We start from the raw sequence: 144,179 nt of genomic DNA, 5'->3' as shown, positions 1-144,179 counted from the left end.
CCAAGATTTATTGTTGTTGAATATATTTTGGAAGTTTGTATCAAATCAAACCATAAATGAAGTCTATATGGCTGCAGAAGCCAAAATAGCAAATTTTGGACCTTTAAGGGGCCATAACTCTACAACCCATGATAGAATCTGGCCAGTTTAAGAAAGGAACCAAGATCTTGTGGTGATACAAGTTGTGTGCAAGTTTGGTTAAAATCAAATCATAAATGAAGCTGCTATTGCGCAGACAATGTAAAAATAGATAATTTTGGCCCTTTCAGGGGCCATAACTCTGGAACCCATTATGGGATCTGGCCGGTTCTAGAAAGGAATCAAGATCTTATGGTGACACAAGTTTTGTGTAAGTTTAATTAAATTCAAATCATAAATGAAGCTGCTATTGTGCAGACAAGGTCAAATTAGCTAATTCTGGCCCTATCAGGGGCCATAACTCTGGAACCCATAATGAAATCTGGCCAGTTCAAGAAAGGAACCAAGATCTTGTGGTGATACAAGTTGTGTGCAAGTTTGGTTAAAATAAAATCATAAATGAAGCTGCTATTGTGCAGACAAGGTCAAAATAGCTAATTTTGGCCCTTTAGTTTATACATAATTTATTTTAGGTCGATTGTGAAGGAAGTTCTACAACTTATATTAATCACTCTCGACACCTCATTCCTGATGAAATCCATCGCCACGAGGGTATGAGAGAAGAGGCCAGTTTCTGCCCTTTAAATGCTGAGCGTCAAGCAAGGGAGCCACTGGTACCATTTTTTACGTCTTTGGTATGACGCGGCCGGGGATCGAACCCACGACCTCCCGCACTCGAAGCGGACGCTCTACCACTAGGCTACCGATGCGGTTCAGGGGCCATAACTCTGGAACCCATTATGGGATCTGGTCGGTTCAAGAAAGGAACCGAGATCTTATGGTGACACAAGTTTTGTGCAAGTTTGATTAAATTCAAATCATAAATGAAGCTGCTATTGTGCAGACAAGGTTAAAATAGCTAATTCTGGCCCTTTCAGAGGCCATAACTCTGGAACCCATAATGGAATCTGGCCAGTTCAAGAAAGGAACCGAGATCTTATGGTGATACAAGTTGTGTGCAAGTTTGGTTAAAATAAAATCATAAATGAAACCACTATCGTGCAGACAAGAAATTGTTGACGCACGCACGCACTGACGACGGACGAAGGGTGATCACAAAAGCTCACCTTGTCACTATGTGACAGGTGAGCTAAAAACGCACGACAAAATAAATTTCGTGCTTTCATCAGCTTTAGCGTGACACTGTATATTTCTTACAATATATCTATAATTGAAAAAGTATATTGAAAAGAAAAAAGACAAAGCTATAAAATTTGATTTCATATGCAGTTTCATGTATAAAATACAGAATTACTTGTGTTAGATTTATTCCTCATAAGGCTAGATCTAATACTCGTACAAAGTCCATAATAAAAACAAACACTTAGGGCCTATACAGTAATGCATTTATCGTATCAGCACCTTATCCATATTCACTCGTCTTTTCTCACTTTCAGTAAATAAAACTTTTGAGTTCGTTTTTCCTTGGATGAAGGCTGGCAAATCCGATCAATCTAAATATATTATGGTTGTAATAACAGTCCTCTGTATTGATAGATACATCAAGCCTTCTTTAAAATCGCCAGATTCAATATTGAAACGTTAGGTAAAATCTGTAAAAAGCTGCCGGGGCTCAATCAATTGATCTTTTCAGAAATAGACGGTCATCAACAGACTTTATACAAAGGTTACAGCGTTAGTTATATTAAATACATGTATATGCAAGTTGGCGAGCGTAGCGAGCCAAAAATCAAAGAAAGGACATTCAAGAGTATTCTGATGCAATGAAAAATGCAAGCTTTGCCGAAAAAGGGATGGTGCGATCGCACCCGTCGCTCACCCACCACCCCCCCGTCGGTTACGCCCTTGACCTGGGTCTACCTGGTTTCACCATCTGAAACTTTAGCGTGAATTTAGTCTACATCTCTACACATAAAATATGTATGTTGGAAGGTAGAAACTGATAATTGTCATGTAACATTGTTGAAAATATGACTTAGAAGTATACAGTAGGTGTCAACATAATTATGAACACAATTTCATGCAAGAGAAACTTTGAAAAAGGGGAGTTTTGATATGATATCTAAATGGACATTATTTAAAAACGTATATGGTCGGCTGGTATATGGACACATTTTCTGACTGAAGGACCTTAAATGTATTTTTTTTGTTATACCGATAGCAAAAATATTCATGCTTTTTTCCACTTCATGAAAAAAAGAGTATTTTACCAGTATATATTATTTGCTTTTATCTACTGTGTTGTGTCGCAAACAATGCAGAATGATTGGGGAAAAAATGTGATTGTATAAGAATATAAAGCTGAGAAAATAACAAATATTGCGTATATGCAAATTTGTTTTGTATCAAACATGCTTAATTTTGAAAAAAAAAGAGTTTATTACAGATGTCCTTCGGTTAAACTTCAGAAATTTCGACGGTGTCGTTCCAAACCCTAAAACTGAAAAATGGCAACTTTTTACGCGACATTCCGAAATTGTCGGGACTTTCTTGGAGTAACTGTCCTTTTTTATTTGAAATATTGTCACAAGGTTTTCTGTGACAATATTTCTCTCAAAAGTTAAACACAGGAATTATTACTTGATTTTTGATTTTCCCAAAATTATCTTATTAGAATATGTATTTTCAGAAAAATCCAATTTTGTTACAATTTATTATTATCCTCTTAGAAGATTTCTAACTAATTTACAGACATGTTTTAACCTGGACCTAATATGTTTTAGTTTTTATTGTATAATTTTATTGTGTTAAAAACATTGCTATTATGCTCATTACAATGTTGATTGGTATAATGATTATGTATGATTAACTGTGATACAAATTGAAATTTATCTTGACTAATTCTCACTGTAAGAGTCTTTACTTGTTAAATACTTGTTTAGAAATGTTTTTGGCATATGTTTCCTTGCCAACATAATATGCTATATAAAGCATGGTTTTGAATGAAAAAAAAAGAAGAGAAAATATTAGGACTCGAAAGTAAGAACTAAGACAATCTCTGTAGAGTTAGAATTTATGTCAGGAATACCTGTAGTTGTGTAAAAAGTAAACTTTTATATGGAAAACCGTTTGGACATTAATTTTGAAGTCAAGATTTAATTGTTGAAGGAACTCGTTATTTATTTGTTATTTATATTTGTGTTGATTTCAATACAAGACATTTAAAACAGAGTTGGAGTTATTCATCAATTTTGCTGATTCCCCATCAGCGCATCAACAACAGTCGCTGAGCATTTAGCTCTATCACAATATTACAACAACATCAGAACATAGTGTACACAACTTTTCCCACTATTTCCATCAAACTAAAATGAAACTACACATAAGTCAATCAAGCAGACACTTGCATTTGGTATGGATTCTAGTGTCAGACTTATCACTTGCCACAGTTATGAACCAGTTTTGGATTTTATTATTTTGTCAAGCATTTTCGGGGACACTTGTCATACAATGATGACATCATTCTTATTTTTTCATTCTGTAAAAGGTCTTGTCTATGTATTAAGATTTTCTCCCAAGCCCGACTTGTGGCCTAAAGAATGTCATAGATAATTAAGGACGTCGGTGGATGCATAGATTTTACCCCGATGGTGTTTCGTCAAGCGATCACATGCATATAGCTGTTTAGTTGGAAATTATTTGATATGTATATCTCTTCTTGGTGGTACATATTTCTGAAAAGTTTAATATACGTGACATTCTTAGCTATTCCCCAGTTGTCTAATAAGGGGTTGATTCTGACAATCTGACATAAAGTTAAATTGTCTGACGAGCGGGTTTACTCCGACAGTTTGACCTATTGCTAAATTGTCTAACGAGCAGGTTGAATCTGACATTTTTTACCTATTGCCTATATTGTCTAATGAGGGGGATGAATCTGATATTTTAACCTATTGCCCAAATTTGTCTACCGAGTGGGTTGCCTCCGACAGTTTGGCCTATTGTTAAATTGTCTAACTGACTGTTTGACCTATTGCCTATATTGTCTAACGAGCGGGTTGAATTTGACATTATGACCTATTGCCAAAATTGTCTGATGAGCGGGTTGGATATAACAATCTGACCTATTGCCCAATTTGTCTTATGAACGGGTTGAATCTGACAATCTGATCTACTGCCCAAAAGCCTCATGAACGAGCGGGTTGTGTCTAGCCTATTGCCCAATTGTCGAACGGACCGTCTGCTTGATTCATCGAATAAATTGATAAATTATTTTCTCACTGACTTGTTTAAAAATGGGAATGGAATCATTCTCATGTACTGATAGATGGCTGGTTCATATCATTTTTTCCACAATGTAGAATATGATTGAACCAGATATTTCAATATCTCACAATACGCTTTGGCAAACAATAAAGAAATGATCGCTATGAGAAAATCACAATTTTGGTAACATTTTCGCGAACATATTTTTTTTTCTACAATGTAAACCATTTGAACAATACTGAAAGAAGATTATGCAAGGATGGAACAAATCAAGTAAAGTGAGAACTTCAGTTACTAAGGGGAAACCATTTTCAGGCTTACGGTCACTGCGGCCTTGACCATAGACCTTCGGATAGGCTCAACTTCTTATTAAAAAGAAACCGTTATCAGTCTAGAAGTCATTCTAACTTTGATCCTTGACAAGCTGACACCCAAAATGATAGATTCATCAACATACCATATTAGGCAATCATCCTACGAGTTTGATAACTGTAGGTCAAAGCTTTATTTACCTATTAAGCGGAAACCATTTTAAGTTTCGAGGTTACTTTAAACGTGACCTTTGATCTACTGACCTTAAAACAATAGGAGCCATTCACTTGCTGTAGACAATCATCATATGAATTTTGACAAAGCATGCTCTAGTAAATGACCGAAAACCAGTTGGTTTACCGGCTGACGGACAGACAGACCGACCAAGAGCGAAAGAATATTAACCCTCTTTTTGATAATTAGCTAGGTGCCAATATGAACATAAATTTTAACTGGTTTGACAACAGGCACATACATGTCAAATAACAAAAATCGTTTAAGCTCTATAGAGTAAGAATGTCTTCGATTAAATAAAGCTATTTGCAAATAGGTTCTCGCAAGTCAATATTAAATGAAATTCTAAATCAATGTTGAGATCAGTATATACAAAATACCAGCATTGTGACGAACGTAAATGTTCGTAATAAACAGCAGTCAGATTTGGAAGAGGTTCAAACATTTTCCCTAATTTGAATCATGATATTTAAATGTCAAACTCAAAAATGTAAAAGATATATCGAACAATCTCACTTTAAGTAGAAAATATACGATGAATGGAGCATATCTGTCAAAGTGTACAAAATGCATTAAGGCTTGCTGAACAGTCAAATTTAAGAATGAAGTAAATAAAATCTGTTAAAAATCTCTTAGAAGCAAAGAATGCAACCAAAAATTATAATAGTAGACTCGGTTTGATTGAGAGGTAATACAGTATGCAACACCTCTAACGCCCCACTAGCACCGGCTTAAGCGGAACTCTATTACACCTCTATTGAATGGACTCCATGTTACAAAAGGACCAGAAAATATAACATCACTGAATCCAAGAAGGGGAGACTTTTTTACTGCAGCCACACGGCACTTAAAGATTGTTGTTGTTATATTTAATGAAATCTGTAAAAAGATGTAAATCTTTTTGTAAATATCTAGGAGACAAAAACCTCTGAGAGACATAAACAAGACGCAATGAATCTGACTAGCAAATACAATATAAATACACTGATTAAGAAAATTGATACAACACTTTAACTAGTATCAAAATATATATTTATTAAAAGACATAAATACCGTTTCTACCTATTCTTAATGGTACTTTAGCTAGTACCAAATGCTAATGTGTCTAAACACATGAATTAATTATATTTATCGTTTCGATAAAATGTTTGATTCTGAACACAAATTCTTGATACAAATGTATGCATCATTTCTTTTTCATCTCCCTCTTTGTTGCATACTGCATATTGCTGAACAATTTTATTCTGTCAGACAGCAATCTGAAAGAGATGAACGCTCAAAATAACTATCAACTGCATAATACATTATTTAGATAAATACATAGACGGCGAATCAGTTAATTCGATATCTGACGGTAGGCACAAATGTTTCATTACGAAAAATTTAGGAGCATAACTTGGTTCAATTTGATGTGTTGCCACACACATCTCAAGCGGTACTGCAGCATACTCCCCAGAAAATATTCTGGTATATTTCATTTAACATCAAGCCATACTTTTGCATTTTTGTTTTGTTATATCTCATCGGTTTGAGCCAAAAGTGTCTATAGGGAGCGATGGCAATTAAATTGTGAAACTTATTTGCTCTTATATTCCGATGCTTGACCAAATATCTCACATTGCCAAACAAATTTAAACCATATTCAGTCATATATTATATGCTCTATTTGCAAACAGCTGATCAGGCAGTTTTCAGTCTTTGGGTCAATTCATGTGCACCCCTTGTGTCATGAATATTGTTTGTGTTTGCTGTGTGACACACAACTGGGAGATATATCGATAAATTCCGTGGCAGGAATACCGGAGCAGGCTGAGTTTAAAGGTGATGGATTTTATTTGCGGTTGTCACCTAAAAGGAAGAGCAACGTTATGGGCACAGATTCCTTTATGAATCAAGTATTCCATAAACACTTTACCACATGTGTCGAAACAAGGAGTGTATATTTTGCAATGTATTTGGGAAAATAGTGTCCATATTATTGATGATAGTAGTACATGTATTATTAACTGTAGATATTACTTACTTTGCTTGGTATTCTGGTTTAGGCAATCTAAAAATCTCGCCATCAATGTTCATGATGTGTTCAAGTTCCCAATTTTCTGTTTCCGGCTGACTTGGGTCTTCTAACTTTAACGTCCATTGTTTACCAGGCAGAATAGCTATATCATCTCTTCTATCAATCTGTATGTAACGAACATCTGGATATATTTGTCAATGTTTTGACAAAACCTGAAATGTGTTTCTCACTTGACGCATCTCAAAATAAAGAAGATATTTATTATAGTATAGGTTTGCACAACCGAAACTTTTGTCTTCCTTTATAACACCAAGAAAATTGTATCTGTGTTCTTCATAAGCTTCAAACATCCACTTTTACCAGAAATCTGGCCAACATCTTTGGATTTGAGCTTGAATTTCATTTAATTACTTTGACTTATCCGTCAAGTTTATTATTAGAACTAAAAAGATCGTGGTCACGTGATTTCAGTACACATCAATTTGTTCAAATATTCCAATATTTCTTTGCTCTATATCAGAGTTGGCCCCATGTAGTTCTGGGACGATCTGTGTATGAAAAGAATTGGAACCACTGCCTTACCCTTGCATGATCGTACGAGGCGACTAATAGTCCGATTAATTCGTAACAGAAAATGCCAAAATACTTCAGAAAATGGGAAAAGCACCAAAATTGGCACAGCTTTTTATTAAAGCATAAAAAACATTTTTTTCATGGGACCCATTTGATATCTGTCAAGATGGCCGATACGGCGGCCATTTTCCAAAATGGCCGCCAAAACTCAATATTTACCTTACAAGATTCTAATGAAAAGTCATTTTATTTACATTCATCCCCAAAATGCACCAAATATAAATGTATATGATAAAATAAATCCTTAATTTGCATCAAATGCAAAAATAAATGTTCAAATGATGTTTATTTCTGTCTGTTTCCATGGTAACGGCTAAAATCTAGCCTTTAAAACTCGGTTTAATATTATCATTGTGTTTTTTTCATATTCTAAAGAATGTTTTGTTTTACTATATGTAATTTATATTATTTTACTTGCATTCCCTCTAAAGCAGCATATTGAAACATCGTTGTTATTCCCCACCCCCTCCCCCAGTGTTTAGCCAGAGGGGGCTTATGGGTTGCCCCCATATGCATGTCAATACGTCAGCCATGTAATGTTGGATACTGCAATAACTATTAAACTACGGCAGATTTTTTCATGAGACGTGGTACATGGATAGATGGCAATGTGGAGAATGCCAGTGTCATTTAAATTTGTTCCTATGGCAACAAATATTGTTGCTATGGTAACAAATAGTGTACGAATATGACAAACTAAGAGAGATTGTTTCTTGAGAAATTGTACATAGATCGGAGGAAAAATTGAAAACATGCTTGTTACCTTATTTTTTCCTTTTGTACATCATTTTGATCGTCTGTATGTCTGTCCATCATTCGCAAATGGCGGATTCTTCAATAACTTCAAATGTGCAAATTCTAAAGACTTCTTTATGAAACCTTATTTATAGATGGTAGGTTATACGGAGAATGTGAAGTTCAATTAACTTAGTTTCTATATAAAATTGTAGTTCCTTTGACACCAAGTACGACAACTACCCCTTTTGATTTGGGACTTCGAAATGCAAGAATAGATTATAGCGACAGGCTAGTAGGATCAAATGAAACAATGTTCCTTATTATGCACCCGCAGTCATAGTATCCGCATAATAAATTGATCACATAATGATTGATTTTGTAATGCTAACTGTGTAACAAAGAAGAGTAAGGCTGAAAATATTAAAGTTACTTTCATGGACAACACTTAGTAACTATTCTGTGAAAAATATTACTCAGCACAGTGAGCTGAAATTTGAAATAAGGTACATGTCAGATACTCGTATCAGTACACACAAGCACAAGATTGTCGACAACTTTAGTTAACTTGCATAAGGCAGTGTAGAACATTTCAGCACTTTCAACAAACTACATCTTCTTCTACAGCCTTTATCTAGGTTGCAAATGCACTTGAGGAGCTATTAGTATGAGACTCAGGTACTTGAGACAAAAACTACTAGAAAGGTTCCAATTTATCAAAGATATCTCTATTCAGCCTTATTTATCTTGACTTGGAATTTTAGGAAAGTGATAGAACACCTGCCCCTGTAATGGGCAACCTTTTTAGTATGTTCAAGAGGTGTCACAGACCATGCAGGAATTCACACTATATCCCTAATCTTTGTGTGAACAGATGGTTGATCAGCTACTTGACATGTTATGTTGTAAAGAAGAGTATCGAAAGCCTCCATCTATAACACAGAAATATTATGAACAGTTTGTTTGTATGAAGGTGTAGAAATGCATTGACAAGACAGTGTTATTCTCACATTGGACTGCTTAACTGGTAGTGGCATAGCCTTACAAATGGTAAATAGTCTATAGATAATATTTTTTGTCTTAAAACTAGTAAATTGGTATTAAAATTGTGTGTCGAATACATCGTTACCTCAGTGCAAAAAGTGGATAACTCCATTGAGTGAAAGAAGGACTTATTCACTTTTTGCGCTAAGACTACGACATGTGCTCATTAGATAAATCCTCAAGTACTCACATTTAATATGTCCTTATCTAATATATTTTAATTTTAAAAATGTCCAGAAATAGATATTAGAGCACATTTTTTTGTAGAAATGATAGATTCTGCTCCTAATTTATACCCCCGTCACACTCAGCCACTTTCCCACTACGTCCAAAGAACTGGCAGGACGCAGTAAGAACTTGTACAATGTAGAAGGAATACAGTAGACACCGATTAGAACTTGATAATTATGGTCTCCATGAGTGTGGAGGACGCGGTCGAACTTTGGACATGTTCAAAACAAAAGTAGTGAGAACGTGTTTGAATCAGAAAGCAGGTAGAACTTAATAAGGACGTAGTTATGATGTAACTAAAATCTAGTAGGACATAGTACAAGCGTGGTGCGGAAGGGAAAGATTGTATGGCGTGCTCATTGCATTGTCACTGGGTTATCATTACGTTTTTGCTACGTCAATGGAGTTCTCACTAAGACTTATCTACGCTTGTGTGCTATGACCATGCTACACCAATGCCACGTTGTAGAATACCGCAATAGGTTATCAATACGTTCTTTCGGTGCTTAACATGTCTATGTCACGTTTGCAGCAGGTTCTCACCGTATCTGTTTCAGATTCTGAGAATTAAGTAAGAATACTGGATCTAATTCCCCATCACTTCATTTTCAACCAGTAATGGGTATGGTTGCACATAATCAGGAATTACCACATAATCACAGCCTAAGCAGTATTGGCAGCTTGTAGTGGACTTCTGGATCTTCATATACCCTTCACCCTGCCTTTGCTTTTTCCACCACGGCCTCTCTATAAGACTGCTCACCTTGTCGTATATTGTATTTCATTGTTGTTGAGTGTAGATGCGGACACAATATAACTTGCAGAAGGAATGAAAAGGAGGCACGTGGCGTAGTATTTATAAGTAGCCCACGAACGCAGTGAGAAGGTGATAAGCGCATAGTTAAAGCATGGTAAGCGAGACTGACTGGTCGAACTAAGAATGTAGTAAGAACACATTGGACATGAAGATGCGCGTGGTAAGAAAGTTAGTGTGAACGTGTTAGACGCCGTGAGAACATATCAAGGATGTTGTAAGGGCAAAGTATAAACTTTAGAACTGCACATTTTTCGAGTTTGACCTCCGTCCCCACCGCGTCAAAATTCCCAGGAAGCAGTGTGATCTTCATTGTCTTCGTCTGAGAGTGACCAGGGCATTAGTGACTGTACATTATATGCTTGTGACGTTTAACTATAAAACTATTGTTATGGCACAATGTGCTACAATTTGACAAAAACAGAACATTACAGGAACAAGCAAATGTAAATTTGATTACGCTGATCAACCGGCAATGACTTTTTCCCAAAGAAATCATGATGGTCTGACAGGCCAGGGATGTTCCCATTGTCTATCGCACTAACATAGTTAATAAATTATATAGTTTTACTTAGTGTCATTAGTTATCTTAGTGTAAATAAATTGAAATAAATACAGCAACACTAACAAATTCTGAGTCGCGAAAACTAATGAAAAAGTGAAACACATGTCATTTATTCACTAATACACACTACAAGCAAACTTCGTTCGCTCAAACTCTGATAATTCGAACACCATCCCTCACTTGAACCTATCGTCATGTCCCAACCAAATTCCTTTATAATATATTCTTCGATCACTCAAACTACCGATAACTCGAATACATTTTGTCGGTCCTGACGGGTTCCAGTTAACAAAGTTCGAATGTATTTATAATAATTTACAACTGTTGTAAAGTTCTGCACAGGACTGTGGCCATTTTAAACATTCTTGATATTCCAGTTACCATTATATACTTAATTTTGACTCACATAAATGCATTCTGACTTTTCTTCTGCTTAATAGAAAATTTTATCCAAGGGAGACAACTTTTTAATTTTTGTTGGAAGAGCGGTATTTTTGTTAATATAATATGTTTGAATTTATTCGAACGAGTGATTTTAGCTAATTATACTGATGACTGTATGTGTCTATAGAAGTTTTATAGATAATATTAGGTATTTCTGAAAATATATACATGCATGGCGGCCATCTTGGATTTTTCGGCCATATTGGATTTTTTGGAGTGGGTCTCATGCTCATTTTTAGTGTTTTGCCCTAAAGTAGTTATACACCAAGTTTTGTGCTTTTCCCATTTTCTGAAGTATTTTTACACCATTTTACTGGACTATAATAGGGTCTTAACACTTGGTTTTGCTGTAACTCTGTGATTCCAGCAGGTATACAAATTTTGATTCCATACCTCATGTATTTATTTCGATGTAAATGAGATGCGAAAACAAAGTATGTAGTCCTGTTTGGCGCCATATAACCTATACTGTGTTGGTGCGCCGTAAAACCCAAATAAATAAATAACATCAGAGTTGACTAATTCATATAATATTTATGTTAAGCTGTTACTGATATAGATATGTTGGTACTTACGGCATTGAAGTTAAGTGTAATCAGCTGAAACAGGAAGCTGATGTATTTCATGCGTCGAGATGACTTGTTCAAATACATCGCCGACTGTGACAAATCCGGCTCCTCAGTGGAAGCAAATGCTTCCGAAAGTGTCAGATTAAATATTATTGCCCCAATCACACTCTCTTTTATTGTTGCTGAATGAAGACTGAAAATAAAGAATACATTATATTGCAATTGACCAGACAAAACTGTTAAAAACGGTATTAAGCCTTCTTAATTTAGTTTAATCATATTTTATTGTATATATATACATATTTAATACACACACATACAACAAGCATACATAAATACATCAATGTAAATATACAAAAGGGTTGGGCCAGAAGATATAACAACATTATCGGCCCGCCCCCCCCCCCCCACCCCACCCCCGGATAACGTTAATGTGTTTTAGTTGCAAAATAGGTTCCTGTATGTACAATACAATTTTAATATAAAAAATCATTTGAAAAAATGAAATATTCAGTAACTGCAGTTAATCAGGACATGCAGGAAACTTACCTTTGATTACTTGTAGCGTCAGGTTGTGTCGTGCTATCTGGAGTTTCTTTCATATTAGCAGCAATACCTGTGTTGTCCATTTCGTCTTTTGTTTGTTTGTCAACTTCCGTATTATTTTGTTTTATTGGAATATCTTTGCTGCTAGAATCTATTGTCAAACTTACACTGCGAAAGGCTTTTATCAGCATGTGTTCGATCATTGCAACTAAAACACATTAACGTTATTATACTATAATTAATCAATTAACTGTTATCATAGTAAGAAAACTTTAAATCGATTGCACACTATCACCCAATTTTCAGTGCACAGAAATGTATCTCATGAGACACACGGTTTGCAAGTTGAAAAGAACGACTAAGAAATTTGCGACAAGTTAGATTTGACAAACGTTATCTCAATTTTTCAACATGTCAATGAACTGTAGCTAGTATGATACAAAGATAAGATAGAATTGCCTGTATATTTTCCGCGTGCCATTCATCCATCAACCCACCTATCCACCTATCAATCCGTCAGATTTCATGAATAAATCTCTTTAACTTGTAAAGTTGTTGCATGATCCAGTGGACGGACAGACAGATGCATGAACGTACGTTCATAGAAAATAAAATGACAAATATAGTCTTGAAACAAAGGTGCCATAGTCACAAGAAACGCCTGTCGAGAGCTTGTTAGAAGAAATGTTTTTGTTACAGAACTGCACATATTCAAATATCATGACAGTAGCTTCAAAAATACGAAAAAGAGCTATCCTTAAAAACGAGTGATGCTGCACGAATTGCATATTTGTCAGTGGATATATAGCTAAGAATCTTAGTCTTAGTAGGTCTCTAGTCCAGTCCCACACAACAATTCTTCAGATCGTAGGTCAAAGCATAGGCGAGTTTTTAGGAAATGTTAATCTTTTTTTATCCCTCCATGCATGAAGAAGAAATGCTCCGGACAATGCTGTCATTCTTATATCTGACATTTTACCTCATAGTGTGACCTTGACATTAGACCTAGGGACCTGGTTCTTGCGCACGACACTCCGTCTCATAGAGGTGAACATTTGTGACAAGATACATCAAAATCCCTTCATGCAAGAAGAAGAAATGTTCCGGACTAAGTCATTCTTATATCTGACAGTGTGACCTTGACCTTAGACCTAGGGACCTGGTTCTTGCGCATGACACTCCGTCTCATAGTGGTGAACATTTGTGCAAAATAACATCAAAATCCCTCCATGCATGAAGAAGAAATGCTCAGGTCAATGTTGTCAGTTGTCATTCTTGTATCAGACCTTTGATCTCTGAGTGTGACCTTGACCTTAGACCTAGGGACCTGGTTCTTGCACATGACACTCCGTCTCATGATGGTGAACAATAGTGCCAATTAACATCAAAATCCCTCCATGCATGAAAAAGAAATGCTCTGGACAAAGTCATTCTTGAATTTGACCTTTGACCTCTAAGTCTGACCTTGACCTTAGACCTAGGGACCTGGTTCTTGCGCACAAGTTACATTAAAATCCCTCCATGCATGAAAAATAAATGCTCTGGACAAAGTTTGTGGACGCTGCCAACACAACAAAGGGGGTTCCCATAATACGTCCCGTCTTTTAGACGGGCGTAAAAAAAATCTACCGTTCTATTAAAATTTAAGATAGGACTGGTGGCCTGCTGAACGTTCGGACAAACACACACAATAAAACAAAACATTAATTTACATAGATTTACATTAACCTAATGCAAAATCATTCCAGGATATCTCAATACTCCTTGACTTCTTCTAGATTCTGCTGCATAAATCAAGTCACCCCATGTTCCATAACCAGCCAACAAGGTACTGTAAGCAATCAGCTTGTTGCCACTGTGAACACTCATCATGTTCGCCGGATACTGATAGCCTGTAATGTACGGAATTAACACTGCAACTTCAAGAGATTAAACGAGACATGTCAGTAAACTGTTGCATTCTCTCCAAAAATATCCTAAGCACAAGAAGTGTGTCAATTTTGAAATGTATGACATGAGAGAATTAAAGAAATAAGTGGGATACGATGGCACTAAGAAGTTCATCTGACCATATTTGAACATATTTCCTGACATATAGTTTTGACCATTTTTGAACATATTTCATGACCTGCAGGTTTTAACCATATTTTTTAGATATTTCATGACATACAGTTTTGATAATATGTGAACATATTTCATGATATACAGTTTTTACCATATGTGTATATTTCATGACATGCAGTTCTAAACATATTTTTAGATATTTCATGACATACAGTTTTGATCATATCTGACCATTTTTGTCCATATTTTTAGATATTTCAAAGCATACATTTTTAATAACATTTGAACATACGTATTTCATTACATGCAGTTTTGACCATATTTTTAGATATTTCATGGCACAGTTTTGTCCATATTTGAACATATTTCATGACATGAAGTTTTACCATTTTTTAACACATTTATGACATGCAGTTTTAACCATATTTTTAGATACAGTTTTGTCAATATTTGAACATATTTCATGGCATATAGCTTTGATCACATTTGACCATACGTATTTCATGACTTGCAGTTTTGACCATATTTTTAAATACATGTATTTCATAGCACAGTTTTGACCATTTTTGAACATATTTCATAACATAAAGATTTGACCATATTAGAATATATTTGAACATATTTCATGGCATCCTACAAGGGACAAAGGGAAACCATTGGAATAAAATTAAGAAGGGCCATACAATGATGCAACAGACCACGTTTGGTCAACAACCATTTAGTGGTTCATAAGTAGTTGTTTTGTACTCTGACGGCCAATAAAATGGGTCAAGCATAACCATTTGGATAAAACTAAGGGATCATACAAAGCTGATACAGACCAAGTTTGGTGAAGATCCATCAAGTACAAATTATCTATAGGTTTCTTATTTGTAGCTATAGTGCTCCACTACAAGGAGCCAAGCGGAACCATAAGTTCAAATAAGATCTACTATTTTTAGCTTTCACGTTTGAGTAAATTTTGGCTTTACTGGCCAAGTTTTGTGTAATTATAACCACATTTTTAGAGAAAAGATAGTTAAGTAAATATGTTGATGCACGACAACGGACGATATGTAGCGGATCATCAACCTTCACTAACAAACTCATCACGAGCAAAGTTCTGGTGAGCTAAAAATGGTATAATGTGTACAGGCAAAATAAAAGCCAGTAAAACGAAAATTCTTAAAATCTGCGTAATAATTAAACTAACGCACTTCATATTAACATGTGTAATAATAATAACACATAAACATAAGTTTCACAGAGAGCCGATGACTGGGATTTCCTACATATAACAGTGGTCTTTAGTCCTGGCTACTTTTCTTGTATCAAATGGGAGGACCAAGATAACTCTTATTTCACCTTTTGTAACTTCCACCTTCTACTTCAATAATTAATGAACAATGAAGTCCCTGCATGAAATTATAATCATTAACACAATAAAGACTCTAACTACATTACCTATTGTGATTGACAATGCTGCTGTAGTAACATCTTTATTACCATAACATCCATGTGCTATCCCATTTCCAGTACCTTCAACAGAAATTACTTAATTTAGTCATAATTAAATAAATACATTCAAAACTGTTTAAAATAATAAAACTACGAAATTCTTAAATGCAATAACGGATTAGAAAATATGACTTCTGTTGGTTGCATTACAAAATGTTTAACTCGGGTAAAAAACGTTTAATGATGCAGTCACTGTTGAACAAAAACGCGTATCTCAAGCTTGAAATTATTCGTTGTTCAATATAGCTGGGTTTTGCTGGCACGGGTAAAATCATCGGAAACACCTTTCTGGTATGCAAGAAACGTTTATCGGTCAATGGCATTTGTCGTTTAACACGGAGACTGGAATCAATTTTGCTACATCAAGCAGTACGGATCATATTGTATCATTACGAAAATATATTGGACGGTCATGCGAGGTACAATCTGATTTAAATTTTTGTCTTATTTTCCCAGAAAACATGTGTTGAATATAGCCCGGTCACAAAGTATGGACCTGGACTGCTTAGTAAAGAGTAAGGTAAGGTAATGTAATAAAAGCAGATGTAAACTGACCACATGGAATCAATCCCATAGGAAGGTCAATACTTGGTAACGTTTCATCAGGATCATCCACATTAAGACCTTGTTCAGATGCCAGTTTTCTCATTAACCCATTCACCGCCTCGTGGTACAATCCGTCCCCACCAACCAAAACCAACTTGGAGGAGCAATAAATTAATTTCATTACTGACTATCACTCTATAAACTTGAACCTCAAATATCAGGGAGCACTTTTAAAACAGCATAAACCACCAAAATATTTACATTTTTTCTCACAGTTACACATGGTCTTGTCTGAAATCTTTCGACTTAGGCAGTTTCACTAATATAAAAGAACTTTGTGTTTCGCTAAAGATTTTAAAGGTATTTTATGAAATGGTATTATGCCCCACGACCTTTTATAGCCCAGTATATAACAAAGATTCGAAAATAGAACAAACTAGAAATGTGTCCATGGGACACAGATGCCCCCACTACATGACATTAAAATGACATAACTCCTACAATACTGAATGAATCCGGACGCAAAACCCCAGGTGCACAAGTGCACATGGTGACCAACATTCCTGTAAACTTTGGTGACTCTAGGTCAAATACTTTTGGAGCTACGTGCAACACAACATTTAAATGACCAATTTTTAACTAAGTCAGGGGCCATAACTCCTACATGATTCAATGAATCCGGAAGTGAAACCCCAGGTGCACAACTGCACATGGTGACCAACATCCCTGTAACCTTTGGTGACTCTAGGTCAAATACTTTTGGAGCTACGCACGACACAACATTAAAATGACCAATGTTTTACTAAGTCAGGGGCCATAACTCTTCATCATTGGATGAATCCGGACGCGAAACCCCAGGTGCACAACTGCACATGCTGACCACAATTCCTGTAAAGTTTTGTGACTCTACATCAAATACTTTTGGAGCTAGGCGTGACACAACACTAAAATGACCAATTTTTACAAAGTCAGGTGCCATAACTCCTACATGACTAAATGAATCCGGAAGCGAAATCCCAGGTGCACAACTACACATGCTGACCAACATTCCTGTAAAGTTTTGTGACACTACATCAAATACTTTTGGAGCTAGGCGCGACACAACACTAAAATGACCAGTTTTACAAAGTCAGGGGCCATAACTCCTACATGACTGAATGAATCCGGAAGCGAAACCCCAGGTGCACAAATACACATGCTGACCAACATTCCTGTAAAGTTTTGTGACTCTACGTTAAATACTTTTATACTTTTGGAGCTAGGCGCGACACAACATTCTCGGAAGGACGGGCGGACGGACGGACGGACAAGGGCAAATCTATATGCTCACCCCCCCCTCCAAAGTGGGGGCATAAAAAGAAGTATCTTCAAACAAATCTGAACCCTTTTTCTACGCAATCTCCTGGTATTTATTGCGGTATGTATGTTAGCAATATCTCATCTCTGAAATTTGCACTCACCCATTTATTGACTTTATATCATATGTTGACAATATTTCCTCACAGTGATGCGCTTTTTCAGTGACTAAAAAGAAATAAACTAAATAAAAAATATATATGGCAAGGCACAAATGTACAATTTATTTCATTAATTCCATGAAGCTACTTCTTTTCAACTGAGAAAAGTATAAATCTTGTTTGATGTTCATGTAATTGATAATTCTATAAATTATTTAATAAAATTAGTAAAATTATTAGAGCGTGCCTTTATATATCGCCTCTTTAATTAAAAATTAAATGCTTTTATGGTTATTTAGACGCATGAGACGGGCACAAACCACATTGGGACCTCTCGCAAATCCATGAGTCGAGACACCGTTTCTTGGATGAATTGTAAAAAGTCCCAATGTGGTTTAAACCCGTATAAACGCACAAAAACAGCATTCACTCCTTATATTTACATTTTAAAGTAACTTGTTACAAACATTTGTGGTTTGCTTTCAAGGATTATCAGGAAATCGAAAAAAATGCCAGGATATCGGCATTCAAACAGAATAGCCCAAAAAGATGATGTCATTTAACAAAACATTTATTGAACTGCCGGCCTAAAGTCAAAACTGCTGACTCGGCGTCCGAAGACCTTGGGAGATGTATTGACCACTAACCAGCAAACCATTTAGTAAGTGTACAATAATACCAATGACATCCGTGTCTATCCCAGCATCCCGGAAGATGGGTGCCACCTTTTGTTCATAGTCAGGTCTACCCTTGCTTCTACCACTCACTGGATTGATCAGCACCAACAACCTCTTTGGTTTCTGTCCAACTGAAAACATTTAGAAATACCATGGCATGCACTGCAAAACTAAAATATCACGAATTTGTGGTGTGTAAATTTGAAATCTAATTCCGGATTAGATATTCTGCTATAAAACTTCTCATTCTGCTAGTTTGATGTGAAGACTTTTGAAGTAACAATCTAGAAGTCTGGAGGTCAAACTATCTGGTACGCACTTTACAAAAACGCAGTTTGTTACAAGTCTTTATCTAAAGGATCTTCTTATAGATCTAATCAACTATCACAAAAACAGTATACGAGTAGCGTGTGGCGGCTGTAAAAAATTTCCCCGTACCTGATGTATATTTTCTAGTCATTTACGATTATGGAGTCTATTAAAACCTTCATGTAAATCAGATGTCCGCTTCAGTTGGCGCTACGGACGTGAGGAGTGTTGCTAACTTCATTACCTTTCAATAACAGGGACTGCTGTTACTATGCCTGGTTGCGTTCTGTGCTTCCAAAGGATCTTCTTATAGTTAAAACTCAATATCTCGAATTCAATGGGATCAAACGTTCTACTCAGGGATAACCCAAATTCGACTTAAAACGAAACTTGACAATGTGTTCGAGACAGCCGGAATTTTGAGATAAGTAAGATTGAGATATCACGTCTCAACTGTAATTCATTACATATAGTATCTATAAAATCGTTAAAATGATACGAGAGTCAGGGGAAAATTAATAAAATCAGTGAGCAAATTAACTTTTTATCATTAACTCCATGCTGATACCTAACCCCGTATGCTGAGTTTAAGCAAACTTAAATACACTTACAATTTTTTACCACATCGGTGATTTGCTGATAAAGGTTACTGATTAACTGTAAATCACCAGCTATGAACACAACAGAACATGATTTCAATATGTACTTTTTCTCTTGTCTAACATAGGAGACACACACACTGTCATTGTTACTGTCCTGTTTTCTTGAGCTCTGTAGAGACAAAGAAAGTATGTCCACTGTTCTGACAGTCTGTATTCCTGAAAATATATATTTGAAAATATATAGCTTTTTAAAAGCATTCCAAAGCACACATTTGTAACATTTCTTTTACATTTTGATGTTTTAATCATATCTTCTATCAACTGTAGGTAAATGTATGTGCGGCCCTCACCGTTTCGGGTGTAGAATTCTTTCATGTTAGAAAGCCATCCAGCTGGCTTACGGATGGTCGAAAGTTCTACTAAAGTCCTGATGCCTGAAATAATGCACGGAGGGGCACATGAGGTCTTCCTCCACTACCAAATTCTGGAAAGTCGCCATATGACCTACAACTGTGTCAGTTAATTCTGTATGTTTTTGTATAACAGAATTTCAAAGGCTGGGAGAATTTTATAGACATAGAGCAGACTCGATTGTGATGAACAAAAGGAATTCAAAATATCTGAAATTCTAATGAATGCACCTTAGATGAAGGATGCTGTACTGGATAGTTATTTCCAGTGTGGAGTTCGAAAAAACAGTTTTGAAAACAAAACAGCTATTTCTGCCATTACAAGTGAACGCAAAGTCTTTCTCGATATGATAAAACTCGTGTAATATAACACATGCACATAATTTAACTGATTGAAAAAGTATATGTATGCATCCAATATTCACCTTTCTGTTGTGTGTTGCCTGCAATGTGCCATGTTAGTTCGGTGTTTGTCAGGCTGACAGAATAATCCTTATTCTTAATCTTACATGTACAATGTATTATAATATCTTTGCCGCCTTCTAGAACCTGCGAAACTTGTTCCGCCATCTTCCTGAAATAGAAGTGTTTCTCTTCTTACACCACATGTACATCCAGCACTACTTAAAAGTAATCAGTCTAGAGGTATATGCTTCATAACCAAACAAATAATTACAATATGCTTTAAAGCTATGACTACATTGTATTATACATTTATTGAATGTCTGGCCGGATTGTAACAGAGGTAGTTTTCACTTTTACCAAGCCACATTGTAAGAACGCTGCCTCGTCCCACTAATAAAATGTATATGTAAGCGATTCAACATTTACAAATGATCAAAACTGACAGTGTTTCATGTTCTACAATGGACCAGTTTCGGAACTATCAAAAAGACTGGAACAATAGGCAAATGTCTTCAAGGACATTCAAGACCAGCCAATGCATTAAGAAATGAATAGTAAGGGTGAAAACTGAAAGTTTACTTAATATTTTTAAAACAGAGACACACCTCTTTGAAAAGCGGATGATCAGCTACCTAAACTGAAGACCTCTCGTCACAAATTGCCCGTCGATACAACCCTAGAAAGAAAATAATTAAACACAAGATAAAACAAAATCCAACTACCGTAAAAATTCGGGTGAAAATCGTAAAATTCAAAGTTTTCCACTTTTGCTGGTGCAAACAAAAATACCCACCATTCAAAGTTTATTTCCTGATGTCTCGTAAAAACGTTGTATTGTTCCGGCAAACAATGATAACCGTCTAATTATAAAGACGATATAAGAATTCGGTCTCCATGGTAACACAGAATTATAGAATATATTACTTCCTTGCTTAAATTTTGCCAGTAAATAAAATTTAAGAAGCTGGATATTAGGTCAGATTGATCCGAGCGGACAGTCAAGTGAACATAATTAAATACGTTTTGATATTACGATATTGGTTGATAATGTTTGTTAGCCTTTCTAAATACATCTTAGTTCCAGATAAAAGAAAGAAAACATTATTTTTGCATAAAAACTACTTTTTTCACTGGATCCGCCCATGTATTAACGGGAGAAAAATCGTGTGCAAACAAGGCAATTCACGTGCTGTTAATACCCGATTTTTATTTTTGAAATGCTTTGCCAGGGATATATGTATGTATTTTTACGCACTCTGATATTTGGCATCTGCGTCTTGTTTCTTCCTTAACAACCTCATCTTGTAGCATTATAAATACAATGTAATCCATAGTATGTTTAGCTGTATCTGTTTCCAACCCCAAACGTACTACCCCCATCAATGTACGCCCTAGCTTCTCTTAGAGTTCACTCCCTTTACAAAGCGTCTGTTCAGTTATTGTAAATAACTGTGAATAAATAAGTATCGCGTGTAACTTGTGCTATTGTTCGTTTTTAGATATTATATTTATGATTTTGGTAAGTATCAGTCGGTATGTTTTTATCTAATTTCTTGAAGAATTTATATAAACAGCTTGGAAACTTGACACTACGTTCGTACTTATCCATACTCCAACTGCGTGTCCGTACTCAATATAACTCGAATGCAAAGTTATTATTCTTGAAATTGTGATCGAGTCCGCCAAATTGTGAAATGATATGAACAATTATTGGTAATTTTATGTTTGTAATAATGAGAGATAAAAAATCGCTTAAAAACCTTCAGGAGGTGCTTTTGATAGCATTGTTTATTTCCGGGCCCTGGATACGTATATTTAAAACATGTTTACCGTTTCCAAGAACAACTGGAATGGTAAATAAAAAATGTACCGGAATCGTCAAGTCATCACGTATGAAAACAATACATAAATCGTCGTGAAATATATTTTTATGCAAGAATAGCGACAATACACGTTTGTTTTGTGTATTAACATCTGCAGAAGCCCTTGGGATATGTTTGTGACCTCGACCTTCGGTCTCGGTCACAAACAATCCCGCGGGCTTCTGCAGACGTTAATACACAAAAAAACGTGTATTATCCCTACAAAAAAGTTTCAAAAAATGTATAGTGACCGGTTATCTTCGTATTGATGAAAGATACACCTTAGACAGCAAATAAAAACTAGTTCTACTTTAAATTAATATAGTAGTGATGTTAAGGATGTGCAATAGTTGACAAAAGAAGATACAAGAAAAAGTATATTCCCTAATAAAACATGAAAAGAGTGCGCCAATCAGTAGTCCAAATAATAGGACGTTTCGAGACAGCGTGATAACGTTTGACTGTCGCTGTCTAACAACTATAAAATATCAGATCATAAAAAAAGTCATCCCGATAAGCCAAATGAGTAAGGCTAGCCTAAAAGATACATGTAAGTTAGATTTTGAAGATAAGCAAAGCATGACAAATTTTCCAACGAAGATTTTTTTTTTTTAAAACTGGGTCGCGTATGCACGTCAACGATTTAATACACAGAAATTGTATACAAAGTAAGCAAAGCGTGACCAACGAACATTGATACACTATCTGGGACACGTATGCGAGTCAGCCTGTTTATGAACGAATTAAGAACACATTTACACTATTAACACATTTTTATAATCGATTCATTAAGAAATTAATTAGAATTTACCTTAGTTTTTCTTGACTATATATTTTATGTGTCAGAATCTCGACTGCGTATTGATTTTCGCATCCATTCCAAATACATGCTCAATACTAAACGTGTACCAGTCCAAGGTAAAAATGTATTACAAACACTGTGTATGATATTTACGTCTATAAATAGACTAGCTATAGCTATTACCTGTTTACATCCATCATGATCATAAAGTAAATGTGCAACCACTGTTACTGGGATGTAACATAGTGGGACAAAATATCATGTATACTAATCGAAAAATATTGAATATCTATGTAACTGCATTTTCTTGAATTCTTAATTCGTATGTGATGTTTCAGTCTTTTTTATCATGGCCCCTGGATACTTTAGTATGAAGTCAGGTTACATCTTATTTGAAAATGTTATGTAAAATTGTTAAAAAATGGTAAAAAATCGAAGAATCAAGTTCGCAAAATGGGTACTCATTTTTATCAAGGAGAAACTTTGAAAAAAAAAGAGTTTTGATATGATATCTAGTTGTGTATGGTGGCCTGTTAAGAGACACATTTTCCGACTGCAGGACTTTAGGCATTTATTTTATAATACTGACAGCCAAAAATAATTATGTATACATTACATTTATTTGCTTTATCTACTATATTGTACCACAAACAATGCAGAATGAATGGGAAAATGTTATAGGCCTAGTATCAGCATATAAAATTAAGAAAATATCAAATATCAAGTATATATTAATCTTTTGATTCAAACATGCGTAGTTTAGATATAAAAAGTTTACAAATGTTCATAGTAAAACTTTAGAAACACATTCGTATATTGTCAGGACTTTCTTGTGTGTTAATTGTCTCTGGAGTAACTGCCCTTTTTTGCTTTGAAATATAACAATTACATTTTGTACAAACTTTCTCCCATAATTTTCATCCAACTGAAGTAAAACTAGGTACGCACCATTCTTATCAAGTAGACATTTGCATTTTGTCTAAATTCTGGTGTCCAACTTTTGTTTACTTATGGACCGGTCTTGGACTTTATTATTCAGTCCAGCATTTTCGGGTCGGGGGAAAGTGGGTATGGGGGAGGCGAGGAACATGTGCCATACATTGTTCACATCATTTTTTGTTTTAACCTGTGCTTTTTATTTTGATATGCTATAAATCACAGAAATATAAAGACGTCGGTGGAACCTATGGCTGTTACCTTGATGGTGCTTTGTCAGTGATCATTTTCAGAAATTCAAAGGCAAGACAATGCATATGCTCTGTCAGGAAGTCATTCAGTTACGGATTCTTAGTCAAAATCTATGCAACGTTTTTGCTTGTTATGTTACATGGTTATCCATAATACTGAATATTGACGTTTGGAAGCATATACATTTTCATGCGTCCGCTGGGGCGAACAGAACGTGTTAAGAGAATCTTGGACATTCTGAACTAATTTAAAACATTTATCATAAATATGTATAACAGAGCCACTTACACATATACTTTTCATAACTCGGACCGTGCGGCCTACAACAGTGGCACTTACACATGTTATTTTCATAATTTGGACCGTGTAGCCGACAACAGTGACACTTACACACGTACATTTCATAACTAGGGCAGTTTGGCCGACAACAGTGGCATTTACAAAATGTATTTTTCCTAACCCGGACAGTGTGGCCGGTAACAGTGTTACTCACACAAGTACTTTTCATCACTAGGACCGTTTGGCCGGCAACAGTGTCACTTTCACATGCATTTTTCTTAACCCGGACAGTGCCACAAGTACAAGTACAAGCACATTCATGGACGGCGGACGATGAACGATGAACGATGAACGGTGGACGACGCACCAACCACCTATACTAATAGCTCATCCTGAACACTAATAGCTCACCCTGATCTGGTAAACTAAAAAGGGAATTAAATCATTCTCATGTACTGATAGATGACTGGATAGATGAATAGATGGAGCACTGTGTGAGCAGAACAAACAAACAAAGCAACTTGCATTATGGGTTAACGATTACATATATTAAATAACTGGAAGCTCACTTAGAATATCGACATTCTTCCAAAAGATCCTTCACACTCAGCAAGAGCACTTCGTACTCATGCAAGCTAAATGTGGTTTTCATGTTACTATGTATCACCACGAGATTTGCTACAATATATTCAGTACAAATGACAATATATTCAGTACAAATGCGGGATTGACTCAAAATCTAGAATATTAGCTCATTCAAGTGATAACGTATAGTTACCTCAGGACCTTTTTATACATTCAAGTATAATATATAATAACATAATAATTAGAAATATTCTTTATTTATAAAAATAATTAGGGAATATATCCATATAAATGAAAGAAATGACGATTCCGATACGTCACAAGAGAAAATTTAGAACTGTAGAAAATAAACTAGCTGCCTGCAACTAGCAACTAGTGGACCATGATTGCCCTAAGCCGTTCATCTAGCCTTGACTTTACATGGAATTACATGCTAGTGTATTATTGAATGTTCCGTGTGCACCGCCGTATGAACATATCTGCCGATGTCTCTAAATTGTTTTTGGTACTTGTAACATGTGTAAATGTTGGGTATGCTCAGCCCTGGGCTAGAGAGGGTGGAAGGTACCATGCCTTTCCTCTACCGTCCATGAACAGGCTCTGTCAAACCGAGCCTGGAACATTTTCATTTTTGTCGTGTTGAGCGATCTGTGAGGTTTCCACTTTTTCTATTTGAATACATGTCATGACCATGACATGGTAACCAGTTGTACAAGCTGTGTGCCATTGATCTTGAAGATATGACTTTAAGGTAGTTCTACAGGTTCTGATCAAACTTTTTCTGCAAAACAGAATATGATGAAACTCGATTTCTTAAGATCGTGCGTTTTATTTTTTTCTAGACTTTTGCATTCGACACAAGTTTTTGAAATAGAAGACTATGGGGAAATTACAATTTTGGCAACATTTTCACGAACAGAAATGTTTCTGCACTGTAGACTTTAGTGAAATTTCTCACAGTCGTGAATAAACTTATTATATGGTCTATAATTATATAGGCCCCTGTGCTTGTTTTTGAGATATCTTCCCATGATTAAAGAGTTCCGCACATTTCAATGGATATTTATAGTAAGGCATCACAGCAAAGTTGAGAATAATGCCCTGAATATTTTTTTCATTTACAGACCGTATCTCCTTAAGGACACGTCATGGCTGAGATAGTTTAGCATTATTACAATACACAGTCGGTATTCAAATTGTGTTTCCAATACATGTGCTCATTAGCATTTCAATCGATATTTATAGCAAGGCATCACAGCAAAGTTGAGAATAATGCCCTGCATATTTTTTTCATTTACAGACGTATCTAAAAGATGGAATGTAATAAAATAATCCCCAGAAAATAAACTTTTACAGTTAAGCAATGCTAATTATAATGCACATGTATATATGAAAATACCAATGTAATGATCTTTTACTCTGTGCAAACTTCCGGTCAATTCCATAAATATGAAATCTATATTAAACGTTACAGATTGAATATGTTTATTATCTTTAATGCTTAACATCGGAATATGTAAAAGGAAGAAGACAACATCTGAAGTTCTTTCTTCTTCATTATTTTTGCGGCCAATAAAGGAATTCAAGCTGAACAGGTTGAACCTTTTGAACAAACATGGAAAAAATTGCCAGGATGAAGGAAATTAAGAAGCGACCATCCGATGCTACAAACTTAATTTTATAATGATCCGTAATTTCGTAAGAAGAAACTGTAAAAAAAGATATATATTTTCTCGCTGACGTCCCCAAAATGCGGTCAAAACGGAACATTTGAACAAACTTAAGAAGCGTCACCCCAGACCAAGCTAAGTTTATATCCATCTAGCAGTTGTTTAAATGCGTTTTTTTTTTAATCTTCAGCTCCGGTTGCCCCTTAATCCAGTTAGGCGAAACCGTTTAATAATCGACAGAGGCCAGGTGTCTGCATACCATGTTTGTTGTACTTCAGAGAATGTTAATATATTTTTCGCTCTGGTGGCGCATAAATAGTCAGGTGGGAACTATTTGAACTTAGTTGACAAAGACCTGTCAAAGGACGATTCAGTCACAGTTTGATGAAAGTCCATCAAGCGGGTCATGTAGAGAAAGTATTTAAGTTTGTTTTTAGCTCCAGCAGCTCGTAAATTCAGTCAAAAGGAATCATTTTAAGTAAACTTGAAGAAAGCCGATGCAAGGATATTAAAGTCAAAGTTTGGTGCAGGGTTGGCAAAAGCTATCGAAGGAAATGATCTTTAAGGAAAAGACGAAGAGCAATTGGCGACAGATGCTAAACCACCCGCATTTACATGTAACTCAGCCTAAAGTTCTAGTTCAGATGGCCTTAAATAACAGGGATGATATAATGCGTTCAAATACTACCAGTTATTACGCATAGAACATTAATACTGTCTATAAAGCTCTATAAATGGTATATTACGGCTGATATTACAACCGTTAACTTCCCATGTATAAGATTATTAGCTTGACAATTTGAAGAATAAGGAGGACAACTGTATTCGCACCGAGTGTCTGCGTTGCATTCATGTGAGACCTTTATTTCGCACCATTCTCAGTTTCTCTTTATCCTCCTAACTAATACCTCTATTATCATTAATAAAAGTATAAAAAGATCCTTTGGAACGATGGAATGCAACAGTGGCTATTCAGACGCAGCTAACATACGAACAAAGATCCAGCTAGTAGAAACAGCCATGTTTCAAGAACAGAAACCATACAACAGTACATGTACCATTTTCAGGCTTACGGTCACTGTGGCCTTGACCCGAGACCTACGGAAAGGATTATCCTCTTATTGAAAAGAAACCGTTATCAGTCTAGAAGTCATTGTAATTTTGATCCTTGAAATACTGACACTCACAATGACAGAGTCATCAACATACCATAGGCAATCATCCTACGAGTGACCTACTGACCTTAAAACAATAGGAGCCATTCACTTGTTGTAGGCAATCATCATGTGAATTTTGACAAAGCATTCTCTAGTAAATGACCGAAAACCAGTTGGTTTACCGACTGACGGACAGACAGACTGACCATGAGCGAAAGAATATTAACCCTCTTTTTGATAATTAGCTAGGTGACAATATGAATATAAATCTTAACTGGTTTGACAACAAGCAAATACATGTCAAATGACAAAATTGTTTAAGTTCTTTAGAGTAAAACTGTCTTCGATTAAATAAAGCTATTTGCAAATAGGTTCTCGCAAGTCAATATCCAATGAAGTTCTAAATCAATGTTGAGATCAGTATATACAAAATACCAGCATTGTGACGAACATAAATGTTCGTAATAAACAGAAGTCAGATTTTGGAAGAGGTTCAAAGCTTTTCCCTGATTTGAATCATGATTTTTAAATGTCAAACTCACAAATATAAAAGATATATCAAACAATCTCACTTTAAGAAGAAAATATACGATGAATGGAGCATATCTCAGTCAAAATGTACAAAATGCATTAAGGCTTGCTGAACAGTCAAATTTAAGAATGAAGTAAATAAAATTGTAAAAAGATCAATGCAACCAAGAAAGAATAATAGCAGACTCGGTTTGATTGAGTATGTTCATGAGAGGTAATAAAATGTGCAACACCTCTCACGCCCCCCCCAGCACCGACTTAAGCGGAACTCTATTACACCTCTATTGAAAGGACTCCATGATCCCAAAGGACCAGAAAATATAACAACACTGAATCCAAGAACGGGGAGAGACTTTTTACAGCCGCCACACGGCACTTTAAGATTGTTGTTGTGATAGTTAATCTGTAAAAAGATGTAAATCTTTTTCTAAATATCTAGGAGACAAAAACCTCTGACAGACATAAACAAGACGCTACGAACCAGACTAGGAAATACAATATAAATACACTGATTAAGAAAATTGATACAACACTTTAACTAGTATCAAAATATGATATATCTATTAAAAGACATAAAAACCGTTTCTATCTATTCTTAATGATACTTTAGCTAGTACCCAGTTCTAATGTGTCTAAACACATAAATTAATTATATTTATCCTTTCGATAAAATGTTTGATTCTGAACACAAATTCTTGATACAAATGTATGCATCATTTCTTTTTCATCTCCCTTTTTGTTGCATACTGCATATTGCTGAACAATTTTATTCTGTCAGACAGCAATCTGAAAGAGATGAACGCTCAAAATAACTATCAACTGCATAATACATTACTTAGATAAATACATAGACAGCGAATCTGTTACTTCGATATCTGACGGTACGTTTGGCAGCCTTTGCTTTTAAATTTGCAAATCGCTGTAGATATGACAATACAGTCTATTGACAACACAAATGTTTCATTATTAAAAATTTAGGGTCATAACTTGGTTTAATTTGATGTGTTGCCACACACATCTCACGAGGTACTGCAGCATGCTCCCCAGAAAACATTCTGTTACATGTCGATTAACATCAAGCCATACATTTGCATTTTTCTTTTGTTATATCTCATCGGTTTGAGCCAAAAGTGTCTATAGAAAGCGCTGACAATTACATCGTGAAACTTATTTGCTATAATAATCCGACGCTTGAACAATTATCTCACATTGCCAAACAAATTTAAACCACATTCAGTCATATATTATATGCTCTATTTTCAAACAGATAAGGCAAAAGTTTTTAGTCTTTGGGTCAATTCATGTGCATCCCTTGTGTCATGAATATTGTTTGTGTTTGCTGTGTGACACACTACTGGGAGATATATCGATAAATACCGTGGCAGGAATACCGGAGCAGGCCGAGTTAAAAGGTGATGGATTTTATTTGCGGCTGTCACCTAAAAGGAAGAGCAACGTTATGGGCAAATATTCCTTTATGAATCAAGAATTCCAAAAAGACTTTACCACATGTGTTGAAACAAGGAGTGTTTGCATGAGGTGGTACAAAATAAATTGTTTGTTGTTCTCCAGGTGAATAATATTGATATTTATATTTTGCAATGTATTTGGGAAAATAGTGTCCATATTATTGATGATAGCAGTACATGTAGATATTACTTACTTTGCTTGGTATTCTGGTTTAGGCAATCTAAAAATCTCGCCATCAATATTCATGATGTGTTCAAGTTCCCAATTTTCTGTTTCCGGCTGACTTGGGTCTTCTAACTTTAACGTCCATTGTTTACCAGGCAGAATGGTTATATCATCTCTTCTTTCAATCTGTAAAACTTAATTGTAGTATCAAAGATCGTATGTATGTGACGAATATTTGGATATATATCTCAATGTTTTGACAACTCCTGAAATGTGTTGCTCACTTGACGCATCTCAAAATAAAGAAGATATTTATTATAGTATAGGTTTGCACAACCGAAACTTTTGTCTTGCTTTACAACACCAAGAAATTTTATCTGTGCTCTTCATAAGCTTCAAACATCCACTTTTACCAGAAATCTGGCCAACATCTTTAGATTTGAGCTTGTATTTCTATCCATTACTTTGACTTATCCGTCATGTTTATTGTCAGAACTGAAAAGATTGTAGCCATGTGATTTCAGTACACATCAATTGTTCAAATATTCCCATATTTCTTTGCTCTACATCAGAGCTGACTAATTTATATAATATTTAAATTAAGATGTTACTGATATAGATATGCTGGTACTTACGGCATTGAAGTTAAGTGTCATCAGCTGAAACAGGAAGCTGATGTATTTCATGCGTCGAGAGGACTTGTTCAAATACATTGCCGACTGTGACAAATCCGGCTCCTCAGTAGAAGCAAATGCTTCCGAAGGTGTCAGCATAAATATTATTGCCCCAATCACACTCTCTTTTATTGTTGCTGAATGAAGACTGAAAATAAAGAATACATTATATTGCAATAGACCAGACAAAACTGTTTAATACGGTATTAAGCCTTCTAAAAGCATACAAGGGGTCTAAATGTGTTCCTGTATGTACAATACAATTTTAACATAAAAATTTCATTTGAAAAAATGAAAAATTCAGTAAATACAGTTTATCAGACTATGCAGGAAACTTACCTTTGATTACTTGGAGCGTCAGGTTGTGCCGTGCTATCTGGAGTTTCTTTCATATTAGCAGCAATATCTGTGTTGTCCATTTCGTCTTTTGCTTGTATGCCAACTTCCGTATTATTTTGTTTTACAGGGATTTCTTTGTTTGTATACCCTATTGTCAAACTAAATCTGCGAATGGCTTTTATCAGCATTTGCTCGATCATTGCAACTAAAACACATTAACTAATTATTAACACATTAATTAATTAATACCATAGTAAGAAAACTGAAACAATAACTTTAAATCCATTGCACACTATCACCCAATTTTCAGTGCACAGAAATGTATCTCACGAGACACACGGTTTGCCAGTTGAAAAGAACGACTAAGAAATTTGCGACAAGTTAGATTTGACAAAAACGTTATCTCAATTTTTCAACATGTCAATGAACTGTAGCTGTATGATACAAAGAAAAAATAGAATTGCCTGTAAATTTTCCACGTGTCATCCATCCATCAACACACTAATCCACCTATCAATCCATCGATTTCATGAATAAATCTCTTTAACTTGTAAAGTTGTTGCATGATCCATTTTTCGCAAGGGACGGACGGGCAGACAGACACATGAGTATACTTTCATACAAAATAAAATGACAAATATAGTCTTGAAACAAGTGTCATAGTCACAAAAACGCCCGTCGAGAGCTTGCTAGTTACAGAACTGCACATCTGATTCAAATATCATGACAGTAGCTATCGATAAAAATGATGGATGCTGCCCGAATTGCATATTTGTCAGTGGATGTATAGCTAAAAATTTTAGTCTTAGTAGGTGTGTAGTCCAGGTACCCACACAACAACTCCTGAGATCGTAGGTCGAAGTATAGGCGATTTTTTAGGAAAAGTTGAATTATTTTATCCCACCATGCATGAAGAATAAATGCTCCGGACAAAGAAGTCATTCCTGTTTCTGACCTTTGACCTCTCAATATGACCTTGACCTTAGACATAGGGACCTGGTTCTTGCGCATGACACTCCGTCTCATGATGGTGAACAATTACGCCAAGTTACATCAAGATCCCTCCGTGCATGAAGAAAAAATGCTCCGGACAAAGTCATTCTTGAATCTGGCATTTGACCTCAAAGTGTGACCTTGACGTTAGACCTAGGGACCTGGTTCTTGCGCATAATAATCCGTCTCATGGTGGTGAACATTTATGCCAAGTTACATCAAAATCCCTCCATGTATGAAGAAGAAATGCTCCGGACAATGTTGTCAGTTGTCATTCTTGTATCAGACCTTTGACCTCTAAGTGTGACCTTGACCTTAGACCTAGGGTACCTGGTTCTTGCGCATGACAATCCGTCTCATGATGGTGAACAATTGTGCCAAGTTACATCAAAATCCCTCCATGCATGAAGAAGAAATGCTCCGGACAAAGTCATTATTGAATTTGACCTTTGACCTCAGACCTAGGAACCTGGTTCTTGCGTAAGACACTCCATCTCATGACGGAAGACATTTGTGCCAATTTACATCAAATTCCCTCTATGAATGAAGAAGAAATGCTCCGGACAAAGTCTGTGGACGCCGCCCACCCACACGCCCGCCAAGGGCGTTCCTATTATACGTCTTTCAGACGGGCGTATAAAAATCTACCATGCTATTAAAAGTAAGGGCAGGACTGGTGACCTGATGAACGTCCGGACGAACACATTAACTTCATATCAACTTAAGCAAAATCATACTAGGATATCTCAATACTCCTTGACTTCTTCTAGATTCTGCTGCATAAATCAAGTCACCCCATGTCCCATAACCTGCCAACAAGGTACTGTAAGCAATCAGCTTGTTGCCACTGTGAACACTCATCATGTTCGCCGGGTATTGATAGCCTGCAATGTATGAAATTAACACTGCAACATCAAGAGATTAAACAAGAGCTGTCAGTAAACTGTAGCATTCTCTCCAAATATATCCTAAGCACAAGAAGTGTGTCAATTTTGATATGTATGGCACTAGAGTATTAAAGAAACAAGTGGGCCACGATGGCACTAAGAAGCTCATCTGTCCATATTTCAACATATTTCCTGACATATAGTTTTGACCATTTTTGAACATATTTCATGACATGCAGTTTTGACCATATTTTTAGATATTTCGTGACATACAGTTTTGCGGTTTTGTCCATAGTTGAACATATTTCATGACATGCAGTTTTGACCATATTTTTAGATATTTCATGGCACAGCTTTGATCACACTTGAACATATTTCATAGCATACTGTTTTGTCCATATTTTTAGACATTTCATGGCATAGTTATGATCACATTTGAACGTAAGTATTTCGTTTAATGCAGTTTTACCATTTTTGACCATATTTTTAGAAATTTCACGGCATACAGTTTTGTCAATATTTTAACATATTTCATGGCACAGTTTTGTCCATATATGTACATATTTCATGACATACAGTTTGACCATATCTGAGTATATTTGAACAGATTTCATGGTATCCTACAAGATGCAAAGGGAAACCACTAGAATAAAATAACGAGAGGACCATACAATGATGCAACAGACCAAGTTTGGTCAACAACCATCTAGTGGTTCATAAGAAGTTGTTTTGTTACTCTGATGGCCAATAAAAGGGGTCAAGCATAAGCATTTGGATAAAACTAAGGGACCATACAAAGTTGGTACAGACCATGTTGAGATCCATCATTTACAAACTATTTATAGGTTTCCTATTTGTAGCTATAGTGCTCAACTACAAGGAACCAAACGGAACCATAAGTTCACATAAGATCTACTATTTTTAGCTCTAACTCTCCCTTGAAAGGACCAAGCTGAAACCATTTGAGTAAATTGCTTTTACTGGCTAGGTTTGGTGTAATTCTGACCATAAGTTAAGAGAAAAGATGTTGAAATAATGCGTTGATGCATGTCGACTGACGATAGATGGCGGATCGTCAACCATTACTAACAACTCACCACGAGCAAAGTTCAGGTGAGCTAAAATGGTATATGTGTACAGGCAAAATAAAAGCCAGTTATACGAAAATTCCTAAAACCTTAATAATATTTCAACCAAGACACTTCATCTTAACATGTGTAATAATGGTAACACATAAACAGAGGTTACATTAAGGGCCGGTGACTGGGATTTCCCACATGTTATAGTCTGAAGTCCCGGCTACTTTTCATATAGCAAATAAAGTTCTAAATGGGAGGACCCAGAGAACTCTTACTTCACCCAGCTTTAACTTCCACCTAAAACATCAATAATTAATAAACAATAAAGCCGTTGTACAAAACTAACATCAAATACAAATCAAAGATACTAACTGCATTACCTATTGCGATTGACAATGCTGCCGTAGTAACATCATAATTACCATAACAAGCATGTGCTATCCCATTTCCAGTACCTTCAACGGAAATTACTTGATTTAGTCATATTTTATTTTAGGTAATATACAAAACATTCAAAATAGTTAAAGTACGAAACTTTTAAATGCGAGAACGGTTAGAGAATATGATTTCTATTGTTTGCATTACAACATTTTTGATTCAGGAAGAAACATTAACTGTCACTGTCATTGCCGAACAAGAAATCGTACTTAAAGCTGTTCGACAAGTAAGGCGTTTTTAAAGCTTAAAATTATCAACGTTCAGGTAGTTAGGCGCACTTAAAGCTCAAAAGTATTCTTTGTTCAACAACTTAGTTACACACCTGAGCAAAAACATTGAACCGGTATTTCTTTCTTTCTTTTTTTTTGTTTAAAACATTGAGGAAAGTTTTAAAGTAACTGACAAATTTACAGAAAATGTTTTATCTATATAGAATAGACGCCAGCGTCCAAAAATATATAATGACATCTGATGAAATTTTGATAGCTGGAACTAAGCCAACAACACTTATCTGTAAATCATGAATCATATATTACTTCAATAAGTGAGGAAACAAAGAGCCAAAGTAAAACAAAAATCATTGTCGTATATGTACAATGTAGATGAGAAAAACCCGGTCATTAAGCTGATAAATGCTTATGCGGAGAGAACAACATTCTACTTGAGCCTATCCTATACGTAAGATACAAAATATATAACTGGGACATAATATACTCATTTTAAAAGTCTGCATAAATTAATTAATAATTTCCTTTACAAAGAGTTATAGCTTTTTGTCTTCAGGCATACCGAATTTTACAATATTCATTAAACTGTTAAATTTGTTGACATTTTGTCGTGTATAATATTCAGATTTAAGAAATCGTTCTTAACATACAATATTGGCATTGAAACAAATAATGAAACTCATCTCCAATACTGGTGTTACATAAATTGCATAATCTTGAATTATAATCGACTGCATTCCAGCTTTCAGTTTCAACTAGCAAATTTCTAGTTCTAAATTTTATCATAAACCTTATTAGTTTTGATGGTCGTTTTTAACTAATAGTCTTCGAATCTAAATTCAGTTTTAAATAATTTATTCAATTTTAGGAGTTGCTGACTGGAAGAAAAACAAGAGGGCCATGATGGCCCAATATCGCTCACCAGAGTTGATCTGGCCTACAGACCTAGTTTTTGACCTCACATGACCCAGTTTCAAAACTGACATAGAGATCATCAAGACGAACATTCTGACCAAGTTTTATAAAGATTGGGTCACAACTGTGGCCTCTAGATTGTTAACACGTTTTCCTTTGATTTGATCGGGTGACCTAGTATCTGAACCCACATGACCCAGATTCGAACCTGATTTAGTGGTCATCAAAACAAACATGCTGACCAATTCTCATGAGTTTCAAACTTAAACTGTTGACTCTTGAGTGTTAACAAGGTTTTCCTTTGATCTGGCCTACTGACTTAGTTTTTTTACCCCACACGACCTTGTTTCAAACTTGACCTAGAGATCATCTATACAAACTTTCTGACTAAGTTTCATAAAGATTGGGTTACAACTGTGACCTCTAGAGTGTTAAGTTTTTCCTTTGATTTGACCAGGTGACCTAGTTTTTGACCCACATGACCTAGATTCAAACTTGACCTAGAGGTCACCATGACAAACATTCTGTCCAATTGTTATGAGTTTCAAACTTAAACTGTGGACTCTAGAGTGTTAACAAGATTTTCCCTTGATCTAGCCTACTGACATAGTTTTTGAACCCACATGACCCAGTTTCAAACTTGATCTAGAGATCATCAAGACAAACATTCTGACTAAGTTTCATAAAGATTGGGTTACAACTGTGGTCTCTAGAGTGTTAACAAATTTTGATCTGATCGGGTGACCTAGTTTTTGACCCCACATGACCCAGATTCCAATTTGACCTAGAGGTCATCAAGACAAACACTCTGACCAATTCTCATGAGTTTCTAACTTAAACTGTGGACTCTAGAGTGTTAACAAGATTTTGATCTGGCCTACTGACCTAGCTTTTGACCCCACATGACCTAATTTCAAACTTGACCTAGAGATCATAAAGATAAACATTCTAACCAAGTTTCATAAAGACTGGGTCACAAATGTGGCTTCTAGACTGTTAACAAAGCAAATGTTGACGGACGACGCACTACGCACGACGGACGACGCACGTCGTACGACGGACGCCGGACAATAAGGAGTCACGTAATAATAAACACTTATTGAATGACTCGCCGCTGTTGCCCTTATTATTACATGACATCAGGAACTAACTTTCACAGTTTTATTTTCATTTTTTGTCTTATTTGCCCAGAAAACGTGTGTTGAATATAGCCCGGTAATATAAAACTAACTATGGATCTACGACTTATATTAGGAGAAGGAGCAATGTAATAAAAGCAGATGTTAACTGACCACATGGAATCAATCCCATAGGAAGATCAATACTGGGTAATGTTTCATCAGGATCATCCACATTAAGACCTTGTTCAGATGCCAGTTTTCTCATTAACCCATTCACTGCCTCGTGGTACAATCCGTCCCCACCAACCAAAACCAACCTAGAAAATCAAACTATTAATTTTTATTACTGACTATCATTCTCACACATTTGAATCTCAAATATAAGGGAGCACTTTGAAAATAGCATTAATCTCCCAAAATATTTACAAAAAAATACTTTTTTCTCATAATCTTTATATATTCTAGTAAATGCAAAAAAAATCGAAAAAAAATATCTTCAAACAAATCTCCAACCTTTTTATATGCAATCGCTCATTTATTGCGCTATGTATTTTGACAATATCTCATCTCTGCACTCACCCATTTATTGACTTGATATCATATGTTGATAATATTTCCTCCGTATGATGCGCTTTTTCTGTGACTAAAAAGAAATAAACTACATAAAATACTTTCTGATAATTTATATAGTGCACAGAACAAATGTATAATGTCTTGTTTGTCGGCTGATATTTTTTTTCAAATATTTAAAGTTTTGAGTGCACGTATTTGAATGTACCTTTACACATCATCTCTTTAATTAGAAATTTAATGCTGTTTTTAGTGATTAGAAAAAATATGAGACGGGTATAAACCACATTAGAACGTGTTTCAAATCCATGAATCGCACCACCGTTTCTTGGATGATTTGCATGAAGTCCCAATGTGGTTCATACCCGCATAAACGCACACAAATAGCTACGATCCTTATATGCATACTTTAAAGTAGCTTGATACTAACAGAAGTGGTTTGTTTACATTGTAGCTCGCCTTCCGTTAAAAATTCAGTCCTTGATTTTTTAAAAAATTATCTTTAAATCTTACAAAAAACATAATAGTGAAGACAAAAAAATGTATTCCTTTTTTTTCAGTACCCGCATTAGAAACAGCTTAGTAAATGCGAACCTGCAAACAAGTCTACAAAGGAAAAAGTAAAGCGCGTATTTATCATGATACCGTTCAGATTGTCTTTGTCTTTTTCTATATTTTCTCCACAATAATGCAGATTTACAACAGTTTTTACAACACTGAAAAGAAATGGTATATGAACTAGGTATTACATGGCACCATATATAAATAACCGGTCTAAATAGCTTGTGCTATTGACCCGTGTATAGTTCCACACTAAATGTTTAAGTTTATACTCATTCATTTTAGCTCGATTATTATAAGAGCTCGAAGCTTATTTAAATCACACATGAGTCCGCCCGCTTCCTGGAAACACCGTTACTGGCGTCAGATGAGAAGGCAGTGTCATGACCAAAGTGGGGCTCGAACAAAAGACCTCAAACTTGAGCGACCGACACCTTCAACAGTTTGCCACCGCTCCCCTGATAAATTTTTATTGGCTTAAATTAAAACGTGAAAAATATGAAAGTTCATTATGTGGTCATGTAATAAAACAGTTATTGAACGGACTGCCGACCAGTAGTCAAAACTGCTGGCCTAGCGTCCGAAGACTTTGGGCAATAGTATTGACCATTGTCCAGCAAACCATTCAATAATAGTATAATAATACCAATGACATCTGTGTCTATTCCAGCTTCCCGGAAGATAGGTGCCACCTTTTGTTCATAGACAGTTCTACCCTTGCTTCTACCACTCACTGGATTGATCAGCACCAACAACCTCTTTGGTTTCCGTCCAACTGAAAACATTACATGCTCTGCAAAACTAAAATATCACGAATTGGTAGCGCATAAATTTTGAGAAAAAAAAATCATTTTACGAAACTAGCTTAACTACGGATATGTTATCATCAAAATGGTGGCTATCTTGGTAACTATCTGTTAAAAATAAAACTTCTCATTCTGCTAGCTTGATGTGACTATTGGATTAACAATCTAGAAATCTTGAGGACAAACCATCTGGTAAGTTATTTACAAATAACAATAACAACGCAATTTGTTATAAGCCTTTTCCCAAAGGACCTTCGTATAAATTTAATTAAATATCAGAGCTGAGCAGTGCTTGTAAAAAGTCTCCCCGAACTTGAACTCGGTGTTGTTCCGGTCCAACACGATCATTGAGTCTATCAAAACCTTTATGTACAAACAGCGGTGCTTCGGACGCGAGTATTGTTGCAAACTTGTTTACCTCTCATAAACTGGAACTACTATTTATTATGCTTGGTTGCGATCTGTGCTTCCAAAGGATCTTCTTACAAACATTTGAAACTCTGTATCTCGGATTCCAAGGGATCCAGCGTTTTACTTCGAGATAACCGAAATTCGACTTTAAATGCTACATTCGGGACGGGACTTAAAAATGTCATCGAGACAGCCGGAATTTTGAGATAAGCGAGTCCGAGATATAGAGTTCCAACTGTATTTTGTTAGATATACCTTCTAAGAATTGCTAAAATAATACGAGAGCCAGGGAAATATTCATAAAATAAGTGAATAAGTGGATAAGTGGACAGATTAACCCCTTCTTTACATTAAGTCCTCGTTGATGCCTTACCCCGTATGCTGAGTTTATGCAAAATTAAATACACTTACCATTTCTGACCACATCGGTGATTTGCTGATGAAGGTTACCGATTAACTGTAAATCACCGGCTGTGAACACAACAGAACATGATTTTAATATGAAATTTTTCTCCTGTCTAACATAGGAGACACATACACTGTCACTGTTACTGTCCTGTTTTGTTGAGCTCCTTAGTGACACAGAAAGTATGTCCAATGTGCTGACGGTTTGTAGGCCTGAAAACATACATCAGAAAATAAGTATCTTTTAAAGTTATGTGTAAAATTCCTTCACATTTTGATGTTTTAATCGTATGTGCTATCAATTGTAGGTCCATGTAAATACACACGAAGAAAGATTCATCGTGACATCAAGTGTACATACAGATTCAGGACAAGCTACATAATCTTGTAATAGTATTTATTTTGTATCACTGAGAGTACTGCCGACTCGGTTTGATTAATAAACAGAACTTACGCTGTCTAAAATTTCGATGTTCTCAAAAGGCTTTCAATTTTAAGTTAAAAAGAGATAAAGCAGCTATCCATCTGGACGTTACACATGGTTGGAAATACTGCACATGATCTTTATAAGTTAGACATATTTTGTGACCATAACAAAAAGAAATAAGGCAGCCAGAACATAAACAAAGGCATTATGCGCCCCCAATGAAGGCACAATGTATGAAGGGTGCCATATAATAATTTCCAGTGTGGTGTTAGAAAAACTCCACTCAGGAAAGCCTGTTCAATAAAAACAGTTATTGCTGCCATTACAAAGTAAAGGCGAAGTCTTTCTAAATGTAAAAAAGTCGTGTAATATATCGCATGCTCCTAATTCAACTAAATAAAAAGTATCTGTATACTATATATATATATCAAATATTCACCTTTTTGTTGCGTGTTGCCTGCAATGTGCCATGTTAGTTCGCCGTTTGTCAGACTGACAGAATAATTCTTACTTTTAATCTTACATATACAACTGGTTATCACATCTTTCCCGCCATCTAATACCGGCGAAACTTGTACCGCCATCTTCCTGAAATAGAAGTATGTTTCTTTCTTTACGCCACGTACATTTTAGAGTCGGGCACACTTAAAAGTGAACACAGAATCAATCAGTCTAGAGGTATACGCATCATAATTATTAAACATTTACACCATGCTTTTAAAGCTATGACTATTTTACAGTCATTTTGAATAGTTTGACAGTCAGTAGTCAAAACTATTGCCCGAGATAACTTAGTTCAACTATATGCCGGTCAATAAACTACGGTTCGGCGATTTAGAAGGAGTCATAAAATGTAATAAAATATAATAACACGCAACAAACACTTGAAACAATTCTAAGTAAACTGGGATCATGTGCTTTTTATTCATTAACACAACATAATTCAGACTTGGGTTGTTAGAGGGGTCTAATTTTCATTACCCGATAAAAGCCGAGTCTGAACTATTATTTTTCTTGGTTGCCTATTACGTTTCGAAAGGATTTTTGAGATTTACGTACCTGCTAGCGGCATTAAAAGATCGCCAAAAGGTTGACATACCGTTGTTATTATAATGTCTGATCCTGTGAGATTATGTTCTTAGTCCAGTGGACTTTTATAAGTACCCTTAGGTCGGTGCTAGGGAAAGTAAGAGTCTTCGGAAGTGGCATTCATGACCTCTCATGAACGTCGACTTAATAAAATGGAGTAACATACTATCATGTTCGATTGCGTTGTATGCTTAAAACGATAGATTTAATGTTATGTTTTTTTTTATTTGTTGAATGATAAAGACGAACTTCTCGTGTGATAAATTATATAATGACCTAAAAAATTATAGCCAATACAAATGTACAAAACTGCTGATTCAGTTCAGTTTACATGATAAACTGAAATCAGCATGTTGGTAATTTAACCGATATGTCCGCACTAGTTTGAATGTATGAAAAACAAGAGCTGTCCGTAAGACAGCGCGCTCGACTTTTCTCAGTGCTCGACTCTGAATTAAAAATTCCAAGTTAAAAAGGGACATAACTCTGTCAAAAATCAGATCAGAGTTATGGGAAATGTCAAAAGGTTTAATATTAACAAGGATATTTGACTTTATCAAAAATTTTAACAAAACTTCTAAGTTAAAAAGGGGCATAATTCTGTCAAAATTCAAATCAGAGTTATGGGGACTGTTTCTCCTGGTGCAGACTTTGATAGTAAATAATTATTTTAAGTTTAAAGTCAATAGCTTTGATAGTAACAGAGATATATAACTTTATCAAAAACTTTAACCAACAGCGACGCCGACACCGGGGCGAGTGCAATAGCTCTACTTTTTCTTCGAAAAGTCGAGCTAAACAAGAAATATCTTTAAAAAAAGATGGTCGCCGAATTGTAATAAGGAAAGAAGTTTATGAAATTTTCATCTAACATTCATGTTTCATCTAACATTTTTCAAATTGCAAAACTAAACACCGCACTTTAACAACTTAAATGGTTCTCTTTAATTTTTTCACAAAGGTTTCGTAGGTTGCAATTTTGTTTCGTTTATCCTTAGACGAATAATTACAGCAGTAGTTTGATGAAGATTCATCAAGCGGTTCATGAGAAGAGGTCATTAAAAGTGTTTATATTTTTAGCTAAATTGGTCCCTATCCACATTTGTAACAAAATAGCAGAAGACCTTACGAAATTTTTACACCCCAAGTTTGGTAAAAATCCATTACATTTTAGTGGTTAATGCGAAGAAAGGCATATCTACTTTTAGCTATAGTGGTCCCTAATAGGGCCCAAGTTCCTATATAAATAAATCTGGAAGAGGACCTTATAATAATGCTCCAGACCAAGTATGACAAAGATCCATCAAGCTGTTCATGAGACGCTGTCTAAAGGCATTTCTAGTTTTAGCTCTAGCAGCCTCTAAATGGGGTCAAATGTCCCAACTGAACAAGTTGGCTGCGCGCCTAATAAAGATGCTACAAATCAAGTTTGATGAGAATACATGAGAAAAAATCAATTAAAGGATTTTTTATTTTTAGCTTTAGAATCTTTGGACAATGACGTCACACCTATAAAAAGTGAAGGTCAAGGGACACATACAACTGTAATTTTTTCTGTTTCATAAGCAAAGTTTGACCGACATAAACAAAGTCATATCACGTAGATAAACTGTATGCTGCGTACCTTCAATTCAATGTAATGAGATTCAGTCATTATATAGCATATACATAATAAAACAGATTTCAACTGAGTTCAATATTTACATACAATACTAAAGAAAAATATTCATATATAATAAATCAGTTAAATAATTTATAACAAATATATCAAAGCAAACAAGTACTCATTTTAATATGCAATCTGAATAAGTCACAAAGCAAGAAACCTTTTCATATACAGACGACAACTGTAACAAGGAAAATCTTTTAAAAAGCACTTCTCTACCTAGAAGACTCTTATCACACCCTTATTCATGTGATACGCAGACCGTATTCAGCTCTTTCTTTAATTTGATATATGTTGGTATTTGAACAGGATTTTTTATCATATTTATTAAACTTACTTATCATTTTGAGATATATCAATATTCTTGCTAAATATACTGAGCGAAATGTGAACTACGTCGTTTAGGATAAACGCTTTGTCTACATTTCACTCAGTGTAACACAATCAGCAGACTGAAACAAATTGACACTCTCGTCCAGTCAGGCTGAGTGTTGCATAAATCTTTCATTTTGATAAATTATCTATAATGCGTTATCAAGTAGTTTGATTTGCAAACTGAAGTCACGTGGTATGGGTCGGTCAAGGTCACGAATTCGTTTTTGTAACGGCATTCGCCGAAAAATGATGCAAAAACCCTTCAGTGACAATATACGTAGAACTCACTACACTATGGGCACTTCGTGTTATGACGGAAGGATGCTGACAGAATCGAATCAAGGGAAAATTCGTCATTTTAGATTAAATTTCCAGCAAGTTCAGTTATGCCAAATTACTTGTTTGTATCCAAACTCTCAAGACAATATATATGTAAACGGTTCAACTTTACGAATAATCAAAACTGACAGTGCTTCACGTTTTACAAATGACCAGTTTCTAAACTGTCAGAAAGACAGGTGCATTAAACATACAACTTCAAGCGCAGCCGATGCATTAAGATTATAAGAAACAAAATAGCTGAAAATTAATTGTTAGGAGTTACAGGGACTTTACTTGATTTTTTAGAATAGAGACACACCTCCCTGAAACGCGGATGATCAGCTACCTAACTTCCGGCGAGCCTACCTGAACCAAACTTCTCTTGTCAGGAACTGTCTGTCGATACAACGCTAGAAAGAAAATAATGAAATGTTAGATAAAACAAAATCACAAAACTTCCAATTAAAATCTTAAAATAGCAAAATTTCCAGTCCTTCACTTTTGCTGGTGCAAACCAAAATATCCATTATTCGATTACTCGCAAAAGTAATTTAGGCAAACGTTGTAATGCAAAAAATTAATTACATCTACTTATAGAGTCGATATATATATATATATATATATATATATATGATTTCGATCTTCATGGTAACACAGGTAGTTCATTGCACTTATCAGTAAATTAAACTTAATAAGCTGGCCAGTCTAGGCGAACATGATCTGTCATAATGATTAATAGGTTATGATATTAAAATACTGGTCGATAATGTTTGTTATCAAAATAAAAGAATGAAAATCATATGTACGTAGACCGATTCCTTCATATTGATGAAACATAGACCTTACCAGACAGATCTACTTGAATAGTCTGCTCTTTATTGTCTAAATTAAAAATAGTGGTGAGGTTAACGAAAAACGAGTATTCCCTGGCCCAGTAAAACATGAACATGGTGTGTAAACCAGGCAAGTTAGATGCATGACAAAATTTGAAATTGCCCACTGAAGATGGTCTGGGTCAGTTGGCATTAATTCTGCCGCATTGAATGTACACACGCATTGAATCTACACAATGAAACCTAGGTTAAACCTATTACTAACTTTTAGCCAATATATCATTAATGTACTGTTAGCGTATCTGGGTCGCGTACTTTTGCCAGCCAGTGTGTGTCATTTTCAAGAACAAAATATACCTTCTAAATGTAGAGAACATTTACGCAGAAACTGTATATAAACATTAACATAACATTTATGATCGATTATTCAAGCAACTAATTACAATTTACCTTATTTTTCTTGCTTAAACCATAGCATTTATCACCTCTCGACTGTGTATTGACTTTCGTACCCTTTTCAAACACATGCTCGATATTAAATGTGTACCAGTCGAAGGTTAAAATGTATTACAAACACTGTGCATGTTGTTTACGTCTATAAATAGACTAGCTATAGCAAAAATACATTTAAAACAATAACCGCCAATATGATCAAACAAGTGAAAGTGATTTTATCTTCATGTTTATGTACAATACTTAGCAACAAAGAGAGAGAAAAACTATGATTTTATCATAATTAAAGGTACAGTTAAACCACTGTTCATCATCATCATCATCATCATCATCATCATCTTCAATAATCGCTTCACTCTAAACGTTGATTATTGGGAAATAACGCTGTGTGACAAGATCAAATAATTGTGTCTCAATTATTGTGTCTCATCTATACTAGTCCGATAGAAAGTGTACTTTATTATATTTTCATTTGTAGTTACCATGGAATTTAAAATCAGTAAAATGTTTAATATCTGGCTGTATTATTTATCTATCACGGTATTCCGAATCGGTCTAAAATACGAGCCACTCTAAACGTTTAACAAATACTACGTTTAAAAAATAGAAAACAGTTACGTTTGTAAATTTAAGTATCTGTGCATATTAAACAACCGTACGCAAGTTATAACATTTACATATTTTTTCAAGCGATAAACGCAGTATAAGTATGTAGTATATTGAGTCGAGGTGTTAATTTTTGCCGTGAAAATATAGAGCTGCTCTCTTCAAGATATGCTTACTTTATTGTCCGGTGATGTACACAAATAAATAATATAATATACGGACATAAAATACCTATCACACTATAGGTATATAATTGTTTTAACATTTGTTATAAAAAAAGTTGTTTATATTAAACAAAAGGAATCAAATAAAGCATACTCCGAATCACCATACTAGTTGTTTATTTATAACATATGTGCCTCACTTCTTTTTCATCACCCTTAGATATTACTCTGTCAAGCATTTTCAATATTGACATCATTCTTGTTTTTAAACCTTTTTTTATCTTTTAATCTGCAATTTCAAAAGACTTGTATATGCGTTGAGAGCTTTTTTTTCTTGTGGTAACACAATTGAAAGAATACCATAAAATACAAGGACTTCGGTGGAAGATATCGATGCCACCCTGATGGTGCTTCGTCAAGCGATCATACGCATATAGCTGGTTATAGAAATGTACCTCTACATATATATCATCACGTAGTAGAAGGTACTTATCGCTTGACCATTATATTTTGACGTTGATAAATCGTGGCCTATGGTGTAATTTTGGTCTAAATTCTGGGTTTCCTAAATATCATTAATCTGAAGTAAGAAAAGACCGACGCATATATTGACTTCAATGCAGACATCATTTTGGTAGAACCCCGATGCTTTTCAACTTCTGGGGATAGGTGCGTGAAGGGGTAGCCACGTCGTTAAAGAGGTCTCCCTGAACATTTTAGAAGAACAGGTATGACGACCTCTGTTGCATATCTGTGTCTAAATTCTGAGTGCCAAAATATCTTAACTAAGATACCGAAATATATAATAACTTCGCTGCAGGTATCTCTTTGGTAGAACCCACAATGCTTGTTCAACTTCTGGAATGATACGGGAAGGGGTACCCGCTGGGCCTGACGTTTCATACGCAACACCCAGTTTCCTATCTGAAAGGTAAAGGTTACACTCTAGAGTATTTGATATCTCAAAGATCCACTTACATGTGCCTCTGATATTCATTCTGGAACATAAATGTCATCCTCTTATGCCCAAACCAAATAGTGAATCTATAAGATTTTATTTGGAACTGCCTCCCTCAGTACATACAAATTGCATTTTAAAGCCTTTTATTTATAACAAAGCGAATTTCCCAGTACTTCCCAGTAGTTTGAATTTTTAAGAGGATTGCTTTTTACATGTTTTACAGTGAGTTATCGAAATATTTGATATTTTCACAGTGATAAATATCAAATGTATTTTTCACTGGTACTTTCAGAAACTGTAAAAATGGGAAAGTTAGTCAAGACATGAAATAAAAAGACATGGTTACCATAAACTGAATTAGTATTCTTGACGTGATTATTCCGATGGAAGTTGATACATTCTCATTTGTCCACTGGGTTGAAACAGAACGTACTCTTTAGGAGAGTCACAGACATGCTGGAGTTTATTAAAAACACTTTTTAAACATGTAAGACAGTGGCACTTACACACCTACCTCTCATAACCTGGATCGTGTAGTATTTAAAAAGTGGAACTTACTCATGTACTTTTTACAGCCGACCGTTTGGCCGTCAAAAGAGAAAATTCATAGGTTACTACATAGCTATTTTATTTTAGTTAAATGTACATTTAAAGTTTTGAATTTATGAAACTATCATACATTTCTCAACACTTGTTCAAACTCTTCATCATAATGTCCGTGACATTGTTTTGTCATCAGATGAAAAATGAATCAATAAATTATAACAAGCCTACCTCAAATGGTGCGAACGTAAAACTATATAGACACCAATAAATCGCTGTACTTGTGAGAGTATGAAAACATGTTGTGGCTATTTAAGTTCGGCGTAAGTTCAATTAAGAAATTCCAAATACGTTTAAAAACATGTCCAGTCATTATTATGGACAATGCCACGCCAAACTTTTCGTGGAAAGTGACCACCAAATTTAGCTTTAGACGGTCCTTACTGTTTCCAGAAGTGGTTATAAATTAGCCGCATTTGACCACTGGTCAGACCCTCTTATTGTTTTCACCTGCTAACTGTCCCATACTTAATCACGATATTTGAACATGGCATAGTATAAAAAGGGGTCGAATTATTATCGTTCTCGCCGCATTTCTGAGATCGGTAAAACCCCAAGATGTTCACACTTGCTCTTCTGTTCACAGTCGCAAGTAAGTTATATTTTAAATTGTTTTCCCATATATTTTAAGCTGTTTTGTTTCCACCTTTGAATTTTATGCCTTTATTTATGTTAAACTGTAGCATTTTCTATCCTCAAAATGTTTTCTTGTCCTTATATTTTGGACTGGCGTTAACGCTGCACTATGCTTGATCAAAACCTTTTCAAAATTCGGTTAAAAATACAAAACTGATACTTAGATACAACCATTAGAATGTGGTTCATATTTTTGTGTGTGCTTAATTACTGCATAGAGTGCATTAGATTAAATTTTGTATTCAAATAATTCCACATTTAGCTTCTTCTTCTTAACTACATTTTGCAAACAACTAACTTAACTGTTCTTGCAGTATGGCATACATCTAGAGTATATACATCAGATTTTTCTGATTTAGAAAGTACGTTTATGCATAATAATTACTTATCTATTTTAAGCTGTTGTTGCCTCTGATGAGGCAGGTTCCCGAATCCTAAGCAAGCCAATTAATGAGGCAGGTTCCCGAATCCTAAGCAAGCCAATGGGCGTTTCCAGAATCATTAATGGCATCGAAGCTACGCCCTACGAGTTTCCCCACCAGGCGGCGCTACTTTCAATGGGACCGACAGGGGGATCACACATGTGTGGTGCATCAGTAATCGCACAGGACTGGGTGCTTACGGCTGCTCATTGTGTAGATGGAAGGTATGTATTTTTTTGCAATTATATTCGTAAAGATTAAAATCAAGTTCTAAGGTACCAAACGTTGCGATTTTCATTCACTTTGCTCTATGCGTCTCTTAAATTTTCGAACTTACTTGTTACAAGGACTGAAACATGTAATAACTAGACAAAGGTCTGTGCGGGGTTAATTTACGTCAGCAAGATTGTAAACATCCACAGGTACGTTTCAAAACTGATTGTCCCAAAGACTTTATAAAGCACTCATATCTAAGACCGTTGTGATACTTATTTCTAGAAAGATATTTTGCATGTACCTAATCTTAGTGGTATGAAGTGACACACAATTGAAATAAATATGCCTTTGCATTATCAGCGTATTATTTACAAAAAATTATTTTATCTCATGAAAAAATGTTGAAACTAAAATTAACGTGTTTAATGAAAATAAGCATGATTTTTCATATAAGAATTATTTTTGAATGCATGGGGGGTTTTAAGTCAATATGTACATGTTATAGTGTATAATAACGATATGTGTATAAACTTTTAATTGGAGGGTCAATGTTATTAATACCTTGGCATGCAAACAAAAGTTACAACAAAAAGCGCATCAACTAGATTCTAAAGGTGTTTTTGTACATCTTTCATATTTAAAACAAAAAAATATCACAACTTGAAGTTAAGATGGAATAGGTCATCAGGAAAGGAAAGACAAAGCTTCAGTCATTATTTGAAATATGTTGACATCAAACATTTTTATCGCAGAACTCCATCATCGCTGGCAATAGTGGTTGACCTTCACGATTACACTAACCCAGGGAACTACATCTGGTTTGACATTGACGATATTATCATGGTAAGTTTCCAATACAACATCACTGAATTTTGTTATATATCGGTTTACATAATGCTTTGAAATAATATTTTAAACAATACAATTTTCACATTCGATAATTCTCATTTTAACCGTCATTTATATCAACACTGTTGTGTATTTATGTGTATTATAGCTACAACATTTGAGCCGCACCATGAGAAAACCAACATAGTGCATTTGCGACCAGCCCGGATCCAGACCAGCCTGCGCATCTACACAGTCTGGTCAAGATCCATGCTGTTTGCTAACAGTTTCTCTTATTACAATAGGCTTTGAAAGCGAACAGCATGGATCCTGACCAGACTGCGCGGATGCGCAGGCTGGTCTGGATCCATGCTGGTCGCAAATATGTTGGGTTTCTCATGATGCGGCTCATTTGTTTCGTAGTCTGTTTTTGAGTAAACGTGTGGGCATGTCTTGAGCTTGTGTTTGTATGCGGTTTATATCATTGCCATAAAATTCGGCAGCTCTGAAAATGAATAAAAGCACAAAGAATCCAAGCGCAAGTGCAGATACTAGAGTGGAATATTGATATTATAGCACAGTATTCCGACACTGTTGCAATAGTTGGTTACATCTCCAGTTTCCTAAAATAAGTTATTACATTTTGATGATATATCACATGTTGTCAGTCGAACATTAGATAATAGGACTAAGGGGAATGCGGTCCACCTTGTCATACGTTTTTTGTTCATGGGTTCAATTCTATAAAGACAACGTTTTGAAAACACCTTAAAGAAGAAAAAAAAGAACCCATTGATGAAAGACAGCTTTATTTAAAGATATCAAATGCCCATCTTTTATTGAAATATCTTATCTCAGTTTATTTATTGATGTAAATCCTTAAATGTATTTAACTTTACCAAACATTATGAATTAATAATCCAATTATGTATCTTGAGCTACAGTTATAATGAAATGTCAAGCAGTAACAGGCATTTGTTAAAATACTTTCAGAATTAGTGGTAGTACATATTTTTATTGCGTTTAGCTATATTTACTACTTTAAACATAATGCATAGTACTGGTATAGTTTTATGTTGACATAAGCTATATTTAATGTTTTTTTCATATTTTCGGTAGTTTACCTTTAAGCAAGAGTATGCTTCTGTGTAGAATATCGAAATCATCATTTGTTGAGGGAACTCTTAGCAGTAGTTACTGAATCGTAACTTGCATCATCGATGCGCACCATCAGGACTCTAACAATAGCAATAGATATACTTCGATCTATCATTACCCTCTCTAGCAGAAATATCGAACTATACAGAAATATCTTGATTAACAATGCATACTAATAGGGAACCTTTGCTTCGGTTACATCCAAACAACTGAGCGGAAGGGAACCAAATTATTTCGAAAGATTTTTTCCCGACGCATCCCACCGTCCTCAAACGTATTGTTCCAGTTTATTTTTCTATAAAACCGTTACATATTTTTACAAAAGTTATTTGTTATATAGAAATTGTTTTTTCTACATAAATGTCTTATAAATCATTTTTTTGGGTATTAAAAGCACAACAAATACAACCAAGGATCTGGAGGATTTCCGAATGACGTTGCCCTACTTAAACTGAAACCCAATGGACAAGACATTACAAAGAACATAATCAAAATTGCCAGCGGAACCAGTGATTATGCAGGTCAAATATGCACCATCAGTGGATGGGGTGTTAAAGGTACTTGAAAGTATTTAAAAATGTTACGGCTGCTTTAACAGAGGGCAAACTATTTAAAAAATCCGATTTACGTCTAAATTCTTTCGTCAGTATGTACCATGTTCTTTGAAAATCTAATTATTCTTATAAAAGATTTCCTCTGCTGAGGCGTTTTGCACATAACTGCGAGCATCCTGTACCATTTTAACTTGTACTCTGGTGTTTAATGACGTCATGAACATACCTTTTCTGTAGAGTCTATGTAATGAAGCGTCATGCGTTTTAAATACTGAAGGACGTATAGACGTTTGACTGACAATATCAATCGAATTAGAATAGTGCTGACAGCCTATCTGTATGGCCGAGTTATAATAAAAACTTACCAATTTAGGTCGAGTTAAACATTTCTTTTTTCTTAACGTTCAAATATATTGTTATCTCTTATGCCGAGTCCAAATGTATAATTATCACTTACGACCGAGTTAAAGTAAATATTATTATCATTTACGACTGAGTTGAAAAGATAATTAGATCATTTATGACTGTGTTTGAATAGTTAATTATCATTTAAGGCCAAGTTATAAAAGATAATTATCAGATAAAACAGATGTATGCACATGTAATAACTTACAGTTGATGGGTCTGGTGCTTCAAAACTGAAGAAAGCTGACGTGTCAGTTCTAAGCAAGAGCCAATGTGTGAGCTACTGGGGGAGCACAAACATCCTGAATCAACATATCTGTGTGAAAGGTTATGATACAACCGAAGGAAGCGGATCTTGCAATGTTAGTAATTATCTTAGATCGTTTCTTTGTGATTATTTTAACGTGTGGAATATGCAACTTTATGAAGTTGAAATAGTTTGTCTTTAAAAATAGAATTCGTTCTCGCATGAGGATACTTATGTACTCACTCTCACTTGAGGACAGGTTTTTGTTTTTTATTACTGTTTTGGAAGTGTTATATTTGGTTTTCTCCTTTGTATCGTGTTGCTATACGCAACAAAGCAAGAATAATTTTAATTCAGACTGTTATTATTTCCTTGTCTTAATTTAAAACTAAGCTTAACTTTTAAACTGAAACTCAACAATATGTTTACGAAAGGCCAAAGAACGTATTAATACCACTGTCATTTTCTTCATTGTTGTAGGGTGACAGCGGCGGTCCTCTAGTCTGTGGAAGTGAACTGGTTGGTGTGACGTCATGGGGATTCTCTGGTTGTCATGACAACGGTGTGGTGACATATCCAAGTGTATACGCTCGTGTCACGTCATTTTATGACTGGATAAACAGCAACTGTGGAAACTGCAACGTCTAAATAATATTGTTGTTAAAGTTATACCGAATGTTACAAATAAAAGCAAAGGGAAACCTACATGTATAGTTTTAATTTATTTTTCACCTTGTTCAGCCATTAAAGTCTGCAGAATAACCAAAGAAAGTATTTTAAATACCTGTGGGAATACATGGAGATGTACAATGTACGTTAGGAATCGTTTCTGAAAATGAATGCACTTTGCAAAGTAACATACATTGCTATTTTGCATTGTCTAGTTTTACAGAATTTCCCTCTCTCTTTGTCTGTTTATTTGTTTACAATGTAAAATATGATATATTTTCCATTCAAATCCAAGGGCTAAATTTTGTTGAAGAAACTATATCTCGGTAGTTATTCTAAAATGATATTATATATTTCGTTTGTAATCGGCATAATCACAATAAAGTGCGCACATATCCTAAAAATATTGCCATTTTATGAAGAGGTAGGAAATGAAAATTATTTATATTTTTTATACTCTACAATGTCTTATGCATCAGGGCACGTAGTTGGAATAGCACAAATGTATCCACAATATCGAAATTTTGACTTGTTTACACCTACTACCACAAGGGGCCGTGTCCTACACACTAATGTCATCAATAGGCATTGGACTATTTTATTCGTTTATTTCATAACAAATCATGGTAAAATTGATACTGGATTTTGTATATGCATAAATGAGATCAAATAAAGACAGGTATTAAACAAAATATGTGTTCAAAACAAAAACTGAGCACATTTCATGTACCTGTACTTGTGGACTAGCTAAAATGAGCCGTGCCATGGGAAAACCAACATAGTGGGTGTGCGACCAGCATGGATCCAGACCAGCCTGCGCATCCGCGCAATCTGGTCAGGCTCCATGCTGTTCGCTTTTAAAGCCTATTGGAATTGGAGAGACTGTTAGCGAACAGCATGGATCCTGACCAGACTGCGCGGATGCGCAGCTGGTCTGGATCCATGCTAGTCGCACACACACTATGTTGGTTTTCCCATGGCACGGCTCAAATAATGTTACAATAACGTAAATTGTTTAAACATCATGTTCGAATGAAATTCATATGAATAATATGTTCATGTGTACATTTATAGTTCTGAAAATTTACTTTTCTACCTTATATTACAACATGGTGCAAGTCCACGGCTTGCCAGTTACCATTCTGGCATATATTTCATAAAGTTGCACGGTTGATTTGAACAACTTTCATGGCAGTAACAACTTAGCGATTTGGTGTACAACTTATTTGTAGCACCAATTGACCTAACGCAGTGAATCTTCAGTATAACAACAACTGTTTTGATGTTTGGATAATTTTTGTCAACGTTTTTCTGGTCAATGAACATGAACGTTTTTCTGGTCAATGAACATAAACTGTCTGCATGATAAGCTACTTTGCGTGCTTGTTGTTTTCTGTGTAAAGTCTACACTTAATCTGCTGTTACAGAATTTCATTGGGTCTTCTGTACATGTAATCATTGCCCTGCTACCAATGACAGCTTGGTAACAGGCACACCCCAAGTCCATAACACATAGATTTACCATGACTTGTTTCATAAAAATTAAATATGCTTATTGTTAGTTGCTCACTTTTGAGCAAGTAGATGATGTTAATGAAATGACTATCTGAAACCTGATTTGAGAACAGTTGTTTGTACTTTCTCGTTAATAACTGTTTAATGCTTTTATGCATGGTGCTTTCGAAAAACAAATTGTTTTTCTTATGTATTTATTATTATTTTGCTTTTATAATTAGTAACTGCAATTTATTGTGTATATTTCTTAGTAATGTATGTATGATATTTATGCTTTTATAATTACAGTTCTGACTACAATATTCAATTTTCAGTATTTTGAATAAAACAATACTTTTTTTTATAATATTGATTAGGTAACAACCGTTTAAATGTCTATTTCATGCTACATTTTACCGAAATGAAATTTATGACATTGTAGGATGAAATGGGTAACTTATTGAAACATCTGATTTTGAGGGGCCGTGTCCTACACAAACTACTTTGAATCGCTTCATTACAGCTATACAAAACCAGAAAGTTAAAAGTTATGTACACTTTACTTATCATTCAAAGACATTTACACTGGTAAAATATAAATACTTAAACTTTACTGGAAGCAGGAAATCTTCATGGGGGCCGTGTCCTACACGATGTTTGTGGACATCCCAACTGCTGGTTTTAACACCAAATGTCTTAGTTATGTGTATATAAAACCATTGAAATTCTTCGACGTCGGTTTGTGTGCTACATTATAAGACACTGCAAATTTTCATAAAGATTACATGTCAACCGATAGATACCACCATGTAAACGTCTTCATTGAGAGAACGTTTTGTATACGCATCACACAATATACCATAAGCGATGTATTTTTTTATTCTGTTACTTCCCAGGTTTTTCCATATTCTGGTATTCCCGTGACAGTAACTGAATAACCAAAGACCAAAATTAGCGTTGTTTTGACCAAGATTTACAATTTCGGCGTCTTTGAATTTAAAGCATTTATAAAAAGTCCCTGCATAACACAAATTTTTGGCCATTTTTAGTGGTATAAACACATCATAAAATGCCTGAATGTTGACAGATTCACTTCCCGTTTGTTGTGTTGCAGAAAGATATAATAAATCACCATAAAAGAAACCTTACTTCATACTGTTCATCAGAAATACCATATAACATGCTCAGTCACCAATGTGCGCACTTTATTGTGATATTGCCGAATACGAGTAAAAAGCTAAATCTCTCAGCAGGATACGGCATTGACGAGACGCGCCGTAACAAATGTGTCAAATCTTATGATAGACTTGGTTTACATTGAAGTTTTCTGAGACTGTTACAGAAACTATTAAATATTTCGTTACAATTTTCAAAACTAAATTATGTGATATGTAACTTCTTGATTTAAAACATTAAATTTTCTAGCTGACTGAGTTTTAAACATTTGGCGTAACTGTAGAGAACATTCAATCAATTTTCTGTCAATATTTGTCCCATTACTACTTACGTTTAATAAAAATTAACATTTACAATGCCTAATTACGTGTTACCGGCAGATGCGTCGGTTGCGGTCCATTCAAAATCAGTGCATTCATGCATACACGTCACTCAAAATAGTTTTATATTTATTTTACTCTGATGAAAGAAGTTCCTCAAACATACAATTGTTTATTGCGACAAAGTGGGTCTCAAAAATAATATCCTGTGTCCTACACTACGCTAGGTAAAATGCCACTGTTTTCCATTACACATTATTTCTTTCAAATAACTGTTTAAAAAGAAACACGTTAAATAAAGTCTGACATCGGACATGTTTGTCTTAACCAAATAAGCGCTAAGACTGGAATAAATATCAGCCGAAAGGGACGCTTGACCTAAAATAAATGCCAGCCCTCTCTATGTTCAATTCTCCATTTCCTCCGTTCAGAGAAAATCCTTCCATAACAAATGATTTAGATCCACAAATCCACAAATTACTGTAAACGAGAACTTCCATCGCGTGAAGAAGCTTTTCTAAAAAATAAAACGCTACCAGTTTATAAAAGACAAGCGCACCGTTCCATATTCTACGGTGCCCCTAAAGTGACATGTTACACACTTTTTTTCCAATTAGGTAATGTGAGACTTTTTGTTATTTCGTTTAAACGAAATGATTTCGTTTAAACGAACTAACTAATAACTTAAATAATCATTTCGTTTAAACGAAATAACTTATTTCGTTTAAACGAAATGATTTTAAACGAAATGATTTCGTTTAAACGTAATAAGTTATTTCGTTTAAACGAAATAAGTTATTTCGTTTAAACGAAATGATAAGTCTCACATTACCTAATTGGAAAAAATGTGTGTAACATATCACTTTAGGGGCACCGTAATATTGAGGTTTATTTAAAACTTCATTTGTAACGTGGCAGTCAATACTTTTTCGATTGGATTAACGGACTTAACATTTCAGGCAACAATAAACTGAATTACGATTTATTGATGATTATGAATACAACAGATGCATAAAGAGTGAAACAAAAATAAATATCAGACAAGTGTTATCGTGCATTTTTGATAGTGGTTGCATGATACAACATCAGATATGTGTAATGATCTCAGTGAACTATGGTTCTCTGTGAAAACTCATGTTACAAATACTGTTCTAATGTTTTAGAATGTGTTACAGGGGCCTCCGTGGCCGAGTGACTTCGAATCATTTGCCCCTCACCGATGTGAGCTCGAACCTCACTCGGATCGATGAGTTCTCCATGCGAGGAAGACTTCCAGCTGACTTATGTAAGGTTGGTGGTTCTACCCAGGTGCCTGCCCGTAATGGAATAATGCTCGGAGGGGCACCTGGGGTCTTCCTCCGCCATCAAGGCTGGAAAGTCGTCATGCTACCCTCCAACCACCCAGCCTTAAAAGCCCAGCCTTAAAAGACACGGAAAAGAGAAAACAAAACAAGCAAGCAAATGTGTTAGCGCGTGTAATTTCTTAATTAATACCAAATATAAACAATTGTAAAATATCCAAGCTACCTTTGCTTCATTTAAACCAGTATACACCATTTAGTCCTATAATAAACAGCTTTTGACAGAAAGACAATGTATTAAACTTAGACTTCACACATAACTGAAATGATCATTTTTGCGACTTTTGTCGAGTATTACATGGCCTTTAATACGGCTCTCATGATAAGAAATGAATAATATGTTTTTAAATCGCTTAAATTTTATTGCATCTTAAATTCCACTGGCATATCTTTGAGGACTTCAATTATTAAATGGATCATTTATGATGATTGACTTTTTCCTGATTTCGGCCTCCAACCTTCTATAATCTCTCGAACCTTGAACTGTTCAAAGGTATTGAGATAAAAAGGTTCCAGTTTTAATAGATTTAGATCAAGCTGCCTGAAAAAGGCCCCATCGAGTTTGTTTGCATCACATTTTTCAGCAAACCTATCCAAATTGCATATCTTGAAACACTCCACCAGCTCCTCTACCGAGTAAGAATAGAAATCTTCTTTAGGCTGACTTTCTCTACCCATTCTGTTTCGATCTGACACACCTGTACCCGGTATCGAATGTGGATTCTTTTTCTCAAATACTTTTATCATTCTACGAACAATGTCTTCATCATCTTCTACTTGGTCATATAGTTTATCGTCATCAGTGATGTTGGTTTTAGGTGGCAACGCAGGTAAAGGTCTGTCTTTATTCATTTCAAAGGCTTTAGATAACGCCCCTGTTTCGTATTCTTGCTGCTGGTTGTTGGAGTCTTCAACATCTTTCTTGCATTCACCATCATCCCAATTACCACGTTCCGGATTACTCTTCGAACGCATCACGGCTTTCCTGTATTTCTTTTTATCTGCATTAGTTGCGTGCTCTTCTTTTGTTCTGGTTCCTAATGATATCTGCGCATGCATTTTATCAATTCCATGTCTTGCTTTCTTTTGAATTGTCTTTAGCACATGCTTATTTTCTTTCTTTGCCTAAATATCAAATATATGTAAAACCTTTCGTAAATGTCCATATAATTTCATTGTAGAGCACGCTTGCGGTGAGCTCGATATAATTGTCACTTTTGGCGAGTGGGTGTATGTGCGTGCGTGCGTCCGTGAGTGTGTGCGTCCGTCCGTGCATGCGTCCATCCGATTTTGTCCGGACCATAACTTTGATATGCACGGACCAATCTTATTTATATTTGGTATGAATGTTTAACTCAGTGAGAAGGAGTGTCATGTGCAAACCCAATGTTGGAGGTTAAAGATCAAATTTAAGTTTGTCCGGAGCATTTCTTCTTCATGCATGGTTAGATTTTGATGTAACTTGGCATGAATGTTCACCATTATGAGACGGAGTGTCATGTGCAAGAACCAGGTCCCTATGTCAAAGGTCAAGGTCACACTTGACAGCTGGCGGGCTCGACATTCTGCCCGTGGGCATACTTGTTTTTGTAGCTATAGTAACCATTGACTTGTGGTTTCATAGACAAAGCGTTTGTGAGGCGTTTCCTCTCATTTAAAAAAGAGAGGAAAATCAAACAGATTAGTTTAGGGAAAGTGATATGAAGGATTTTGACATAAATTCTTAATATATCAGATGATGTTTGTCTCGTACTAACAGAATATTTTTTGTGTACCCAAAACTAGTTTTTTTATTATTGAAATATAATTGAGAATGATACCTTATTTATATGAAGCAAATCGTTTGGATGTCCATGCCCTCGCATGCGAGCTGAGAAAAGAAATATAAAGCTAGTATGAACAACAAGTACTATGAACAATTAGTGGTATATCCAGCAATTCAAGAGCACACTATTTAATAATATCGATAAAACATCCTCTGGGATTGGAAGCATAGACGAACGCAACCAAGCCGGTTTGGTATCTGTTTATGAAAGGTTGTGAAATGTGCAACACCACTCACGCCCTTACAGCCTCGTCTAAACGGAATTGTATTGTATAGATATACATAACAGGAATCCATGATTCCAAAGGACAACACCGCTGACTGAGTTAAAGTATAGGGAGATCATTTTACGGTGACCACACGGCAAGACTGCTGTTGTAATAATAGCAACTACAATCTATAGCCATATTTCATTAGCAATATAATGAGGTGAAATAAATGAAAGGAAGGAAAGCTATGTTGAAAATTAGAAAAGAATTGGTGTGATAATAACTTGTAATTGCTAACAGTCAAAGTCTGTGATCTACAACTTCACTCCGATATCTTTATTACGAAAATGGTAAAATGTTATAACATACACTTTATCTAGTATATACATTTAGTCCATGATTTTGCACAAATGTTGATATAAGACTAGCTTGCTAACGTGCCATTTTTGGCATTTGATATACTTCAGCAATCATTTCCCTCTTTATCATGTGTAAAACAAAAACGAGGGGCAGTCATTAAAAACCCGAACAGTGCGAATACATTTGTTTTACTTTAAAATAGAATTAATTCTGCATTGTGTTTACATTTGGCCCCTTTATTTTAAAGATGCAAAGAATTTGTGTCTACACAGATAAGTAAATGTGAAGGAGCATCGAGCACTTCAAACGTCAAAATAGTGACGTTACGTTTTTAATTTTTTCCGTTTTGACTGAATTCAATCCATATGGTACTTGACCGCATTTATAGGCACTGCATTTTGAACAGTCATCTTGAGCTCGTGTAACGATTCAAACTTTATACCACCAAATTAATCGTTAACTTTTAAAGGTAAAGGAAAGTCGATGGGTCCTAGGCCTGAACTACATAGAGAATGATCAAAACGCTAACATCCTAAGTATCATCAGAACGATGACTTGCTGTATTGTCTTAATAGGAGTTAAATTCTCTGTTTGGAGAAACTAAGCTTGCTCGTTGGTATCACTTCTAAGATGGCACAGAATGCTCCGTGAGCTTCCATTGCATACTTCTATATTGACTTTTGTGTACAATGTTAAAGTTTCATGTGGACATCGAGCATGTATTAAAGTTACAGCATCGTATATATTTTGACGATTCAGATAAAAAAGTAACCACTGTCAAAACTAAAAAAAGCAAAAACATTTTAAATATATTTCCAAAGTGCTCCGTGCCACTAAATAGGCGTTGCTAAAGTAACGGATCACAACGTACTGCTTCGATACTTTAAGAACTGCTCAGATGTTCTTACACATGAATGCAAATATTCTTTACCGTACCGTACTCTCAATGCTCTCTTCAAAAATACTTTTTCTGGAAGTCAATGACTGCTCCTCGTATAGTTAAGTCGGTCAAAACGAGAAAAAGTTAATATTACGTGGAACAGCGGGAAGTGGTTCCTCCGGTTCCTCGAAGTCATGTATGGCCCCTCCTGAAATATCCGTAGCTAAACATCAGAATGAAAGTTAAATATGGCTTGGTAATGATTTCCGGAATTATTTTATTATATCATTACTCGTGGCGTAGATTATATCATCAGGAGAAATTTAATAATACATGTTTTAAGGGACTAATCTGTATCCAATAGTAATTAAAAATTGTACATACGAGCCGCGTCATAGGAAAACCAACATAGTGCATTTGCGACCAGCATGGATCCAGACCAGCCTGCGCATCCGCGCAGTCTGGTCAAGATCCAAGATGTTCGCTTTCAAAGCCTATCGCATTTAGAGAAACCGTTAGCGAACAGCATGGATCCTGACCAGACTGCGCGGATGCGCGGATGCGCAGGCTGGTCTGGATCCGTGCTGGTCGCAAATGCACTATGTTGGTTTTCCCATGGTGTGGTTCATATACAGCTGAAACTTGGTATCTGTATTCTACTTCGAGATAATCGAAATCGACTCAAAATAATAGTGTATTGTGCACGGGAAAAATCGAAAATGTCTTCGACATAATTTGAATTTTGATATTTAAGCGAGTTCGATATACCAAGTTTCAACTGTAATTAGCTAAAATCTATGAACCAAAAGCATATCTTCGCGAATAAAAAATGCAGTACACTTAAAACCGTATTAAATAAATATTTCGGATTGAACGTCATAACTTCTTTTGTTAAAGTTTAATTCGCTGATATATATGAAAAGCCGGCGCGCCATGCGTTTATGCGAATTGCTCAATGTGTTACGCTTTTTGCTAAATGCCTAATGCGTAATGCTTCATATGAAATGCTGAATGCGAAATGCGTCTTGCTTCTTGCTAAATGCTTTATGCGGCATGCAAATGCGACGTGCCACCACGCGTGATTTTGTTACTATTTATAGTGATGCTTGCTAATTATAGTATCACAGAGGTTTAAGTTTCGACCAGTCAGATATAGCAATTGTCGGTACTGCCGTACAAGGGGATTTCCGTAAATTTCCGCGCCAAACTGTCATGGAAGCCGCATGTAAGACGTATGGTACGTCCCTAAGTAAATTTCCTGCAGCTCACTTTTGTCCCCATTGTTGGGCAAAAGTGATGAGAAAGAAAACCCGTCAGCGATGCAATTTCACTTGCGAAATGGAATACAGGTTTTGTCCACACAAAAGTGAGCTGCAGGAAATTTACTTAGGGACGCACCACACGTCTTACATGCGGCTTCCATGACAGTTTGGCGCGGAAATTTACGGAAATCCCTATGTACGGCAGTACCGAGAATTGCTATATCTGACTGGTCGAAACTGAAACCTCTATGATACTATAATTAGCAAACATCACTATAAATAGTAACAAAATCACGCGTGGTGGCACGTCGCATTTGCATGCCGCATAAAGCATTTAGCAAGAAGCAAGACGCATTTCACATGAAGCATTACGCATTAAGCATTTAGCAAAAAGCAATTTGCATTTAGCAAAAAGCATAACACATTGTGCAATTCGCATAAAGCATTTCACAAAACGCAAAAACCATTTCGCAAAACGCATGTATGTACCCTAGTCTGAAATTTTCTTCAATACAGCTGTGAGGCACATGATCACAAAATGGCTGTCAATTCTTTAGTAAAGCTGCCCCAGCAATGTAGATTCGAATCAAAATGTTCACTAATCTTTCACAACAAAATGTCCAAATGTCAAATAAAATATCCAGAATTAATTACAGCCAAAGTGCTAGGTTCACTACTACAAGGTGCCTTTTTTTGTCTCAATTTATCCGGGTGCACAGCCGCAGATTCGACAAAAAGGTAAGCAAAAAGCATAACTCATTTCGAAATTCGCATTAAGCACTTAGCAAAAAGCAATTCGCATTAAACATTTAGCAAAATGCAATTCGCATTTAGCAAAGAGCATAACACATTGTGCAATTCGCATAAAGCATTTCGCAAAACGCAAAATCCATTACACATAAAGCATTTCGCATGTGGCATTGCGCATTTCGCATTTAACAAAACGCATGGCGCGTCGGCTTTCCATAGATATAGCAGTGTTTCGCATGTCTCCTACTTCTATTTACTATGGATCTTTACACTGGTTATAAAAATAAAAGTTTACCTTCGATGACTTCCCCTGGCAGTTCACAATTTCCCTTTTTATCCATTTCTAGAATACTAGCAAATAAAAAATGCAAATAATTATTTGAGTACAAAATAGAGAAGTATTTTCCTATAAATAACACGAAGAATTGGTAACAATTCAGATTTATCTCAAAGCAAATGATACATTCCGTGTAACCAGGGTCTTTCATTTTGAGTGACCCTGGTGTAACTTAAGGAACATACAGTGTAGAACATACATCGAGCAATCAAGAAATTGTAGACGAAGGCAGGGGCAATGAATGGAAGGTAAAAATTATAAAATAGAAGCTTAAAATGGGAATATAAGATAGTACCCTATCCATTGGGTTCAGCATAAACATGCCAGAAAATGGTATTGATATTCTAAGCATTATTTAACTATCAGTTATAAACTTGGATTTGTACAACACCATTTTACATAATTTACAGCTTTAGTATAGCATAGCAGTATTCTAATATATTATCATAAATACACTTTCGCAACGAATGTTACATGCTCTTTTATGAATAATGTTTTCGTAGCCAGCTGCCGGTTTATTTTCTAAAATACAAACTTTTAACATAATGCTAAAGAAAAGCATGATGAGGAATACAAACCATTTGGATTAAGATTTTAGTCTAAGTAGTTTTCTAACATTTTGATGCTGTCTCCATTTTGCTAAGAAGGTAAAGAAGTGATGAACTGTCGAGGAAATGAATTTAAAACTGTAGCAATTGTGTCCACTTTTCGGATTAAAATCTTGCTTCTGGCGTGCAAGTTGTTGTTAGTACCACATAGTATATATTATGTAGTTTACCTGGTGAATACAAATGAAATATTACATTGAGCCGCACCACGAGAAAACCAACATAGTGCGTCTGCGACCAGCATGGATCCAGACCAGCCATGAGAAAACCAACATAGTGCATTTGCGACCAGCATGAATCCAGACCAGCCTGCGCATCCGCGCAGTCTGGTCAGGATCCATGATGTTCGCTTTCAAAGCCTATTGCAATTAGAGAAACTGTTAGCGAACAGCATGGATCCTGGCCAGACTGCGCGGATGCGCAGGCTGGTCTGGATTCATGCTGGTCGCAAATGCACTATGTTGGTTTTCTCATGGCGTGGCTCAGTTATATTCTGATGTTTATGGTTGGCAAATTATTGTTGCAATTTTGTCGTTTTGTTTCCTTTTGAACAATAGCATTACAAATACATGAAACACTGTAAAGCTGAAACATACCTATCAAAACGTAACATAACACTTTGATACTTTGTAGAGAGAGGTGTTTCACATTTCATTACCTCTATGAACAGACTCAATCAAACCGAGTCTGCTATTATACTTGGTTGTATTATTTGCTTCACAGGGACCTTTTCACAGATTTTATTTACTATTCGGACTAAAGCCCTCGTGGTTCAATTCCTGTGCATCTTGACCCTGAACATTGATAAATCAGGCAACAAACCACTCGCAGGCCTTGATTTTTTTAAATATTCCTGCACATACATAAGATTTTTTTTCACTGTATTTCTGCATTTCATCACAGAGTAATGAGAGGCAAATATATCCCTAGTGCAGCCATTCATGGAGATATGGGTTGAAACTCCATCATTTTACCAGTGGAAAGCAATATGTAACCATAGAAATCGTTGTCTTAACTATGATAATACAATAATCAATAAGAAAATATTTGAGTGACATTTAGCCAAAGGAAGCAACAGATGTAAACATCAAAACACCATTGTTTTTCCCTTTAAGACTAGATACGAAGTTGAACGATATTGCAAAGTACAACTATTATATTCTTATAGATCTGCTTTGACAAAGTTCAGGTGTGGTGTTAAACCACTGCGGCTTGAAACCGGGCGGTATGGGGGATTGTCTAAAATCGAGAGGACTTGTCCTTTCTGCAAAACCATTGTTGAAAATGAAATGCATGTTCTGTTAAACTGCCAAACTTATTCTGCTAATAGAAATTTACTTTTTGAAAAAGTCTATTCTTTAGGTCATTATTTTAGAATACTAAATGATACTGAAAAGTATCAGTTTCTGTATACCCACTCGGATATGATAAGAATTTTAGCAACCCCCACCCCCACCCCACAAAACAAAAATGTTGCGTTATACTGAAGATCCGAAATAACACTCTATACAGTAGAAATAGTAATGCGGCATATATATTAGTCTTTTGTTTCTGTTTCTAGCTTGGTATTGTTTTGTAGTAGAAATGTAGACTTTGCATTATTTTAGCTTAGTATTAGATCTATAATTTTAAGAACCATTTTGCTATATTTTATTTTTTAGCCTGTATCGGCTTCTTTTATTATATTTCAGGTTATTTCTGCTAATCTGTACACCCTAATTCAAATAAGAGGTGATATATATTTCCTGTATTATTAAGTACTTTTAGCTTAACTTGTTTGCATTGACTATATATGTTATTGTTCTGTGCTTTATTTGATATTTTAGACACATAGTATTTAATCTTTATTTTAGTGGTACTTGTATAAGGGTATTATAATATGACAAAGTTTGTTTGTTTTAGAGTATGTCTAGTGTCTTATAATTTTCTATTTCAAGAATGGCTATGTACAGTTTGTAATGAAATTTTATATGACTTGTAATTGTACATAGATGAGACTCAAATAGATAAATACAGAATGCATTTGTAGCTTGTCCTGCTGTCTTAAAGAAATGATTACGAGTAACTACAATATTTTTACAGAAAGAACTAGAACTACATCTAAGGTATAATTTCTACTATCTTACCGACGTTTTCATTATCCATCTACTCTTCCTCTTGTACAAACAGATATAAGAATATATGCAACAACTGTTAAAATTTACGCAGTTTGTAACATATTTTGTTCATATATAGAAAGAAAGATGACATTGCATCCTCGGCAGCATTGTCTGATCAAACACGGAAGTTGCTGGGTTAAAAAGAAAAAAAGAAAAGAAATGACATTCTTTTGCAAAATATGTTTTGAAAGATGTAAACAGGAAGTTTTATAAAATGCATACCTATACTGAGGTAAAGTATTTTTTTATAATAATGACTTATATTTAGTTATGTGAGAGATAAGTACTGGGTTGATATTAAAGTATCTTTAATTGTTCCCAATCATGTATTCTGTTCTTATTTTTAGGAACGTTCATTGTTGAAGCTATAATACTCCAAACCCTTACTAATACATAGAATATATTACATATGTCTTTTCACAATGAATTTATTAAACAAGTTGAATGAATAATAGCATGCGAGGTTTTACCGAGCATTCTATCCCTTTTTCAACGATTTTAATAAATGAAGCGTTGAGTGACACAATTGTAATATTCCAGTATCACATGTTAGATGATTTTCCAACTGAAAAATTGAAATAATTCTTTTCTATCTTTACCTATTTTGGACGAAGTCACCTCGACCAACGTCTACTATGCTTCGAACGATGTCAACATCAAAATGTTATTACACAAGTGTAATGTCAAAATAATATAATGACTTTATTTCACACACACGACTTCAAAGATATGATGAAAAAGAAAGCGGGAAGGAATAGTTAATTATCAGTGATTAAAAAGTCATATCAGAATTGCCGTTAAATTTTGATTATTGTTTAAGTGGTCCATAAGAAATATGTGTAAAGGACGATTTTTCTGAATCAAACACCCAAGGCATGAAACATTGCAGGCGGCTTGCAGTGTTTCCGTAGAATCACAAGCGATCGGAGACCTTGAAATGTGCGCAGTTATAATCAATGACTGGATGAATAGAAACATACTGAAAATGAACACTTCCAAAACTGAATTTATTATGTTTGATAGCAGACCTCAATTGAACAAATGTTTTACAAATTCCATTAACATCGCTGGTGATGATGTAAAACGTGAAAGCACAGTTAGATATCTCGGTGCATTTCTTGACGAAACCTTGAACTTTAAAGATCATATAAATCGCAAATATCGTACAGCCATGACGAATAAAGAACATCCGAAAATACTTAACAAAAGCAGCCACTGAAATTTTAGTTTTGTTTCTAGTTATTTCACATCTGAATTATTGCAATGTCATACTGTATGGTGGTGCGTATGATGCAACGTATTCAAAACATGTACGCAAAACTTGTCCTTAACAGGAGGAAATTTGACATTTCTAAACAAGTATTGTACCACTTACATTGGTTGACAGTGAAAGCAAGAATTGAGTTCAAGATACTATCTTTCATGTATAGCTGTCACACTGGCAGAGCACCTCTGTACTTAACAAAATTGCTTAGTAGACAAGGTCTGAGATCGTCTGAAAATTCTGAATGTCGTTATATTGTTCCATATAACAAGTGCAAAACATTCAATGAAAGAAGTTTCTGTACTATTGGTCCAAAACTTTGGAATGAACTGCCGTTGGAACTACGCAAAAGTGAATCACTTGACACATTAAAAAAATCTCAAGACACTCTATTTCAGAGATTTCGCGGCATTGTTTTAAATTTTTGATAACTGTTTATCATGCGAAAACAGCAGGCGATAGTTCTTAAATTTTTGTAAAAGGTTTTACATTTCAACATTTATATCTCCAAGGTTTGTTTAATAAACGCACTTGTTGGTGAGGCTCTATGGGTAGGGAAGTGTGTAGTATTTCTTTCTTAAATATTATATGATGGCACCATTAACCGGGGAGTTTGAACCTCTATATGCAGCCTGTCTGGGCGCACCAGATGCTTTAAGCACTGGTATTGGCAATGGGGGTAAAATGACCTCAAGGGGAGGGGTGCGATCAGGACTGTTTATTACAATAAGGCTGTTATTGTTGTTGTTGTCGTTGTTGGTGTTGTTGTGATGACTATTATTATCATGGTTATGTACAACGCCATTGAATATATCATTGTATAAACATATAATAGGCGTTTAATCAAATTATTCAGTTTCAGTTTCAGTTTATGACCGCTTGCAAAAATAAAAAAATAAAATCGGAAATATCTATATATACTTGGAAGAAAAAAGCATGGATGCCAATGATTTTAATGGTTTCGTTCTGATGTATATGACAAAAAACTATTTATGCAGTAAAAAAGAGAAGGTGTTGTCCTTTGGAAAAGATATGATAAAAGGTTTAATTGCTTTACATCTTTTATTTAATACATCTTAGAAAAAACTTCTTTTTTTTATTTAAAATTTGGAATGTAAAATAAATCCTAATTATTTGTTTCAGTCACGTAATATTTTATGAACTGAAATGAAAATTAAAGAAAGTGAAATTTAGTCATAGATTGCCTGAGTTCTTGGTACCAAGTTCAAATTGGTCATGCACTTAGCCTGTCCATAACACACACGAAAATGGACATTGTAACATACGTACGCTAATGATAGCTGAAACTGATAGTGTACATACTAAAGTATAGTTAAGGATGTAGGAGCGAATTTTTTTTCTAACGTTAAGAATGTTTTCATACTTTGTGAGCTTGAAGAACATTAGTTTCCAAGACAAACAAGAGAAGAAAAAACACAGGTCACCGAACTCGTTTTAATTTTATAGGGCATTTTCTTCACCCACTGTTTACGCATTTCTGAAATTTTGTAAAATTGAAAAAATGGTGGTACTTTATAAAACATATAATATCCCACTTAATGTTATAGGGATTTCAGGTCTTACAGGTTGATATGAATATAAGGTGATGTCAGTATTATATAAGCTTAAATGTCACTAACAAATCTCTTTCATTTTTACATGTTGACATAATTACCCCACCCACTATATTTTCAACGGAAAAAACGTATTTAGATCTATCAAAAAAATTCTGACGGTAAGATTTTCAAAATATTTTGCAGCTTTAATGACACACAAAAATGCTTCAAAATGGAAAGAAAAAAAGTTGGGGTCACCGTGCATCTAAGAGAATTATTAAGAAAAAACTGTTAAAAACTGGTGAATTTTGATATTTTTTGTTCTTTTTGTTTTAATTTATATTTTCTAGATAATATAAAGTACTATCTTGAAAACTTTTATTTCAATTATAGCTTATCATTATGTGTATCAGTCAGGAAAATATCAGAACCAAACCTGATCTACTTTAATAGATATTTGAAATTACCTACCCCTACCCCATTGTAAATCTTACGTCAATTTTAGGCAAATCCAGCCAAAAATAAGGGTGAAAATTTTTTTTTCGCAAAAAGTAGAATATATTTGGTTAAATGGTACATTATTAGCCATATTTTAATTATTTAGCATTAATGTTTGGCAAAACTTTTGTTAGAAAGCAATATTGGAAGAAACATTTTTCAAAATGGCGGATATCCTTAAAAAAAAAACTCGTACATCCTGTAGTAAAATTAAAAAAATAATAATGAAATAGAAACAAATTCCAAAAAAAATATTATTAAACATGCAGAGAAAAGAGTCGTATTACTTATATTGTCGTCTAGACAAGCCGTATGTAATGTTTAGCCTCCTATTAGGTTCACATTTCTTCGCCGATTACCTGTCATATGGGATTTAAACTGTCTGCTTTGTGTCAAAACTTGAATTTGGAGCCTTACGCCATCAGCTTGCGTTGCTTATTTGTTAATGGATACTTAATGCATAACAGTTATATACTAGCCACAAAAAGGACACAGTTATGAACTTGAAATCTACGGTTCTGGGTCTTACGTTTACGGCAAATTTTATGTCAAAGTAAATTTACGTTTTTAAATACCTGGATGTAATCATCATAATTTATCAATTATTTTGCGTCTATTTTTCATAACATGATTAAAGATTATATATATTTTGCCATGCGAATGCGTGAAAGAAGGGACCAGAGGTAAACAAAAGTAGATACATATGGGATCTTTTATTGGGGAAAAAAGGCAGACACAAAGATGAAATTGTCTGTACTTACAGAAAGTGTCAACTTGATTATTTGTCCCATTGTTTTCTTAAGTACATCAAAAAATGATCCTTGTATTGGATGAAGAAAGTCCTCAACTGTCAACAATGTGCGATTTATTTTTGTTTTTTGCACACACCTTGGCACACAAGATTCCTCAACCTTTTCTTTAACCAGTTCGCTTCAGCGAAGTGTTTTAATATGACAATTTATACATATTAATGAATGATAAGATGGAGAGTAAATTATCCGTATTTCAATCTTTTAGCATGTTAATCCAAACTCTGACTGCGTAAGCGAAGATTAATTTAGAAACTGACAGTTTCAAATCGGGATTTTTATTTCAATCAGATGTAATAGATATAAATTTTTGAGTAGGCTCTAACTGAAACTTAATAAGATAGTCCCTTGCTTGTCACTTTTATTACCTTTTCACTGTAATAAAATTTTAACACCATGCATGGATAATTACAGGTGATAGTGGATAATTCGCACTTTTATAGCACATGTCTCTTTGAAAAAAGGAGGCATTTAATAACGGCAATAAAATGGGAATTAATAAAAAGACAATGCTTATGTTTTATTCTTTATTAAAGTAAACAAGACATTACGAATGATTGTGTTTTTTTTTTCGTCTGCTTCATCGTATTGCTTGTTCAAGATCATTATCTGTTCTGTTTATTGCTTATTCAAGCGACACTTAAAAACATTTGATTTTTAAATGTAATGTTACAAATTCTGAAGTGAGCAGGCTTCCGTACATGAAAACAGTGTACATTGCTCCGTGGGCATCAGTCTCTGAATAACTTGTCCCCTACTTTCAAGTACATATTTCGCAGTACAACTCGGGTGTTAGGCGCATAGGAAACTACAAATTTTGCCGTTTTCTACGTTGAAGTTGAAATGATTGTCATTTCTTTATATTTATACAATGTGTCTATATATGTCAAACTTTCTTATTTGAGAAAATATCACACGTTTGTAAGCTATTGATTAAGATAAAAAATAATTTGTATCTGTTCTGCTACTTTTAAAGGAGTTCATTACAATATTTTGTGCGCAACTAAATGGCGCTGCACGCGATAACCACAATAAGCATTTTTCACGATTCGCTTCCGAAAGTGAATAGTTCTCGGATAGCGTGCCTGCACAAAAATGTATTGAAAATTCGGGTCCTGCAAATTTTTTCTTTAAACGTTGTTGGTGTAAAGGTGTTTTATGGGAGGAGTAGTGGGAAGTTTGTGTACTAGAAATCATCTTGCACGAATCGAAAACATTTTCGACAGCCAGGTTCAACTATTTCGTCGAGTAAAGATTCAGCCGACTTACAGTCACATAAAATTTCGGAAAATTGTACCGTATGGCCTTAAAGTTCAAATATGACCGGCTCAAAATGTCGTTATAATTGTGTGCCCCCTCCCCCACAGGCCCCCAAAGATTTTTTTAGAGGAGGGGGGTGGGAGGTGTCACTTTAATTTGCCCTTGTCCATACGAATTTGTGTTGTGTATCTCAAAAGGTGGTTGACCTATAGTAATCAAACATCATAGGATTTTTATTTAACCTGTGGTGACGTGCACCTGGGGTTTTATTTTGAATTTCACATAGTAAGACCAGAGTGATGGCCATTGACAGTCAAAAATATTCATAAAGGGCCTGAAAGTTTGTGTCGCACGTATCTCAAAATGTATTAGATCTAGAGGCATGAAAGTTAATAGGAATGTTATTGAGCATATGAAGTTGTGTACATGAGGTTTAGTTTTGGATTTACCACCCGCTTTACTGCCCGCCTCCCCGCAACGCCACTCCCCTGGAAACAAAATATATGAAATTAGAAAAAACATATTTTGTTTACTTCTTCAGTTACTTTTATCTTGGGTTCTGGATAATGTTTTGAAGTATCCCTCAAGTTTTTTAAGTCTTGCATTTCCACCAATTAGCATATGACCGTACATTGATAGAAAGTTGGTGTACCAGTGTCCTATGGTACATCTAGTTTAAATTTTAATTATCTTTATTATTGCTGGTATGTGCTGTAATAAATAACCAATCACTGAATTGTAAGATAATTTATTTTGAAACTGTTTATAACATTGTTGCAATTTATTGTGTAAGAAAGAAAAAAAAAAGTTTATATTTTTAAGATGGGTGGGGTAATGAAAAAATGACCTTTGTAGGTGGGGTGAATATTTTATTATTTTTTTTCTTCTTGAAAACGAGCACGTGTTGATATTATTATTTTTGGTTCAGTATTTTTTGTCCTAGTTCTAGCTTACATAATCCAAAATTTTGTTAAATTCTGTCTACTAGGTTTTTCATATCTATACGAAATGCTTTGGGTTTTCCAGTTCCAGATATTTTAGACATTTCCGAAGAGCATTATTTTCTGTGTTGATATATCTATATATTGATTTGTAATGATGTAAAAACAATAAGATCAGAACGAACTTTTAAGTAAATAGCTGTTTGCACTTGTTTTTATCATGACATGTATGTATTGTTTTTACAGACGAAAATACCAATTTGGTGTCCCTAATAAACTTTGATTATTAAAAAAGCACGGGTACCTATTGTTTTTCTTTTCTATTTTAAGTTGTGGTACATCAATCAATAAATATGCAAAGTTATAGAAAAATCTTCCCGCTAGGAATAATTGTGAAAACATCTTTAAAAATATTTTTTCCAAAGTAGGTGCTATTTCTGGTCAAACAAGCTTCACACTCTTTCCTTCCACCTGGTCTTAAAGCAATTAATTAGAATGATGGGGAAAAACTACATATTCCCGTAGGTGAATAGTCAATACATTTTTAATTCGTTTTAACGAAATCGAATACAGCTATATCGAAGTATGAAATCTTAATTTGTTGTACCAAAAATCTTAATTCATTATAGCAAAATAAAAATGTATTGAACATGTCACTTCATGTGCTCCGTAGAAAAAAGAATCTGCGTGTTAAGGTTAAATACACTTACTGCGTGACCTTGAATATGTTTAAGATAATCTTATGTATTCAAAGGTAGTCGAGATGTTAAATATGTTATTATTCTACTTGGTTGCATTCTATACATCCAAGGATCTTTTAACAGATGTTATTAATGTGAAATTAGATATACATTATGCTAACGAGAGTTTGCAATGAGGAAGTCATGACTTTACGCAAAAAACACTTGGATTTGATGGAAATCGTGTCATTGTCGTCTGTTGTTGTGTCAACTTTCCTGATGAAAAGTAGACAAACACAGCTGGTTTGTAAATCATATCTTGGTCAACCTTTGTTGTCTCAACTTTCCTGATGCAGAGGAAGAAAACGCAATTGGACTGTAATGTAAATGTATTTTTCAAAACAATGGTTCAAAGAACAAAAACATTTAGACACGTTTATAACAGTCTAGCATCAAACCAAAACGAAAACCTTTTGTACATATCTCAATCTATACAAGTTTTGCTGTCACAAATCCATTCAAAGCATGATTTTATTCATCTAAATATTTTATTTGCAGTCCTTTTAAGTAATAGTTTGCTAAACTACCCTTTTGTAATGCACTTGCATGTTTATAAGCTATCGTTTCTCGTTGATCTCCACCCCTCGTATAGTATTTTCTTGAGGAAATCAACATCAGAGCATGACAGATTCAGCACATTCCAGTCCTCAAATCCATCGAAGAAAGAACCATCCAACATTTGTTCGGAACAGGTTTTGGCAAGATGTTTTAAACCACAATTTTCTAAACAGAGTGACACTGCTTCCACGGAATAAAGAAAGAAATCCTCTTGCGAGCTGTTGCTGTTAAAAGCTAACGACATCTTATTTGTCGTATTCTGTTCAGCATGACACTGTTCTGAGTTTGGCGTACAGTTATCAACCATCGGAGTGCCATACAATGGCTTTGTTTCAGGGAATATCAACTTTGTGTAATTTCGATTGATTGCATCGGTCGGTAGCAACGGTAGAGGTCTAATTGGACTACATTCTCCTTTTGGTATCCTATCCTGTTCGGTAACTGCATCATTATTTATTTGAACGTCAGCATTGACACGGAACTTTGGTTTAGGTGGCCTGCCTGGCGGTTTTTCAATATGTTTGGCACATTCTTCATCAACTGTGTCTCTTCTTCTATTTTTGAATAAAGTCCGTACTTTATTAAAAAATGAACTACTCCTCTGCAAGCGCAATGTATAAAAGATCATTAAAGGTATGCAAATAAAGTAGATATAATACTAGCACATACATAGGCAAATAATTAGAATAGATATCCTCTAGGCGATTTTACCCGGATACCATGGGTATCTACAATTTTCAAACTGAGCAAGTGTAAATTGTTTTGTTAAATATCTGGACAGCTCTACATGCAAAATTCACGAAACTTATTAACCAATTATGACGGCTGGCTTTTTATTTTTATTTCAATATTCGACATTCATTTATACTTAAATTACCTTGACTTTCGTAGGTTTTCCTGCAGGGTGGATAGGTTGTCTTTCTGAAAATCAATGATATTAAAAGAATGAATCGTCACTAAGTAACCGTATCGTAAAATAACAATTATAATGGATTTGCAACTAGTCTTATGGATTTGTAGAAAAGCTGTATTAATGACACATCAGACAGTCTTTAGACAGAATGCTTTATAACGGATCAAACCTCAAGATTTATGTCAATTAAAAATACTTTTGGTCAAATTCTAAAAGTAAAAATGTCCATACATTTCTTTTGGCATTTTAAGCTAAAATTCTAACGAAAGTCTATATTTTCCCTTCACAACCAGCACCTGTCCTATGTTTATTTTTATACATATTAAAGATTGCAACATTCTAGATCTATGAATTCGTTTTGAACAAAAATTAGACATTTTACTAAAAAGAATAGAATTCTATGTTTTTCGGCTCATTGTTTTGTCATCTTCACGTTTCTAATTACAGTCAACTCTGTTTTAGAGTTGAGACGAAATCCGTTAACCACTTACATAAAGTCAAGATTACATTGTTTTTTTATAAAAAAATAGGATTTGAAAAAAAAAATGCATTTTTTCGTATTTTGTTAGTTTTGCATTTGTGAAAATGAAAGAGCACATAAGATGTGCAAGGTTTAATAAGTGATTTCACTGATTGATAAATCATTCAAATATTATTAAGACAGAACTTAAAACTGAAATCTATACTTTTCACTGGTTATATCTAATTCAATTCTTGAAGCCATTTGGCCGAACTTCTCAAAAATCTGTCTGAAAGTGGGAAACACTCAGGTGTGCCTATAATCACAAACTACATATCGTATGAAATATTTTGGCAGACACTTTCCTTTACACATTAAAATTATTCTATTTAAATCATCATTCAAGTTTGCATGACACCGTTATAAAAGCAGTGTACATTTAAAAAAAAGAAAAAAGGTAAAATAAAACGTTATTACTTGGAATAGGCGGGGGCGGTTCTATCGATTTCTGCATATAAAGAAACCTCTTCTTCCTCATTATCATCTGATGAATCTACAGACAGATAATTTAAAAATATACATAAGAAAATAAGAATCATTTTAATAAGTTAGTCCTCAAAATGTTTTATCGTATTAATTCTGTTTCTCCTTCTAAAATTCTTATTGTATGTCTATGCTTTTTTCAGGTTAATTGTTTCATTTATTAGAGATTGAGTTACACAAATGTACACGTACAGCTTGATTTATAGCTGTTTTAGTTTCGTTTTATCTGCGAAAGGGTTAAAAAGTAAATAAAAAAATCGAAGTTTTATTTATTTAAGAAATAATAAACCCTAAAATATTGATTAAAATCATTGTCTAGAGTTTATGCCCTCTTGAAATTATTCCGCATGCGTATAACCTCATCGTAAAAATTTCGAAATGTAAAACATAGTTCTACCTTATATTATTTTCTCAAATAACGTCTCAGTTTCGGTCTTCTTTGTTTAATAGGCAAACAACAATAAACTATTGCAAAACATCAATGTTTGGATATTGTTATACTGTATTGTCAACATTTCTAAAATTCTTCGTTCAAGGCATGTTTATCAAATTTGAAAATTTCATCTTGGTTGCTCAACAAGCTTCAAAAATGAAATTTGTCAATAAATTATTCCGTTTTACATTAAAACAACGATATTTTTTTTTGTATTATGAATCTTGAATAAATTACGATACATACCTTCAAAAGTAATTTGTACGACATCGTACAATTTATTGCCTGTCGAATTTCTCTTGAACAAATCGGGGCTTCGGAGCCATGTAACTTCACACTGATCCAATGGTAATAGATATAATGACTTGCTAACAAAGTCAGATATTAAACACTGTCCATACTTTCTTTTAATACACTTTTGCTTTTCCTCGTCATCATAAAAACATAGCTTTTGTATATACATTTTATTCCATATATTTTTCGGAACAAGAATAGTTTCGTAGGTCTTGTGATTCTTGTTTCTGATCCAGCCAATAAGATATTCAACAACTTTGAAGCCTAAAACTTCAATAGGCCCTTCGACCATAGTTAGCATCGCGCTTCTTAATGTGTGGTCCTTTAATACAGCGTCCTCCGCATGTATCTCTTGAAACAGCACTACCTGAGGTAAAAATGACGTATCAGACAATTCGGTCAGAGTATAAAGTGTTTCCTTCTCAAAGACAGTAAAATTGACTTCATCATTTTCATGAAATGTACATTTTCTATCTCCATCCGCGCATTCTAAAAATACACCTTTTTCAGTACTGTATATCCTTTTAAGTTCTAGAACCGTCTTTGCTTGAATCATGACTGTTTGTTCCATATCACTTGAGAGAAACGCCTTTGTTTCATTTTCAACCTTTACCAACGCTGGAGAGTCAGCAAGTACCTATTAGCCAAAAAGAGACTAAAAACTAATTGTAACATTTTAGTGGTGTGACAACACGAAACCAATGTCCTGGAAATCAATTTGTATTTTACTGAACCCCAGCGGCCCAACCACCCCCACAAAACAGCAAAAACCTTTGATCATGTCAAATATTTTGCATATTATCATGCTAAATCATATAGATGTCCAGTGGGGATGCTTTTTCTAAAAGAAGATTCCGTACAAAATTACAACTTACATAGGGAAAACAAAACTAGGTTTACATTAGAAAACGTCATTAATTGCGTGACTTAATTTTTATTCAGTATCTAAAAAAGTTGTAGAAAAGAGGATATGAAATGTAGCATACAAGATATAAGTGGCACTAGTACCAATTTTATAATAATTAAGAAACTCTGTCTCAGATGAGACCACAAAAGTTTAACAAAATATTTTTACTTGTTTCATTGTGGCACTCTCATTATGTTTATCTGTGACTTAATAATGAAAATCTTTCAACAAATCAACTGTTCTTATAAAAACATATACCTGTTTGATTGTCAAATATCTTCCACGACTTCCCGGTCTACGAACAAATTTTACTTTCCCATGAAAACTCAGCGGCATAAGATATTCGTTTCCAACAAAAGTGTCATGCTCCAGAACATACTCGCCACCTTTTTCTTGTTGCACCTTTTTATTGTCATAGAATTGTAATACTTTTATATGTGCACATTTTTCTTCAGAAACGCTTTGAAAAAGAATATCCGTGTCTTCAGGTATATCTGTTTGTACTTCTTCACTAGCAACACTAGTCGTCCTTACAACAATAGGTAAAGTATCACCGTTAATAATGTCTTGAACAGCTAACGTTTCATCTTCACATTTCAAATCTCGAAGTTTACTAGAACATGCCATTATCATAAGATACAAAGCCTTACTGAGTCAATATAAACCTCCTCTTCCTGTATTGCGATTCAATGCGGCACGCTTTCACTTACCTCGGTAATAATGAATCACGTAAGCTAATGAAACAGTATATCTTTACATATGAAATCGAATATGCGTGTGTACCGCTTGACATTTTATACTATACTGCACGTTATTATAGTGTTACATAATAACTTCGTAAACATCAATAAGATCGACCATTTTCTTGTATAGCATGGTTGTCTAGAGAAGTTGCATCGAAATGGTACCACTGCAGGTTTCTGGAGCATGTTTGTAAAAAAAGGCTAGAAAAAGGTCTAGAAAATAGTAGCACCGAGGTATTTTATGGTATGTGTGGTTTTCAGTTGTTTGTTGTAAATGCTGTAAGGATGATCCTTCCATTTCTTTCTTTCATAATATATGCTTTGCACGACCTTTCCATTCCATTCAGTGTTTAAGCCAAATAGTAGTAAACTTGACATACCATATAGGCTATATAGCAATAAAAGAAATTGTTCTTTGTTTCATATAAATTTTAGCTACTTCAGAACAATTGTGTTACAGTTTCTAGATTTTCACTCCGTCGTAGACCTATTTTCCACAAGATATCCATACATTTGCTTCAAGAAAACGAAAAGTCAAAGGGGTGTTGAATAGTATGCAGTGAAATGCAAGTCAACTGAAGTCAGGTACCCTCATATTGCCGCATTTCAGAAAGCGGTCCGCAGAATAAACACCCTACTTTCGTTTCCAAGTAAACAACTCGAAAACAAGTGAATATTAGCATGAAAAGTGTCCTATTTTATGTAAAATTCATTCCACGAGTGAAATAATGCCCATTTGGCCCACGATTTACGCGCAAATGCGCGAAAAATGGAAAAAATAGGATCTATTTATTAGGGACTTCTTTCGACTACACCGCGGAAGCACATTTTTGACCGAATTACTGCATTATAACCTTAAAGGGTTTAGAATGATATAAAATATCTCAATAACTGTGCATTTTATGATGTTACGTTCTTAATTTCTTCTACTTCTGCCATATTTACGGTATGTATTCTTACAGAAACAAGTAATCCACCATTTCTTGAATCGTTATTCTGAAGTGTGTTTTATAACCATCAAGTTTATATCCGGATATACCATTGTATTTCCCTCGAAAGCGCGAGGGTATCATTACATCTGACATTGAAGTGTGAAGCCAGGTGTATGATTATGTTCTCGTGACTATGATAAGGTCCTCGTTTTACACCAAGTCGGTTCAGTGTCACTATTCTCTTTTAGTAGATTCATTTATATTCTATTAAGACATTATACCTTATTTGATAGGATTGGAACTTGAGCATGTTCAAGCTGTGCCGAGCTAGTGAAGCTGAAACGTTTAGCATGCACGTAAATACGCCAGCAAATACATGTCAATGCATTAATCATAGTAACACATTATATCAATTTCCTTATAAACGAAATCTGCAAAAGTCATTTGATGTTATGAAAACGAAATACATCGTTATTTAGCACATTCAGAAAATGTGTCGAAAATTTTAAATGTGAATGATACTTGCATTGAATACGTCCAAAATCACATAATTGTTTATTACAGAGAAAAGTTACATGAGCAACTTTGGGAGCTAACTCCATAGGCTGCTCGTGATCATCCGAGTTAAAACGTGTATCTTTAAATTAACTCATTTTTGCGGGCGACGTCCGTCCGTTTGCAAATTACTGTAAAGAAGTTACTGGTTGACCCAGATGTAACGGAGTTTCGGGTAAGCTGACTGTTCAAACCGTATTTCAGTAAGGTCAGATGGAGAGAGATAAGGGAGCGAAACAGTATTCAACAACATAACTATGACACTAAAATTCATTTTTGTTGTCTTGAGAATAACAATTTAACAATTTAAAATTACATTTTGTGAAACAAATATAAAGGTAACAATTTTATTATTAAACACAAATCTTCTTAAAGTACTTAAACATTTTATTAACAATATATGAGCCGTGCCATGAGAAAACCAACATAGTGGCTTTTCGACCAGCATGGATCCAGACCAGTCTGCGCATCCGCGCAGTCTGGTCAGGATCCATGCTGATCGCTTTCAAACCCTATTGCAATTAGAGAAACTGTTAGCGAACAGCATGGATCCTGACCAGACTGCGCGGATGCGCAAGATGGTCTGGATCCATGCTGGTTGCAAAGCCACTATGTTGGTTTTCCCATGGCACGGCTCATATGTACTTAACACAACCACAATCGTCCTTTGAAATGCTGATTTCAAATGCAGACACAGCAAATGAGTAAATAAAAAGCAATTTGAATGATCTCCCTTGCACCGTTTGAAATAGTATTAAAGCCACTAACAAAAACATAAAATATACTGAAGTCGAACTTTTCTATATAATCACACAAGAAGGGATAAACTTGAGAGGATATCTTTTCCTCGGATCCTTTCCCCCCAAACAAAGCCGTGCTTATATTGTTATTTAAAAGTACATTAATCACGGACATTTTTGTTTCCCATCTTAAATTTTCTTTCTTTTATTTCACTCGCGCAAACTTTCAAACATGTGATAAATAAAAATCAAAACTAAATTTTTTTTTTTTCCGGGGGGGTATTGTTAGCGCAGTGTAAAATAAAATGGGACTTAAAAATTTCCCAATTTCGTTTTTTTTTGGAACTATTTTTCATTTATTTTAAAACACATTACAAAATATTTTCTCACACTTAAAATTACGTTTTTTAAAATATACCCAAATTCAACAAAAAAAAAATTTGTTTAATACTGTTCTTTTTTACAAAAAATACACAAAAGTGTCGCATTTAAAAAGGTTTGGGCTTTTAAAGTTCACAAAATCACCGGTTTGTTTTTTTGGGCTTTACTTTCATACCGACAAAATTATAAACCCATTTTTGGCGTTTTTCCAGTTTTTGATGTAGCGTAAGCCCACCAGTTTACCCTTTCGGCATTATTTTATAAAGGCTGCCCTTGGTAAAACCCCCGGCCCTTTCCAGGGACCCCCTTTTATTGAAGAATTCTACACCCAATTCTAAGGGGAAGTTTGAACCCTTTTCCCGGTGAGGGGGCAAGGGGATTCAAAGTCAAACGGACTTTCAAACTCTAAAATCCCCGTTCACATTACTTATCGGGGGGCTATACCCATAACACAATAAAAAAACGGACTTGAAAAATGCAAAAAAGTCTATCTTTGGGAAAAAACCCAATAGTGCTTGCCAGTAAAATTTAAATTTTTAAAAGGGAAAACCCAGGCGTTAAGTGGCAGACAATTTTACACTGAGTATATAAAAAACTTGTATTATATCCCTTATTTGGGCCGACTTATTGTACAAAAGAAAGGCCCTATTTTGGGAGCCCTTTTCCTTTTCTTGGGCCCCCACCCTTCGTTTAAAAATCTTTTGATTTTTAAAGACATCAAAATTTACTTAGCCCTAAAAGGTTTTCTGATTTAACTCAACCAGATAAAAAACCCTTTTAAAAAAAAGCACCTCAAGTTTATTTGTACGGGAAATTTCAATTGAAAAACTTATCCAAACTACCATTTTTAAAACATTCAAACCCAGTCCTAAACCCAGTGTACGAATAAAAATCTTCTTTAGTTTTTTGGCAGGGCCCTTTTTTTTTAAAAATCTGGGTAACGCCCCAAGGGGGGGTGTCAATTTTTTGGAAACAGTTTTTGTATCAGGTGCACTTGATGTTAATTTGTTCAATGTGTTTAGAAAGGTTTCTTCTTTTTTCTTTACTTGGTACTTATCAATTTTTTTAAATCGTCGGTTTTATTGATTTCCCCCTTTTGGGGGTAACTCGGTAAAGGTCTATTTCTTTTAAACCTCTTTTGCTTTTTTAAATTTCGATGGGTTTTCCCCGGTTGTCCCCCCTTTCGTTTAAAATTTTTTGAAAACGTTTCTTTTCAGAAATTTGACCTTTTGGGAAATTTCGCCGCCCGGGTTTTTAGATGGGCCCTTTTATATCATTGACTTTTTTTTGTTTCGTGTTTCTTGGTGCTAGGGGCATAATCCCCCATTTGATTTTTTTTTTGGTACGCTTCAATAATGTTCGTGGATTTACCCAAAACCAATTTTTGCTTTCCTTTTTTTTTCTGAAAAATTTTCCCCCTTTTTTTGCCTGCAGAAAAATATCATTTTTATAAAATTTATGAACCCTAACTAAAAAACCCCCACAATATAGCGAAAGATTTAAAATTTTATTAAAAATTTTTTCCCAAAAATTTTAAAACCAGTTTTTGACAAAATTTAAAAATTTAAATAAATGATAGGGAATACCTTGGGGTGGGAAAGCGGGTATCAGCTCTTTTTTTGGAATCAGAGCAAAAAAAGTAAATAAATTTTTAAACTCTGTTTTCCCCTGTTCATGCTAGTTTATGTATTTTACTTAATGCGTTTTCTGGATGTTACAGCAAGAAAAACGTTACTTATAAAAATCATTGTAAAATAAATACTTTACATTTTGGGTAGAGAGGTAAACCCACCCAAGGACAATTTAAAGGGGGAAAACTCTGAACTGACCATAAAAAGTAGCCAAAATAAACCTTGGCCCAAAAATGAAAAAAAAAGAAAAGGCCCCTTTTTCCGGGAAAAGAAACTGGCCCGGCAAAAAAAACCTACATTTGTTTTTAAAACCCTTTGTTTTCAAAAAATACACCATGACAATTTTTTTCATGGCTTACACTGAAAAGTTATTTTGTAAAGTGTTTTTGAGGCCCTGATAAAAGTTTAGTAGTGCATAAAGATAAAGTAAGATAATGCATAAATTCCCACAAAGAAAATTTTTCGGGCATTAAAAAACGTTATTAAGTTTTGATTTTTTTAGCCAAAGTTTTTTTATTGTTCTCAATGGGATACATTGGGTTTTCACAACATTTAATTTTTAAATGAAAAAGTATATATCCGACAATGAGAAATAACAAAAAAAAGGGTTTAAATTTTTATAACGTTTGTTAAAAAAGTAAACTAGATTGTTATATTTATCACTTCATGAATCATTTTGAAAGTTTTTTTCTTATGCTTTAGTCATTTTTTAAAAATTCTCTTACTGTTCAAGAGTACTTTGGGTTCAAAAATGTAAAACAATAATTTCATTTTTAAAAAATATAATTACAATGTTTTAAAAGGGATGGTTGTAAATTTCAACATTTGAAAGGGGGCTGACAATAATGACTATTTGTAATGTGTTTTAAACAATTCATCATTTCTCGGGGGAAAATACCAATCATTTGTTTCCCTTTAAAAAACCCAAAAAAAATGCTAAAAAAACCCCCTGGAGATTACTTTATTTGATGATTTTCGTTAAAAAGTTTAACAACCCTAAAACAAACTTAAAGTGTTTTATTTTTGTTTTTAAAAAAAGTAATCGGGGAAAATTCGTTTTCAACATTTTAAATTTTCAACTTTAAACCCGTTTTTCACAACTTGAAAAAAAAAGGGTTTTTTTTGGGGTTCATTTACAATTTTATAACAAATTTTCACCTGAATTTAGGCATTTATGAGTGGAAAATATAAATGGAAAATGATGTAGGGGTTTGTTTACATTTTTAAAATTTTTTAATAAATTTTTTCAGGTACATTTTTTTTTATGGGATTAGTAAGCTTTTAATTAAAAAGGATGTTTATTCTCTTTCACTCAGAATTCTTTCAAAGTTTTAGACTTTGGCAGCCTTTAAAATTTTACTTTTAAAAGACAAGGAATCCGGGATACCTTTTCAAAGTGTTGAAAGTAAACTAAACTTACCTATACTCAATTGAATTGATTTTGCTGTGGGGAAATTTTTGGGTTTCAGGCTATTTAAATTGGGGGGAAAAAAACCTAAAATCATTGAAAAAACCCTCAATACAAGAGTTGGCCTTTTGCTTGATATTTTGAAAAGTCTTTTTTTAAATATCAAATTAATTTTATTTTTTCCTGGAGAAAGGGAAAAACCCAAAAGAAATATTTAGTAAATTGGTGCACTTATTTTCACTTTTACTCTGGAAAGAAAGTTGTAAAGATGAATTTTTAATATTTTTGGTAACCCCCCTACAAATTGGAAAAGGGTTTTTCTCCTGTTTTTTAATAATTGTAAATTAATGGGAAAAAAGAAACACCTAAACAAACTGAGCTCAACCCGTTTCCCCCTCGGCATCCCCCCGGGAAAAATGCGTTTTCCCTTAAAAAATTTGTTTTTTTTAAAAATGAAAAAATTTTCAAAAAATTTTTGTGTATCGAATAAATTTTGATTAATTTAAAAAAAAGATTTGTATCGAGGAAAAAAATGCAAGAGTTCTGCACAAAACAATCTTATTTCTCGATCAATCCCAATAATCTTTTTTGTTACATTTAAATTTTATTTTTATTTTATTAATAAATTAAAATTTTTCTTTAACCCGAGTAAAGTTAAAAAAATGTTTGGAAAAAAAGCTTTTTAAAAGGTCGAAAAAGCGACGGGAAAGCAAGAATTTTGACGTCCCCAAAAAGGGGCGCACCGCATCATTGAAATTTGAACGCCCCAAAAAGGAAAAAATTTTTGACGTTTCAGGTTCCATGTAAAATTTAAAAGAGTTCAAAAATGAGTTTGGGGTTTTGTTCGGATTATAACGGCATGAGCGGCCCTAAAAAGTTTTGATCAAAAAGGGTTTAACCTTAGTTTTTAAAAAAAAGTTTGAGATCTTTCCAAAACCCCAAATTTTTGTGGTTTGGAAAATAAAATAAAAAATTAAAAAAAAACAAAATTTTTTAATTTTTATTTCCAAATTTTAAAAATTCCGTTTTTCCCCCTTAAAAACCTTTAAAAAGGGTTAAAGAATTTTTAATTTCCTTTAAAAGGTGGATCCCCGGTTGGAAAAGTCTTGAAAAAATTTTGGGACAACCCCCCTTTTTTAAAAGGGAAAAAAGGTGGGTCCCGGGAAATTGGGCTTGGGGAATTCTTAAAAAATTTCATTTCAATAGGGGGTTTTAAAACGAAAAATTAATTTATAAAATTTGTAAATTTTTTGATTTTTGGGGGTTTACACATTGTTTTGTTTTAAAAATAAATTTTTATCTCCCGATTGCAAGCAAAATCGCCAAATTGGGGGTTAGTTGTCCGCCCGGTGTTGTAACATTTTAAAAATACTGAAAAACCCCGGGGGTTAAAAATAGACCCCATTTGGGTTTTCCTTTTTTCAAACGTGAGAATGACCCGCCCAAATTTCAAAATTAAATTTTTGGGGTTCCCCAAAAGGTCCTTTTCAAAAAGGGAAAAAAATGACCCCGCCCAAACATTTAAACGTTTTAAATTTTTAAAACCCAAAATTTTTGGGGGCTTTTTAAAAGGGTAATATTTAAAAAAAAACCGGTGTGGGGAAAACAAACTTAAAAAGGGAAAAATTTTAATATGAAAAATTTAAAATTTTTAGATTTTAAGAAAACCCTTTGGGGTTCCAAAGAATTAAAAATTCAAAATTAAAAATCCTGGGAAATAAAGGTAATTTTATAAAGTTTTTTGGAAAGGTTTCCTTTTCCTGAAAAAGGGGAAAATAAATTAAAATTTAATTTTCCTTAAATTCCCATTTTAAGGGGTTGGGAGGAAAAATAACCCCAAAACCAAAAGCTTAGGTTTAAAAATTAAAAATTTTAAATAATGCACTTTTTTTGGAAACCCCTTTAATTTTACTAAAATAAAATAACCCATGTTTTAAAATTCCCCCAAAAAATTTTTGTCTTTTTTAAAGAATTTAAAATTTTTTTTTTTTGGTTTTTTAAAATTTTTTTATTCATATTTTTTTTAAAATTTAAGAACAAAGATTTGTTTGTTTTTTAAAAACAAAAGTCCTTTTAAAAAAGAAAGTCTTAAAAAGGTATATAAATGTGGAAAAATAAAAAAAAATAAAAAAAATAAAAAACGGGGGGGGATTTTTAAAACAAAGGGGAAAACAAAAAAAAATTAAAAAAACACCATTTTAAAGGTAGTTAAAATTTTTTAAGCTTTAAATTTTTAAAAAATATGAAGGGTGTTTAACCCTTTATTTTTTAATTTGGGAACCCCAACCCCTTTTCATTGTCAACAAAAATTTTTTAATTTGGAAAAAAAATTTTTTATTTTAAAAAATATGTTTTTTAAACCAACCCCTAGAATTAAAATTGATTTCCCTTAAAAAAAAATTCCAAAAACCCTCCCTTTTTTTCTTAAAAACCCCCCAAAATTTCCCTTAAAAAAAATCCCCTTTTAAAGTTAGAATTTCCCCCCTTTTAAAGGGTTCCTTTAATTAAATTTTTAACTTAAAATAAAAAAAGGCTTTCCTTAATTAAAAATTTTAAAGCCCAAAAATAAAAAAAATTGGGGGAAGTTTTTAATCGGGCAAAAAAATTTTAATTTTTTCCCATCAATTTCCCCTTTTGGAAAGGAAAAAAATTATGGGAAACCTTTCCGGGAGCAAAATCAATAAAAAATATGTCCCGGCCCCTTAAAAACAAAAAATTAAAAAACATTAAAAACTCCCAAATTTCCTTTTCCAAAAATCAATTTTAAGATAAAAATATTTTTGTTAAAAAAAACAAAAACCATTTGGGTTAAAAAAAACCTTTTGTTTTTTTAAATTTAGAAAGTTTCTCCCCTGAAAAAGAGTTGGGAAAAGGGTAAAAGAAATTTCCTTTTCCCCTAAGGAAGAAAAGTTTAAATTTTTTAAGAATTTTTTCCCCAATTTTTGCCCTTTTTAGTCAAACGTTTTTTTTTTTAGAAAAAAATTTGGGGGTTTTAAAAAAAAAATTTCCAAAATGAAATTTGAAAAATTAAAAACCCTTATAAAATCAAAACAAAAAGACTTTCCCCCGACTTTACGTTAAAAATTTATTTAAACTTAAAAAATTTTTTTTCAAAAAAAATGGAAAAAAAAAATTTTTGGGGGAAAACCGTTTAAACCCCCATTTCCAATCCCCCCTTGGAAAAAATTTTGTTTTGGAAAACAAAGGTCAATGATACCCGGAAGGGTGAAATTTGGAAAAAATCCAAAGCAAAATTGAAAAATTTGAAAGTTAAACATTGGTTTTAGGGGGTTTAAAAACCAATTTTTTACTGGGGGAAAATTTGAACTTTCCCGGGGCAAAACAACCAAAACAATCTTTGTTTCTTAAAAAATTTGGCTTCAAAATGTAAAGGTTAAAATTCACTAAAAAAAAGTTTGGGTTTAAGACTTTTCCCGAAAAATTTTGATAAACCCCGTTTTTTTTGTGGGAAAAATTGGAAAAACCCTTTTTAGTTGAAAATAATGGGTTTTTCCAATTTTAAAAATAAGGGTATTAAACCCAACCCGTCTTTTACCCCGGTGCCCCCTTTTTTTGGTTTTATCCCTGAATAAAACAAATTTGGGCGGCACCCAAAAAAAAAAAAAAAAAAAAAAAAAAAAAAAAAAAAAAAAAATTTTTAATATCTTTTTTGGTTTCCCTTTCCCGGGCAAGTTACCAATTTTTGTTTAAAATGGCTTCCTTTTGTTTTATATTTTAAATTTCAAATTTTCGCCCCAAAAAACTTTTTCCTGAAGTTTTTTTGGGTGTATTTTTAAAAATTTCCCCTTTTCCAACGTTTAAGGGGGGAAAAGGTTAAAAAGCTCATCGGGATCTTTAAATGCCCGGGGCAATTTTTTTGGAAAATTTCTCTGAAAATTTATGTTCTTGAAGTCTTCTTTGACTTGCATTTGATATTCCGGGTCTTTTCCCAAAGTTGACACATACCCTTTAAATTAAAATTTCGTGGGCCCTTTGGCCAAAGAGGGTGTTGCATGCGACTGTTCTGGAGGATATACACCCGTTTTTTCCCGACCAATCCCCTATAAATCCGGGAAATCATGATGATCTAAATAGAAATGATATAGTGGAAAATGAAATAAAATTTCCTTTTCAAAAACTGAGTCTTTTGTTTCTAAGTTATTTTAAATGTGAAAAATACCAATTCAAACTTTTAGAAATATTTAAATTTTAATATCCTAAAAAATGTAATATCGAATAATTTTGTAATCCTTTTTTTTATTTTAGGAAAGGAAAAGGAAAATATAAAACATTTTTCACCCAAAATCTTTAAAGGTAACCTGTGGGGCCCCTTTTTTTGACTTCACAAAATTTTTTTCGTTGGAATAAATTGTCGATATGATGCTACAATGCGGGGGGCCCCCCTTGGCCGAGTAGTTAAGGCCGCTGACTTCAAACAGTTGCCACTCAGCGATGTGGGTTCAGGACTCACTCGGAGCGTTAAATTCTCCATTCAGCTGGCTTACGGAAGGCGAGTGCCCGCCCGTGATGAAATAGTGCGGGGCATCCGCGGTCTTCCTCCACCATCAAAGCTGGAAAGTCGCCATCTGATCTATAATTGTGTAGGTGCGACGTTAAACACAACAAAAACAAAACAAAACAAAAGCTACTATGCGATCATGATTCAGCTGAAAAGTATATCGAAATTATGAAGTGTATACTGATTATAGAGCTGTTATGATAGGTTTATTTTTTTTAATGACACCTTCAATAACATACAAATGAAATAGCCACTTATAATATACACTTTACCTGATCAACAGAGACAAACCGAGCATATCGTCCCGTCTTATTGATGAGTTTAAACTTTCCTTGATAACCTATGGGTACCAAGATCTCCCGTCCCACATATTCATTCCGCTGTTCTATGAACTCTTCACCTTTTTCAGTCTTTTTCTGTTGTTTGTCGTCAAAACCAAGAATTTTAACCAAAACAAATTGCACCCATTTTGGTTTCTCAAGCAATATCTCCTCGCCTCCTGGTAGTTCTTTTGCATCAGGTATTTCATATTCCTTAGGCACTACACGCACAATAGCTGGATATTCAGTGACCTTTTCACTCACTTCAGTCAATGTAAGAACTTGCTCAGGCACATTTTCATACTGTTGTAGACCTTTTTCTTCTGCCATTATATATTAAATACGATCTATATTTATTTGTTAAACACGCAAAATTAACTTCGAACGTTTATACGATCGAGAGCTTCTTCATCGTGTTTTAAAACTCCAGGTCCATTCTATGCTTAATAGAACAAATGCGAATTGGTAATGAGGTACACGCAATGGACAATGAATATCAATAGCCTTACGAACTTAATCCAAGACGCGTATCTTTTATTTAATCCAGTCGCGATACATACGTGCACGAATAAAGATTTTGTTCAGTATTTACGCTTCCTCGTTGACAAATGTGTTATGAAATAGAGCATGAAAAAAGTACACTTTGTGCGACATATCATTGGAACTGAAAATTCTATATAGATGAAAGTCAGTAATTTGATTTTATTCTTTTCTGTTTTATTCCAATAAAGTTGACTGCCCGTTTTTGATAAAATCATTTTATCATTGTATATGAATTATACAGATATATCACTTTCACTGGTATTACGTTGTTAATAATTATAATAAAGGCAATAAAATCAAATTATTCAGTTATCACAATATCTGTGGTTTATTATTGTTACTGTTATTATTATTATCGTTTTACCTTTACTGAAGGAATATTAATTTCATTCAACTCCTTTACATACATCTTCATGGTCTAGTTTGGACCTCCTGTTGTGTTAATTGCCCCCAACATTGATACGGAACTTTGGTTTAGGTGGCCTGCCTGTATCGGCTTCTTTTATTATATTTCAGCTGTAATTATCTATGAACCAATTGCACATCTTCGCGAATAAAGAAATGCAGTACACTTAAAAACCGTATGAAATGGAATATTTCGGATTCGTTAAAGTTTAATTCACTGATATTGCAGTGTTTCGCATGTCTCCTACTTCTATTTACTATGCATCTTTACATGCATTGATTATAAAAATAAAAGTTTACCTTCGATGAATTCCCCTTACAGTTCACAATTTCCATTTTTATCCATTTCTAGAATACTAGTAAATAAAAAAAAAATGCAAATAAATATTTGAGTACAAAATAGACGTATTTTCCGATAAATAACCCGAAGAATTGGTAACAATTCTGATTTATCTCAAAGCTAATGATACATGTAACATATAAACCTAAGGAACGTACATGTAGAACATACATCGATCAACATCAAACAAATTGTAGACGAAGGCAGGGGCAATGAATGGAAGGTACAATATTCTAAAATGGAAGCTTAATTATTATAAAATGGGGAATTTAAGGTAGAACCCTGTCCATTAGGTTCAGCATAAAAATGCAAAAAAAAAAAAAAAAAAAAAAAAAAAAAAAAATGGTATTGATATGTTAGGCTTTATTTAAGTTGGATTTGTACAACATCATTTTACATAATTTACAGCTTTAGTATAGCATAGCAGTAGTCTAATATATTATCATAAATATACTATCGCAACGAATGTTACATGCTCTTTTATGAATAATGTTTTCGTAGTCAGCTGCCAGTTTCTTTTCTAAAATACAAACATTTAACATAATGCTAAAGAAAAGCATGAGGAGGAATACAAACCATTTAGATTAAGATTTTAGTCTAAGTAGTTTTCTAACATATTGATGTTGTCTCTATTTTGCTAAGAAGTTAAAGAAGTGATAAATTACAGGAACAACCAGGACTTTCCTACCTGTCGGGGATATAAGTTTAAAACTGTAGCAATTGTGTCCACTTTTCGGGTTAAAATCTTGCTTCTGTCGTGCAAGTTGTTGTTAGTACCACATAGTATATATTATGTATTTTACCTGGTGAATAAAATCAAATATTAAATGATCGTATTCTGATGTTTATGTTTGGCAAATTCTTGTTGCAATTTTGACGTTTTATTTCCTTTTGAACAATAGCATTACAAATACACGAAACCCTGTAAAGCTAAAACGGAACTATATAACTTTGATACTTTGTAGTAAGCAAACAAGAGTCGCATTTGCTCTTTTCCTAACGTTTAAAACATTTTATTCTTAGGAATACCTTTATGTTATACTATAAACGAACAAGAGAAAGGCATTGTTTTTTTTATGAATGCATGCAAACTATTTAACATCGAATTTGTCAAAATGCTACCAGAACATTAATCATTTGAGACGGTCAGCATTATATATCTAACATTCTAACATTGCTCGATGAGATTGTTAGTTGAACAAAGTAGAAGCTCTGTATATTCTGCAATAAACAGCGGCTGACTCGCGGACCGATAGGAGAACATTATGACGTCAATTATGACATCGAATTGGCGCATGACGCCACATCATCACTACTCGGTTAAATGCAGTCCAGCGTAATATTTATCAAAAATTTCAGATGCTTGAATGTTTCATTATTCGGACTAATGCCCTCGTGGTTCAATTCCTGCGCATCTGAACTCTGAACCGTGATAAATCAGGTGATAAACCACTCGCAGGCCTTGATTATCTAAGTATTCCTGCATATAAATAAGATCTGTTTCCTGTATTTCTGCAGCTCATCACAAAGCAATGAGATTTTACTTCTGTACTGGCAAATATACCCCTAGTACAGCCATTCATGGAGATATGGGTTGGAACTCTATGATTTTTGCAAATAGAAAACAATATGTAACCATAGGAATCGTTGTCTTAACTTTGATAATACAAGAATCAATAAGAAAATATTTGAGCGGCCTTCAGCCAAAGGAAGCAACAGATGTAAAACATGTAAAGGATAAGCTAGCTCCACATGCTTTAAATGCATATATACAATTACTCTTCCATCGGAAAAAAATATTAAACGACATGTCAGCTGTTCTCAGAAACACCCATATTCTACAGGGACAGCTGAGCTCGATGAAGTTTCAAGCATTAGTGGCGTGGTGCGTAATAAACTAAGATCTTACACACTACTTAAAGGACAAGGAAAGCCTGACAATATGTTAATTACATATGAAAGCCATGATCAAGCCTTTCATAACGCTGAAATAATTTTTTAAATTCGGACCACTATTGAAAAAGATATGGCAGTTTGTAATTTAAGAAAATTACTGATCATGGAGGCAGCCATTTTGTGTGTTTATGACGTCATTTACACACTGCTGAATTCTTTATTTAGCAAGTAATTTTTTTAATAGAGTAATTTTATATGTTTTTTTGATGTAAGATATAAAACATGGTAAGTTCTTTCATTATAGCTGGAAAAGGTAGAGAAATTATTTTACAGAAATCAGTCAATATAATTCAGATATGTGTCTAGAAATTTAATAAATCCGCCATTTTGTTTCCATGGCAACAAAAACAAAATGGCGGATTTATTAAATTTCTAGCCATTTTGATCAAATATTTAAATTCTCATAACTTCCTCATTTTTAAATCGATTTTGAAAATTCTTTCACTTCTTTAAATGATTACAGAAAATCCTAGCAGATGAAATTAACACCAAAACACCATTGCCTTTCCCTTTAAGACTAGATACGAAGTTGAACCATATTGCAAAATACAACTATTATATTCTTATAGATCTGCTTTGACAAAGTTCAGGTGTGGTGTTGCACCGCTGCGGCTTGAAACCGGGCGGTATGAGGGATTGTCTAAAATCGAGAGGACTTGTCCTTTCTGCAAAACCATTGTTGAAAATGAAATGCATGTTCTGTTAAACTGCCAAACTTATTCTGCTAATAGAAATTTACTTTTTGAAAAAGTCTGTTCTTTAGGTCATTATTTTAGAATACTAAATGATACTGAAAAGTATCAGTTTCTGTATACCCATTCTGATATGATAAGAATTTTAGCAAATAACCCCCCCCCGCACCCCACCCGAAAAATGTTGCGTTATACTGAAGATCCGAAATAACACTCTGAACAGTAGAAAATAGTAATGCGGCATATATTAGTATTTTGTTTCTGTTTCTAGCTTGGTATTATTTTGTAGTAGAAATGTAGACTTTGCATTATTTTAGCTTTGTATTATAATTTTAAGAACCATTTTGTTATATTTTAATTGTTAGCCTGTATCGGCTTCTTTTATTATATTTCATGTTATTTCTGCTAATCTGTATACACTCTTATTCAAATTAGAGGTGATATATATTTCCAGTATTATTAAGTACTTTTAGCTTAACTTGTTTGTATTCACTATATATGTTATTGTTCTGTGCTTTTATTTGATCTTTTAGACACATAGTATTTAATCTTTATTTTAGTGGTACTTGTATAAGAGTACTGTAATATGACAAAGTTTGTTTGTTTTAGAGTATGTCTAGTCTCTTATAATTTTCTATTTCAAGAATGGTTATGTACAGTTTGTAATGAAATTTTATATGTTATTGTGCATAGATGAGACACAAATAAATAAATAATAAATAGAATGCATTTGTACCTTGTCCTGCTGTCTTAACCTTTACCCTGCTAAATTTCTAAAATGGACTTGTTAATCATTCAATTTGGGCAATACCATTTATCATTTGAAGGGGTGTTTCCTGACAATTTACTGACTGAATAGCGAACAGTGAAGACCATCATCAACCTGCACGTCCGTGCGGGCTGATCTTGGTCTGAACTGGTAGCAAAGACAGAATCACTTGCCGCCAGCAGGCTAAAGGTTAAAGAAATAATTACGAGTAACTACAATATTTTTACAGAAAGAACTAGATCTACATCTAAGGTATAATTTCTACTATCTTACCGAAGTTTTCATTATCCATATACTCTTCCTCTTGTACAAACAGACATAAGAAAATATGCAAATATGTTAGAATTTGCGCAGTTTTTAACATATTTTCTTCATATATAGAAAGAAAGATGACATTGCATTCTCGGCCTCATTGTCTGACCATACACGGAAGTTGTTGTGTTAAAAAGAACGACATTTTTTTGCAAAATATATTTTGAAAGATGTAAACAGGAAGTTTTATAAAATGCATACCTATTCTGTGGTAAAGTACTTTTTTTATAATAATGACTTATATTTAGTTATGTGAGAGATGAGGACTGGGTAGATATTAAAGTATCTTTAAAGGGAAAGGCAACGTTGTTTTGTCAGTGGTATTTCTTAAATCATTTAAAGCAGTGAAAGAATTTTCAAAATCGGAGAAAAAATGAGAAAGTTACGAGCATTTAAATATGTGGTCAAATTGGCGGCCATTTTGTTTCCATATCAACAAAAAACAAAATGGCGGAATTATTAAATTTTTAGATATACATTTGAACTGCATTTACTTATTACTGTAAAAAGTAAAATAATTTCTCTACTTTTTCCAACTATAATGAAAGAAAGTATCGTGTTTTACACCTTATACTCAAGAAACATATGACAATTTGTCTTTTAAAAGGTTATTTGCTAAATAAAGTATTCAGGAGTGTGTAAATGACGTCATAAACACTAAAATGGCTGTCTCCATTATCAACCATTTTCTTAAATTTCAAACTGCCATATCTTTTTCAAAAGTTGTCCGATTTTAAAAATTCTTTCAACGTTATGAAAGGCTTGATGATGGCTTTCATTTTAATTTAACTTATTTTCATGCTTTCCTTATCCTTTAATAGTTCCCAATCATGTATTCTGGTCTTATTTTTAAGAATGTTCATTGTTGAAGCTATAATACTCCAAACCCTTACTAATACATAGAATATATTACATATGTCTTTTCACAATGAATTTATTAAACAAGTTTAATGAAATAATAGAATGCGAGGTTTAGCCGAGCATTCGATCCCTTTTTCAACGATTTTAATAAATTAAGTGTTGAGTGACACAATTGTAATATTCCAGTATCACATGTTAGATGATTTTCCTACTGAAACATTGAAATATTTTTTCTTTTCTATCTTTACCTATTTCGGACGAAGTCACCTCGACCAACGTCTACTATGCTTCAAACGATGTCAACATCAAAATGTTATTTCACAAGTGTAATGTCAAAATAATATAATGACTTTATTTCACACACACAACTTCAACGATATGGTGACATTTATTTATCGCGAAATATAAAGAAAGCGGGAAGGAATAATCGATTATCAGTAATTAAAAAGTCATATCAGAATTGCAGTTAAATTTTGATTATTGTTTAAGTAGTCCATAAGAAACGTGTGTAAAGGACGATTTTTCTGAATCAAACACCCAAGGCGTGAAACATTGCAGGTGGATTGCAGTGTTATGGCCGCTTGCAAAATAAAAAATAAAATCGGAAATATCTAAATATCGCAGAAAAAAGCATAGATGCCAATGGTTTTAATGGTTTCGTTCTGATGTATATGACAAAAAACTACTTATGTAGTAAAAAATGAGAAGGTGTTGTCCTTTGGAAAATATATGACACAAAGGTTTAATTGTTTTACATCTTTTATTTAACACATCTGAGAAAACAACATTTCTTTTTCATTTAAAATTTGGAATTTAAAATAAATCATAATTACTTGTGTCAGTCGCTTAATATTTTATGAATAGAAGCAAAAATTAAAGAAAATTGAACCAATTTGTCATGAAATTTAGTCATAGTTTGCCTGAGTTCTTGGTACCAAGTTCAAAGCCGGTCCATAACACACATTTGGAGCCTTACGCCATCAGCTTGCGTTGCCGATTTGTTAATGGATACTTAATGCATAACAGTTATAGACTAGCCACAAAAAGGACACAATTATGACAGGAACTTGAAATCTACGGTTTGACACCACATGAGTTTACATTTATCATCTATTCGATCCCCAACATTTTATAGACTGGGCTCAAATTTTAATATTCTGCTTGTGACATTGGAATGTACCGATGTATTTGTATGTTTTATTTGATAGAATCAGGTGTTTGATCACTAGGTCAAGAGATTAAATCGGGAAATTTATACATTTCCATCGGCTAGTTCGTCATTTCCAGTTTAGATTAAGTGCAATGGTCCTAGTTTTAACTTCTTTTATCCTTCCAGCTTTGCTATCAAGAACATAAAAATGTTAAATTGCGTGTTACGGTGCAATATCGTTTTATATTACATGAATTTATTCTTAAAACTGAACATGGCAACACAGATATACATCATCCCAATCTCACTTCATCATAAATTCACAAGTTTAAGGATATATATAAAATAAATAAAATGACTTAATATCTTATGCCGAGTCTTCATTGTCAAGTATATTAAGAGAAACAACTTTTTTAAGATTTAAAATAATTTGTATTTGTTCTGCTACTTTTAATAGGAGTTCATCACAACATTTTGTGCGCAACTAAATGGCGCTGTAAGCGATGGCCACAGTAAGCAATTTTCACGATTTGCCGCCGAAAATGCATAGTTCTCGGATATGCAGCGTGCCTGAGCAAAAATGTATTGAAAATTCGGGTCGTGCAAATTTTGTCTTTAAAAAGTTGTTGGTGTAAAAGTGTTTTTATGGGAGGAGGAGTAGTGGGAAGTTTGTGACCAAGAAATCATCTTGCACGAATCGAAAACATTTTAGACAGCCAAGTCCAACTATTTCGTCGAGTAAAGATTCAGCCGACCCGACTTACAGTCACATAAAATTTCGGAAAATTGTAATGTATGGCCTTCAAGTTCAAATATGACCGGCTCAAAATGTCGTTATAATTGTGATCCCCCTCCCCCACAGGCCCCCAAAGTTTTTTTCAGAGGGGAGGAGTGTGTGTGTGTTGGGGGGGGGGGGGGAGGGGGCACTTAGATTTGCCCTTGTCCATACGAATTTGTGTTGTGCATATCTCAAAAGGTGGTTGACCTATAGTAATCAAACATCATAGGATTGTTATTCAACATGTGGTGACGTGCTCCTGGGGTTTTATTTTGGATTTCACGTAGTAAGACCAGAGTGATGGCCATTGACAGTCAAAAATATGCATAAAGGGTCTGAAAGTTTGTTTCGCACGTATCTCAAAAAGTGTAAGACCTAGAGGCATGAAAGTTTATTGGAATGTTATTGAGTATATGAAGTTGTGCACATGAGGTTTAGTTTTGGATTTACCATCCCCCTTACTGCCCGCTGAAATTAAAAAATCATATTTTGTTTACTTCTCCAGTTACTTTTATCTTGGGTTCTTGATAATGTTTTGAAGTATCCCTACCCATAAAGTATCCCTCAAGTTTTTTAAGTCTTGCATTTCCAACAATTAGCATATGACCGTACATTGATAGAAAGTTGGTGTACCAGTGTCCTATGGTACATCTAGTTTAAATTTTAATTATCTTTATTATTGCTGGTATGTGTTGTAATAAATAACCAATCACTGAATTGTAAGATAATTTATTTTGAAACTGTTTATAACATTGTGCAATTTATTGTGTAAGAAAGAAAAAAAAAGTTCATATTTTTAAGGTGAGTGGGGTAATGAAAAAATAACCTTGTGGGTGGGGTGAATATTTTTTTCTTTTTTTTTCTTGAAAACGAGCACGTGTTGATATTATTATTTTTTGGTTCAGTATTTTTTTGTCTTAGTTCTAGCTTACATAATCCAAAATTTGTTTAAATTCTGTCTGTTAGATTTTTCATATATATACGAAATGCTTTTTGGGTTTTCCAGTTATAGATATTTTAGACATTTCCGAAGAGCATTATTTTCTGTGTTGATATATCTATATGTTGATTTGTAATGATGTAAAAACAAGAAGATCAAAACGAATTTTTAAGTAAATAGCTGTTTGCACTTGTTTTATCATGACATGTATGTATTGTTTTTACAGACGAAAATACCAATTTGGTGTCCCTAATAAACTTTGATTATTAAAAAAGCACGGGTACCTATTGTTTTTCTTTTCTATTTTAAGTTGTGGTACATCAATCAATAAATATGCAAAATTATAGAAAAATCTTCCCGCTAGGAATAATTGTGAAAACATCTTTAAAAATATTATTTTCCAAAGCAGGTGCTATTTCTGGTCAAACAAGCTTCACACTCTTTCCTTCCACCTGGTCTTAAAGCAATTAATTAGAATAATGGGGAAAACTACATATTCCCGTAGGTGAATAGTCAATACATTTTTACTTCGTTTTAACGATATCGAATACAGCTATATCGAGGTGTTAATTCGTTATAACGAAATCTTAATTTGTTGTACCAAAATCTTAATTCATTATAGCAAAATAAAATGTATTGAACATGTCACTTCATGTGCTCCGTAGAAAAAGGAATCTGCGTGTTAAGGTTAAATACACTTACTGCGTGACCTTGAATATGTTTAAGATAATCTTATGTATTCAAAGGTAGTCGAGATGTTGAATATGTTATTATTCTGCTTGGTTGCATTCTATACTTCCAAGGATCTTTTAACAGATGTTATTAATGTGAAATTAGATATACATTATGCTAACGAGAGTTTGCAATGAGGAAGTCATGACTTAACGCAAAGAAACACTTGGATTTGATGGAAATCGTGTCATTGTCGTCTGCTGGTGTGTCAACTTTCCTGATGAAAAGTAAACAAACACTGCTGGTTTGTAAATAGATATCTTGGTCAACTTTTGTTGTCTCAACTTTCCTGATGAAGAGGAAGAAAACGCAGTTGGACTGTAATGTAAATGTATTTTTCAAGACAATGGTTCAAAGAACAAAAACATTTAGACACGTTTATAACAGTCTAGCATCAAACCAAAAGGAAAACGTTTTGTACATATCTCAATCTATACAAGTTTTGCTGTCACAAATCCATTCAAAGCATGGATTTATTCATCTAAATATTTTATTTGCAGTCCTTTTAAGTAATATTTTGCTAAACTACCCTTTTGTAATACACCTGCATGTTTATAAGCTATCGTTTCTTGATCTCCATCCCTTGTATATTATTTTCTTGAGGAAATCAACATCTGAGCCTGACAGATTCAGCACATTCCAGTCCTCAAATCCATCGAAGAAAGAACCATCCAACATTTGTTCGGAACAGGTTTTGGCAAGATGTTTTAAACCACAATTTTCTAAACAGAGTGACACTGCTTCCACGGAATAAAGAAAGAAATCCTCTTGCGAGCTGTTGCTGTTAAAAGCTAACGACATCTTATTTGTCGTATTCTGTTCAGCATGACACTGTTCTGAGTTTGGCGTACAGTTATCAACCATCGGAGTGCCATACACTGGCTGTGTTTCAGGGAATATCAGCTTTGTGTAATTTCGATTGATTGCATCGGTCGGTAGAAACGGTAGAGGTCTAATTGGACTACATTCTCCTTTTGGTATCCTATCCGATTCGGTAACTGCATCATTATGTAATTGAACGTCAGCATTGACACGGAACTTTGGTTTAGGTGGCCTGCCTGGCGGTTTTTCAATATGTTTGACACTTCCTTCATCAGCTCTGTCTCTTCTTCTACTTTTGAATAAAGTCCGTACTTTATTCAAAAATGAACTACTCCTCTGCAAGAGCAATTTTTAAAAGATCATTAAAGGTATGCAAATAAAGTAGATATAATACTAGCACATACATAGGCAAATAATTAGAATAGATATCCTCTAGGCGATTTTACCCGGGTATCTACAATTTTCAAACTGAGCAAGTGTAAATTGTTTTGTTAAATATCTTGACAGCGCTACATGCAAAATTCACGAAACCTATTAACCAATTATGACGGTTGATTTTTTTTTTATTTTTAATTCATTTATACTTAAATTACCTTGACTTTCGTAGGTTTTCCTGCAGGGTGGATAGGTTGTCTTTCTGAAAATCAATGCTATTAAAAGAATGAATCGTCACTAGTGTGAACCGTATCGTAAAATAACAATGATAATGGATTTGCAACTAGTCTTATGGATTTGTAGAAAAGCTGTATTAATGGCACATCAGACAGTTTTTAGACAGAATGCTTTATAACGGATCAAACCTTATGATTTATGCCAATTAAAAATACTTTTGGTCAAATTCTAAAAGTAAAAATGTCCATACATTTCTTTTGACATTTTCAGCTAAAATTCTAACGAAAGTCTATATTTTCCCTTCACAACCAGCACCTGTCCTATGTTTATTTTTATACATATTAAAGATTGCATCATTCTAGATCTATGAATTCATTTTGAACAAAAATTGGACATTTTACTGAAAAGAATAGAAGTCTATGTTTTTCGGCTCATTGTTTTGTCATCTTCACGTTTATAATTACAGTCAACTCTGTTTAAGTAATGAGACAAAATCCGTTAATCACTTACATAAAGTCCATATTACATTGTTTTTTATAAAAAAGTAGGATTTGAAAAAAAATGCATGTTTGCATATTTTGTTAGTTTTGCATTTGTGAAAATGATAGAGCACATAAGATGTGCAAGGTTTAATAAGTGATTTCACTGATTGATAAATCATTCAAGTATTATTAAGACAGAACTTAAAACTGAAAACGTAATCCTTAATCTATACTTTTCATTGGTTATATCTAATTCATTTCTTAAAGGCATTGGGCCGAGTTTCTCAAAAATCTGTCTGAAAGTGGGAAACAGTCAGATGTGCCTATAATCACAAACTACATATCGTATGAAATATTTTGGCAGAGACTTTCCTTTACAAATTAAAATTATTCTATTTAAATTATCATTCAAGTTTGCATGACACCGTTATAAAAACAGTGTACATTTAAAAAAAAGAAAAAATGTAAAATCAAACGTTATTACTTGGAATAGGTGGGGGCGGTTCTTCGATTTCTGCATATAAAGAAACCTCTTCTTCCTCATTATCATCTGATGAATCTACAGACAGATAGTTTAAAAATATACATAAGAAAATAAGAATCATTTTAATAAGTTAGTCCTCAAAATGTTTTATCGTATTAATTCTGTTTCTCCTTCTAAAATTCTTATTGTATGTCTATGCTTTTTTTTCAGGTTAATTGTTTCATTTATTAGCAATGAGTTACACAAATGTACACGTACAGCTAGATTTATAGGTGTTTTAGTTTCGTTTTATCTGCGAAAGGGTTAAAAAGTAAATAAAAATATTGAACTTTTATTTATTTAAGAAATAATAAACCCCAAAATATTGATTAAAATCATTGTCTAGAGTTTATGCCCTCTTGAAATTATTCCGCATGCGTATAACCTCATCGTAAAAATTTCAAAATGTAAAACATAGTTCTACCTTATATTATTTTCTCAAATAACGTCTCAGTTTCAGTCTTCTTTGTTTAATAAGAAAACAACAATAAACTATTGCAAAACTTCAATGTTTGGATATTGTTATACTGTATTGTCAACATTTCTAAAATTCTTCGTTCAAGTCATATTTATCAAATTTGAAAATTTCATCTTGGTTGCTCAACAAGCTTCAAAAATGAAATTTGTCAATAAAATATTCCCTTTTTCCATTCAAACAACGATATTTTATTTTGATTTATGAATCTTGAATAAATTACGATACATACCTTCAAAAGTAATTTGTACGACATCGTACAATTTATCGCCTGTCGAATTTCTCTTGAACAAATCGGGGCTTCGGAGCCATGAAACTTCACATTGATCCAATGGTAATAGATATAATGAGTTGCTAACAAAGTCAGATATTAAACACTGTCCATACTTTCTTTTAATACACTTTTGCTTTTCCTCGTCATCATAAAAACATAGCTTTTGTATATACATTTTATTCCATATATTTTTCGGAACAAGAATAGTTTCGTAGGTCTTGTGATTCTTGTTTCTGATCCAGCCAATAAGATATTCAACAACTTTGAAGCCTAAAACTTCAATAGGCCCTTCGACCATAGTTAGCATCGCGCTTCTTAATGTGTGGTCCTTTAATACAGCATCCTCCGCATGTATCTCTTGAAACAGCACTACCTGAGGTAAAAATGACGTATCAGACAATTCGGTCAGAGTATAAAGTGTTTCCTTCTCAAAGACAGTAAAATTGACTTCATCATTTTCATGAAATGTATATTTTCTATCTCCATCCGCGCATTCTAAAAATACACCTTTTTCAGTCCTGTATATCCTTTTAAGTTCTAGAACCGTCTTTGCTTGAATCATGACTGTTTGTTCCATATCACTTGAGAGAAACGCCTTTGTTTCATTTTCAACCTTTACCGACGTTGGAGAGTCAGCAAGTACCTATTAGCCAAAAAGAGAGTAAAAACTAACTGTAACATTTTAGTGGTTTGACAACACGAAACCAATGTCCTGGAAATCATTTTGAATTTTACTGAACCCCAGCGGCCCAACCACCCCCAAAAAACAACAAAAACCTTTGATCATGTCAAATATTGTGCATATTATCATGCTAAATCATATAGATGTCCAGTGGGGATCATTTTTCTAAAAGAAGACACAACAGCTAGATTTTCCGTACAAAATTACAACTTGCATAGGGAAAACAAAACTAGGTTTACATTAGAAAACGTCATCAATTGCGTCACTTAATTTTTTTTCAGTATCTAAAAAAGTTGTAGAAAAGAGGATATGAAATGTAGCATACAAGATATAAGTGGCACTAGTACCAATTTTATAATAATTAAGAAACTCTGTCTCAGATGAGACCACAAAAGTTTAACAAAATATTTTTACTTGTTTCATTGTGGCACTCTCATTCTGTTTATCTGTGACTTAATAATGAAATTCTTTCAACAGATCAATTGTTCTTACAAAAACTAATACCTGTTTGATTGTCAAATATCTTCCACGACTTCCCGGTCTACGAACAAATTTCACTTTCCCATGAAAACTCAGCGGCATAAGATATTCGTTTCCAACAAAAGTGTCATGCTCCAGAACATACTCGCCACCTTTTTCTTGTTGCACCTTTTTATTGTCATAGAATTGTAATACTTTTATATGTGCACATGTTTCTTCAGAAACGCGTTGAAAAAGAATATCCGTGTCTTCAGGTATATCTGTTTGTACTTCTTGACGAGCAACACTAGTCGTCCTTACAACAATAGGTAAAGTATCACCGTTAATAATGTCTTGAACAGCTAACGTTTCATCTTCATATTTCATATCTCGAAGTTTACTAGAACATGCCATTATTATAAGATACAAAGCCTTACTGAGTCAATATAAACCTCCTCTTCCTGTATCGCGATTCAATGCGGCATGCTTTCACTTACCTCGGTAATAATGAATCACGTAAGCTAATAAAACAGTATATCTTTATATACGAAATCGAATATGCGTGTGTACCGCTCGATATTTTATGCTATACTGCACGTTATTATAGTGTTACATAATAACTTCATAAACATCAATAAGATCGATCATTTTCTTGTATAGCATGGTTGTCTAGAGAAGCTGCGTCGAAATGGTACCACTGCAGGTTTCTGGAGCATGTTGGTAAAAAAGGCTAGAAAAAGGTCTAGAAAAGGTCGTTGAAAATAATAGCACCGAGGTATTTTATGGTAAGGTTTGTTTTCAGTTGTTTGTTGTAAATGTTGTAAGGATGATCCTTCCATTTCTTTCTTTCATAATATATACTTTCCACGACATTTCCATTCCATTCAGTGTTTAAGCCAAATAGTAGTAGACTTGACATACCTTATAGGCTATATACCAATAAAAGAAATTGTTCTTTGTTTCATATAAATTTCAGCTACTCCAGAACAATTTTGTTACAGTTTCTAGATTTTCACTCCGTCGTAGACCTATTTTCCACAAGATATCCATACATTTGCTTCAAGAAAACGAAAGGAAAAAGGGGTGTTGAATAGTATGCAGTGAAATGCAAGTCAACTGAAGTCAGGTCCCTTCATATTGCCGCATTTCAGAAAGCGGTCCGCAGAATAAACACCCTACTTTCGATTTCAAATAAACAACTCGAAACATTTGAATATTAGCATGAAAAGTGTCCTATTTTATGTCAAATTCATTCCACGAGTGAAATAATGCCCATTTGGCCCCCGATTTACGCGCGAATGGGCGAAAAATGGAAAAAAATTAGTATCTATTTATTAGGGACTTCTTTCGAAGCACATTTTTGACCGAATTACTGCATTATAACCTTAAAGAGTTTAGAATTATTATAAAATATCTCAATAACTGTGCATTTTATGATGTTACGTTCTTAATTTCTTCTACTTTTGCCATATTTACGGTATGTATTCTTACAGAAACAAGTAATCCACCATTTCTTGAATCGTTATCTTATTCTCAAGTGTGTTTTATAACCATCAAGTTTATATCCGGATAGACCATTGTATTTCCCACGAAAGCGCGAGGGTATCATTACATCTGACATTGAAGTGTGAAGCCAGGTATATGATTACGTTCTCGTGTCTATGATAAGGTCCTCGTTTTACACCAAATCGGTTCAATGTCACTATTCTCTTTTAGTAGATTCATTTGTATTCTATCAAGACATTATACCTTATTTGATAGGATTGGAACTTGAGAATGTTCAAGCTGTGCCGAGCTAGTGAAGCTGAAACGTTTAGCATGCACGTAAATACGCCAGCAAATACATGTCAATGCATTAATCATAGTAACACATTATATCAATTTCCTTATAAACGAAATCTCCAAAAGTCATTTGATGTTATGAAAACGAAACACATCGTTATTTAGCACATTCAAAAAATGTGTCGAAAATTTTAAATGTGAATGATACTTGCATTGAATACGTCCAAAATCACATAATTGTTCATTACAGAAAAAAGCTACATGAGCAACTTTGGGAGCTAACTCCATAGGCTGTTCGTGATCATCCGAGTTAAAACGTGTATCTTTAAATTAACTCATTTTTGCGACGTCCGTCCGTTTGCAAAATACTGTAAAGAAGTTACTGGATGACCCAGATGTAACGGAGTTTCGGGTAAGCTGACTGTTCAAACCGTATTCAGTAAGGTCAGATGGAGAGAGATAAGGGAGCGAAACAGTATTCAACAACATAACTATGACACTAAAATTCATTTTTGTTGTCTTGAGAATAACAATTTAACAATTACATTTTGTGAAACAAATATAAAGGCAACAATTTTATTATTAAACACAAATCTTCTTAAAGTACTTAAACATTTTATTAACACTATGTAGACTTTCACTACTTAACACGACCACAATCGTCCTTTGAAATGCTGATTTCAAATGCAGACACGGCAAATGAGTAAATAAAAAGCAATTTGAATGATCTCCCTTGCACCGTTTGAAATAGTATTAAAGCCACTAACAAAAACATAAAATATACTGAAGTCGAACTTTTCTATATAATCACACAAGAAGGGATAAACTTGAGATGGATATCGTTTCCTCTGCTGATCCTTTCTTCCAACAAAGACGTGCTTATATTGTTCAGTTACATGTACATTAATCACGGACATTTTTGTCTTCATCTCTCATTTTCTTTCTTTGTTGTAATTGTCGATATGTATAGTTATACCCTGTGATTATATTTCACTTATATAAACCAATAATCAATTGATTAATATTGCAGTAAATAATATGATATAATAGAAAACAGAGCTTGTAATAAATCATAAAATATTCTCAAGTCTTACAAAAAGGCTGCTGCAATTTTCTAGTTACTACATCTCTTTCCATAACAAACTATAAAATCAACAATTTGAACATGACATCCATAGCATGAATTTAAATACAAACAAAATGGAACAAAACACTCATTTCTTTATTTTTAAAACATAGAAAAACACTTTTCATGAAATGTATACTTTATTACTTAAGCTTTAATCTGCTGACGGCAAGTGATTTTGCCTTTGCGACCTGTGCAGACCAAGATCAGCTTGCATATTTAGCAGGCTAAAGGTTAAATATAGGATTTACATAAGTGTCTTTTTATATTGAGTTTATTCAACGAGTTGAATAAATTCATTGTGCTAAGTCACAAATGTAATATTCTTTTTAATCACATGTAAGCTTTTCCTGAGGAAACATCAAAATATTTACTTTCTTTAACATATATAAAGAAGTCAATTCTCCTTTACTTTAAGCGACGTCGAAGTGAAAGCTTTATTATACTAGTGTTTTTATCAAATTTATGTAATGGCTTTATTTCACTCCCGCGACGTCAAACATGTGATCAATACAATCAAAACTATATGTTCAGCGGCTATTGTAGCGCAGTGTAAAATAATAATCGGACTTCTAATGCCATCTCGTTATTTTAGAAATATCTTTCATTATACTTAAAACACATCTACAAAATATGTCTCACACTTATAATACGTTTCTTATAATATATCAAATTCAACAAAAAATAATTTGTTATAATACTGTTCTATTTACACAAAATACACAAAAGTGTCTGCAGTTAAAAGGTTGGCTGCTAAATGTTCACAAAATCACCTGTTTTGTTTTGTTGGCTTTTACGTCATACCGACAAAATTATCAATCATATGGCGTTTTTCCAGCTTTTGATGGTAGCGTAAGACACCAGATACCCATTCGAGCATTATTTTATAATAGGCGTGCACCTTGGTAGAGCCACCGGCCTTCCATGGATTCCTTATATGAAGAATTCTACACCCAATTCTAAGCGAAGTTTGAACCCATTTCGGTGAGGGGCAAGTGATTCAAAGTCGACGAGTTTCACAACTCTCAAATCCTCTCGTTCACATTATCGAGGGCTATATCATAACACAATGCTAGAACGGACTTGAACATGCAAAAATGTTTACTCATTGGAAAAAAGCAATAGTGCTTGCAAGTCAAACTTAATTTTAAGGGTAAACAGGCGTAAAGTGGTTGACAGTTTCTTACACTGAGTATATAAAAAACTTGTATTATATACATTACATGGCCATCTTATTGTACAAAAGTAAGGCCCTACTTTGAGACCTGTTCTGTCTTCGGCCTCCATCCTTCGTTTATAATCTTTCTGATCTTAAAGACATCTAATTTACTTAGACTGAAAGGATCTGACATTAACTCATTCAGATCAAAATCTCTGAAAAAAGCACCATCAAGTTTATTTGTACTGCAATCAATCGCAAACTTATCTAAACTACACATCTTTAAACATTCGACCAACTCCTGAACAGTATACGAATAAAAATCTTCTTTAGTTTGTCTGGCACGTCCTATTTTTTTCAAATCTGGATAACGTGCCAACGTGTCAAGTTTTGGATCAGATTTTGTATCAGCTGCATTTTGATGTCTAATTTCTTTAATGTGCTTTAGAAATGCTGCTTCTTTATCTTCTACATCGTCGTACATATCAAGTTTATCATCGTCGGTTATATTGATTTCGCCTTTTGACGGTAACTCTGGTAAAGGTCTATGTCTGTTGACCTCATATGCCTTAGATAATCGATGGGATTTCTCGTTGTCCACCCTTTCGCTTAAATTTTTAGAAAGACGCTTCTTTTCAGAAAGTTGACTCTCTAGTAATTCGCCTGACTCGGTTTTAGATCGGCTATATATCATTGACTGTTTTTGTTTCGTGGTCTTGGTGTTATAGGCATACGCCTCAGCTGATTTTTGTTTTGAACGCTTCAATAGCTGTTCGTGGACTTTATCAAAGCCAAGTTTTGCTTTCTCTTTTATTTTCTGTAATATATCCTCTTTTCTTGCCTGTAGTAAATATTTTACTTATGAAATTATGAAGCATAACATAAAAACACAATATAGCGCAGAGTTAAATTCTATTAGCAATTTATTCAAAATTTTAAACAGCTTTGACAGAATATAAATAAATAGAATGATATGAATACCTTAGGAGTCGGAAGCAGTATCAGCTCTCTTTTTGGAATCAGAGCTGAAAAAAGTAAATAAAACAGATTTTTAATCTCATGTATTCCTGTTCATGCTAGATTATGTATTTTACTTAATGCGTGTCTGGATAGTTACATCTAGTAAACGTTACTTATATAATCATTGTAAAATGTAAAATGAATACTTTACATATTGGTAATGGTTATTTTCATTTTCTTAATAATTGTATTTATAGTGAACAAGAAACACCTAAACAAACTGAGCTCAAATGTCCCACTCAGGCATCCACGAACAATGCGTTTTCTTAAAAAAATTGTTAAAAATGAAATAAATTCAAAAAATAATTTGATTCGATAATTATAGATTATTAAAAAATAGATTTGTATCGAGAAATATGCAAGAGTTCTGCAGCAGAAACGAGTGCTTATTTCTCGATGCAAATCTAATAATCTTTTTCATAATTTCATAATTATTTTATTAATAATGTAAATTTGTTCTTTAACCAGAGTAAAATAAAAAATATCGTCGAAAAAGAGCTTTTAAACGCGTCGAAAACGCGACGGAATGCAAGAATCTGACGTCACAAATGACGTCACGCACTCGATATGAAATTTGAACGTGAAAATGGAAAAATATTGTTTCAGGTTCCACTGTAACTTAACGGAGTTCATAAATGAGTATATAATAAGTTCGGATTAGTAACTGGCATGAGCGGCTAAACGTTCGATCAAGAGGTTTAGCATTAGTTTAATATAAAGTTCTGAGATCTCCGGAGACAAATTTGTGTTGAAATCAAAACTATAAATTTGAAAAGATTTTCAAGATTTATTGTCTTAAATTTAGCTTCAGTCTTTCGTTACAGCTTTATCTCTCTTAATATCTAATACTTACGAGGATCTGGTGGAATGTCTTGAACTTGTGACACTGTTTTAGGAGGCAATGATGGGTCCCCGACAACCTGCGGCATGGGTTTCTCGTAATCTTCATTGTCATCCTCTAAAACGGAAATGTAATATATACTTGAAAAGATTTTTGAGGTGGGAGCTATTATCATCATGTTTGTTTATCAACATATTTCTTGTCTCCGATACTGTAACGCAGAATCGCCGCTGTGTCAGTTATCCCGCCGGCTGTGTAGAAACAATAATACACGTGTATGTAAAATTGTATATGATTCTTTACATTTTTAGATATTAAGAAAACTTTGTGGGATTCATGATATGTACATATTCAAATTAACTCATGTAATAAAAATATATTCTATATATTGTTCTTCATCAGGATTGTCCATTTCTGGAGGAAAATATATATATAGTAATTTACCTTAGTCTATTTTAAGAAGGCAGAAAATATCAACAAAGCATAGGTAATAATTATTTGAAATAATGCACATTGATAGAAACCCTTTAAAATATCTGAACATATCAAAACTATGTTCAATCAATTCTCCACAGAGTCATGTTCATCTGCTAAGATTAAACATGATCTTTTTATGAATAAAATATATGCTTTTATGTTAAGATAAGGACAAAGATCCTATCGTCATGTCCTATAACACAACCGTCTTAAAACAGACTCTTCAACAATGTGAGTGTAGATATGAATATAATAAAACAAAGCTACACAGCAAAAAATAAGACAAACAGACGATGAAGACAAAAGGAAAAATAAAAGAACAGTTAGGAATCACACTGGAACAGGTAGTGCAAGAATTATTAAGCAAAACATAATTGTTAAAATATGACTAAGTGTTTACCTTCATTCTCACTGAACACGTTTTCATAGTCTGACAACGTTTTTGCTTTAATAGAAAACCAAATATAGACTATATATGAATAATACAAAATATCATATCTATATAATCTAATCAACATTCATTAACCAGTAATGCCTATTCGCGTGCGATGCGTTTTACAGGTTCGTTTAATTTATTAACACTAAAAAACTGAACTCTTTCGTTAATTCAATTTTAAAGCAAAATGCAATAAATTGGGAGAAATTGTCACTATGTTAAGTGTACGCATCACATCCTCCCCTCGAAGGCAAATATATGTAAACCTGATTACTTCGGAGCAAACAATGAAAAATATGTGCAGGCTTCAATACACAAGGAAGGCGGGTGAAATGAACATTGAAACAAATTACTCCTGATCCAGATCATTCCAGATACCGAATATCTGTAAAGATAACAGCATTTGGTCCTTACCTATGTTTTCATAATCAGCAAGTTTCTCAGCTGAAAAAGAGGTGATAATTGTGTAAATGGATATTTCTTTTCCCATAGAAGCAAAGTCAATTTCCAAGAACAATAGCTGATAGTCAACGAATTTCGTTTAGAAAAAAGCATTGCGGTCTAAGTACTTGCTAATATGTACAATTTGATTAAACCTTATCAAAATCGAAACAAACGAGCTGTATGGGCTGACTTTAAACGTACATTATAACTAAATACACTGAGCAAAATTTGTATAAACCGAACCGCATTTACATTTTTAAATTTGTGGCAATACATGGATAAAGTACCCGTATATGACCGCACTGAAACCCCGATGTCATATAATGAAAAGCTTGATCACTTCTAACAATGGTAAGGTTATAAATCCGTACTTACCTGTCATTTTGACTTTGGGTGCTAGCAACCAAACAACTCTTGTTTCTATTGGCTTCATCATGTAGAGGCTACTCACTACAAAGTTTGAGTCGAGACTTTCCCCGAAATGTTGTCTGATATACTCGTTTTTCTGTGATTCGCTTTTGAAAACTTTTGGTTGTACCAACTGGTTATTCCAGATTTTACTAGATATTAAGCCAACTGTCTGACGAGTGCCTTCAGGTTTCATCCATGCAATATACATATTTCGTCGCACAAAGGATTTTAATATCTTAATTGGTCCTCCCGTCAGAGTTAGCATTGTACTGGCTTCGTCGTCATCTTTGAGTACAACATCGTCTGCCCAAACATTTTCGAACTGAACGTTCTTTGGAAGTAGTATAAATTCACCTGCCAGGTTTAAGAAAGTATGCTCATCGGGATCTTCAGCTGCGGAGCAATTTATTGGAAAATCTTCTCTGAAAAGATATGTTCTTGAAGTCTTCTTTGACTTGCATTTGATATACCGGATCTTTTCAACTGTTGACACATACTTAACTTCAAGTTTCGTGCCTTCGGCCAACGAGGATGTTGCATGCGACTGTTCTGGAGGAGTATACACAGTTTCCTGACCAATCCGTATAAATCTCGGCAAATCACGTATTATCTAAATAAACATGATATGATGTAAAATGAAATAACATACTTATCAAAAGACTGAGTCATAGTTTCTATGTTATTTAAGTGTGAACAAATACCAATTTAAACTTTTAGAAATATTTAAATTGTATTATCCTAAATACGTAATATCAGAATAATCTGCGTTTATAGTTGGAAGAAGGAACTGATATATAAAACACTTTTCACAAACTGTTTAATGGTACTCTGTGGGTCTCTTATTTGGCAATACTTTTATGTTGGAATAAATTGTCGATATGATGCTACAATGCGGGGGCCCCCCTTGGCTGAGTAGTTAAGGCCGCTGACTTCAAAGAGTTGCCACTCAACGATGTGGGTTCAAGACTCACCCAGAGCGTTAAATTCTCCATCCAGCTGGCTTACGGAAGGCGAGTACCCGCCCGTGATGGAAAGTCGCCATCTAATCTATAATTATGTAGGTTCGACGTTAAACACAACAAATACAAAACAAAACAAAAGCTACAATACGATCATGATTCAACTGAAACGTATATCGGAAATATGAAATGTATACTGATTTTAGAGCTGTTACGATTGGTTTATATTTGTAATGTCACTTTCAATAACATACAAATGAAATAGCTACTTTCACTTTACCTGATCAACAGAGACAAACCGAGCATGTCGTCCCGTCTTATTGACGAGTTTAAACTTTCCTTGATAGCCTATGGGTACCAAGATCTCCCGTCCCACATAGTCATTTCGCTGTTCTATGAACTCTTCACCTTTTTCAGTCTTTTTCTGTTGTTCGTCGTCAAAACCAAGAATTCTAACCAGAACAAATTGCACCCATTTTGGTTTCTCAAGCAATATCTCCTCGCCTCCTGGTAGTTCTTTTGCATCAGGTATTTCATATTCCTTAGGCACTACACGCACAATAGCTGGATATTCAGTAACCCTTTCACTCACTTCAGTCAATGTAAGAACTTGCTCAGGCACATTTTCATACTGCTGTAGACCCTTTTCTTCTGCCATTATTCATTAAATACAATCTATATTTACTTCATTCATGTTAAACACGCAAAATTAACTTCGAACGTTTATAAGATCGAGAGCTTCTTCGTCGTGTTTTAAAACTCCAGGTCCATTCTATGCTTTATAGAACAAATGCAAATTGGTAATGAGGTACACGCGATGGACAATGCGTATCAATAGCCTTACAAACTTAATCCAAGACGCTTATCTGTTATTTAATCCAGTCGCGATACATACGTGCACGAATAAAGATTTTGTTCAGTATTTACGCTTCCTGGTTGATAAAAGGTAGATAAACATGTGTATTTAAGTTTATGCCGTTTGCCGGTTATGATAAGTTAACACAACAAGTCGATATTCAAATGTAAAAATAGTAACTGGTTATTTTAGACTTATATGAATTATTTAATGCGGTATCTGATATATCTAACACAGTACAATTGAATATGCACACATTTTATATGATCCAGTGTTTTACGGTTTATCAAAGTACAAATCATACTGTAGCATGTGATACTTTTTCATGATTGATAATAAATTTTTCGTTTGCATTATATTAGAAATACTTTTTCCTTACTAACAGCATATTTAACAAAAAAAATATACAAAACAAAAACAAACTTACTTCCATAGAGGCAATTAGATTTTTTAAGAAAAAAGTAACATTCACACATCCAAATTTTTATTTTTTCTGCATGGAACATTTGTCAAAAAATGAAAACCCCATGCTCATTTCTTTGTTATAAAATAACGCATGAATAAAGTACACTTTGTGCAACATATTATTGAAACTGAAAATTCTATATAGATAAATGAAAGTCAGTAATTTGATTTTATTCTTTTTTTTTTTATTCCAATAAAGTTGACTGCCCGTTTATGATAAAATCATTTTATCATTGTATATGAATTATAAAGATATATCACTTTCACTGGTATTACGTTTTTAATTATTATAGTAAAGGCAATAGTTATCACAATATCTATAGTTTATTATTGTTATAATTATTATTATTATTGTTTTGCGTTTATTGAAGGAATACTAATTTCATTCAACTCCTTTACACACATCTTCATGGCCTAGTTTGGACTTCCTGCTGTGTTAATAGCCCTCTAATTGACTCCCATTAATAACCGCAGTAGATAAGGTTTGAGTTGTTTATTGGATTTGAGAGCATCATTTATGAAGTAGTGGATTTAGGCCTTTAAGCCCCCGACATGTATGGAGGTGTTTATGATAAACATATATACGAAATACATAGATAAAGGCTGAACACCACTAAATCTGGCTGTACTTTATTTCATATAAAATGCACTTACTTTATAACGGTTTTTCTAGCATATCAGATTTTCAGAGACTTATATTCCCATAAAGAACTACTTTAGAACAACAAAAACAAAAGGGGATGTTAACTTTTATATAAGAAAACTACAGTTCGTTAAATACAACCCGCTGAATTTACTCCTTTTCGCTTCTTTCAATTTCTCTTTTCGTGACATTAAATTCTTACGCCGCAATTTTTACCTAGCATGCAATAGGAACATGCCGATTTCAACAGAATGCAAAGTGTCGCGGTAGAGTAAAAGTAAACACTTTGCTATTGAGAAAAGGCACTAGGAAATGAAAAAAAGATTAGCACTATTTATATTTGGACTACTTGTGACCAGACCTGCGGAGGCTTACATTTGTTATGGCTGTGATCAGCTTAAAATGAATTATAAAAGATAGACAAGAAGGACGAAGACGCCTTGGACCAGTTAGTGGCAAACACGCCACTGGGCAGTTTAAAACTATTTATAGTGTGCACCTTAACCTGGCCGTAAAGGAAATGGCTCCTATAGGAAAGACATCTGCACATGAAATTGTACAGATATCAAACTGAATATTGTGTAAATGCAATAAAACTTTGAGGTACAGGGTGTCACCTTTTCAAAAAATTGAAGATAGGTTATAAATCATATTTTCTTTTGCGACTTGACCATTTTTTTCTTTCTTTAGCAGTTATGTGTCGGCATGTAAACAACCTCTTTATTCTTCAATTTCGGGCAATATCCAGGCGGCCAATTGTATCTTCCGTGTTCAATTTTGTTATCTATATTGATCAAAGAAGGCGGGTGTTATGTCGAGTTCAGATGTAACGTGATCAAAAGAAATATCAAGTATTAGTTAAATAACAAAGGCACCAAGGTGTTAAATGAAATATTTATAAACGCAAAACATAAGATTGCAGTCTATATATGGAAAATTTCTTTAAAGTTTTGAGATTTATAAACGTTTTTATATAATGATAAGCCGAAACGAAAGAACAAAATTTAAAAAAAAACGAAGTTTGTTTAACGTTATTTTTTAAAAGGCAAAACGTATAACTGAACTAACATAAAACAGTTGGTTTTAAATCCATCATCCATCCACTTGAGCACTTAATCAACAATTTAGTAGATTTTTTTTTTCAATATATCATTGTTATAATTCAGTTAACCCAATACCTTAAATACTACATCAATGTTCCGACTTGAATTGCTTCTCCGGTTTCCATATAAGCGTTCTAGTAAACATTTATACATACAAATTGATTAAACATCTTTTTACTAGACCTCGTGAAATGTATGATTTTGAGAATGGTTATGATTTTTCACGTGGTATGGTGTACTTTGATGTTGGAGAAATTTCCTTCCTTTGAATACATGACTGAAAATTTAACTACTTAAAATACTGACTGTAGTAATGAAGTTGCTGCTGTTTTTGTGTCCTGTGATTATTTTGTTTTAAGTATGTGTTCACACATTCCGTCATAATGTATCATTTTATCAAGTTCAATAAAGTTTTATAGCTCAGAACACGCTGAAACATATTTGCTTACTAACTCCTTTGAAACCTATTCCACAAGAATTCGCGGTTGCATTGTACTTGGTCTGATCGGATCAGATACTAGTACAATGTTACGAGCTCCAATGCCATGTTATAGATGTAGTACATTGTACTTTGAATAAAGTTGGTTCCAATCCTAATTTCAAAAGTCCTACTTAAATCCAGACATTTCAAGTTGCTTAACATTTCATCTGGTTGTTTTTACTAGAATGAATCATACTTGACTGCTTTATTACTGATTTCTATTAATTTTATTCATGAGCAAAAAGTAACGAATTTTCATTATTTTGCATCTTATAGCCAATGAAATCTATAAGGAGATCCTCCGAAAACATAAAGCAGTCATGTAAAATAATAGCAAACTCGGTTTGCTGAGTCTGTTCATGACAGGTAATGAATTGTGTAATACTCCTCACACCCACTAGCACCGACTTAAGCGGCATTTTCTAGCACCGACTTAAGCGGCGTTTTCTAGCACCGAGTTAAGCGACATTTTCTAGCACCGAGTTAAGCGGCATTTTCTAGCACCGACTTAAGCGGCGTTTTCTAGCACCGAGTTAAGCGACATTTCTAGCACCGACTTAAGCGGCATTTTCTAGCACCGACTTAAGCGGCGTTTTCTAGCACCGACTTAAGCGGCGTTTTCTAGCACCGACTTAAGCGGCGTTTTCTAGCACCGAGTTAAGCGGCATTTTCTAGCACCGACTTAAGCGGAATTCTATTATAGTAAAACTGAATAATGTAAATCCCAGAAAATAAAACAACACTGAGTCCAAATACGGGGGATATTTTTACAGCCAGCCACCACAAAGCACGTAAAGACTGATGTTATGAACGCAGCCAAGATACCAAGTCTTTGCTGACATCAAAAACAACAAAGAAGTAAGAGCTACATATATCTTTATAGTTACACAGAGCAGCCCAGTATTAAAGATTTCATTTATTGATGATGTCCCTTTCATCGTGACTGTAAAGTCGAGTGAATCTAAATCAGTTGTAAACTTCTTCACGTGTATTGCTATGGAAACACTGATTTTATATATAAGATACAGGTCACATTGTAGTAAAGGCAAAATGTATTTATACAGTGTTTTACTAGATCACTTATTAAACGCATTTTGATATGTAACTTTGTGCATAAGATTTAAACACGAAGTGATGAAGATATCAATAATTCTAAGTTACTTCCGTATCAGCAGTATTACATGGCAGGTAGAAAACGTATTATTATTTTTATCAATCGTTCTGTAATTATCTTACTCTTGTTTCATCAAACTTCCTTGTGAACCCACAAAACTAACAATCAACTGTAATAAAAACGAATAATTTCTTGTGCATGATGTTTCCCACAATATCTGAGAAAGATGTTAAATAATACTTTATGACCCATAGATATAATATGGATTCGTTCAAAACTTGATTCGGCCAATATGCTAAAAATATTGAAAAATCAACAGATATTTGATCCAATCTTTTTTCAATGTCTTTACAATGCTCTTTGTCAATGCAGTGGTTCAAAGCAAGGGTCATAAATGAGGAAATCTGTTTGATCAGTACCTCGGCCACCGATAATTGGATTACATTTCCAAAGTGACAAAACATTCATTGAGATTTATAGTTGTATATTTTGACACAGGCTCATAATTTTGCTGTTTAGACTTGTGGTTAGTTTCTGCATAATGTTTATTTTGTGTGCGTTTTTGATTTGGAATGCTCAGTAGGGTTTGCCTATTTTTAGATTTTCAAGATGATTTTACATTTCAGAGGACAATATCCTTGACCTCTGCACTTCCTTGTGATGGTTTTGAAGTTATAAGACTTGAATTGTCACGACTAACGAAATTCTTTTAAATCGTTTAATTGCAATTATCATGTCAAACAGCTGCGTGACAATAATGTATTTGTAAATCTGGTATATAAACTTTCAATCAGATATATGAATAGGGGGCCGAGGAAGTAAATGTTCAATAATAATTTGCTGAACAATTATCTGTTAAGGACATTTCCGGGATTACTTGGTGTCACTTGCTAAGGCGGTGTGGGTTCGAAGCTATGTTTTGGATGTAAAATTATTTCATGTGAGAAACCATCGTGTTGGCTTACGGAAGGTCGGTGGTTCTACCCTGATACCCGCTCGTACCTGAAAAAATGTCCGGAAGGGTACCTATTGTCTTCATGTACTATGAAAAGCTTTATGATCTAAAATTGTCTTATGTAAAGATAGATATGAAGATGTTCAACTGTTATAAAGTATTCAGGGCTGTTCAAAGCAGGTGCATATAATGTCATTTTTCAATATATTTTCTTTCAGTTTCCATCTACATATGTGTACTGACACCGTACGTACTGTCATCTTTAGATCGCCAGCCTTCATAAATCATTTTCTTTAGGATGATTATATCTAAACTGGTAAGGCTCAGCTCTTTCCAATCGTTAAATCCTTTAAAGAAAGAGCCGTCTAATTTCTTTTCATAGCACATATCAGCTAGGCTTTTCAAACCGCAGTGTTCAAAACAAAATGACACTTCTTTGACAGAATAATTGTAAAAGTCCCATTCCGTTTGATTGTCTTCAAGAACTTTTTTCACCTGTCCAGCTTCTACATATTGTTGTGATTTATCAGGAATATTTTTTGAATATCCTAATGGCAAGGAATCACCAAATTGCTCTAATGTCTCATAAATTCTTGAAGAAGGTTTTGTGAATTCAAGTGGCGTGTACTTTTTATCAAGGATTTTTCGTGATTCACCTTGGAGATGAGGGAGTGATCTCTGGGCTGTCGGTTCTTGCTTTTTTGTATTCTTATTTTTGGCACTCTCTGTCTTTGTTAGATCGTAGGACTCGTTATCTTTCAGAGATAAAGGTTTCTCATCTACAACAGCTTTAGATACCCCTTTTCCAATCTCCGAAGCCTAAAGATAACAACAAAGTTCCAATGAATGACCACATTCGAATATTAAGTTTATATTAAGCGTTTGAACTAAAACAATAAAACTCAGCGTGAAATAGGTATTCTAAAGTTAGCATAATTAAGTTCAAGTTAATGCAGTAAATTTACATATATTTTCAAACACATATTAGCATTCTAGTCAGTTTTGAAATAATGCCTGTATATGAAATCTTTGGTCAAAGTGCCATAGAATATTTGAGGTAATTATATTTGAGCCGTGTCATGAGAAAGCCAACATAGTGGGTTTGCGACCAGCATGGATCCAGAGCAGCCTGCGCATCCGGATGCGCAGGCTGGTCTGGAGCCATGCTGGTCGCAAACCCACTATGTTGGTTTTCTCATGGCGCGGCTCATTTAAGAACGAAATTATCTTCTTACCTTGGCTTTTGAGGTTTTGTCTCGATCTGGAATAAAATGCAGATTGAATTTTTTTTTCAACTACAATATTTACATGCCATTTCCTGTACAATACAAATTTTTATTCATTTGTTTTGTATTTAACATTATGTTTTAAGCACAATACTAAATGTATTTCATAACCAATGTATCAAGTGAGTCTATGAAATTCTTTATAAGTTTCTATCACTGTTTAACATTACACAAGTTCTCTTATTTACAGTCACATTTTTTTTCAACGAATCTGTAAATTTACAAAAGTAACATGTACTATTTACTGCTGTTTAAGATGGTATGTCTCGGAACAATCACTTCCCTCTAACAACGCCATGTAAGGTATGTATTTTAATCTATCTCGACATCTTTGTGAGTCGTATGTTACATTTATTACACGTGTTTAATATGCATGAATTATGCCCTGTAATCTATTTTATCAATGGTAATTTAATTAAGATTAGGGGGCTGGGGGAGAGGGGGTACATATTACCTGGAACTGGCGGACGTGGTTCATAAATTTCTGCATACACATCATCTTCATCAGAAGAATCTGTAAGATAGATACAAGTCAAAAGTTTTTTCCGCCGCCAGAAATTATATTCAGATAAGTCATAATGATGGTCATTTTTTATTGTGAGCAATGTTTTGTGGGCTAATGATCTCAGGTCATGGTAATCTAAATATATTAAATTATATCCTAAAAAATCTAATGTCTATAGTTTATGCAAACTAACCACACTTTCCTAACCAGAATCCTAACAGATGTAATGTAAACACATTTCCAATTACTCAACAAACATTACATATCTCTATCAAAGGTTATCATCTCACTGAACAGCTGATTATTTGTTTACATGTTATGTACGCAGATACTGATGACGTCATACGCATCAATCCGTTGTTACAATTTAATATAAACAAAAGGCATTATTCTACAAATGTCCGATAATCATAATGATCCTACATCACAACCAAATTATAAAATTCTTGTATCTAAGCCAAATGTACCACATGAAAGGCGAAAATTTTAAAAATAAAAATCGTGTGAACTAGGTCTCAGCCATCCGAAAGCGAAAGCTGAAGATGGTCGTAACTTGCGGTGTGTTACGAAGATGGTCGAAACGTGTCACGTGACCCAAGTGTTTTTCTTATTTTTACAAAAAGATAAAATATATATACATAAATATAATATTTTATCATTTAAATAAAGTATTAGTGTATCACACGTCTACGAATAAATAAATCTGTACAGTATCGAAAACCTGTCACGTGACTTGCTCCATGTCCCACACGCGAAAAAAATTAAGCATACCAATAAACCCACCGCCTCCTGGCGGCGGGTAATTACAGATTATTTTGTTATTTTTATCTCCCCTTTATCAAAGGAATCTAAGTTATTGAAAATGTATTCGTTAATGACTCGTCACAGAGTCAGGCAGAGTGATTAGTTTTGATTCATTTTATTTCATTCATTGACACATATTGAGTTACTTTCCATCTATCGTAGCTATACACAAAATAATGAGCTATTTGCTATGAAAGACTTGTTGATAATATTTCAAAGTCGGCTCTCTTGAAGAGCACCTCTTGCTTTTTATATGCTAATTACTTTGTCATAAACAATTAATTATCAGAGGTGTATTTTTATATAAACCAAAGGAAAGCTGAAAACATATGAGGTAAGATCATACGTGCAGTACTCGTAAAACTCACTTACCGCAGTAGGGTATTTTAACAATATCGTAGAGAACATTTCCTTCCAAGTTCTGTTTGAAAAAATCAGGGCTTCTTAACCAAGTTACCTCTGAGAGACTCATTGACAAAAAATACAGTGACTTGGAAACAAAATCAGATTCTAAACAGTGTCCAAATTTTTTTGATATGTAGTTGTCCTTTTCTTCAACGCTATGTAAACATCGTTTTTGTACGAACGTGTTTTTCCAGAATCTCTTCGGAACAATCATTGTTTCGTAAGTCTTTAGATGATTATCTCTCACCCAGCAAGTGAGGTATTCAACACTTACAAACCTCAGGATTTCAACTGGCCCATCCACAAATGTACACATAGCGCTTCTCAAAGCACTGTCTTTCAAGACAATATCATGTGGAGTTACTCCATGGAATAAAACCACTTTTGGTAAAACTGGCATGTGAGGCAGTTCCTCCAAACTGTATAGCGTGTTCTTCTCTATCACAGTGAAATTTATGCTGTCGTGTTCATTAAATGTGTAGGTTTTCAATCCATCACTGCATTCTAGGTACATTCCGTTTGCATCTGCTTTAGTGAATATTCTCTTTAATTCTAGAACAGTTTTTGCCGGAACTGTCACAACTTTTTTCATGTCACTTGAAATGTAGGCCTTTGCGTCATTGTCAGCTTTTACAAATGAAGGGCAGTCAGCAATAACCTGGCAATAAATAAAAAATGAATGACTGTATAAGTGCCCTGGTTGAACGTTATTGTTAGCTCCTAACATCATCTTATATTCATTTCTCGTTTGTAATTGCAGACCTGGGGTCAATTACTTTACAATGTAATTAATTAAATTAAAATTACATTGTAAAATGTTCAATTAAATTACAATTACCAGTACATTGATTTTAACAATGTTATTAATTACATTACAATAACACTGCAAATTGCATTCAATTACAGTACCAAATGGTGTAAGAACCTAACATGCTTCTTACATGAACACTGTAGCAAAGCTCTTTACTTTGAACTACATATACATGATGATACTTCAGTTATTCCAAAATTGAATTGATGCACAAAGAAACATCCATGTCTTAAATGCGTGCATTCGGGAGAACATCACTCAGTCCTTAATGTTTTCAAATATCTGGAGCCAAAGAAGCTGATAGTCATCCCTCAATAAGTTAATATTAAATACAAGTAGTACTCCCATACCAAAGATCCATTTAAAGCCAGGTATATCTGTGAGTTCTGAATTTCTCATGTAATTCCCAGGACTAAGAGGTCTTCAGTTCCTAGTGATAAATCTTATTCTATTCATTAATAAATATCTATTCAGTTTATACCTGAATACCCGATATGTTTCTATTTCTTTGGTATAAAAAGCAAAAAAAAAAAAAAAAAAAAAGGAAAGAAAAAAAGACTGGACATATCTTATGTTTAAAAATTAGATAGTATAGTTTAGTGTTTCATCATTTACTTCTTTAACATACATTTATTTACTTTATCCTTGACACTTCATGGTATGAAAAGGACCCATTAGAAAAAAAGCATTCGTGAGTCATCCTAGTATATCTAAAATTTTATAATACTCATAATGTATACAGTAATAATTATATTTTATCTCGTTATAACTTAAAAAAATAATTGTAATGAACTGTGATATCAAATATGTGTTGTCACATGCCATGTTTTTTGTATCATTTAATATCACAATTTTATCGCAAATAAATAAAATCTGATATAAAATATGATTAAACTGAATGCTTTAGTCTGTTTTCGACGTATGAGAGTTCAATATATGAGCCGTGTCATGGGAAAACCAACATAGTGGGTGTGCGACCAGCATGGATCCAGACCAGCCTGCGCATCCGCGCAGTCTGGTCAGGATCCATGCTGTTCGCTAACAGTTTCTCCAATTCCAATAGGCTTTAAAAGCGAACAGCATGGAGCCTGACCAGACTGCGCGGATGCGCAGGCTGGTCTGGATCCATGCTGGTCGCATACCCACTATGTTGGTTTTCTCATGGCACGGCTCATATAGACTCATCTGCCGATTAGGGAAATCAGAATTATTTACTTTGCCTTATTTATGTAAGAACCACTATCGTACTGAATAACATTACCTGAATAACGGACCGTTCCATTATTAAAAGTACAAAAACATCGCTGACCTTAAAATAAAACTTCAGGCTTTTTAACTTCTGCTTCAATAAATATCAAAAAGATAATGATGCAATCATGCTTTGATCATTTTCTTCAAAATCATAGTGACTTAAACATTATCAAAGATTACCAGTTGGCTCTAATAAAACACTTACATCAGAACAAAAGAGCTTTGTTGTTATATTTTCTGGTCCTTTGGAATCATGGAGTCCATTCAACATATGTGTAATACAGTTCCGCTTAAGCCGGTGCTAGGGGGGCGTGAGAGGTGTTGCATAATTCAATACCTCTCATGAACAGACTCAATCATGCTGTTATTCTCTCTGCTTCCAAAGGATCGTTTTACAGACTTTATTGTCCAAGGGATTAACTCCTACCGTAATATTCTATTGTTATTTTTCACAGGTATGAAATGCAAATTAGCATGTTTAATGGAAGTGTCACTAGTAATAAATTTATCTACTATGTGTTCAATTAACTGAACTATAGTGTGTGCCATGTAATTGGAAAGTAATTGAAATGTAATTGTCAATTACACACAAAAACTGCAATGAAATTAATTAAATTACAATTACATGTAACTAAGAAATTACCAAATTACCAATTACAATCAATTACTCAGGAAATGTAACTTAATTGCAATTAATTACAACTACATTTTTAATTACCCCCCAGGTCTGTATAATTGTATAGAGGTTAAGGAAATAGACTAATGTCTGAAATTTAAAGGGCAATATGACTGCGGTGTTGCCTTCGTTTCTTTTATTTTAGTGTTTTATTTTCTATTTTATTTTTTTTGGAAAACAGGTCCGGTGTCATATTGGACATGTCTTGAGTCACAAAAAACAGAAAAAAACGTGCAAGTTGGAAAAAATTCTAGTAGCAAACATGCAAATACAAGTTTATATAATAGACACATGCAAGTGAACACTCGATTTTTACTGTTTTACTGTAACAGAATTCCGCTTAAGGGGGTGTTGGGTTGGGGGTTGGAGTGGGAGGCGGGGGGGGTGCGTGATGGGTATTGCACATTTCATTATCTCTCATGAATAAGCTATTATGCTGTTTGGTTGCGTTCTGTGCTTCCAAAGGATATTTTCACAGATTTTATTAACTATTACAACAGCGGTCTATAAGTACCGAGTGGCGGCTGTAAAAAGTCTCCCCGTAATTGAACTTGCTGTTGTTATATTTCTGATCCTGTTGGATCATGGAGTACTTTCATTTTTACAATTACAGAATTCCGCTTAAGCCGGTCCTAGGGGGCATAAGTAGTGTTTCACATTTCATGAAAAGACTCCGAGTCTGCTTTTATGTTGCTTGGTTACGTTCTATGCTACCAAAGGATCTTTTACAGATTTTATTATTTATTTGATACTGTCAAATATTGTGATCTTACACTCTGCAAGTTTTAAATAACTAATTAAATAACTGATTAAAAAATGTTGCAAAACGGGTTCTAATTGTCATCATTAGATGCGACTGAAACGTATAATATTATGTGTCAAAAGTTGTCGCACCTATATAGAGCCAGTATCTTTCTTCTACGACACTGTCTTTACGTTTTATATTTACTTATTATTACATTTATTTATGTTCAACTTGATAAAAGTACTTGATCTTAACATGTCATTATTTACATTACAGTATGCTTAGTGTACATATAAGGACACCATTGCGTTAGTGGTTATTTTACATTGTAAGTATCGGTATATCACTGAAAGCGGCAGATCTGTGACATAGAAGGGCTCTCAATATTTATATGTTTATCTAGCTTTTATATTATCAAACAAATATTTCAGTGGTTATGATAGTGCAAAACTCCTTCTGACTGTCATAACTCTATTTAGATATATAAATCAACAGACTGTGATTTTTTGTGGACTTTGATTAGTGTCGCAAATATCAACACTATCGTTGGTTCGAAGTTTGGCTCAAATTATTTAAATCAAGATATATAGGAACGATTTACATTCCAGTCAAAACGTTACTACCTTTTATATTACTGGGAAATTCATTTAGAAAACATAGCAGAAATAAATAAGTAATGGGTGTGGAAGTTCAGCCCTTATCACACAATGTCATATTACTGAGGCATAAAATGCGAACACTGCGCTAAAACTATAAGGTAGGAAAAAAACTAAATATAATAGCATTTTGCAGCAATTTTTCTTTGATCTGTACAACATGATGAAAAGGTAAAAGTAATGTGCTAATACATAGCAAAACTGCTTATTCCACTTCCTTTAGAACGCTTATTCCACTACAATAAAATGTTTTGTTTATGGTGCATTGAAGATTAAATTGAAATATTGATTTGTAAATGAAACTAGTAGTCTTTAGAGCAAGATGGTCTCTGTGTTTTCTAGGTGTAAAGTTACACCAGCACAGTTTAGGTCATATGGCGGCTTTACCAGCGTTTTTGGTGAAGAAAGACCCCAGGTGCTCCAATGTTTTAGACAACAGATCATCCAGCTGGATGGCATCCTCACATGAAGAAATATAGTCCCTAAGTGAGGCATCGAACCTGCATGGTATCGGGCAAACGATTTGAAGTCACAACCTTATCACTCGGCCACCGTGTTCGTACGGGTTGCACATGACGTGAATTTGATTGAAATAAATGTTGTATTCGGAGTTTATTCAGGTCTCCTATCAATCGCTGGGAAGCAAAATGTTTTTATCGCAATGGTTTATCAATGGGTTGAAATAAAAATGAAAAAAAATGAAGATAAAAAAAAAAAATGTTTTCTTTGGTCTAAACACCTGTGTCCTACACAGGGTGGCTGTCAGTCAAATAATTTTATCTTGATAATTTTTAACACTTTAGTGGGTTCAAAGGGGGAATGAAATACTTAAACATTAGATATTAATAACTATTTTTTTTTTCGTGCGTTTAAACACTTAGAAAGTGAAAACTCGTCCATTATAATATAAACATAATGGTCGAAGTAAAAATCTCGGAGTTTCTACAATAGAGATCAATCTCAGTCAAAGACATTGATTAATATCCCTTATGGAGCCCCAAAGTCTATACCTAAACCATTACATATATATGATAATGTAATCTTTTTATGTCCTAAAGCTATTACACACAAAGTACGTAACAAGTAACGAGATATAGCAAACGGTCGATATTATTAGACATATATTTATCAGCTGAAACATGTATTTTCATAAACCCCATTTGCAGTTAAATACAATGACTTCTTAGAGATTAGTTTATACACTTACCTGCTTAATTGTTAGATATCGTCCGCTACTTCCAGGTCTACGGACAAGTTTAACCTTTCCGGGAAACTTCAGCGGCATTAAATATTCGTTTCCTATAAATGTGTCGTGCTCTAAAACGTATTCGGCTCCATTTTCTGTCTGCATCTTTTCATTATCATAAAAGCTCAATACTTTCACGCGCGCGAACGTTTCTTTGGAAACGTACTGAAATAAAATGTCTGTCCCTTCTGGAATATCAGTCTCAGTAGTTTGACTTCTAGTTTGACACTTCCTCCTTACAACAATGGGAAGTTTCTCTTTGTTCAGAACTTCCTCAATTGTCAGTGTTTCATCATCATACTTTAAATCAATATATTTTTGAGTAAGTGACATGGTTTATTCCGACATAAGAAGTAAAAACAGTGAATAAAATGTTTATTATAGCATGATCACCACAAACACATATTACACTAGCTTATCATATGAAATAGGAAATGTGTTCACTGATATCCAATGACTCCTACTACATCAATATATATCTGTTTAAAACTTATTTATCAAAATAAACACCAGTATCTGCTTAAATGACATTAAATACCGCTGCATATTATCACCCCGACTTCCTTTGTCAAAACCTACGTGTGCAGACGACAGTTTTAAAATCAGATAAATTGTTTTTCATGTCACTCTACCTAAATAAACGATATGACACCAGTACTGTTTTTTCCAGGAAGCGGACTCGAGAGTGGTTCCAATAAGCTTGACGCTTTCATCATAATCGAGCTAAAACAAATTAGTATAAACTAAATAAACGATTAGTGTAAATGGCATGCACGTACGTTTCTTTAAAGGGAATCAGTAGCGCAGTGGATAGTAGGTTGGACTGGAACTCAATCGGCCAGGATTCGATTCCCGGTTGCAGCTGATATCCCAACCAGTGTTCAGTGCTGGCTGATTAATTTAAATTGATACTGTTTCCAGCAGTAACGGCATAGACGGGATACTTAGGGAGTAAATATGACACCTGCCGTCGGCTCGGCTGGAAATAAGTTGTTCCAATCCATTCCAGGTGGGAACTTTCGTCAGCTACCCACGTTAATTTTTTTTTACCTTTTTACCTCTACGTCTTAGAGTGTCAAATAACAATACAAATGTCCGTGACCATTGAATACTGAACACGTTCTTGTTGGAAAGATTGCACTGATAACTGTTTTGACAACACGGGCCATCTCTATCAGCATGGGCTAGAGTCCCTTTAACTGAGTTTGTAACACTATTACTGTCTTTACTTGTACTGTAATTTAGGTTCTATATAACTAACTATTGATGAGTAACCGTTTAGAAGTCTTATGACCTGTAATAAACTGGAAAATGTCATACTATAGTATTTTCATTATAACAAGAGCCATGTTAGACATGACTAATCCCCCGCCGGGTAAAGTTCCTGGCAAGTTAGTGTCTGAAAGTATTAATTTTGGGGAAAGCTTTGAAGAACCGTTTAGTTGTGGTCCGCATCAGGGGTTTTAAAGATGTGGAAGAAAGAATAAGTCAGTGGTGAGGTGGTTTATTACATTATTAAATCAAATGAATTATATGTGGTTATACTGAAGCCAATATAAAATAAAGCTATGTTAAGCTTTCATGCAGGTATGGCTAAAGTCTTCAGGAAGAGGCAAACTTGTGGTGTGCTTGTTTCAACAGAGAATGCAAGGAAACTATCAAGAAGCTTGGTGTGTATCTAAATTATTAACACTAGAACCCTGCACCCAAATCTTCTGTTGACGGTGCCGCCTCGGGAAGGCAGTCACAGGCATTACACAAGCAAGAACTAAACAAAATTTGGAAGAAAAAAAAATTTGGAAAAACAGTATGTCCCCATGTGGGACAATAATTCAAATAAATATTTTCACATGGTAAAATGAATAAGAAATACAAAGTTTGTTTAGGAGTTGTTGCTTGTGTAATTGGCACCATCTGTTAAAAGACAGTAGAATACAAACAGTGAAATCAAACATGCAAAGAAAGCCTAGGTATACCAAAAATGAAAGCAAACTAATGCAAGCACTACACACATAAGGAAGTGCAAACTGGAATACTTACACTTAAAAGAAGAATGCTCATTGGAAAATCCGTTGCTGTAGAAATTCTTGAAAAAAAAATCCCTGTGATATAATATTTTTAAAAGAAAAAGGGGAATAACTCAAAAAATAGGCGGGGTAGAGTATTGTTTTTGCACAGTGCACTTCCTCCCAATGTGTTCTATCAATGTATGAAGTTTGAAGAAAATCCCTCCAGTACTTTTGGAGTTATGTTCCGAACAATTTTTTAAAGTAAATATGATAAAGGGAAATCATTAAAAAATAGGCAAGGTAGAGTTATTGTTCTTGCACACCGCACTTCCTTCCAATGTGTTCTATCAGTGTATGAAGTTTAAAGAAAATCCCTCCAGTACTTTTGGAGTTATGCTCTGGACAAAGATCGTTGCGGACACACGGACGCACGCTCGCACGGAGAGCATTTCTAATATCCCCCTTCGCCTTTGGCGGGGGGATACAAGGAATACACTTTTGAACTCCCGCATATATTCAATAGCCTAATGTGTGATGTTATTGCATTTGTCCGTATTTATCCATTACCTTTGTATTTACGCTCCTAGCCCTCTATCTGTCCTAAGAGCGGTTTCGGGAACAAGAAGGTTGCGCTTTTTCGTCCGTCATTTTGTCAGTACTATTTTGTGCTCGCTCCATTTCCTTGTCATCAATCAAGATAATTTAGTATTTCTTGGTACACTTGTTTTTCATAATGAGGCATTGTGTCTTACGCAAAACCGCGACCTCTTGTTTAAAGGTTAATATCATACTTCACCTATCCATTCCATAAGTTAATTTTACCTGTTACAAATATTTCCCAGAATAAGACTACGCGCCATGCGCAACAATAAGACCCTGGCACTCACTTTCTTTATCTATTGTTATGCCATGGTCTCTATTTTATGTGGAATTCAAGTTTATTCTAATTATATTCTTAATTGAAGGTTGTTGATTTCTGCACACGGTATATGTTTGGATAATAATATGGAAATGATAAAGAATATAAACATGAAATGAGATACATTAGGTATTTTCCTTAAGTAAAAAAAAAAAACAATTGCAATTTAAGTTTTTGATACGGACCTTAGAAATTTAGATTTTTTTTCAATATAAACATCATTTTAAAAGAAAATTTCAAGCAAAGTTCCAAAAGATCTTCTTATAGATTGTATTTACAATTGTCGGTATAATGGTGTTATATTATTATTTTTGATCTAAGAAACAACCCGCCACGTAATATATTTGATATTAAAACATCTGGCATGTTAAATAGTTCCAAAAATATTTTTAAATCAGCTTGAAATGAACGGATCTACTTATTCATGACCAAATATCACTAAAACAAGCACACAGGTCTACAATACTACAACCGTTTATCGTTTATCAACGAATGGGAGAAGTTTCATTACAATCTACATTTTAGAATAAAATTTATTCACGAAAAAGTTATCAAAATTGTGATTTTCCTATAGACTCCCAAATAAAAACTTGAGTGAGGTCAAAATATTTCAAAAGAGTCTAGCAAAAAATCGAGCACACGGCCCCTTTCTTTTCAATTTGCCGAATTTTCTAAGTATATTCTTAGGTTGTGAAAAATCAAGGTTTAATCAAATTCTACAATGTAGAAAAAATGTATTCGGAAGTGCAGACCTACCATAATATGTAAGAAACAAGTTAACTGTTCGTTTTATGAATAGATCTAGACATGAGAATGCTTGCGGACAGGCGGTCTCTTTGCCACACGAAAAAAGTGCATAACCATTAAAATCAAAACATCTGGTTAGACAACAGGGCAACCAACGGCGTTGTAAATTCGTCTATACATATGTCAATTGAATAGAAAAGAATTGTGAAAATCTACCCAATAACTAAATATTTGAAGCAGTATTACAGAGAGTATTGTTTTTCTTGTTAGTTCTCAAGTGGGCCTCCATCCGTCATGAATAATTTTTGTAAGTTTTAATATACAAAATTTTGACAAATAAAAAGGGTCTTCTTTCAGCTCTTCATAATTAAAGTTTCGAAAGAATGTACCGTCTAATTTGTGTTCCTTACACTTCACAGCAAACTCCTCTAATCCACATTCTTTAAAGCATTCATATGTTTCAATGACGGTGTACCGATAAAATACTTCCTCTGCTTCTTGACCTTTTGTCGGTATTACATTTTTAATATGCTCTTGAGGATCAATCCGCAATCTCTGTGTTTCTTTGACGCTTGGTACGAAGTTGTGCATAGCAACACATGATTCTTGTGCATATCTTTTTTCATAAGATTGTTCAATCGGTGCAGTACCTAAGCAAGCTTTATCTCCTCCAGCTTCTTCATCGGCTTTGGAAGTATCGCCAATTTCTGAATAATCGTCGCTTGGTTTCTCTATCCCAGTGCAAAATGAACTGATGTGCCATGTGTTGTTTTCAATACTATTCTTATCAGAGGATATAGCAGACGGTATGTCTCCTAACGATACGGACAATCGTGAGTGTTCTGATTTTACCGTGAATGGTTGACAGCCAGGATCTCCAACAAGAAATTCTAAATAACTTGCCCTGTCACCGTAATTTCTTCGCATGCATGTCAGGTTTGTTGGCTCTGATCGCATTTCTCTCAATGATGAACATCTGGAAATACGACCGTGTACATCTTTCGTGTAGTGCTTCTGTAACTTTTTTGGTATTGATGTTGGTGTTGGTGTTGTTTTTGTTCTTGAAAGAAGTTTCAGTTTCTGTTGACTAGGCTTCACGTCGTTGCTTGACTTAAACAAACGCAACAGCTCTCCATGTACCTTCTTGAAAAGTGTTTTCTTTTTCTAAAAGAAAGATTGTAGAGAAATACTTTCTATGTTAATTTTCGATATATATGATTTTGAACTGTAACACTTTTATATTTCACCGAATATACATGTAATATAAAGCAAATATGTCTTAAATCTCTGTTCTTTTTTTGTTTTCGAATGTCTAGAATCATGATTAACCATTAGAAAGCAGAAGCGTCTTAAATTATGTAATATTTAACATTCCCTTTATTCAGAGGTGAAAATAAAACAAAGACATATACCTTTACTTGTGGAAGTAGAACAACTGGTCCATGGTACATTTTTTCTGGGGATAAAGGAAAAATCATCTTATTTAAGTTTCTTAAGTCATTACTCAGTTCTTAGTACACGCTGATTACAAGTATGTATAACAATGACACTCACGTAATACACTTGTAAAGCATAGCTCTAAAAACACCTATCTAAGAATGTTGTATTATATGTAGCTCATACTTGATAAAAAAAACATCATGAAGAAATGCCTATTCGCAAATAAACGCTTTTCAAGATGCACACTGCAAAAATGAACGTCGCAAAATGACACAGAACTCGTAAGAATAAACAATTTTGTCTCGAATGCTGTAACTAACTATTATCAAAAAGACTTCAGTGTATTTCGTTTTGCCTATGGAAACATTTTAAGATCAAAACAGCTTAACACTGTGCTACATACATAGGTTTTGATGTAACTGTGTATTCAGCTCAACCACTTAAGAACGTGGTACTTAGAAATTTCTATTTGTGTCGTAAAACACCTCTTATGTGCCTTGAGTTATTAAAAAATTTGACATTAATCATGTCTACATGTTATAAATAAACATATGTTTATTATTGATTTTTTATCGTTGTTGACCTCATATACATCGAAGTTATCGCAGACCGAAAATTGTGATATAGGTATCGCACAGTAGTATGGCGTTTTGAAATGTCAACAAAAAACAACAACAAAAAACAATAACATAAAATTAAGTTAATAAACCACTTTTCCGATACAAACAGTAATTTATTGTTAGCCGAGCGGTAACAATATAGGTTTTGTACTATTTCGTAGCGGGTTTGATTTCCAGACATTTAACATTTAATTTTAAAACTGTGTTTATCTTTTTTTTATTTTTCAATACGATTCAACGAAGACAACTCAAGTTAATCTTGTTCCAACTTTTTCCACAAACTGAAAAACGTCGTTATTAACGCGTTATTATGCTTAAATACACTTAACCTTTAAAATGATGTAATGTTTTCGTAGCTTTTTTGTTATATCTTAAAGCACAACGGATTAGTTTTATAAATTTTATGACAATCTTACACTTCATTTTAAATATCTTTGCGAGGCCATTATTTCGGTATCGGTTAATTTAAAGATTCTACCGAATTTGTGCGAAAAAAAAAAAATAGAACTGACAATGAATTAAAAAACCAGAGAAAAACAAACTTACACAATAAGTAATGCAAAAAGAAAAAGGACGGATACAAGATTCGAACCGTCAAAACTATCACTGCGAACTGATTACATATCAATCCTCTCATCCATTGCGCCAACAAGACAACTATTGATCTTCCTTCGTATACGAGAATGCATGTTTACTTTACATACTGCTAAAAATAAAAACGCCATAATACGGAGCGGTACTTATGCCGTAAATTATTTACTCCGTTTCACGCATGAATTAGTTCAAAATTAAACATCATAAATTATACGTAATAGGGTTATGCTTATTTCGTCAACTTTTCATTCAATTTGGGCAGTACCATTTATTATTCGAAGAAAATTTACTGACTGAATAGCATCATCTTGGTCTGCACTGGTCGCAAAGAGAGAATCACTTGCCGCCAGCAGAAGAATATTTGTACTATCATGATTGTGATATACCCATTACCAAATTGACAAGGTTGGACAATGTTTGATGGCGGTAAACGTCTCAGTTTTGTTTGTTTTGAAAAGACTGGAACCAAGTTTCTGATGTTGTGGCCTTTGTTGAATAAAATTACTGTTGCTGCATTATTTTTCATGTTATATTTCTGAGTCGTATTGCGTTTATGTATTGTCAAATGTTGCAAAATACAATTTTATGTTTGTCAAAGTGCATACATTATTACATTTAACTGAATGCATGAATTCGGTCGAAGAATAATTGCATTGTTTTGTGTAATAACCTTTTTGAAGGCTTTAAAACATTATTTGACGATATTTTGTCGTAAATGAGTATGTGAAAAATGTTGAAAGTGTTGAGGTGATATAGTTTAATGATTAGTACATCACAGTTTTGATATCGATTTCAGCTTTTGTGTCACAATGTGGCGACAATTTTGCCATCTGATCATATCGGTTCTAGATCACTTAGTAGAAAATCCTTGTGAAATGGAAATTTAAAATATCTGGTGAGTAACTGAAATATTTCAATATTGTTTTTGATAACAAACAGCCCACATGCCTCAAAGGGCAAATAACGTTATGATTTCAAGTGACTAGAAACTAGTCTAGTTTACAAAAATGTAAAATATAACTCATTCCTATGCAACTATGACAAAAAGATAAAGCCACCCAAGATGATTTCACCTTAGTTTTCATTTGTTTTACAACAGTTTAAAATGAAATTACTAGGATAAGTGTAGCATACACAATGATATTTACAAAGTCATTTCATAACGGGAAGTGTATATGGCAACGTACTTCCTCTTGATTTAACGATGTAAACATGAAAAAAAAAATCAAAATATAGAATCCAATTTCATGCTTTACAAATGCATTATAATAATTGTTTACTGAGCGCCTGAACAGACGAGTTAGTGAGACGGATATAATTATCTAACAGTTACACTTAGACATGTATTTGTATATCAACGTTTACACATATAAATTCTATAGTACAATACGAGATTTCATTAAGGGATTGTATAATCAGTTGTTCTTTTAAAAGATGAAGTGGGTACAAAAAATTACCATCTTTAACTGTGTCCGAATTTTCCTCAGTATTTGTGTTTGAAGAGTAGAACTGTCCTTTGCGTTCGAAGGTTGGACCAATCAACCACATAACTTTACTCTGATTCAGCGGTAGTAGATACAATGATTTCTCTATGAAATCAACTTCTTTGCAAGGTCCATATGCCCTTGAAACAGATGGCATCGTGTTCGCTTTGTTTTCTGGACATTCTTTATGTACAAACACGGACGTCCAAATGTTTCGGGGAATCAAAACGGTCTCATACGTCTCCTGTATTTCATTTCGGGCCCACCCAACAAGCAATTCTACGTCTGTAAAACCTTGAAGTTCCATTGGTTTGTCTACTGCAGATAATGTTTCACCATATAATGCATCATTCAAATGTGTTATATCATTAGGGTCAACGGCATCAAACTGAAACACTCTAGGTAACAATTTGGAACGCACGAGCTCAAACAAATTGTACAGTTTTGTGTCATCTACGGCAGTGCAGTTTAGTCTGTCTTGTTCCATAAATGCAACAGATGTTTCACCATTACTGCATTCAAGAATCACTGCCTTGTTTTCGGGCCTTGTAGCTTTTCTGACGATTTCTAGTGTGGTATTTGCCTCAACTGTGATGTATTCACTCGCTCCACTGCATGGTAGAGCTCGTGTGTTCTCCCACACAGTTATGTATCGAGGCAAGTCCTGTAGTACCTACAAAAAATATGAATTATGTTATCATGAATCTAACTGACTTCAATGTAAGAGTAAAATGGCAACAAATTTAATCTTAACTTCATAATTATGTAATAGTTTAGTATGTCCAAGATGACAATAATGTTTTAGCCCTTTTTGTTAATGAATTTGTACTTTATTACTGCTCGCGACTTAATTGAAATATAAGCTTACTTTCTGTGGTACATAGATCGTAAAGTGCCTATCACGACCAGATAAACATTCAAGATATCTTTTTAGCATAAAACATCATGTGTGTGTAAACGTTTTGAACATTTCGGGGGAATAAACAGGGACTGGCATATATAAAATACACAGAAGCAAGGTCAGTAAAAAATCCAAAATGTATTGCTTCCAGCTCTAAACATCTAAATCATTATGCATAATATGTATTTAGTTCTTAAAAAAAAGAGGCAATTTTGACACAGAAATAACCCTTGCAGATTGGACAGTGAGACTGTATATACTTATCTAGTAATTGCCTGGGCATATAAATTTGTCATTTCGGCAAAATTGGCCGTGTCATCAGAATTTCAATCTTTCTTTAATAAAAATAAACGGGAGATTCTATTCATCTGTAAGGACACAAGCTCTAAATAAATGGAAATTAGTCTTTCACATTTAGCTGTACTTATTTTGAAAAAGGGTACCTGAGGCACAGATGCATATCGTCGCCTGCGTCCTGGTGGGTGAACATACTTTATTTTTCCATGGTATTTTACAGGTATTAGATAATGGTTATCTCTGATGTGCTCGTCATTCCGTTGACCTTGTCGTTCATCTTTATCAAGAGATGTCAACATTTTGACACGTGCGTACTTCACATTCATTTTTCTTTGTAGCAGCAGTTCTCTGTTCTCGGGTATACCATGCTGATTTAGAATTCGACGATTTGTTCCACTTGCGCTTGTTTTAACTATAATTGGAAGCGTTTGCGTTTGAAGCACTTCAGTTATTGTTAATTCCTTCTGTTCGAATTCAACATTTGATTGTTGTGTAATTCCAGCCATATTATTTACATTTAGATCAAACTGTCAACACCGCTTTGGTAGATCTATAATAAGTATTAAAGTACATAGGGAGATATTACAAGTCCAGAGTTTAAACTTCTCTTAGTTTCACATATATGTCATTATTCGTAAACAACAATTGATAATTAATTTCCTGTGGGTCAACACTTGTGATGTTATGTTTAATTGTACCAGGAAGATTAATATAATAATTATATAGAAATAGCTTCATTCCTACTTCATGAACATGATATGAGCTGTAAGTCAATTGTTCTTTTATTAACACGAGATTAAATTTTACATTTGCATATTATTTGTTGTTTCAAAATAATTGTAACGGGACATTCTTGAAACATTTTCTTAGAAGACAGTACTGTTGTTGAGCTAACGGATTAAGTATTCTACCTCATTTGGCACTATAACTGATTTGTCTTGGAAGTTTCCCTCTTTCTCTACACATGTTTCTTTCATGTTCACCTCATCATCCATTATTAAAATAAAATCAAAGGGAGAAACATACAAGTCTGAGTTAAATAGCAACGGAATAATTTATGCTGTTACATATGCTAAGAGCATTTGTTTATGTTAGTGTAAGATCAAAATATTTTTCGCCAAGTAGCTTCGCCAAGACATATTCTAAGAGTGTGAAACGAACATATTTATGCATGCCATGTGCTTTCAATGGTTTTAATTAAACACTATCCAGGTTGCCTACAGAGTATCATGTCATCACAATATTTATGATATTCAACGAGATTAATAAATTAATCGAAGCTAAGTATATATTTTATCTCTCCCTTTATTAAAGTTTTCTTTTATAAATATTTTCCCGGATCCGCATTAATCAGTCTTCTTAATGTAAGTATAGTTCAACAGCAGTGAAATGTATTTAATAATTTACGTTGTGAAATTATTAACTGTACTGAAAAAAAAAACACAATAACATTTAATTAATTTGCCTAAATCATGTTTTAGGGGGACGAAAGTGCACCTCATGATAAAGCATGTTTGTGTCCTTATTATGTCCGATCATGCGACATATGGAGGAAGTATTCAATACGGTACAACTATGCATGCATGTGTGTGTGTGTGTGTGTGTGTGTGTGCGTGCGTGCGTGCGTGCGTGCGTGCGTGTGTGTGTGTGTTCGGGTTTAACGTTTTTCAACAATTTTTCAGTCATATAAACGACGGTGACTTGTAGAAGTGAGCACAATACCCAACTTTATAATGCTGCCTCACTGGAATATCATGCCGTAGACACGTGACATGATACCCCACCCAGTCACATTATACCTACACCACGCTGACCAGTCCTAGCACTACCCTCTTAAAGCTGAGCGCCAAGCGAGGAAGCTGCTAGTACCATTTTTTACGTCTTTTGTATGACGCGGCCAGGGATCGAACCCACGACATCCCGCACTCGAAGCGGACACAACTATGTATGTGGTAAACTTTATAAATAACAAAGCTTCACGCACTGTGTCTCAACAATTAAGTGTTGGTTCTATTTTGCCTCTTTGCTTCATATTTAGTACAAACTTTGCTTTCGAATTGGAGTTCTGTGAACAACATCAACAGGTGCTAGTGCATTTGTGTGTCAACGAAAGACAAATTGCTGACATTACAACTGCATTAACTTACTAATATTTCGAAATAAAATGCACACCTCTGCCGTTTTCTAACAGCGATAACTTTTAACGAGAAATAATAAATATATAAAAAGAAATTAATATTTAAATATATCTACAAAAGTAATACAGTATTAAGATATCTCTCGTTTTTGTCTGATAGTACATGGCATTGGTGATAACTAAAATGTTTGTTTTTACTACGTTACATAAAACAAATATGCAACTTTACGCCCTTGCTCGTAAACGTATGTCTAAAAGATACCTGCATAATTATTCTATGATTTATTGTTGAAAGTCAACGGTATTCTATTTTGTTAACAATAACCACACAAGAATCACAGATTTTATTATCCATCTACTTTAGAGTTGTATCTGAAATTTCAGTATCTCATACGTTTGGAGAAGTATGGATTGATATAAATTGAATTTTCTAAATTAGAAGACCAGTTTACAATAAAGAACTGTTGTCCAAAAACTCAAAAGAACGGGACTAGGAATCTACAGGTAATGTGAAGCACATCTAAGATTGTGTAGCTGGATTCTCTATGCAACTAAATTGACTGATAAGGACGCCACAACGTGTCATAACGTTAAAATGTGTGTGCAGGGGTCATATCAAGCAAACATAAAAAGTTTTACAACTAAAGAATGCACAATTTGTTCAAAAGACCAGTTCCTGGCGCTAATGTGGTATGATATGCGGGTTGTAAGATCAATAATTGTTAAATATAAATAGAAAAAAGTTGATGTTTCAATAATTAAGATAATCAGATATATCGACAGGTACTTTTTGCAATATATCTATTGGCTCACCTCGCAAAGGACATAAGTATGAATACTCCTGTGATCAAAGCAATAAAAACAAGCATTTTGACTAGTCTCAATACCATATTCACATTTGTTATAGTTGAAAAAGATGAAAAATAGCATTGTATATTTTCACAGATGATTTTGTCATTTATGAAATGTAGTTTTGTAGTTTTTGCACTTAGGAAATGGACATGTTGCACAATCTATTTCGAAATATTTCAGGGGTATAGAAAAAATAAACGCAGCTGTATAGTGTATTTTTACTTTAGCATAAGCAAAAGCGTTAAAGGAGAATATATTAATAAGTTATCACACAAAAGAGAAGAACTGAAATTGTTTCCGAATTTTATCATTCAAAACATAAATATTTATCATCATACAAAACATCATTCTGTCTATTCAATGCTCTAATGCATTATGTGCATGCTTAACACACATCTTATATTCAATGCGATATTGCAAAAAAGTGATTGCACAGTTGATATCGTGTTATACAAGTTAGTATTGCCTGCCGGGTTACATATAGTATAGAATGACGTCCTGGTCAGTAGTAAAAGCTATTGCCGGAGGTCCGAAGCAAGTCATTCAATAAATGTTTGGTACTTATCATCAAAAACAAATTCAATATTCTTTCCTTTGATTTGAATTAAGCCAATCAGAATTTAGTGTTGAACTATACCCCATTCAATTGCACAATTATTTATTGTCAATGTCATATTGCACCGATTCTACATACGGGTACATGACCAATGCCAGGAGTATTAGGTGATATTGTTATAATTGAAACACATCTGTTTAGAGATAATCCGTTTAAAAATATATCACTGCTACTTTCCGTGCGTTTAGCTATATTGGATGACTTGCAAAAAGTCCTAAAATTGTTTATACCCGTCTAAACGCTCAAGAATAATAGCATTTAATCCATATGTTCACATTTTTACAAAAGGTTGTTACAAAAATAAATGAGTTGATTTCCACGAGTATCGGAGAATAAAAATAAATATCATATTGTCAATCTTTTCAACAGCCAAACATACCTGATCGCATTAAATTGTAATTCGCACATTTCTTGATTTTTATTTAAAATATACTTAAATCCATATAGTGTCTATTCAATTTTGATCCTTACAGTCAGAAAAATTAGTATAAGCTTTAATTTAATGATCTTTTTTTGAAATTTTAGTATCAAATTTTCAAAGATACTTTCGAATGACGCCATTTCAATCATTTTGTTAATGTTTTGTTTTGTGAATGACGTCAGATGGCGCGTGCAATCTCGACTGAAAATGTTGCACCAATGTTGTTTACAACGCTTTTTTCTCTCTATACAAAAACATAGAGCATGTAAATATGTAAATATAAATTGCCGCACTGAGAGAAAATATTTCTTTAAAATCTACATAGCAGATATTGTAAGCAAAGTTAAACATACATGCCTACATACAGCTGTAATACAAAGACGAACGTAGGGTAATCATGCTGATAACAAGTTACACGGCAACCACGTGATAATAAGTAAACAATGACATTGGTGAAAAAACATTCAAGGTGGACAGATCCATCAATCTGCACAGCAACTAATCATGTTTATATAGTTTCGTGATTGCTTAACTTATAGACCTTTGGTCTCCATCCGTCATAGATCATTTTCTTGACTTTCAAAATTTGAAACCCGGTTAGTTTGAAGGGATCCTCCTTCAGCTCATTTAAGTCAAAGTTTCTAAAGAAACTACCGTCCAGTCGGTTTTCATGACATTTTTCTGCAAAGTTTTCTAGACCACAATGTTTGAAACAATGAGACGTTTCTGTCACTGTGTACTTAAAGAAGTCATCTTGTGTAAGATTGTCTCGAAAAAGATGTTCAGCTTGTTTCATTGTCATCGATACATACTTCGGACCCTCACTTTCGGGTGGTTTTGGATTAAGATTTTCAGGCACAGTTGCTGATGTTGCGGGAGTTTCTGTGACTGATACTGTGACTGGCGTTTCAGAAGGTGGTGCTGGTAATGGTCTACGTTGAGTAGCAGCTCGAAACATGTCTGTTATACGGTCAACTTCTGGATAATCATAATCATGGTTTTCATCGTCAGACTCTGGCAATTGGCCATATTGATATATATCACTGTCTTGGGATGACGCAGAACAGCTATTGCTGTCCGAAAATGTATGATTCTTTCTTGGAGAACCAAGCGCATTGCTGTTATTTGCTAAACTGTTAAACCCATTGTCATTTGCTGTCAAATTTTCACTTTCAGTTGATAAAAGTAGGTGTGGTCTTTCTGGTATTTTGGGTGGCTCATTCTCATGATGGCCTTTCTTCGAGTGCTTATGCTTGAACATGCTTAAAAGCTCTTTATGTACTTTTCTGAATAGTGATTTCTTCTCATGACGGCGCTAAATAGAACAAAAGACATATGTCCTTATTATAATTATACTTAATTTTATTACACTATTTTATAACAAGCGAGTGGTTTTCGTGAGGCAAATGATAACAGGTTTTCTAATAATTGTATTACTGAAAAAAAATATGTGTTGTGCGCATGGGGATAGTAAACTGAATTCACAAAACCGATACACAAAAGAATAATACCTTGTACTTTTTACTAACTTTCTGAAGAATTTCTATAGGAAAAGCGATGTGAAACTATATCATTCGAAGAGACATGTACAAATCACCAAATCAAATAATAACCCTTGTAATTAACAAGAAAGAAAACAACATAGCCAATTAATATAGCAATACATATATATATATATATACTTCTTTCAAGGTAAGAAAAAATCTTTATTTGTAAAGTGAAGAGAAGTCAAGATAAAAAAAAGAGAAACATTTTACAAAAAAAAAAAAAAACGTTCTACAAATACAATCACTTAACTAATAAAACAATTCATTAAAATGTAACTTAACCATGCCTTTTCATGTTCTTGAATATCTGCGTGTGTGATTGGGTGTCTCTCTGAAAGAATACAAGATGAATTAATGTTTTGTTAAGTAGCATTGAAATGAAATCTATATGAAGATCCTTTGGAAGCATAGAATGCAAGATTAAAAGTACTTTTACTATAGGTTATAGTAATAGTTTCATATACTAACAACAGTGTTCCTTCATACAATTAGATTTCAAGTACTTACAAGAAGTAGTTAGTTGAAGTTATCAATGACAAATTGAAAGTTAGCGGTTGTTGCACTTTCTATGACGCTATGGAAGGTCAACCGAATTGCCAATTTTGATATTTGATCTGAATGCGTAATTGCGAGTGATACTGTATTCCATCTTGCGAGTACAATAGGCGATTTATGTCCTTCAAAAATGAAATAAAAAATATGCATACAAAATTGTTTCTTTTGATCAGTCGTCATATTTATAATGTCATTTAATGTCGAACCCCCATGCGATGCTTGTACTAATCCATTGGGGTGGGGTGGAGTGTCTGTGACTCGCTATCCTACTCAATTAAATAATTAATTGAATGCTTCAGCGTCGTTTACATGCAAGCGTTCAGTGTTGGTTGTACACACATACACTATCCTAAAATACGAATTAGAAACTGAATGTATACACAGAGTCCCTACTATGTATTGCAAGAAATAAACCGTCGATTCCCTATGGAAATCACACGAAGAAATGTTACCTTACGATTTCAAAATATCGATCAGAATAGACAGCAGAGGACTATAGGTTGACCCCCGTCTGTCTGTCCGTCTGCAACAAAATGATCCTTTGATTTAAAAAAAAAACAAGCTATTTCACCCGCAAGTATCCTGCGAATGGACGTATAAATGGAAAAGGATAACGAAAGCATTATCGGAAAAGTCGATTAAGTCCTTATTAGTAATTCAGAGTTTACTTCATGGTAAATCAGTCAACAAGATTCAAAAGTAGTACAAAATAGCTGAATGGCCTAATGGTTTAACTACCCGATTCCCCCTTCCTCAGTAATAAAATAAACATGTTATCGTTACAAATACAGCCGTCGTGTTTAGTACCTGTCAAGATTTACCGCTATTTCTCATGTCAGAAATAATTTACATCTGATAGTGATAACGCACACACGCCGGGAATCTGTTCTTGCGGATTTGGTCGTTTTCATTGCTAGGCCTTGCTTAATCCACTTCCGTTTTTTTTAAAAATGGCGTGAGTTGTACCTCGTCTTTGTTTCAGTATGATCGGCAAATTCCGACATTTATATCGAAAGTTGTATGTTATTTAGTAAGTATAAATGTATGAGAAATGATTATGAAATCGGGTAGTCGCGGGTAGGCATTAGATATATTGCCATATTTATGGCCGATACAGAGTTAACAGGCTTTTCATTTGATTTTATCTGGTGACCTAGTTTTTGACCCCACTTGACTCAGATTTAAAGTCACCTATAGATTATCAAGATTAATATTAAGTTTCATTACGATATGGTCATAGATGTGGCCTCTAGAGTGTTAACTTGCTTTTCCTTTGATTTGACTTGGTGATCAAGTTTTTAATCCATCTGACCCAGATTTGAACTGGACCTAAATATCACCAAAAACACATTTTGAAAAAAAAGTTTCATTACTAAATGTTCTAAATATGAAGAAATACTACAAGAGCATAAAAAAGCCAAACTTTTATAAAGAAGTCACTAACAAACAGGCATACAGTCTTTTTACCAAACTCGCAAGCACTTGTACAGTAATTAAGCAAGCGTGCATACAGTCAGGAAATAACACCGAATCTTCTTTCATTTACGGTCATAAACAAATTGGAGAATTTATCAATGATTTTATTTTATTTTACCAAGCTAGTATTGTTTCTTTATCCATGAAACAGTGGAATTTACATGTAGGTCATTCTTCAAGCAAGAAAATAAGTACTTTTGACGCCGACAATGTACAATTTCTGGACAAAATCAGTGATCAATCGAGTTTTTTGCTATAATTCTACCTGTCATCAGACTAACACATTATATACAGAAACAAATCATGTTTAGCTTCCAATAAAATGTAAATATATATATCTTCAAAGCAAATCAGTCACTTTAAAATGCTGTTTTTCAACTTTTAGCTGTCAGTTTATCACTCGCAAGAGGAAGAGGGGAATACAGTCGTTTATAGGGTGTGATAATGGTAGCTGGATTCCTGGTGTTGAATATCATGAATTACAAATATATATATATCATGAATTGTTCTTAGGTAGAAACTGTGATTTTAAATGGAAATCTTAGAAGAAAATATTGAAGTGGGCGTATTTCAAATATTTCCGCCAGTGAAACTTTTGGTAACAATGAAATCTGAGAAGACTGACAAACTGTCAAAAAGGTAAGTATTTCACAATGTTATTGTGGTTTTCATGTATAAAATGTTCAGCTCTAACCAGTTCACACCAGTTTGGCAAGTTCATAAGATAAGTGAATACTAAAGATCAGTTCACGACACAGGATTTCAAGTTGTGACCAGAATTTCCCTGTAAATTTCCATTGTATGTAAGTCTTACCTCAATTATTCATCAAAAGAAAAGTTCATGTATATATAGTGTAAGAGTAACTTAAACAAACATAACAGACCCTTACATCAATCTAGTATATTATGGTTTGATTGAATCTGTTCATGAGGCGTAATGGAATGTGTAACACCCTTCATGCCCCCTAGCACTGGCTTAAGCGGAATTCTGTTAAACATAATTATATTGAATGGACTCCATGATTCCACAGGACCAGATAACAACACTGAATGCAAGTTCGAGAAGACTTTTTACGGCGCCACATTGCACTTAAAGATTGATGTGATGATATTTGATAAAATCTATAAGAAGATCTTTTGGAAGCATTGAATTCAACCGAAAAACATCAATTTAAAAAAAAAGACTATTTTAACATATTCTTTAAAGAAAAACGTTCTTTAATACGTTTGCTAGCTATAAGAGCCATCATTAAAAGTAACAATTACGATTCATACTTAGTGTCTGAAAAACGAATTTCGTTTTCGTTTACCATCTAGCCTTCTTGTGGAAGTTCTAGGCTAGCTAATATAAAAGACATTGTAATTATATGTGTTATATTTGGATAAATGCAACGGAGGCAGTTCATCAACAAATAAGTTACCTGGTAGGGGCGGCGGAGGTTCAAAGATTTCTTCATAGTCACACATCGGTTCATCATCGGTTGAATCTGTAAATAAATAGTTACTTCTGACATTTTTAAAATACAAACTTGTGAGTAACATACATCTCTTTCTTATCCAACACATTAAAACGCACGAAAGTATCTGAAAAGGTTACTTGCCTTGAAAATCATTTGTTATTGCTTCAAACATGTGCTTCCCATTTATAGTTCGCTTGTAGAAATCGGGACTTCTAAGCCAAGTGACATGACATTTGTCCGGTGACATCCAGTATAAACACTTTTCAATGAAGCCAGTTTCAACACAATGCTTGTATTTCTTTGCGATAAAATTTGCCTTTTCTTCTTCCCCATGTAGACTTCTCTCCTGTACCAGTAACACATTCCAAAGTCCGCTAGGTATAAGCACGGTCTTGTAGGTCTTAGACTCCTTGTCCCTCACCCACCCAACAATGACATCAACATCTTCAAATCCGAGAAGTTCTATAGGCCCTTCCACACTAGTAAGCATGGCACTGTTAAGTTCATTGTCCATTAGAATAATGTCTTCTGGATCAACCTCTTGAAAAAGAATCACTTTCGGTAGCATCTTGCAACGAACAAGTTCAAATAAATGATAAAACTTTGTATCATCTACTTCAGTACAGTTGATTCGATCCCTCTCGCTAAAAGAGTAAGATACGTGTCCATCACTGCACTCCAGGTATGTCGTATTATCGTTTGGTAGTTTGAACTTACGTACCAGTTCTAACGTAGTCTTTGCGGGAACAATTACGTTTTTGCCGATGCCGTTTGACGGAAACGCAACCGCGTCTTGAGCAACAGTTATAAAACGAGGCAGTTCACTCAAAACCTAAAATAATAAACAACCACTTTGAAAGCATCCAGGGATTGATTCTGCAGGCATATTAGTGTCAACAATGTAGTCATTTTTTATCGTCAAAGTGGTTTCAATGTTTCACATGAGCACCGGACATTTCATAAATGTAAATAGTACATGTCCAGAAATTAAACATTTTACAATTTCTTTATTTTAGACTTTCTAATTCAGTGACTCACTCCTTGATTCTTATGTACATACTAACTTAATGTGTGTCTTTACACATGCTAACATAAACCATTTATTACGTGACGTTTATTCTATTGTGAACAAGTTTGAGACAATCAACCTCGTTTAGGTACAGATAACAGATTCTTTGTGCTGTCTAGTCCTTTTATGTCAATAAACTTTTATTGTCGTTACTCGTGTTTGCCCTGGACTGTGTGTGGAGTTTCTTATTTTGGTATCAGACTATTAAGGGAAATGTAAGGATGTGTGATTGGTGTTTCACATTTCATTTGTTATCAAGTACACTTAGTCAAACTGAGTCTGCTATTAGTTCCCTTGACTGCGATTCATACGTTCAACAAACAGTAATATACAATAGTACCTAAATTGTAACTTAAATGACTTGCTGGTTTAAGATAAAGATAAAAAATGCGAAAGACCGCCACTAAAATAAACAATAGATATAACTTCCTTTATATAACAACTAAATTATGTTACCTGTGATATCATCGCATATCTTCTCCAGCTTCCAGGCCGGTGCACAAAATTCACTTTACCGCTGTATTTCAATGGAATCAAAAACTTTTCATCTACATATGTATCATGTTCAAGAACGTATTCTGGTCCCTTCTCCTTTTGTACAACATCATTGTCGTAATACTTCAAAATCCTTATATGTCCATACTTCACTTTAAGCTTTGTCTGAAACAACACTTCCGTCTTTCCTGATATTCTTGAACGACAAATGTCAAAATCATCGTCATGTTTCTTCTCTTCGTATATTCTTACCACCATAGGTAATTCATTTGTCTTCAGAATATCTGATATTGTTTGTGTCTTGTCTTCAAATTTCAGATCATCTGCCATCGCGTTTTAATCGAGCAAATGAGCATACCTCGTTCGTGTAGAATATCAGTTTGTTGAACTTCTTCACTACCAAAGATATAGTTTAAATATAGCTAAATATTATCCAATACTTCCTCTTTTAAGATAAAGCGTTTTAACTGTTTATGTTGTAGTGCTCTATGGTTAAAAGGGTAGCTACAGTAGTATACATCTTTACACTCACTATCACACTTCCTGATCAAATCTGCGTAGTTGAGTGTACTTAATTACGAAAGACCCGTGGTGACATTTCAACTTCATTATTTCACGATTTCTGCTTCCTGATTTCACGATTTCCACTTCATGAATTCACGATTTTACGATTTCCACTTCATGAATTCACGATTTCATGAATTCACGAATTCACGATTTCACGAAAAAACTTCACGATTTCTTGA

The 144,179-nt window shown here is 34.1% G+C and overlaps 11 protein-coding genes and 1 long non-coding RNA gene across 20 annotated transcripts; 1 reads left to right on the top strand and 11 right to left on the bottom strand.

Moving 5' to 3' along the window:
• Positions 1-3,193: 3,193 nt before the first annotated feature.
• On the bottom strand, positions 3,194-16,639 carry LOC123524703 (uncharacterized). The gene is made up of 7 exons (XM_053538557.1): positions 16,566-16,639; positions 15,957-16,031; positions 14,178-14,341; positions 12,453-12,657; positions 11,910-12,096; positions 6,875-7,032; positions 3,194-6,110 (listed from the first exon to the last, which is right to left on the bottom strand). Exons 4-7 carry the CDS (start codon positions 12,650-12,652, stop codon positions 6,038-6,040), a joined length of 618 nt encoding a protein of 205 aa, XP_053394532.1. The 5' UTR covers positions 12,653-12,657; positions 14,178-14,341; positions 15,957-16,031; positions 16,566-16,639; the 3' UTR covers positions 3,194-6,037.
• Positions 14,178-20,581, bottom strand: LOC128555903 (ceramide kinase-like). Its single transcript, XM_053539714.1, has 6 exons — positions 20,437-20,581; positions 19,611-19,817; positions 18,661-18,821; positions 16,566-16,710; positions 15,957-16,031; positions 14,178-14,341 (listed from the first exon to the last, which is right to left on the bottom strand). Exons 1-6 carry the CDS (start codon positions 20,579-20,581, stop codon positions 14,178-14,180), a joined length of 897 nt encoding a protein of 298 aa, XP_053395689.1.
• Positions 20,582-26,010: 5,429 nt separating this feature from the next.
• LOC123523479 (ceramide kinase 1-like) lies at positions 26,011-44,827 on the bottom strand. The gene is made up of 13 exons (XM_053538555.1): positions 44,713-44,827; positions 43,796-43,839; positions 40,418-40,566; positions 39,558-39,764; positions 38,576-38,704; positions 37,378-37,441; positions 36,970-37,115; positions 34,478-34,552; positions 32,869-33,015; positions 31,139-31,343; positions 30,761-30,947; positions 30,154-30,311; positions 26,011-29,276 (listed from the first exon to the last, which is right to left on the bottom strand). The coding sequence occupies exons 3-13, from the start codon at positions 40,560-40,562 to the stop codon at positions 29,204-29,206; spliced, it is 1,536 nt and encodes a 511-aa protein (XP_053394530.1). The 5' UTR covers positions 40,563-40,566; positions 43,796-43,839; positions 44,713-44,827; the 3' UTR covers positions 26,011-29,203.
• Positions 44,828-47,607: 2,780 nt separating this feature from the next.
• Positions 47,608-52,163, top strand: LOC123525745 (fibrinolytic enzyme, isozyme C-like). The gene is made up of 6 exons (XM_053539713.1): positions 47,608-47,641; positions 48,085-48,331; positions 49,076-49,166; positions 50,704-50,866; positions 51,479-51,630; positions 51,996-52,163. The coding sequence occupies exons 1-6, from the start codon at positions 47,608-47,610 to the stop codon at positions 52,161-52,163; spliced, it is 855 nt and encodes a 284-aa protein (XP_053395688.1).
• A 4,469-nt stretch (positions 52,164-56,632) lies between these two features.
• On the bottom strand, positions 56,633-69,325 carry LOC128555636 (uncharacterized). Of its 4 annotated transcripts, XM_053538550.1 has the most exons (6): positions 64,893-65,053; positions 62,737-62,936; positions 62,117-62,172; positions 59,964-60,017; positions 58,356-58,405; positions 56,633-57,660 (listed from the first exon to the last, which is right to left on the bottom strand). In XM_053538550.1, the coding sequence occupies exons 3-6, from the start codon at positions 62,160-62,162 to the stop codon at positions 56,956-56,958; spliced, it is 855 nt and encodes a 284-aa protein (XP_053394525.1). In that variant the 5' UTR covers positions 62,163-62,172; positions 62,737-62,936; positions 64,893-65,053; the 3' UTR covers positions 56,633-56,955. The 4 variants fall into 4 exon arrangements, with proteins under 4 accessions (XP_053394525.1, XP_053394526.1, XP_053394527.1 ...); XM_053538551.1 differs by lacking the exons at positions 62,737-62,936; positions 64,893-65,053 and adding an exon at positions 69,005-69,325; XM_053538552.1 differs by lacking the exon at positions 62,737-62,936 and having other exon boundaries at positions 64,893-65,054.
• Positions 69,326-71,046: 1,721 nt separating this feature from the next.
• Positions 71,047-77,939, bottom strand: LOC128555635 (uncharacterized). Of its 4 annotated transcripts, none has more exons than XM_053538547.1 (5): positions 76,360-77,939; positions 75,147-75,831; positions 74,402-74,477; positions 73,429-73,472; positions 71,047-73,105 (listed from the first exon to the last, which is right to left on the bottom strand). In XM_053538547.1, exons 1-5 carry the CDS (start codon positions 76,732-76,734, stop codon positions 73,005-73,007), a joined length of 1,281 nt encoding a protein of 426 aa, XP_053394522.1. In that variant the 5' UTR covers positions 76,735-77,939; the 3' UTR covers positions 71,047-73,004. The 4 variants fall into 4 exon arrangements, with proteins under 4 accessions (XP_053394522.1, XP_053394523.1, XP_053394524.1 ...); XM_053538548.1 differs by having other exon boundaries at positions 71,047-73,152; positions 76,360-77,937; XM_053538549.1 differs by lacking the exon at positions 73,429-73,472 and having other exon boundaries at positions 71,047-73,152; positions 75,147-75,561.
• Positions 77,940-86,848: 8,909 nt separating this feature from the next.
• On the bottom strand, positions 86,849-92,458 carry LOC128555634 (uncharacterized). Its single transcript, XR_008370229.1, has 4 exons — positions 92,309-92,458; positions 89,307-89,421; positions 88,579-88,634; positions 86,849-87,653 (listed from the first exon to the last, which is right to left on the bottom strand). It is a non-coding gene; the product is annotated as an uncharacterized LOC128555634 (long non-coding RNA).
• A 2,800-nt stretch (positions 92,459-95,258) lies between these two features.
• LOC123524705 (uncharacterized) lies at positions 95,259-102,729 on the bottom strand. Of its 2 annotated transcripts, none has more exons than XM_045303115.2 (5): positions 101,183-102,729; positions 99,955-100,369; positions 99,209-99,283; positions 98,224-98,267; positions 95,259-97,966 (listed from the first exon to the last, which is right to left on the bottom strand). In XM_045303115.2, the coding sequence occupies exons 1-5, from the start codon at positions 101,549-101,551 to the stop codon at positions 97,361-97,363; spliced, it is 1,509 nt and encodes a 502-aa protein (XP_045159050.2). In that variant the 5' UTR covers positions 101,552-102,729; the 3' UTR covers positions 95,259-97,360. The 2 variants fall into 2 exon arrangements, with proteins under 2 accessions (XP_045159050.2, XP_045159049.2); XM_045303114.2 differs by having other exon boundaries at positions 99,955-100,639; positions 101,183-102,728.
• Positions 102,730-103,411: 682 nt separating this feature from the next.
• On the bottom strand, positions 103,412-110,737 carry LOC123524706 (uncharacterized). 2 transcript variants are annotated; one of them, XM_053538544.1, is made up of 8 exons: positions 110,073-110,211; positions 109,805-109,880; positions 108,798-109,443; positions 108,393-108,422; positions 107,943-107,987; positions 107,078-107,182; positions 106,186-106,229; positions 103,412-106,045 (listed from the first exon to the last, which is right to left on the bottom strand). In XM_053538544.1, the coding sequence occupies exons 2-8, from the start codon at positions 109,823-109,825 to the stop codon at positions 105,299-105,301; spliced, it is 1,638 nt and encodes a 545-aa protein (XP_053394519.1). In that variant the 5' UTR covers positions 109,826-109,880; positions 110,073-110,211; the 3' UTR covers positions 103,412-105,298. The 2 variants fall into 2 exon arrangements, with proteins under 2 accessions (XP_053394519.1, XP_045159052.2); XM_045303117.2 differs by lacking the exon at positions 109,805-109,880 and having other exon boundaries at positions 110,073-110,737.
• Positions 110,738-114,921: 4,184 nt separating this feature from the next.
• LOC123524707 (uncharacterized) lies at positions 114,922-126,688 on the bottom strand. Its single transcript, XM_045303118.2, has 5 exons — positions 123,756-126,688; positions 118,377-119,067; positions 117,150-117,209; positions 116,645-116,670; positions 114,922-116,228 (listed from the first exon to the last, which is right to left on the bottom strand). Exons 1-5 carry the CDS (start codon positions 124,125-124,127, stop codon positions 115,635-115,637), a joined length of 1,743 nt encoding a protein of 580 aa, XP_045159053.2. The 5' UTR covers positions 124,128-126,688; the 3' UTR covers positions 114,922-115,634.
• Positions 126,689-126,833: 145 nt separating this feature from the next.
• Positions 126,834-133,470, bottom strand: LOC123524708 (uncharacterized). Its single transcript, XM_045303119.2, has 4 exons — positions 132,952-133,470; positions 131,581-132,280; positions 128,882-128,925; positions 126,834-128,633 (listed from the first exon to the last, which is right to left on the bottom strand). The coding sequence occupies exons 1-4, from the start codon at positions 133,309-133,311 to the stop codon at positions 127,743-127,745; spliced, it is 1,995 nt and encodes a 664-aa protein (XP_045159054.2). The 5' UTR covers positions 133,312-133,470; the 3' UTR covers positions 126,834-127,742.
• A 2,530-nt stretch (positions 133,471-136,000) lies between these two features.
• Positions 136,001-143,950, bottom strand: LOC123524709 (uncharacterized). Its single transcript, XM_045303120.2, has 5 exons — positions 143,395-143,950; positions 142,011-142,701; positions 141,831-141,896; positions 138,666-138,709; positions 136,001-138,146 (listed from the first exon to the last, which is right to left on the bottom strand). Exons 1-5 carry the CDS (start codon positions 143,761-143,763, stop codon positions 137,340-137,342), a joined length of 1,977 nt encoding a protein of 658 aa, XP_045159055.2. The 5' UTR covers positions 143,764-143,950; the 3' UTR covers positions 136,001-137,339.
• Between the last annotated feature and the right edge of the window lie 229 nt (positions 143,951-144,179).

Source organism: Mercenaria mercenaria, chromosome 3, assembly GCF_021730395.1.
Source record: "Mercenaria mercenaria strain notata chromosome 3, MADL_Memer_1, whole genome shotgun sequence".
In the NCBI taxonomy this organism is placed as follows: domain Eukaryota; kingdom Metazoa; phylum Mollusca; class Bivalvia; order Venerida; family Veneridae; genus Mercenaria; species Mercenaria mercenaria.
This window is presented reverse-complemented; position numbering and strand designations above follow the sequence as displayed.

Bases quoted from the DNA above. Each gene is read 5' to 3' on its own strand.
- LOC123524703 (XM_053538557.1), bottom strand. From the start codon at position 12,652: ATGATCGAACACATGCTGATAAAAGCCTTTCGCAGTGTAAGTTTGACA. The intron at 12,097-12,452 runs GTAAGTTTCCTG...CTTTATTTTCAG, and splicing joins GACGCTACAAGTAATCAAAG to TCTTCATTCAGCAACAATAA. The intron at 7,033-11,909 runs GTAAGTACCAAC...CGTTACATACAG, and splicing joins TTACACTTAACTTCAATGCC to ATTGATAGAAGAGATGATAT.
- LOC128555903 (XM_053539714.1), bottom strand. From the start codon at position 20,581: ATGGCGGAACAAGTTTCGCAGGTTCTAGAAGGCGGCAAAGATATTATA. The intron at 16,711-18,660 runs GTTAGTGGTCAA...TGCTCCTCCAAG, and splicing joins ACTTACTAAATGGTTTGCTG to TTGGTTTTGGTTGGTGGGGA. The intron at 16,032-16,565 runs GTCAGTTTACAT...TTTCTGTTGAAG, and splicing joins TATGGGATTGATTCCATGTG to GTACTGGAAATGGGATAGCA.
- LOC123523479 (XM_053538555.1), bottom strand. From the start codon at position 40,562: ATGGCGGTACAAGTTTCGCCGGTATTAGATGGCGGGAAAGATGTGATA. The intron at 38,705-39,557 runs GTAAGTGTATTT...TAATGTTTTCAG, and splicing joins CACCGATGTGGTCAGAAATG to TTGGACGGAAACCAAAGAGG. The intron at 33,016-34,477 runs GTAATGCAGTTA...CATACATTGCAG, and splicing joins AGCATTGTCAATCGCAATAG to GCTATCAATACCCGGCGAAC.
- LOC123525745 (XM_053539713.1), top strand. From the start codon at position 47,608: ATGTTCACACTTGCTCTTCTGTTCACAGTCGCAA. The intron at 47,642-48,084 runs GTAAGTTATATT...ATCTATTTTAAG, and splicing joins TCTTCTGTTCACAGTCGCAA to CTGTTGTTGCCTCTGATGAG. The intron at 51,631-51,995 runs GTTAGTAATTAT...TCATTGTTGTAG, and splicing joins AAGGAAGCGGATCTTGCAAT to GGTGACAGCGGCGGTCCTCT.
- LOC128555636 (XM_053538551.1), bottom strand. From the start codon at position 62,162: ATGGATAAAAAGGGAAATTGTGAACTGCCAGGGGAAGTCATCGAAG. The intron at 58,406-59,963 runs GTAATATTAACT...TTCTTTTCTCAG, and splicing joins ACCACTTCCCGCTGTTCCAC to CTCGCATGCGAGGGCATGGA. The intron at 57,661-58,355 runs GTATCATTCTCA...TTTGATATTTAG, and splicing joins ATTTGCTTCATATAAATAAG to GCAAAGAAAGAAAATAAGCA.
- LOC128555635 (XM_053538546.1), bottom strand. From the start codon at position 76,734: ATGATAATGGCATGTTCTAGTAAACTTCGAGATTTGAAATGTGAAGAT. The intron at 74,478-75,146 runs GTATGTATCGTA...ATCTGTCTGTAG, and splicing joins CGTACAAATTACTTTTGAAG to ATTCATCAGATGATAATGAG. The intron at 73,153-74,401 runs GTAATAACGTTT...TTGCGCTTGCAG, and splicing joins ACCGCCCCCGCCTATTCCAA to AGGAGTAGTTCATTTTTTAA.
- LOC123524705 (XM_045303114.2), bottom strand. From the start codon at position 101,551: ATGGCATGTTCTAGTAAACTTCGAGATATGAAATATGAAGATGAAACG. The intron at 100,640-101,182 runs GTATTAGTTTTT...TTTGGCTAATAG, and splicing joins GATATTTGACAATCAAACAG to GTACTTGCTGACTCTCCAAC. The intron at 98,268-99,208 runs GTAATAACGTTT...ATTGATTTTCAG, and splicing joins ACCGCCCCCACCTATTCCAA to AAAGACAACCTATCCACCCT.
- LOC123524706 (XM_045303117.2), bottom strand. From the start codon at position 110,450: ATGGCAGAAGAAAAGGGTCTACAGCAGTATGAAAATGTGCCTGAGCAA. The intron at 108,423-108,797 runs GTAAGTACGGAT...CCTCTTTTTCAG, and splicing joins ACCCAAAGTCAAAATGACAG to CTGAGAAACTTGCTGATTAT. The intron at 106,230-107,077 runs GTAAGTATTAGA...TACTTTTTTCAG, and splicing joins AGACATTCCACCAGATCCTC to CTCTGATTCCAAAAAGAGAG.
- LOC123524707 (XM_045303118.2), bottom strand. From the start codon at position 124,127: ATGTCACTTACTCAAAAATATATTGATTTAAAGTATGATGATGAAACA. The intron at 117,210-118,376 runs GTAAGTGAGTTT...TCTATCTTACAG, and splicing joins TGTTAAAATACCCTACTGCG to ATTCTTCTGATGAAGATGAT. The intron at 116,671-117,149 runs GTAATATGTACC...ATTTTATTCCAG, and splicing joins ACCACGTCCGCCAGTTCCAG to ATCGAGACAAAACCTCAAAA.
- LOC123524708 (XM_045303119.2), bottom strand. From the start codon at position 133,311: ATGGCTGGAATTACACAACAATCAAATGTTGAATTCGAACAGAAGGAA. The intron at 128,926-131,580 runs GTAATTTTTTGT...CTTTATCCCCAG, and splicing joins TTCGGACACAGTTAAAGATG to AAAAAATGTACCATGGACCA. The intron at 128,634-128,881 runs GTATATGTCTTT...TCTTTCTTTTAG, and splicing joins TTCTACTTCCACAAGTAAAG to AAAAAGAAAACACTTTTCAA.
- LOC123524709 (XM_045303120.2), bottom strand. From the start codon at position 143,763: ATGGCAGATGATCTGAAATTTGAAGACAAGACACAAACAATATCAGAT. The intron at 138,710-141,830 runs GTAACTTATTTG...GTATTCTTTCAG, and splicing joins ACCTCCGCCGCCCCTACCAG to AGAGACACCCAATCACACAC. The intron at 138,147-138,665 runs GCATGGTTAAGT...TGTTCTATTTAG, and splicing joins ATATTCAAGAACATGAAAAG to CGCCGTCATGAGAAGAAATC.